At 45.9% G+C, this 144179-nt stretch overlaps 1 long non-coding RNA gene and 1 pseudogene across 3 annotated transcripts; both read left to right on the top strand.

Moving 5' to 3' along the window:
• The first annotated feature begins 72082 nt into the window (after positions 1 to 72082).
• On the top strand, positions 72083 to 120078 carry LOC101136410 (eukaryotic translation initiation factor 2 subunit 3, Y-linked-like; annotated as a pseudogene).
• A 380-nt stretch (positions 120079 to 120458) lies between these two features.
• LOC109029372 (uncharacterized) lies at positions 120459 to 133328 on the top strand. 3 transcript variants are annotated; one of them, XR_008678664.1, is made up of 4 exons: positions 120467 to 120637; positions 120825 to 120945; positions 126821 to 127027; positions 133226 to 133328. It is a non-coding gene; the product is annotated as an uncharacterized lncRNA (long non-coding RNA). The 3 variants fall into 3 exon arrangements; XR_008678665.2 differs by lacking the exon at positions 133226 to 133328 and having other exon boundaries at positions 120459 to 120637; positions 126821 to 128453; XR_008678668.2 differs by lacking the exons at positions 126821 to 127027; positions 133226 to 133328 and adding an exon at positions 121619 to 123171.
• Positions 133329 to 144179: the final 10851 nt, after the last annotated feature.

Below are 144179 nucleotides of genomic sequence, written 5' to 3'. Positions count from 1 at the left end.
CTGGGAGACAGAGGTTGCAGTGAGCTGAGATAGATCACGCCACTTCACTCCAGCCTGGGTGACAGAGTGAGACTCTGTCTTTAAATAAAAAAAAAAAAAAAAGAGGAATAGTACAGTCCTGGCTGGAGCCGTGGCCCTGTTTGGCAATTTTGAGGTAAATGCAGCTGGAATAGTTTTCAGTTCAACCCTTGGCAAACCTTCAGTGTTTCCAAAAAAAAAAAAAGCCACAGAGGAAGTTCAAAAGCTATCCCCAGTAGTCATCACCCTATCTCTTAGGACTGGCAATAAACAGGAGGTCTGCTCCATGTCCTGTTCAGCAGCAGTGAGCTCTGGGAAGAAGTGAGCATTATTCACTGAGTTAATACTTCTCAGCTACAGGGGTTGGTACATTGTAAGTGTACAATGAATATTAGCTATTATTGTTTTTAAAAAATTATTATTATTTAGAATTATGCTCTTCTAAGGATTCCATCTGAAACCCTAAGCATTCCTCTCATATACAAAATAAAGCACATACCAAATTTGAGGCGTGCTTGCAAAGGATGGGGGCCCAGAGAAATGTCCTAGCAGTCTTTGAACCCATTGTGATGATGAACCAGATTGCCTTCTCAACGCACATGGTTTATCAGGTCTAGACCAAGACATCCAAGTGTTATACTCTACAAGTTAAAAGAAGAACATGCATCACCGTGAAAGTATTTTTTAATTCTCCTCCAGCACTGAAACTGATTTCTGTATTACAATCAAGTGTTCAAGCACTCACGATTCACTTGGAGAACCAGATAAGTTTAGCAGCTGATGAAGCCTCCACCTTCTGGGTCTGATTCCTTTCTGAGTTCCCGGGAGGACTAGGTTTTGGAATTTCCCCTAAACATATATCCTCTCAGGGCCAAATCGGACCTTTGGCGTTTCCTGTTCTGTACTGGGAACCAGAAGCTTTCTGAATTATCTCACAGGACGTTTCCTGATCTTTTGAGCATGAAGATCATGTTTTTTACTTCCTCATCCCCTGATTCTCAGTCTCCAAGGAACATGTGTGTATTTCATTACAACCCCATGGTTTCCCGCACTCAATGATAAATATGTGGGTTACAGTGTGAACATTCATACAGAACACCAAAGGTTACCAGTACAGATTTATGGCTTGTTACATCATTTTACAGTGGGGCTGATTCATTAGATCAGTTTATTTAGCAATGAAATAATATTAAATAAGGCAACTGTACCAACTTACACTAGCCCTGGCTTAGCTGACTCCACCACCTCCTCCCTCTTCTAATCAGTAGCCTGATAAGGCTGATCTGTACCCACGGGAACAGGCCTTGACTGGGGGAGGTAGCATGAGCTTCTTAATAGGGTCACTGTCTCTACAAAGGGACATCAGGAGCATTCCGTGTCATGAGTATTCAGGAAGCTAAACATAGGGGTGATAATCCTTTTTAACAACACCATGTTTACTTGTAAGGTTTTGTGTACTTTTCTCTTGCAATTGTTTCCTTGAACCTCTTTTGTTTGGATTTGACTGTTTTGGTTCCTAACTCCAGAATGTGATTTTCCTTCCCTGTGCCATGCAGATCAGCAAAGATCACTTTATTCCTCTTTACTCCTGCAAATTGCTGATCGCACTAGTTCTTTATGTTCAATTGGAAATAAGTAAATTACTACCAGAATCAAAGTTAAATTTAGTGTATTCATTGGATGTTTTCAACATTTTTTTTCACATTTCAAGTATACAGAAAAGCAGAAAGAATTGTACCAGTCAACATCTGCAGGTCCACGACTGAAATTCTACAATTAGCATTTTCATACATTTATTTATCACATAATCCATCTATCCATCCATAAATCATCTTATTTTAAAAAACTCTTCATTTAATGTATTTTTGAGACAGGGTCTTACTCTGTTGCCTAGGCTGGAGCGCAGTGGCATGATTAGAGCTCACTGCAGCCTTGACCACCTTCTAGGCTCAGGCGATCCTCCTGTCTCAGCCTTCCGAGTACCTGGGACTACAGGCACACACCACGCCTGACTAATTTTTGTATTTTTTTATGGAGACCAGGTTTCGCCATGTTGCCCAGGCTGGAAAACTCTTTATTTTAAAATAATTTTAGACTTTTAGAAAAGTTGCAAAATAACACAGAGTTCACAAATACCCTTCACCCAGCTTCCCCTCACATTAGCATCTCACAAAACCAAAATACAATGATCAAAGACAGAAAAATCACATTACTACAACTCTATCCACTAATGTACAGATCTTACTTGAATTTCATCAATTTTCACACTCGTGTCCTTTTCTGATGCAGGATTCCATCCAGGAGCCCACACTGCATTCAGCCATTGTATCTCCTTAGTCTCCTCTGACATGTGATCATTCTCAGCCTTTCTCTCCCATAACATTAAAGCTTTTGAAGTGTACTGGCCATCTCTTTTGTTGAACATCTCCTGATTTGGTTTTGTCTAAAGATTCCTCATAATGGGATTGAGGTTATGCATATTTTATGAGAATACCAGATGTGATATTATGCTCTTCTCAGAGTCCATCGTATTGGAGAGAGTACAGTAATGTCACTCTAATTACACTGATGCTGTGTTGGATCACTCAGTTGAGGGGTTCTCTGCCAGGTTTCTCCACTATCAATTTACAATTTTTTTTTTTTTTTGAAGGAGTTTCGCTCTTGTTGCCCAGGTTGGAGTGCAATGGCGTGGTTTCAGCTCACTGCAACTTCCACCTCCCGGGTTCGAGTGATTCTCCCACCTCAGCTTCCCGAGTAGCTGGGGTTACAGGCACCCGCCATCATGCCCAGCTAATTTTTGTGTTTTTAGTAGAGACAGAGTTTCACCATGTTCGCCAGGCTGGTCTCAAACTCCTGACCTCAGGTGATCCACCCGCCTTGGCCTTCCAAAGTGCTGGGATTACAGGTGTGAGCCACTGCACCCAGCCCAATTTACAATTTTTCACTTTGTGAATAATAAATGTTTTAGAGGAGATACTTTTTTTTTTTTATCCTTAGACTTTTACTTGCTAATTTTAGCATCTACTGGAAGATCTTGCCTTTATTTCTGTGGTTGTCTCATGGCAAGTTTCTGCGTCCCTCATTCTTTCTACATTTACTAGCTGGAATTCTACTAAGGAAGGTGTCCCTTTTTCCTCATTTATTTATTCAATTATTTATTTATATTCAGATGGACATTTATTTTATTCTTTGGGTTGTAATCCAGTATTGTCATTATTTTGTTGCTCCAGTTGTCTGCGTTTCATCATGGGCAGCTCCTTTGCATTGCCTCCTGAGTCCCTGGTGCTTTGAGCACTTCCTTATTTTCTGGCACCACAAGATGTTGCAGACTCCTTATGTTCTCTAGGGAGCTCCGGGTACTTTTATTGGAGAATGATGTTTAGAAACCAAGATCTGGACAGTAGGTGTGTTTATTGATATGAGGGTGTCATTGCTTTTAGGTCTTCTCAGTAGATAGAGCTAGGAAATGTGTGTAAGTTTATTAACGCCTACCCACATCTATACACGTCTGTATTTACACAGCTAGGAAATGTAAGTAAGTTTATTAACATCTATCCACATCTGTACACATATCTCTATTTATGTCCATATTTACCTATCAGTGCATGTGTATACATATAAATCATGAGTTTATACTGATACCTGTGGGTCCAATTCAAACCATAGGGCTCATTCTCATTTTACTCCTTTCCTTCTTAATAACTTCTGTCTCCAGCAGTGAACACCGTGGCTCTCATTAGCCATAGTTTATTTGATTTGTTCAATCCCAGTGTACATATAAAGTCATTTCAGAATTGCTCATCCATACTTTTGTGAGAAACAAGTTTACTAACTAGAGTACAATATTTGTATACAGTCCTTTTGGTTTTCCGCATTATAGAATATATCCAAAATACTGTTTTCCACAGTTAGGCAGGATAGTTCCTTTCTTCCCCGTCGTCCTCAGTGTGGAGGTACGGTATTCATTTGCAATACAGTTAGGTTCCTTTGTCACTGTTGGTATTTCATGTTGAGTTTCCTCCACATCTCGGTTGATTTTAATATTTATATCTACTTTTTGGTGGGGGAAAGTGATATGTGAAACATTACCAGGATTCTAAAGTCAGAGTTATGCAGAAATGTGTATTCTGAGAAGTGTCGCTCCCCTCCCTTCCTCCCTCCTGCCTTTTCCCCATTCTTTCCACCTCTTTCCTCTATTCTTCGTGGTAACCAATCCCCTTTCTTTCTTTCTTCCTTCCTTCCTTGTTTTTTTTTTGTTGTTGTTGTTTTTTTTTTTTTTTTTTTTGTTTTCAGAGTCTCGCTCTGTCTCCCAGGCTGGAGTGCAGTGATTCCATCTTGGCTCACTGCAACCTCCACCTCCTGGGTTCAAGCAATTCTCCTGCCTCAGCCTACTGAGCAGCTGGAATTATAGGTGCCTGCCACCACAATGCCCGACTAATTTTTGTATTTTTAGTAGAGATGGGATTTTGCCATGTTGTCCAGGCTGGTCCTGAACTCCTGACCTCAGGTGATCTGTCCATCTCGGCCTCCCAAAGTGCTGGCATTACAGGCATGAGTCACCATGCCGGGCCTCTGGTTTATCCTTTCTAGATTTCTTTTACACAAATTAGCTGATCCATGAGCATTTTTTTTTTTTTGGAGACAGAGTCTCGCTCTGTCGCCCAGGCTGAAGTGCAGTGGTGTGATCTCGGCTCACTGCAAGCTCCGCCTCGCCGGTTCACGCCATTCTCCTGCCTCAGCCTCCCGAGTAGCTGGGACTACAGGTGCCCGCCACCAGGCTGGGTTATTTTGTATTTCTTTTTTTTAGTGGAGACGGGGTTTCACCCTGTTAGCCAGGACGATCCACGAGCATTTTTATGGATTCCTTTCTTTTTTTTACATGACTCCATCTTTTTTTGAATGTGCTTCATAGTAAGTTGCAGTGGTCAGTACACTTTGTCCCTGAACACTTCAACACACCTATTGTTAACTAGAATGCAATATTTGTGTATGGTTATGTTTTTGAGGAAAAATTTGTATGCAATAAAATGCATAACTCTTAAATGTATCTTCAGATTAGTTTTCACAAATGTATATGCTTTTGTAATGGAAACCCCTAACAACCCCTAATAAGATGTTTGGGAGGCGGAGGCGGGTGGATCACTTGCGGTCAGGAGTTTGAGACCAGCCTGGCCACCATGGCAAAACCCCGTCTCTACTAAAAATACAAAAATTAACTGGGCATGGCGGCATGCACTTGTAATCCCAGCTACTTGGGAGGCTGAGGCAGGAGAATCACTTGAACCTGGGAGGTGGAGGTTGCAGTGAGCTGAAATTGTGCCATTGCACTCCAGCCTGGGTGACAGGAGCAAAACTCTGTCTCAAAAAAAAAAAAGGGAAAAAAAAGAAGAGATGTACAACATCACCCTAACTTCATGAAGTTCTCCCCTGCCCCTCCCAGATCATCCCTGTTCCAGCTCCCAGGATAACTGGTGTTCTAATGTTTTTCTACCACAGACTAGTTCTGCCTCTTCAAGAACTTCACATAAATGGAATCATACAATTTGTACTCTTTTATGGAAAGCCCTGTTCACTCAGCATAATTTTTTTTTTTTTTTTGTGAGGCAGAGTCGTGCTCTATCCCCTAGGTTGGAGTGCAGTGGCATGATCTCGACTCACTGCAACCTCTGCCTCCTGGGTTCAAGCGATTTTCCTTTCTCAGCCTCCCAAGTAGCTGAGATTACAGGCGGGTGCCACCACACCTGGCTAGTTTTTGTATTTTTAGTAGAGACGGGGTTTTGCCATGTTGGCCAGGCTGGTCTCAAACTCCTGACCTCAGGTGATGCACCCGCCTCGGCCTCCCAAAGTGCTGGGATTACAGGCGTGAGCCATCACGCCTGGCCCCTCAGCGCATTCTCATTTTGCTGTGCACCAATAGTCCATCCCCTGCATTGCTGTATGGCGTTTCAGTGCATGAATATCGTACAGTTTATTGTTAATCCATTTTTGAAATGCAGGCTTGAAAAGCGAAGCATTTCCATTTATGTGCAGTTAGTCCTTTTTTCACCTGATGCTTTAGATTATTCTGGTGTTCTGGTGACCACGGTACATATATTTTAAATTGTTTAAAATAATTCAGCTTTAAACATATTGCCTTTTGTTTTTGTTTGTTTGTTTTTGTAGAGGTAGGGTTTCACCATGTTGCCCAGGCTGGGCTTAAACTCCTGGGCTCAAGTGACCCTCCCACCTTGGCCTCCCAAAGTGCTGGGATTACAGGTGTGAGTCACTGCACCTGGCCCATATTGCCTTTTGCCCATAGATAGATAGATAGATAGATAGATAGATAGATAGATAGATAGATGGATAGATGATAGATAGATACATAGATAGATACATAGATAGATACATAGATACATAGATAGATAGATAGATAGATAGATGATAGATAGATACATAGATAGATACATAGATAGATACATAGATACATAGATAGATAGATAGATAGATAGTGCTTCTCTTTCAAAAGAGCTCAGTGCTAAACACTATTAGACTCTCTCTATGCAGATAGACAAAATGTCCTTTAAGATACTGAACGTTAAATGAATTTAACAAAAGCTTTCATTTAGTAACCATTTCTTGAACATTTCTTATATGCCTGTTACAGTGGTAGGCGTCTGGGAATACAGGCATGAGGAGGACAGAGGCTGCTTCGTGGGTGTTTTAGTGCATTAGGATGCCATCTGAGACAGACTTTTCTGTGAAAAATCTTAGTCATCATCTCCTGGGTTTCCTCTGAATCTTGTGAGAAGTGCAGGGACATTCGAGGCTGGTAGTTCTGATGGTAAAACTGTACCATGGGTTTTGCAGCTGTCCTGTGGGCTTGGGGTTGTGAACAATGTAAGTAGAAGCAGAGAATGAGCGAGAACAAAATGGATCCTCACATTGACCCAGGAGCTCTTCCACCAATGAATCTTGGTGTCAGGGTACAATTCTGGTCAATTTGGGGCCAAGTCTCCCGGCGGCCGAGTTCTGTCCCCGATGCACCTTGACTTCATGGCGGAGAGAGGGGCTCATACAGTCAGCCTCTGTATAAGATGACTGCTTCCTTGACCTCTTACATGTGCACAAAACAAAGCCAAGGGTGGCGAAATCATTTGCTCAGGTATTTGATGAATGCTGAATTTAGCTGAATACATTTGTCCATTTTAATTCTCTCACTCTTTTTAATCTTATTGAGTAAACCGTAAGAAAACTTTCTGGTATAATCCAGTAACTTCTAAACCTGGAAATGATAAATGCTTTAAAAAAAATGAACTGGAATGGAAAGGACTTTCTTCCAGAACACTTTAAAGAAACATATTATCATGTGGAATCTCATTTTGAATGAATCAGAGTACAGTAAATCTCAAAATATCCACTGACTTGCCTGCTGTGGTTTACTCAACAGGAAAATGACTTCAGCAGCATAATCTTTTACTCCAGATCCACATCAGGCAGCTTTTTGTGCTGTTCTGAAAACATCTTAATTCTTCCCCAAGTACCATGTTTCTTGGAATTATTCACCGAAAATTAATAGTATTCTGAATTTTAAAGCAATTCAAACCACAAGTGACTTTGTAATGGCTCTTAGCAGTAGTATAAAAAGCAATTGAGCACAGTTTATGATAGCATTAGTCACTATTGTGTATAGTACTCCCTTCCTCTGTCCCAAAGATGTGTGTTTCTATCCCTCTGTGATCACTGGCCTGCTGTACTGGGTAGGGATAGCGAACAAGACAAATTAGTAAAATACATTGGGAATGTCAAGGACTAGGGGAAAAAATTAGGTAAGAACAGGATCTTGAACAAGCTGGGGTAGAGGCAGCGGGGAGATCAAAATAGTAAATGGGGGCCGGGCACAGTGGCTCATGCCTGTAATCCCAGCACTTTGGGAGACTGAGGCAGATCACTTGAGTCCAGGAGTTCAAGACCAGCCTGGTCATCACGGCAAAACCCCATCTCTACTAAAAATACAAAAATTAGCCAGGTATGGTGGCCCATGCCTGTAATCCCAGCTACTCGGGAGGTTGAGGCAGGAGAATCACTTGAATCCAGGAGGCAGAAGTTGCAGTGAGCTGAGATCGCACCATTGCACTCCAGCCTGGGTGACAGAGTGAGACTCTGTCTCAAAAAAAAAAAAAAGGAAAAAGAAATAGTAAATGGGGTGATCCAGGAAGGTGTCACTGGGAAGGTGACATACGATTAATGACCTCAATAATCTGTGAGTAACGTGGACATCCGGGGAAGAACATTCCAGGCAAAAGGAAGAGCACGTGCAAAGACACTGTGGCCAAGTGTGCCTGTGAGCACAAATGCACAACTGGAATGTGGTGAACATGGGGGAGCGCAGGAGGGGACAGGAACAGAGAGGGGGTCAGGGGCCACATCAGAGAAAACTGCACCATAATGACTTTGGCTTTTACTTTGAGTGACAGGGGAAGCCATTGAGGGCTTTTGTTGTTTGAGACCAGGTCTCACTCTATCACCTGGGCTGGAGTGCAGTGGCATGATGACGGCTCACTGCAGCCTCAACCTCCTGGGCTCAGGTGATCCTCCCACCTACTACAGATGTGCACCACCTAGCCTGGCTAGTTTTCTTTTTGTATTTTTTTGCAGAGATGGGGTTTGGCCATATTGCCTAGCCTGGTCTCAAGAGATCCGCCTGCCTTGGCCTCCCAAAGTGCTGGGATTACAGGCATGAGCCACCACGCCTGGCTTCATTGGAGGGTTTTGGGCTAAGACATAACATAATCTGATTTATATCTTAGCACCCAAAGCAGAGAGAGCAGTTGAGAGACTCTCATGGACTGGAGGCTGAAGCACACAAGTTCCTCTGGAGAAGGCAGAGGCCATTCCCAATGTTGAGAGACAGGTCAGTTCTCCCCAGGCAAGAAAAAATAAGGATGAATGGCAATTGTTCAGAGAATGGACTAGCTGGGGATTAAATGTCTGTTATTTTTGGAAGATAGCTTTTTTTTTTTTTTTTTTTTGGTGCCCTGCTTGTGGTTTCTTGTTGCATCCTTCAGAGCACGCCACAGGGAAAGATAAGAGCATGGCCTTCCAAATCTAGCACTGAATTAGAAGACCTTATTTTTGGCCAGGCTTGGTGGCCCAGCACTTTGGGAGGTGAGGCAGGTAAATCGCTTGAGGCCAGGAGTTCAAGACCAGGCTGGCCAACATGGTGAAACCCTGTCTTTACTAAAAATACAAAAATCAGCCAGGGGTGGTGGCGCATGCCTGTGGTCCCAGCTACTCGGGAGGCTTGAGGCAGGAGAATCACTTGAACCCAGGAGGTGGAGGTTGTAGTGAGCCAAGATCGACTCACTGGACTCCAGCTTGGGCAACAGAGCAAGACTCTGTCTCAGGAAAAAAAAAAAAAAAGACCTTATTTCCAGTCTTGGTCCTGATGTTGACCTTGTAATATCCTGGGGCTGGTTACTTAATCTTTCTGAGCTTTAGTTTCCTCTGTGCAGAGTATGTTTGTTAATTACATTATGGAATTATTATGTCAATTAATAACATGGTAATGACCCGAGGGCCATAAAGTACTCTGAGTGTCTTTGACATAGGCATGACAGACAACTGTGGTAGTGACAACACTAGTGTCGCTACTGAAAGAAACACATGGCATTTCAGCACCAAAAAAGGTTCATGGACAGGAAAACTGTGGGCGACCGGGAGGAGATGGTGGCGTGAAGTTGGAAAGACATGAGTGGTGAGGAGGATGACATTTAATTTCAGGACATTTTGATGGATGTGAACAGGGATTTCGTCATGCTGTTTGTAAAAGGTTGGGCATATTAGAAGGGTGAGGACAAAAGAGAGTGTGTGTAACGTGAATCACTTACTGGCCCCAGAATCTGGTGTGACCGCACGTGCCGCCTTTCCACCCGTTCATACTCAGCTGCTGCAGCTGACTCAAAGACTTTATATTTTTGAGCAGCCTGTTCCAGAGGCTAGCGAGGTTGACCTCTGATACGTCTGCCATGTGTAATCACAGGTGTACTGAAATGTGTGACATTTATTATCCTTATTACACACTAATTTGTCAAACAAAACTGAAGTGTCACATAAAGTGGCACAACTTTGGATGAATAATGAGGTGGACCGTGGTGGATCTTTTGAAAGACACAGGCTGATCAGACTGGGATGACAGTGTGTCATTGACTAAGGAGAGAGCATTCAAGGTCATCTATCAGTTGGGGTTAAGATGTCTATTGCGAGCCAGGAGAGGTGGCTCATGCCTGTAATCCTAGCACTTTGAGAGGCCATGGAGAATTGCTTGAGGCCAGGAATTTGAGACCAGCCTGAGCAATATGGCAAGACCCCATCTCTACAAAATATATTTTTTTTTTCAAGAAGAAAACAAAGTTAACTGGGCATGGTGGCATGCACCTCTAGTCCTAGCTACTCAGGAGGCTGAGGCAGAAGGACTGCTTGACCCTGGAAGGTGGAGGCTGCAGTGAACTATGATTGCACCACTGCACTCCAGCCTGAGTGACAGAGCAGACTCTGTCTCCAAAAAAAAAAACAAAAAGTCTGTTGCTTTAAGTGCTTTGTTTATTCATCCAACAGATAGTTTTTGATAATATACTGTGTTGGGCGCTGCAAGGTATAAAAAGATGAGTAAGACACGGCTCCTATCACCAGTGAGTTTATAATCTAACAGGGAAATAACTATACAATCAGGCAGTTTGTGATATGTGTCATGGGCATTCATGAAAGTGGCAGAAGTCAGGGGGCGGGGGTCCCTTCCAGCTGGGAGGAATAGGGATGCTTTGTGGAGGAACTGGCATCTGAGCAGGAGGCAGCCATGCATTCACATTGAGGGGATAAGAAGCTAGGAGACCGTTGGTGAGGCCTCACAGGGAGGCTCCACCTGGACTGGACTTTGGAGGCCAGGTCATTCATTTGACACAGAGGAGACTGAGGAGACATTACGAGCCAACAGCCAGCCCTGAACACGGTATGGGTGTGTTACAGGGGGGCCATCAGGTAGATCGGAGCAGGAGAGAGTTCTGACGATGTAGATTTGGGCAGCTTTTACGTCTGAATGTCAGGTTGCGGAGTCTGCAGGTGGTGGAAAAGTATCGAAGATTTCTGAGCAACAGGCATTTTGGGGCAACAAATCTGGCAGTGAGGTCTAGGATAAACCAAAGGGCAAACGAGACCAGAAACGAGGAGACTCTTGAGATAGTGCAAGTTAGAGGTGAGGAACCAGGATGGATGGGAAAATGACAGGAGAGGCAGGTGAAGATGTCATTTCAAAGGAAGCAAATGAACACGGTTTGAGCAGTATAAACCCTGAAGAGCCATAAAAGCAAAATCTAAATGTCAGGGATTATTGAAGGGAAGGAAGAGGGAAGCTGCAGGGTCAGCGTGAGGCTGGAAGTGGAGGCATGGAACAGGGAAGCTGGGAGATGCAACCTTAGTCTGGCAAATCATTATAGACTCTAACCATCAGCATCGTGGAGACCAACTGGTCCCTCCTGCCAGTTGCGTATCTTGAACTCTTCAGGTATGTAACTGATAAATGGCAGCTAGGGTTTCTCAACGCCTCATCCACTCGAAGCCATCTAATCTCCGTCAACACGGTCAGATGTCTGGTTCCTGCTGCTTGGCCTTATTTCCACGGGCTGTCCATGTCAGCATGGAAGTGAGCACTCGTGCAGCTTTGGTGGAGAATAAAGGTCATGTACATACGTGCTCATTTCTAAATGAGCTGTAATTATATTCGCATCTCAGGACTCCATGACTCACCTCTGCCCTTATTAACTCCACCCAGTGATCTGCCTCTTGCATTCAAAGATGAAGTCACTCCATCCACTTCACTTTTCAAATCTTGGCAGAGCTTTCATGATGATTTTTTTCTTTGAAAGGAATCCAAAAGTTTGGATAGCAAACTTTCAGAGCCATCAAGGGCTCATAGGGAGACGCGTCCATCCCCAAATGTGAGGTGTGTTGTGTTGTGTGTTTCTTGCTGAGACATGGTGAGCTCCTCCACATCAGAGGGCAAAGTGCCCATGGGCAGCAAATGTGCTTGTCACGTTGAACTTTAACCAAAGATCAAAAAGCATGGCGGAGATTCGAGTTTCTTAATCTAAGTCGGTTTAAACTCCTGGTGAGAGGGGAGAAGCAAAACAAATATGAGCGTGACATCCTGCTTTTTTAGCGCTGAGAGCCGTGGTTCACAGGAAAAGGCTGTGAATCAGAAGGGGCCGAGAGCTCATCCGCTGGTCAGCACAAGCGATGTTTTCCACAAGGGAATGAGCCGAAGTTAAGAAGGCAGAAAAACACTGGAATCCCTTAAAATGCCTTGTTGTAAACACACGTCTCAAGTATTTGTTGAGTATTTACTATGGTGAGGAGATTGTCTTAAGTGCAAAGAAGACACAGTTTCTGCTCTTTTGGATTTACACTGGACAGTTTCTAAGATAAATGGGAGGATCTGGAGATGAGGATTTTTAATCGTTTGTGGATGTGGGAAGCAGTCTTCACAGATGCAGTATTGGAGACCAGTATCCTTGGTAACAATGGCGAAATTATTTATTTTCTCTAAAAAAATTGTGATTTTTAAAATACTTTAACTATCAGATACTAGAAACATAAAATAATGATTCCCAGTTGCTAAGATCCATATCGGCTAAACATTCACGAGGTTCCTATAACATGCCCTCACATACCTTACCTTATTCCATGACCGCAACAACTTTGTGAGATCGTTTTATCACCCCCATTTTACAGATGAGGAAACTGAGTCTTGGAGAGGTCAAATAACCTCCCCAACCTCCTACTAGTAAGTGGCAGAACAGGGATCAAAACCCCAGGTCTTCTAGTCGTAAATTCTCTGCCTTCCACTCTATCAAAGCTGCCCCATGAGGAAAAAACACCTAAAATTGACTCATCTCTATGCCTATGGAAAAAACCTACCTAACCCCTGAAGTCAAGGAAACTTAAAATTCTCCTGCCAGATAGACTTCAGCGCTGAAGGACTTTAGGTTTCAGAATCCCTTCTTATACACCACTCCCACTTTGGGGTCTAATGAGGCTACCACATGAAATCTATCAAGCAAATCTGAGATTTTCAGGGCAAATTGAAAAATCCATAATGTTTACATGGTCTAGATAAATTGTTATTGTTTATTTATATTCCAATTTCCTAAGAACTGATAGTAAAACTATCCTTACAGGAACATGAAGAAAATTTCCAACACTCCAATATTATTTGTATCTACCTGTACTATCTCCAAGCTTTCCAGTTGAAAAATATAAAATCTGTGTTACTATTGGCCTCTGTCCCTTATTCCTGGACCTGGGCGTTAGCCTAGAGTCGCTCTGAAGTTAATGATTAAAATCTTTGAGTGGACATTCTCCACCGTTTCTTGGAAGCATTCTTGAGTTACCCGTTAGTTTCCAGTCTTAAACAGAGAAATACAGATCCCACCTATTGGTAATGGTTTTTAGATCATGAATCTCCTTGTGGGATTACTTTGGAACATCTCCCCGCTCTTTATCAGCAGGCCGGATGGTGAAGGTCACTTCATCCTTTATCAGATTGTTATTCAACCACAATCCTTCTTTCAAGGATTCAGAAATACACAGGTTTCTACTAAAAGAAACGTCCATATCTTTAACCAATGCCTGTTTCTAGCACATTTGTCTAAGCATAATTCTTTTTATCATCCAGATTCTTATGATTCATTCAAAAGAAATTTAGAGCCAAATCTGGCTTTTAAGCAAATATTTCTAACAAACTGACCTATTTTAGTATCACTCACCATAAGGTTATTTCAGGACGGTGAATGACAATATGCCAATGAACAGCAGAGGCTACCTTTTTTGATTCCTAAACAACCAGATTTTGTGAGACTTTACATTTTTCTTCAGTGATTCATAATCAGTTTTGCAATTTGAAAGCAGTTTATGAGTCATTCAGTTTATGAATTTGTTGTCACTTCCTTAGAAAAGGGCTCCCTTTCCTTATAGCTTTTCAAGTTTAATTCAGTCGCCTGAAAGCTTTCATTTAACCTCAGTTTTTTCTGCTCCATGAAGAAAAACGATGTTATATATCCATTTTACTGTTACTATCAGGTAAGAAGGCCTAGGGACTAGTGACATCAATTCCACGAGCCATCAGTGTCCTGGGTTTTTAATTCACAGAAGAATGGATAGTTGTAATGAAAAAAAATCTTATAAAAATACCAGTCCTGTTTTCTAAGTTTTAAATACAGATTCTCTGTTTTTAGTTATCTTGTTTCTGCTTCCCAATGCAATAAACTCTAGCCACCTGCAGGACTGCTGGATATTCTGATCTTTCCCTAGGATGAAAGAGCCACTTTAACTGGAAATCTTTACAACAAAACACCCTCAACTATTCAAGGAAGAAACTTGGTAGACTTCCATGCACGAGGCCTTTGAGAAGAGAAAATAGGCCCTCGTTCAGGCCCAGACAGATCATTGACAGCGTTTTTGGATTCCTTTTTTGATCAGGAAATTAGATCAACATCCTTATAGGGAAAGGTTCATTTGGGGCACAGGTGGGGCTCTTTAGTTAAAGTGTCTACTTCTCAGTCCATATTAGGCAACAGGAACTGCCTGAAAGGCACTTATTTTTCATTCTGTGTCATTCAACCATAAATGACTCAGTTCTGATATTATTTACCAAGCTCCTGTTGAACTCATAGGAGAGGCAGCTGTGCAGCACTCGTAATGCTAATCTTAATATAGTCTCAGCAGGGTATGCAGTCAGTGAGAAGTAAGACGGGTCATTTTTCCTTAAGATCATATTAATTAACTAGCTGACTCATCTCCCAGGGACTGGATTGAGTCCTCAAAATGCTTCATTTCTAAAATCATGGAGGCTTAATCTAAGTAATTTTACTGTCATCTGGTAAAGCTTATTAAAGCTTAAGGGTTTTTTTTAAAAGGCACACTTGAAAACTTAGAGGATTAGAGAAACTAAGGTAATTTTAGTAGCAGCAATGAGTATTTCATTTTTAACATTTAAACATTAATCTGGCATTCTGAAAGGCCTGAGATCTTATTGCTTCTTAAAATAGGCTTTGTTTTTTAGAGCAGTTTTAGGTTCACAGCAAAATTGAATAGAGAGTTCCCATATACTCCCTGCCCACGCAGGCACAGCCTCGCCACTGCCAATGTGCTGTACCGTAGTGATAAATTTGCTGCAATTGATTAACTCACACTGGCACATCAGTATCACCCGAAGTCCACAGTTTACATTAGAGTTCACTCTTGGTGTTGTACATTCTATGGATTTTGACAAATGGATAAAAACACTTATCTACCATTATAGTATCATACAGAATAGTTTCACCATCTTAAAAATCCTCTGTGCTTACCCACTCAGATCTTATTTTTAGTTTCAAAGTTAATGATCTAAATATGAGAACTGAAATCTGCAAATTTAAAAAAGCACAAGAACCCAAGTGTTTAACTTAAAATCAATGGTTGTTAAAAATCATTAATATAATGTAAAAATACTAAATATTAAATTTCAACATTAATCTTGAGATTTAATTAATTCAAAACATATGTCCGAAATGTACCTTTGCAGTAGCCATGAAAAAAATGTGTTAGCTAAGTAAACAGTTTAAGTGTCTGAGAAACTTTTAGCCAAGGGACTGCAGTCACTATTGCTAATTCCCTGCTATCTGGAACTTAGCTACAATTAAGCAAATAAACAACAACAACAAAGGACAGAAAAATCTCTGAAAAATCCCCCCAAATTAGGAAAATAAGCAACACAGTTCTTTTCTTTCTTTCTTTTTTTATTTTTTTGGGATGGAGTCTCTCTCTGTCACCCAGGCCGGAGTGCAGTGGCATGGTCTTGGCTCACTGAAACCTCCGCCTCCTGGGTTGAAGCAATTCTCCTGCCTCGGCCTCCAGAGTAGCTGGGATTACAGGCATGCACCACCATGCCTGGCTAATTTTTTTGGTATTTTTAGTACAGACAGGGTTTCACCATATTGGCCAGGCTGGTCTCGAACTCCTGACCTTGTGATCCACCAGCCTCAGCCTCCTAAAGTGCTAGGATTACAGGCATGAGCCACTGCACCTGGCCCAGCAACACATTTCTAAATAATTCATGAGTCAAAGAAGAAATTACAATGGAAATTAGAAAATATTTGAAATGAATGAAAATGAAAACACAATTTATCTAAATTTGTGACATGCAGCTAAAGTGGTGCTTAGAGGAAAGTTTATAGCAGCATTAAATACATATATTGGAAAAAAAGAAAGGTCTAAAATTAATGATCTAATCTCCCACCTTAAGAGACTAAAAAAAAGAGCAAATTAAACCAAATATAAGCATAAGTAAAGATAAGAGTGAAAACTAATGAAAGAGAAGATGATAAAACAATAGAGAAAAATCAGTAAAATCAATAGCTAGTACTTTGAAAAGATTAATAAAAGTTATACCCCCTAGCCAGACTGATCAAGAAAAAAAAAAAGAGGAAAAACACAAATTACCAAAATCAGGAATGAAAGGCCATCACCATAGATCCTACAGACATAAACAGATTATAAAGGGATATTTTGAATAAATTGATGCCAATAAATTTCAAAATTTAAAGGAAATAGAAAATTTCTTTGAAAGATAAAAATTACTAAAACTGATTTGAGAAGAAATAGAAAATCTTAGTAGCCTTATATCTATTAAGGAAATTATTATTAGTTACTATTATTATTTTGAGACAGATTCTCACTCTGTCACCCAGGCTGGAGTGCAGTGGCATGATCTCAGCTCACTGCAACCTCTGCCTCCTGGGTTCAAGCGATTCTCCTGCCTCAGCCTCCCAAGTAGCTGGAATTACAGGTGCCTGCTACATGCCTGGCTAATTTTTGTATTTTTAGTAGAGACGGGGTTTTGCCATGTTGCCCAGGCTGGTCTCAAACTCATGGCCTCAAGTGATCCCCCACCTCGGCTTCCCAAAGTGCTGGGATTACAGGCATGAGCCACCACGCCCGGCCTATTAAAGAAATTAAATTTGTAATTTAAAAACTTCTGACTAAAAAGATACCAGGCCCAGATGGCTTCAATGGAGAATTTTATCAAATATTTAAGAAAGAAATAACATCAATCATATGCAAATTTTCAGAAAATAGAGGGAGAAGTAATACTTTCTAACTCATTTTATGAAGCCAGAATTACCATGACAAAATTATTATAATAAAGAAAATTATAGACCAGTATCATAGATGCAAAATCCATAACAACATATTAACAAATCAAATCCAAAGATATATATATATATATATATATATATATATATATATATATATATATATGGAGGTTAATACCATATAGGGTGTATTCCAGGAATTCAAGATAGGTTTAATTTTCCATTTGTTGTTTTTTTTTGAGACAGAGTCTCACTCTGTCACCCAGGCTGGAGTGCAGTGGCGCAATCTGGGCTCACTGCAACCTCCACCTTCTGGGTTCAATTGATTCTCCTGTCTCAGCCTCTGGAGTAGCCTGGATTACAGGTGCCCGCCACCACGCGCAGCTAAGTTTTGTATTTTTAGTAGAGATGGGGTTTCGCCATGTTGGTCAGGCTGGTCTCGAACTCCTGGCCTCAAGTGATCTGCCCACCTCGGCCTCCCAAAGTGCTGGGATTACAGGCATGAATCACAGCGCCCTGACCAAGATTGGTTTAATTTTCAAACTAAATTGATGTAACTCACAGAATAAAGGAGAAAAAATTTCTGATATCTGTGTTGGTGGTCCCTAAGGCCACCTCCAGATTCGCCTCCTAGAGAGGACTCACGGGCTTCAGGATCTAGTCATGCTCATGGCTAAGATTTATCACAGAGGAAGAACACAAAGCAAAACCAGTGAAGTCAAAGGCACTTGGGGTGAAGTCTGGTGTGAGTTTCCAAAATTCATTTCCTCGTGCTGAACTCCCTCAGCAATGAGTTGTGACATGCGTGAAATGTTGTCTTCTAAGAAACTTGCAGAGACTCGGAGCCCAGGGTTTTCACAAGGGGCTGGTCACATAGGCGACCTTTGCATGGCACATACCAAAATTCCAGACTCCCCTCAAAAAAGGAAAATAGGTGTTCAGCATAAACCACATGGTTTGTACCAAACAGGTTAGGCACCGTGAGACTCTCATGAGGCCTGGGAATAACGGCAACACTCCTAAAATCTAAGTCCCAGATGCCAGCCAAAGGCTAACATTTGCAAACAGGACTTTCTTTATTTTTGATTTTTTTTTTATTATTATTATTATTATTATTATTGTTGTTGTTGTTGTTGTTGTTGTGTGTGTGATGGAGTCTCATTCTGTTGCCCAGGCTGGAGTTCAGTGGTGGGATCTCAGCTCACTGCAACCTCTGCCTTCCAGCTTCAAGTGATTCTTCTGCCTCAGCCTCCCTAGTAGCTGGGATTACAGACGCCTGCCACCACACCCAGATAATTTTTGTATTTTTAGTAGAGGCGGGGTTCCACCACATTGGCCAGGCTAGTCTCAAACTCCTGACTTCAAATGATCAGCCCTCCTTGGCCTCCCAAAGAGCTGGAATTACAGGTGTGAGCCACCGCACCTGGCTGCAAACAGGACTTTCAAAGGAGAGCAGTCCCAGCCCTGCCATGTTAACTCTTCTCTACACAGTATCTCAGTAGATGTACCCCGTTCCCCCCAAAAGAAAACACTTCTGAAAAAATTTCATACCCACTCATAAACTCTCAGCAAACTGGTCATAAAAGGGAACTGCCTCAACCTAATGAAGGACAGCTTCAAAAAAACCCTACAGCTAACAATATCCTTAATAGTGAAACACTGCTTTTCCCTGAGATTGGGAAAGGACAAGGATGTCCACGCTCACCTTTACTATTCAACATGTACTGGAGGTCCTCATTCATGCAATAAAGCAAGAAAAATAAATAAAACCCACACATATTGGAAAGATATAAAACTATTTTTACTCACAAGCAACATAATCTTGAACATAGAAAATCCAAAGGAATCTACCAAAATCAAAACAAAACAAAACATGTTATTAGCTATAAAGAGTGAGTTTTTTAAGGTTGAAGGATACAAGGTCAATATTAATTGAAATTTCTATATACAATTGCAAAAAAATAGTTAAATTTCTATATGTAATAGTAACAAATTGAAATTCAATTGAAAATTGAATTTTTCAATTTTCAAACAATTGAAAATTCAGATAAAAATACCACTTACAATAGCTTCAAAAATCATGAAGTACTTAGGGATAATCTTAAGAAAATAAGAATAAAACCAGTCTATAGAAAACTCTAAAATACTGCTAAGAGAAATTTTAAAATATAGAAATAAATAGGTAGCTAGACCATGCTGTGGATGGGAAGACTCAATATTTTTTTAAATGTCAATTATCTCCAAATTAATTTGTAGAGACCATGCAATGTCAAGTAAAATTTTAGCAAAGCTTTTGTAGCAAATGGTAAACTGCTCTTAAAATTGATGTGGAAACAAAAAGAGCCCACAAAGAACCCAATAAACTTATTTTGAAAATAAAGAACAACATTGGAAAATTCACATTACCTGATTTCTGGATTTAATATTCAGCTTTGGTAATTAAGACGGTGTGGTATCGCTACACAAATAGACAGCTCAGTAGAACAGAAAAGTGAAAACAGACCCACATATACCTAGTAAATTGATATTTGACAAAGTAGCCAGGATAATTCAGTTGAGGGGAAAGACAGTCTTTTCAACAAATTATGCAGGAAAAACTGGACATCTCCATGGAAAACAGGAGCCCCGATGTTTATCTCATACCTTACATAAAACTAGCTTGAAATGGATCATACACCTTAACATAAAACTTAGAGATGAATATATAGGAGAAAAATCTTTGTAACCTTGGAATAGGCAAAGATTTCTCAGCTAGATATAAAAAGTATGAACTATAAAAGAATTGAAAAATAGACTTCAAAGTTAAAAACTTTTGATTTTGGCAAGACACTGTTAAGAAAATGACAAGGCAGGTCACAGACTGGGAGACAGTATTTTCAGTACAGCAGGCTCATGAAAAGATGCCCCATATCATTAGACATCAGGGAAATACAAACTAAAACCCCACTGGAAGGCTAAAATTTAAGAACATGACAATACCAAGTGCTGATGAGAATGTGGAACACCTGGAACTATCGTAGGTTTACGGTCGTCATTCAACATGGTAAGACCGCTCTGGATAACAGCTCCACCATTTCTTATGAAGTTATATATGTGACTTTATTCCACTCCTAGGCATTTATTCAAGAGAAGTGATAGCACAGGCTCACATAAAGACATTTACCAATAAAGACATTGAGTCTTTATTCATAATAATTGTCAAAGAACAAGAAACAACCCAAATGCCCATCCACAGTGAATGAATACATTGTGACATGTCTATAAAAATGAGACTATTTTGAAATACAAAGGAACAAATTAATGATTCATATGGATGGATTTTAAAAACATGTCCAGTGAAAGAAGCCAGGGTATCTACTGTATGATTCTATTTATATGAAACTCTAGGAAAGACAAAGTGAATCTAGGGCCGGGTGTGGTGGCTCACGTCTGTAATCCCACCACTTTGGGAGGCCAAGGCAGATGGATCACCTGAGGTCAGGAGTTCGAGACCAGCCTGGCCAACATGGTGAAACCCTGTCTCAACTAAAAATACACAAATTAATCGGGCGTGGTGATGGGTGCCTGTAATCCCAGCTACTTGGGAGGCTGAGGCAGGAGAATCGCTTGAACACAGGAGGTGGAAGTTGCAGTGAGCTGAGATCGTGTCGCCACACTCCAGCCTGGATAACAGAGTGAGACTCTGTCTCAAAAAAAAAAAAAAAAAAAAAAAAAAGCAAATCTAGAAGACAGGTCTCTGGTTGCCTTGGGCCAGGAGTGGTTGGTCCAGATTTACCAGGCAGGGACATAAGGGAACCTTTTAGGGTGATAGAAATGTCCTTTATCTGTTTTTTTGTGTGTGTGTGTGGGTTTTTTTTTTTTTTTTGAGACGGAGTCTCACTCTGTTGCCCAGGCTGGAGTGCAGTGGCACAATCTAGCTCACTGCAACCTCTGCCTCCCGGATTCAAGTGATTCTCCTGCCTCAGCCTCCCGAGTAGCTGGGACTACAGGCATGCACCACCACACTCCGCTAATTTTTTAATTTTTAGTAGAGATGGGGTTTCACCATGTTGTCCAGGCTGGTCTCAAGCTCCTGACCTCAGGTGATCCATCTGCCTCAGCCTCCCAAAGTGCTGGGATTACAGGCGTGAGCCACTGTGCTCAGCCAGAAATATTCTATAGCTTAATCGTGATGATGGTTACATGGGTGTACATATTCATCTGTCAAAACTCACATTGCATACTTAAAGTTTATACATTTTATGGTATGTAAATTATACCTTAATGAGGTTGAGTTTAAACCTCCAGAACTTTTCTCATCTTGCATGATTGAAACTGTGTGCCCATTAAACAACCCCCCACTCCCTCTTCTGCAGCCCCTGGCAACCACCATTCTACTTTCTGTCTCTATTCATTTGACTGTTCTTGGTACCTCATGTAGGTGGAATCATACAGTGATTGTCTTTTTGTGACTGCCTTATCTCACTTAGCATAATGTCTACAAGGCTCATCTATTCAAATTTTTTTGAGGGGCCATTATAATGATTTTTTGTAATGCATGGCAGCCTTGCTCCTTGCCATATTGCCGCCCCCTAACCCCACATGAGTCCCAGTTTCAGCAAATGACTCCCATCTGGTGACATCATTATCCCCATCTTCTGCTCCAATCATTGCCATTCGCCCAGAGTTTAGAATTGGCTGCAGAATAAGGAAGTGCATGGGCTGGGGAGAAACAGCATGTTAGGTAAGGAGAATTCCCCTTAGACAGAAAGAGGAAACACAAGCCCTTTCACTAGGGACAAAAGTCAAAGCTGACAAGACTGAGATTAAGACATTGCCTAGAGCCCTCAGGTCAACAGAGAGCCCTACTTCCTGCATCCAATGGTTTACCTTTTTTTTTTTTGGACATAGGGTCTTGCTCTGCCACTCAGGCTGGAGTACAGTGAGTGGTGCCGTTGCGGCTCACTGCAGCCTTAACCTCCTTGGCTCAAGAGATTCTCCCACTCTGCATAGCTGGGATCACAGGCATGAGCCACCATGCCTGGCTGATGTTTGTATTTTGGTAGAGATGGGGTTTTGCCACGTTGCCCAGGCTGGTCTTGAACTCCTGGGCTCAACCATTCCTCCCGCCTAGGCCTCCCAAAGTGCTAGGACTACAGGCATGAGCCACCGTGCCAGGCCACTTGATCTACCTTTTAAGACACACCTTGGCGTGCCTGAAGTCAAACCTTGACACAAAGCTGAGACACGTGTTCCCAATCATCTAACTCCATAGTGTCATTTGCAGATAGAGGTCGTGGCAGCAAGTAATCACAGTTTCTATTGACCATATGGAGGTATGAAGGCAACGGCTTCATTAATTTTTTGAAGCCAGTGATTATTAAGGATGGAATCTGTTATTATTTCAATGTTTATTGAGGACCCATAATGTGCTAAACACTTGTTTTGATCACCAAATAAACAGTCTGCAAAAAGCAATATGGCTGTGGTTGCTTCAAATTTCCAGGTCATGGGGACCAGTTGCAAGGGAAGCATGAGTGGCCGGATAAATATTAATGAGCATCATGTGCATGAGCATAGGGAACCTATATTTAAGGTAATATAATTTAAACTATATTTAGGAGGAGGATGCTGTCTGAGGTGTTGATTATAACCCAGGAAGGAGATCTGTAGGTCACAGTAACCAAGTCAGACCATGCTGGGGACCATCTGCAGGTGTGTTGGAAACAAAGTATATTTTCATGCTATTGAATGTATATTGGGTGAACCAATGAATAAACAAACAATTTTAGCAAATCACTTGTCTTTCTGGCTCTCAGGACAAGCACCAAAATGGCCTTGCTATTAAAATGTAAACCTTTTCTTTCCTCCTGAACCAAGACTCTCAGGCCATGCAGAGTTTCTGTTCTTAACTTTGGTTTCCTTGGCTGGGCACGGTGGCTCACACCTGTAATCTCAGCACTTCGGGAGGCCGAGGTGGGCAGATCACCTGAGGTCAGGAGTTTGAGACCAGCCTGGGAAACATGGTGAAACCCTGTCTCTAATAAAAATACAAAAATTAGCCAGGTGTGGTGGTGGGCACCTGTAATCCAAGCCACTTGGGAGGCTGAGGCAGAAGAATTGCTTGAACCCAGGAGTTGGAGGTTGCAGTGAGCAGAGATTGCATCACTGTACTCTAGTCTGGGTGACAGAATGAGACTCCGTCTCAAAAAAAAAAAAAATTTTTTTTGGATTCCAGTGTGAGACTCCTTATTAGGAAAAATATTGTTGACTAATACATGGTTATCTAGTCCTGTGGTGACAACCTATTTTTCATGAAGTCAAGTCAGGAAAAAGAAAAAAGATTTTTTTAAAAAGTCCCTATTTAAAATCAAAATAGATTTGAGACCCATAGAAAATATGTAGACTTAAAAAATTTAGATAATCTTATTGATTCAGTAATAAAATGCCTTTGAGAAAAATGGAACTGCATTGCTAACATCGGCTACATCAGTCTGTAGTAAAATGAAAATGTTTTCTAATCTTTTATCCAGAAATTAGACCTTGGCCTGTGTAATGACAAGAATTGGTCTATATGTCCTTCATCACGGATGTGGCCCTTTGTGGCTTAGGTTATTGGCATGTCCTTCATCACGGATGTGGCCCTTTGTGGCTTAGGTTATTGGCTGTGACTATCACTGGTGAGACGTGCTCCCTGCCTCTTCCCTCACGCCTTCTACCCAAACAGCAGTATAGCTTAAAATAAGGCATTTAATGACTGGTGCAAGATATAATAATACTTTAGCCATATTGTGTATAACATACGTAACCATAATGTATATAACATACACATGAGAATTAAAACATGCTGTAATTAGAAAGATCATTACATTGTTTGTAATTAAATATTTAAGTACATGCCCTGTGTCAAGCGCAGTACAAGCTGTTGGGCAAAAAGGACTAAGCAATAATAAAAAAGACATAATGACGAGTGCCACTGAGGAAGTGGAGAAACTGAAAGCCTTGTACACTGCTGGTGGGATTTTAAGATGGCGCAGCTGCTTTGCAAAGCAGTTTGGCAAGTTCCTCAAACAGTTAAACATGCTGTCACCATATGACCCAGCAATTCCACAAGTAATTATGTACCCAAGAGATACGAAAATATATGTCCGTGAAAAACTTGTACACAAATGCTCATAGCGGCATTATTCCTAATAGTAAAAAAGCAGAAACGACCCAAATGTCCATCAACGGATAAATGGATAAGTAAAATGTCACGTACATCCACACAGGAGTGTTATTCGGCAATAAAAAGCAATAACCACATGCTATGCTGTGGTCTGAGTGTCTGTGCCTCTCCCATCCCCCAAAATTCCTATGTTGAAACCTGATCTCCAATGCAAAAGTATTAAGAAGTGGGACATTTAAAGCCGGGCATGGTGGTGTGCGCCTGTAATCCCAGCTACTCGGGAGGCTGAGGCAGGAGAATCGCTTGAACCTGGAAGGCAGAGGTTGCAGTGAGCCGAGATCACACCACTGCACTCCAGCCTGGGCAACAGAGAGACTCCGACTCAAAAAACAAAACAAAACAAAATTGTACCTAAAATTCCCCACACTTTTAGAAATTTAAAAGTTTCTAAATAATGTAATATAAAATGAAATATCATTATGGAAACAAGGAAGTATTTGAGAGTGAATGAGAAAAATAATTACACATTAGAACTGGAAGACTCTTGCTAAAGCAATAATTAGAGTAAAAATTTTAGCCGTAAATGTTTCTTTATATTAGAAAGGAACTGCTGCTGTTAATTAGTGAGCCAAGCATTCAGTGTAACAAGTTGGATTAAGGACTTCGGAATAAATGTGAAGAAAGTAAAAACAAGGGAATACTCAAAATAAAAACAGAAATCAGTGAAATCGATAACAAAGAAATAGAAAGGATTCATAAGGAAAAATGGGTTCTTCGAAAAGACCAAAAAAAGAAACACTCACTTCAGCAAAACTGATCAAGGCCAGAAGAGAGAAGGACCAAGTCAAGCCTGAAATAGGACCCATAAATACAGGCCCAGCAGAGCTCCAAATGATAAGAGGACCCTGTAAACATCTTTAAGACTATCCACTGATAAGTTACCAGAGCAAGATACCTTATCAACAGTGACTCAGGAAGAAATAGTAAACCTGCCTGGTTCTAAACCCATTAAAGAAATTGAAACAGGCCATGTGCCGTGCCTCATGCCTGTAATCCCAGCACTTTGAGAGGCCAAGGAGGATCACTTGAATCCAGGAGTTCAAGACCAGCCTGGACAATATGGTGAAAGCCCATCTCTACGGAAAATACGAAAATTAGCCAGGGGCGGTAGCACGTGCCTATAATCCCAGCTATTCAGGAGGTTGAGGTGGGAGGATCACCTGAGTCTGGGAGGTCCAGGCTGCAGTGAGCTGTGATTGTGCCACTGCAATCCAACCTGGGCAACTGAGCAAGACCCTGTTTCCAAAAAAAATAACAAAGAAATTGAAACAGACAATAAAATCTCTCCTCAAGGAACTATCGAGCCAGCCCAGGTATTTCTACAGGTAAGTTTACCAACTGTTCAAAGAAGAAATAATCTCAGTATTGCACAAACTCTTCCAAGTCACAGGAATGAAGAAAAGACTCCCTAATGAATTGAGCCCCAAATCAATTTGTATAAGCACAAAACCAAAAAACAGGCAAGAATGGTACAAGAAAGGAGAATTACTGATCAATTTCACTCACGAACATAGCTGTAAAAATCCTAAGCAAAATATTTGCCAGCAGAATCAAGGAAGGTGCAGGCCCACCCTGTTTTATTGTGGTTCACTCTCTTGCACTTCACTGATGCTATACTTTTTACAAATTAAAGTTCTGTGGCAACCCTGCATTGAGCAAGTCTCTTGGTACCATTTTCCAACGGGGTGTGCTCACTTCATGTCTCTGTGTCACACTTTGCTAATTCTCACACTATTTCAAACTTTTTAATATGTATTGTATCTGTTATGGTGATCTGTGATCAATGGTCCTTGATGTTGCTGTTGTGATTGTTTTGGGGCATCATGAACTGTGCCCATATAAGACCGCAAACTTGATCGGTAAATGTTCTGACTGCTCCACTGATCGGCCGTCCCTCCCGTCTCTTTCCCTCTCCTTGGGCCCCCTATTCCCTGAGACACAAGAATATTGAAATTATGCCAATTAATAACCCTGCAATGAATTCTAAGTGTTCAAGTGATAGGAAGAGTTGCATATCTCTACGTTGGTGCAAAGGTAGTTGCCGGTTTTGCTATTACTTTCAATGGCAAAACCCGCAATTACCTTTGCACCAAACCAACCTAATATTTTAGATCAAGTGCTGAAAGTGATTATGCTTAGTGAGGAATGCAAATTGAAAGCTGAGACAGGTCAAAAGCTGAGTCTCTTCTGCCAAACGGCCAAACTGTGAGTGCAAAGGAAAGGCTCCTGAAGGACATTCGAAGTGCCGCTCCAGTGAACACATGAATGATAAGAAAGCAAAACAGCCTTATTGCTGATATGGAGAAAGTTCTAGTGGTCTGGATAGAAGATCAAACTAGCCACAACACTCCCTTAAACCGATGCCTAATCCAGAGCAGGGCCCTAACTCTTTTTTGTTTTTTTCTTTTGAGAGAGAGGCTTGCTCTGTCGCCCAAGCTGGAGTGCAGTGGCGTGATCTCGGCTCACTGCAACCTCTGCCTTCCGGGTTCACGCGATTCTCCTGTCTCAGCCTCCCGAGTAGCTGGGACTACAGGCAACTGCCACCATGCCCTGCTAATTTTTTTTGTATATTTAGTAGAGACGGGGTTTCACCATGTTGGCCAGGCTGGTCTCGAATCCCTGACCTCAGGTGATCCACCCACCTCGGCTTCCCAAAGGGCTGGGATTACAGGCGTGAGCCACCATGCCCGGCCTAACTCTTTTCAATCCTGTGAAGTCTGAGAGAGATGAGAAAGCTGCAGAGGAAACATTCGAAGCCAGCAGAGGCTGGTTCATGAGGTCTAAGGAATGAAGCCATCTCCATAACATAAAAGCCAAAGGTGAGGCAGCAAGTGCTGATGGGGAAGCTGCTGCAGGTTATCCAGAAGATCCGGCTAAGATCCTTGATAAAGGTGGCTCCACTGAACAACAGATTTGCAGTGTAGATGAAACAGCCTTCTGTTGGAAGACGATGTCATCTAGGACTTTCATAGAAAGAGAGGAGAAGTTGATACCTGGCTTCAAAGCTTCAAAGGACAGGCCGACTCTTGTTAGGAGCGAATACAGCTGTTGACTTTAGATTGAAGTCTGTGTTCCTTGGCCATTCCAAAAATCCCATGGCCCTTAAGCCTTAAGCTAAATCTACTCTGCCTGTGCTTTATAAATGAAACAACAAAGCTTGGATGACAGCACATCTGTTTACAGCATGGCTTACCAAATATTTTAAGCTCACTGTTGAGACCTACTATTCAGGAGAAAAAGATTCCTTTCACAATATTACTGCTCATTGACAATGTACCTGGTTACTCAAGAGCTCTGCTGGAGATGTACAAGGAAATGAATGCTGTTTTCATGCTTGCTAACACAACATTCATTCTGCCGCCCATGGATCCAGTAATTTTGACTTTTTACTTTCAAATCTTATTATGTAAGAAATTCGTTTTGTAAGGCTATGGCTGCACATAGATCTGGGCAAAGTAAATTGAAAACCTTCTGGAAAATATTTACCATTCTAGATGCCATTAAAAATGTTTGTGATTCATGGGAGGAGGTCAAAATATCCACATTAATAGGAGTTTGAAAGAAATGGATTCCAACCCTTGGAATGACTTTGAGGCATTCAAGGCTTCAGTGGAGGAAGTAACCGCAGATGAGGTGGAAATAGCAAGAGAACTCGAATTAGAAGCGGAGCCTGAAGATGTGGCTGAATTGCTACAACGTCATGATCAAACTTGAATGATGAAGAGTTGCTTCTTGCGGATGAGCAAAGAAAGTGGTTTCTTGAGATGGAATTTACTTCTGGTGAAGATACTGTGAACACTGTTGAAATAACAACGAAGGATTTAGAATATTATTTAAACTTAGCTGATAAAACGGCAGCAAGTTTGAAAGGATTGACTCCAATTTTGAAAGAAGTTCTGTGGGTAAAATGCTATCGTATAGCATCACACACTACGAAGAAATCTTTCGTGAAAGGAAGAGTCCTAATCAATGAGAAAAACTTCATTGTCATTTTGAGAAATTGCCACAGCTATGCCAACCTTCAGCAACCACCACGGTGATCAGCCAGCAGCCATCAACACAGAGGCAAGACCCTCTGCCAACAAAAAGATTGTGACTCACTGACGGCTCAGATGACTGTTAGCGTTTTTTAGCAATAAATTCTTCTTATTATTATTTGAGATGGAGTCTCACTCTATCTCCCAGGCTGGAGTGCAGTGGCACGATCTTGGCTCACTGCACCTTCTGCCTCCCGGATTCAAGCAATCCTCCTGCTTCAACCTCCCAAGTAGCTGGGACTACAGGCTTGAGTACCACACTCGGCTAATTTTTGTATTTTTAGTAGAGATGGAGTTTCACCATGTTGGCCAGGCTGGTCTTGAACTCCTGACCTCAGGTGATCCACTCGCCTCGGCCTCCCAAAGTGCTGGGATTACAGGTGTGAGCCACCGTGCCTGGCCTTATTTTTAATTAAGGTATGTACATTTTTTAGACATAATGCTATTGCACACTTATAGACTACAGTATAGTTTAAATAAAACTTTTATATACACTGAGAAACCAAAAAACTAGTGTGACTCACTTTAATATTTGCTTTATTAAAACATTATTAAAACATTAAAACATTATTAAAACATTGAGGTGGTCTGGAATGCAACCCAAAATATCTCCATAGTATGCCTATATGAGAAAGAGAAAATTTATTCCAGGAAAATCTATTGTAATCTGTACCAGTAGTCGATTAAAGGAGAAAAACCATGTGATTGTCTTAATCAATGTAGAAAAGCAAATTACAAAATGTAACATTCATCCATGATTTAAAAAATCTTAATCGACTATAAGTAGAAGAGAATATCCTTCACATAATGAAGACCATTTCTAAAAAGACAAACAAAACTACAGCAAACCTCAAACTTTATGGTAAAACGTTAAAAACATTCTCTCTCGGCCAGGCACAGTGGCTCACGCCTGTAATCCCAGCAGTCTGTGAGGCCGAGGTGGGCAGATCACGAGGTCAGGAGATCAAAACCCAACCTGGCTAATATGGTGAAACCCCGTCTCTACTAAAAATACAAAAAATTAGCCAGGCGTGGTGGTGGGTTCCTGTAGTCCCAGCTACTCGGGAGGCTGAGGCAGGAGAATGGCGTCAACCCGGGAGGCGGAGCTTGCAGTGAGATCGTGCCACTGCACTCCAACCTGGGCGACAGAGTGAGACTCTGTCTGAAAAAACAAAAACAAAACAAAAAAACAAACATTCTCTTGAAAATGAGGAAAAACTCCAAGACATCAAGTCTTTTCAGTTTGAGTTCACATAGTAATGGAGATGCTTGTCAGATCAGCAAGACAAGGAAGAAAATTATAGAATTGGAAAGAAATAAAACAGAAATCATTCAGAGATGTATTTGATTGACTTCTTAGAAAAATCCTAAGGAATATACAGATGGATTAATACAGTGTTTTAGCTAAGTTACTGCATACAAAATCAAAATGCAAAGATCAATTACATTTCTATAATATCATCACACTAACAATACTGAAAAATAGATAATAAAAATGATGCCAGCAGGCGTGATGGCATCATTACAAGCTCACACCTGTAATCCCAGCACTTTGGGAGGCCAAGGTGGGAGGACTGGTTGAGCCCAGGAGTTCAAGACCAGCCTGGGCAACATAGTGAGATCCCATCTCTACAAATAATAATACTAAAAATTAGCCAGGCTTGATGGCACATGCCTGTGCTCCCAGCTACTTGGGAGGCTGTGGTCGGAGGATCGCTTGAGCCCAGGTGGTAGAGGCTGCGGTGAGTTGTGATCACACCACTGCACTCCAGGCTGGGCGACAGAGCGAGACCCTGTCTCCAAAACAACAACAACAAACGATGCCATTTGCAATAGTACTTAGGAATAAACACATCAGAAACGAGCGAGACCTTCATGGAAAACATTATGCAATACGCTTGCCAGACATAAAGACCTAAATACATGGAGAATTAGATCATGTTTTTGAAGACATAACCTCCAAAATACATCAATTCTCCTCCCACTAAGCTACAGATTCAATGTCATTCCAATCAAAATCCCAAGAATTGTTTCTGTTTTGTTTTGAATTTAGCAAACCGAATTTTTAATGTGCCGGTTATAATATAGTTATATACAAGAGGATTTCATTATGTAAAAGGAAAATATACACACTCACCGTATGCATAATTAATTGCTCTAGAAAAAGATCTGGGTGGAGGGAGTATTCGTTTCCTGTTGCTCTGTAACAAAGCAGCACTGACTGAGCTGTGAAAACAACACCCATTCATGAGCTCACAGTTGTGTGGGTCAGAGGCCTGTCCTGGTGTGGCTGGGTTTTCTTCTCAGGATATCATAAGCCTCAGGACATCAAGGTATTGACTAGGTTGAGTTCTTGTCTCAAGGCTTTAGAGGAAAATGCACTTTTTTTTTTTTTAATCTTCAACTTATTTTAAGTTCAGGGGTACATGTGCAGGATGTGCAGGTTTGTTCCATAGGTCAATGTGTGCCATGGTGGTTTTGCACAGATCATCCCATCACCTAGTTATTAAGCCCAGGATCCATTAGCTATTCTTCCTGATGCTCCCCCTCCCCCTATCCCCGCAGGGCCCCGTGTGTGTTGTTCCCCTCCATGTGTCCATGTGTTCTCAGCATTCAGCTCCCACTTATAAGTGAGAACATGTGGTGTTTTGTTTTCTGTTCCTGCGTTCGTTTGCTGAGGAAAATCCACTTCTGGGCTCATTCTTGTTGGCAAAATTCAGTCCTTTGTATTACAAGACTGAGGTCCCCTTTCCTTGCTGCCTGTCAGCTGGGGACTGTTCTCAGCACCCAGAAGCCTGGGCATCCCTACCACGCGGCCCGTTCAGGCCAGCAGGGGTGCACAGAATCCTCCCATGCTGCCCCGATTGCCTGTTCTGTGACCATCTGGAGAAAACTGTCTGCCTTGAAAGGGCTCATGTCACTAGGTCAGGCCCACTGAGTATTTTCTCTATTTTCCTGTCAACTGATTTGGGACCTTAATTACATTGCAGCTCCTTTTCACAGCAGTACCTAGATTCACGTTTGATTGGATAACTGGAAGATGGTATGTGTATATCAGGGGCCTGGAAATTTGGTGCGGCGGGTTACATCTTAGATTTCTGCCAAGCACACTGAGATTACAGTTGTGTGTGTGTGTATTTTAAGATGACTCTACACTGACTTTTGGGGAGAAAGATTTAAAAAATAATTTAAAAATTGAATAAGTTACCAAATAAAAAGCGCATGTAGCTGGGCGCGGTGGCTCACGCCTGTGATCCTAGCACTTTGGGAGGCCAAGATGGGTGGATCACCTGAGGTCAGGGGTTTGAGACCAGCCTGGCAATATGGCAAAACGCTGTCTCTTCTAAAAATACAGGCATTAGCCAGGCATGGTGGCACATGCCTGTGATCCCAGCTACTCAGGAGGCTGAGGCAGGAGAATCGCTTGAACCTAGGAGTTGGAGGTTGCAGTGAGCCCAGATGAGATTATGCTACTGCACTCCAGCCTGGGCAACACAGCGAGACTCTTGTCTCCAAAAAAAAAAAAAAAAAAAAGAGCACATATAGACCACAGAGTATTTTTAGGGCAGTGAAGACACTCTGTATGATACTATAATCAGTGGATTTATGTCAATATGCATTTGTCCAAATTCATAGAACATATAACACCAAGAATGAAACTAGTGTGAACTGTGGACTTCACAATAGTGCTGATTGGCTCAGCAATTGTAACAAACATGCCACACTCGTGCAAAGTGTTAATAACAGGGGAACTGAGTTGGGGCATATGGGAATTCTGTACTTTTGGCTCTGCTTTTCCTGTACACCTAAAACTATTAAAAAAAAAAAGTCTACTAGTTAATTAAAAAATCAAGGCTGGGTGCAGTAGCTCACACCTGTAGTCCCAGCGCCTTGGGAGACCAAGGCAGGTAGATTATGTGAGCCCAGGGCAGCACAGCAAGACCCCATCTCTATAAAAAATTTAAACATTAGCTGGGCATGGTGGTGAGCCCTTGTAATTTCAGCTACTCAAGAGGCGAAGGCGCAAAGATAGCTTGAGCCTAGGAGTTTGAGGCTGCAATGAGCTATGCACACGCCGCTGTACTCCAGCCTGGGCAACAGAGTGAGACCCTGCCTCAAAAAAAAAAAAAATTCAAACAGCACAGAACTAGTATATAATGTGAACATCTTAGGCCATTATTGGGCACCGAAGAGGCTTTGGGTTGCATTTCTTCACTCATCAGCATGGGTAAATCATTGCAGAGCTTGAGTGTGGACACCACCAGGGGAAACAAGGTTGGGAGTAGCAAGGAATATGGGAAACAGACACAGTGAATAGGGCCTGATAGTGAATACAGCCGGCTCAGCCGGCCTCCCGGCCTGACAGTGAATAGGGCTGGCTCAGTTGGCCTCTGGGCCTGACACAGTCTATGCGTCTTAATTTTTTTCATGTAGCCCCAATGTTCAGAGCTTGCTGGCTGTGATGTCACACTTTCCTTGATGATGGGATTGCAGTCATCCTCGCGCCTACCTGCCTGGCTGCAGGAAGCTCTATTCACTTCTAGGCTGTTCTCCCCAGGGCCACTTCCTTGTCTGCAAATCCATATGAGCCAGCCCTCGTGCTCTGATTCCAGACTTCACCTCCTGGATTCCTGCAGGCTCCCTCTGCTGCTTCCCAGACCTTTCCCTCCCATCCCTCTCGGGGTGAGCTGTGACCAGGCAGTAACTTTCGGCAGGACACTGCTGCGCGCTTTGGAATCACAGAAGGCAATGACACCACAGAATGTAACACTGGATGCCAGACGCGCCTGCCTGTGAGTCCCAAGGCCTGAGTCTCTTTGGAGAGTCGGTTCCCCACTGGTGCCTCTGTGCATGCCATGGCCGGCCACATGTGGGATGATACAGATGACACGTGTGTCACACCAAGGCAGGATCAGAAGAATGTTTGAGATTTCAGAAAAAAAATTCAAGAAGTCATTATGGGAAGACCAGAACTTTGTGGGGTCAGAGTTGTTGGCGCTCAGCCTCTTAAATTTTAGTTTTCGATATTAAAAACTTAGAGGGTGAGTGAAGTGGCTCACGCCTATAATCCCACACTTTGGGAGGCCGAGGCAGGCAGATCACTTGAGGCCAGGATTTCAAGACCAGCCTGGCCAACATGGCGAAACCCCATCTCTACTAAAAATACAAAAAATTCGCCAGGATTGGTGGCGCACATCTGTAGTCTCAGGAGGTGAGGCACGAGAATCACCTGTGGGAGGCAGAGGTTGCAGTGAGCCAAGATCGCGCCTCTGCACTCCAGCCTGGGTGACAGAGTCAAGATTCTGTCTCCAAAAACAAAAACTTAAGAGATTCCTTGTTTCTCTTTTAAAAAGTCAGATGGTGTCGTGACAGTGTGCATTGGCACCAGGTGTCTGGCGCTGGGCAGGGCTGTCTTTTCGGGCAGATGTGCTCTTTTGAGCTCACCAAGGCCCCTCCACGCCCCACAGCCTGGATGATGACACCATCTCATTTTTTAAGCTTCATATTAAGGGCATTGGGTGTTCCCAATTAGCAGGTTGCGCTGGTGGCCAAAAGTATTTCTCAATCACGTAGAGTTTTTCTGGGACCTTCCTTGTTCATGGCTGAGTAAAAACAGGCCCTACCATCTAATCATTTAGACTCTTCTTTTGTGCCCTTTCTGCCCCAGGGTCTTGGAATGTGAAATTCCTTTAACAGCCATAAAAACCATAAAGTTGAAACTTTTCAATATTAATAGAACAATCAGAAAGGTGCCTTTTCTGTGTCTGTTTTAGAGTTGACTCAAAAACACAAATTCTAATCCCGCAGAGAACTGCTTGTGTTGAAATATTTACAGAAGGTCAGGGGTTTCTCCTCCCGCCTGGAGCAGAGAAGTGAAGCTGTGGGCCGTGGTTGAGCGAGGCTGGCCTTTCAAGCCTTGTTTATTCTGGAAATAACTTTGGAAAATGCCTCATATGGTTCCCCAGAGGCCTGGAGGTGGGCCTGTGCAGTTCACGACAAATGAAAACAAACCATTCCTCTGCAATGTTTAGCAGAATTTATTAAAAAGATCTTTTTTAGAACTTCTAGACAGAGCTGATGGACTAGAAATGAACTTGAAAGTGTGAGGAAGTCACTCCACGGAGTGACACACACGCAAAATAAATAAATAAATAAATATATATATAGTTCACCCAACTTTATAACTGATTTAGATGGTGGAAATTTTGTAAAGTCCACTGCAGCACAGCAGTTTGAATGAGACACTTGTTTGTTTTCATCAATCCCCAGAATGAAATCATTCCCCGAGGACCGGGTTAGCTGCTCCCTTCCCGGCATGGCCCTGCCTCTTTAAACTCATTCCCGGGGGGGACGAGACTGTTGCCTGATGCAGCAGGGGCAGCCAGCAGAAGCACTCCTGGCTGCTGGATGAAGAAACCTTTACATCCCAGGATCCCGCTCTGAGATCAATGAACAGATGGGTTTTCACAACAAGCTCTGTCTCAAGGCAAGCCTTATGTATGTTACCGACCGTGGCCGTGATGTCCAGCCTGCAGCATCTTTTTTCTTTTTTTTTTTTTTTGAGACGGAGTCTTGCTCTGTCACCCAGGCTGGAGTGCAGTGGCGCGATCTCGGCTCACTGCAACCTCCACCTGCTGGGTTCAAGCGATTCTCCTACCTCAGCCTCCTGAGTAGCTGGGACTACAGGCACCCGCCACCATGCCCGGCTAATTTTTTGTATTTTTAGTAGAGACGGAGTTGCACCATGTTGGCCAGGATGGTCTTGATCTCCTGACCTTGTGATCCACCTGCCTCAGCCTCCCAAAGTGCTGGGATTACAGGCGTGAGCCACCCGCCTGGCTGCATCTTTTGCATTCCTAGACACCTGACTCATGGAGCATTTATGAGGGCCTGGTTGCCTCTGAGGGTCTCATGCTTTTTGTCAGCCTCTCTCTCTGCCATTACTCTGATAAATCTCCCCCCTCTGCCACTCTGTTCTCCTGAAGGGACCAGTTCTAGGACCTGGTGTAGGGTCTGTGGGACCCAAAGTTCACCAATGAGTTCTTCCTTGAGATTTTTTAAGCAGGACCTCAGAGAGAAAATCCACGTTCCTCCACGTTCCTCCACGCTCTTGGAATTTTTAGGGCGTGGGCCTGGCGGCTGTTGATAGACAGGGCTCCTGCGGAGGAAGGCCTCTAAGAAGCCTCAAACCCCAGCAGTCCAGCTGAGACCATTGTGTTGTCCCAGTGTGTGACAGTGAGGGGACACTCAGGACACACAGAGTCGTGGTGGAGCGAAGCTTCTGGGCCCGCACCCACCTCATGTGAACGCTATGTCTGCCTTTCCTGCAGTGTGCTCACCTGGGCCTGCACGGAGCTCTTCTCGCCTAAGCTGGTTTGAATTCAGCTGGCATCACTTACAATGAAAAGGATCTTAAAAATAAATATGCACATCACTGAAATGCTCCTTTACGGTCTAAAAAAGAAGGTCAAACTTTCATGTTGATAAGAATTATTTGAAATTTGAGGCCGGGTGCGGTGGCTCACAACTGCAATCTCAGCACTTTGGGAGGCCGAGGCGGGTGGCTCACCTGAAGTCAGGAGTTCAAGACCAGCCTTGCCAACCTGGGGAAACCCCGTCTCCACTAAAAAATATAAAAATTAGCCAGGCATGGTGGCACATGCCTGTGATCCCAGCTACTCAGGAGGCTGAGGCAGGAGAATCGCTTGAACCCAGGTGCTGGAGGTTGTGGTGAGCCAAGATTGCGTCACTGCACTCCAGCTTGGGCAATAGAGCGAGACTCCGTCTCAAAAAAAAAAAAAGAAAGAAAAGAAATTTGAATGTGTACATCTAGCCAATGATGGGAAAAATCTAAAAAAAATTAAATACAAAGTGCACATCTTTGGTCTGTGTGCAGATTTATTCATTGTAGCTTTTAAAAAGTTTACACTCTTTTCCAAGTATAAAACCCTTTTTAAAAAAATGTTGTAACAATAGTATTGTGACAAGTGTTGGTATTTATTGAGTGTTTACTATGTGCCAGGCACTACTTTATATTTGCATTGGCTCTTTTCATCCTCACAGAAACCTGTGAGTCCCTACTGTTATCTCCCTCTTTTTGTAGATGTGGAGACTGAGGCACAGAAAGGAAAGGTTAAACGGTTTCTCCCGAGTTACACGGCTAGTAAGTGGCAGAGGTGGGACTTGAACCCAAGGGCCTGTGCAAAGTTCAGGGACTGGGCTTTGAATATAGAAATATTTGGTAAGTATTGAAAACCATTAAATTTATTTCACTATGACAATCTTATTTATGACCGAATTATCCATTTTTAATTTTTATTTGTTTATTTTCGAGATGGAGTCTCACTCTGTTGCCCAGGCTGGAGTGCAGTGGCATGATCTCAGTTCACTGCAACCTCTGCCTCCCAGGTTCAAGCAATTCTCCTGCCTCAGCCTCTCGGGTAGCTGGGACTACAGGCAAGCACCACCACACCCAGGCAATTTTTGTATTTTTAGTAGAGATGGGGTTTCACCATGTTGGCCAGGCTGGTCTTGAACTCCTAACCTCAAGTGATCTGTCCACTTCAGCCTCCCAAAGTGCTGGGATTACAGGTGTCAGCCACCGCACCTGGCCCATTTTTAATTTTTAAAAAATGCTTTTACTGTCGAGTAGGGGTTCAGGACAGACTGCCCCCAAACATGCCGCTTTGGAATGTCGGTGATTTTGAGCAGAAGGCACTGGAAAACAGTAAATGCAGAGACATGGTTTCCCTGAACTCCTCTCATCTGCCCAAAGGCAGAGCCTCCAAAAGGACATCAGTTGTCCTAAGTCCCCTCCCCAGGAGTCAGCAAGGGCTGCCTTAACATCCAAACTGTCACAAACCCTCGTATCTCCCATCTAGTCTTCTAAAGGCCCATTTTTCTTTCCTAAAAATCATTTCCTCTCCTCACAGCAGCCCACATCTCCTCTCCCTTTTCTCTGTTAAGATGGCATCACTTTTTTGTGATATTCAGTTTTTTTTCTTCCTATGATGCCCCCTGTGCACATATTAAAAATTAATAAATTTGTTTACCCTTTTTCCTGTTAAATCTGTGTATTGTCAGTGTATTTCCTAGACCCAGCTATCGAACCTAGAGGGTAAAGTCTTTCTTCCCCCGACTCTATTTCAAAGCAATAAAAAAGTTTAAAATGCCCCAAAAGACATAGTTTACTCTATGACTTGGATTATTAGAAGACGTTAGCCCAGGAAGGTTCTACTCTGTTTTTCAGGGGTGGAGCTGGTACTAGAATTCACACCCTGGTTTCCATCCCAGCTGGGCCATTCCACAAATGGAACTTTAAACAAATACTCACTTCTCCTCGAAGTAGAAGCTGGGTTGGGGTCTGGTCTTGAAGGATGGATCTGAAATGGCGGAGGAGAGCCTGGCGAAGCCCTCCGGCCTCCTTCCCAACGGGTCCCAGCTTTTTGCCACTTCCCTACCTTGTATTTGGCTACTAAGGAATCTAATCTGTCCAGTTTTTTATCTTGGTCATCCATATTGTTCTCTAGATCAAATAGAAAGATGGTTACAATGTTCAGCACCTCTTGCTAAACATCCTGTCCTGGAGGCACATGGAGAAGGTTGACAAAGCCTCATTCCTCTGAAACATTTCATGCAGCGGATTTGGTGGAAACCCCAGATTGTGATCTGGAGTCTTTAGCAACTGTGCTCATTTCCTACCTTGAGCATTTCATTTTTGAGCAACTAGAATAACAACTGGTCTTTTTTAGTCTTGACCAAAGGGGGATAAGGGAACCAAAAATCCTTCACTCCTCGTTTCCTGTTAGATTGTGAAACAAAAAGGTAAACATGTAACGGAATGTGGCAGCTCAGAACAATTACCCCTATTGTGGCATGAACACTGATTTCTATTCCTTTTTACACAAACTCCTTCCGGTAGAGAAGCTGAACAAAAGAACGTGCCAGCCCAGCCCGTGGGCTCCTCAGGCCGTTCAGATCGGGAAGTGAGAAACGCCGGCAGAGATTTGCTCTGGGAAAGTTTGTAGACATTTTCAAAGTCAAGGGTGAAGTGTCCTTGGGTTACTTAGAATTGTTTTCTTTAAAGGAAATCACTGTCACAACTTCAGAAGCCCCGACATGCCTGTGTAGTTATGAGAAGGGATGAAGGCTTCGCATAGCTTCATAACCTTGTTATTAAGAGTCTGGAACTCAGTGACTGGCTGGGTGCTTGACCCTTTGTTCAGTAGCCTTGGCAAGTGCTCTCATTTTCTTCCTTTTTAGGTTTCCCCACTGCGAGCCCTTCGAGAACAATGTCATGTTGATCGATGGCAGTGACTCACGCCAGACCTTTCCATGCCTCCTCTGCAAGGACTCAAGAGAGTCGAGAGCAAAACTGTGCCATAGTTCCATAAGGAGGGCAAAGAGCTTTATCCACGCTGAGGAACAGGCGGATCATGCGGCTACAGCACTGGTCTTTACCTTTTAACTGCTTGATTCGAAACATTCCAGCCAGGAACAGTGGCTCACACCTGTAATCCCAGCACTTTGTGGGGCCAAGGCAGGTGGATTGCTTGAGCTCAGGAGTTCGAAACCAGCCTGGGCAACCTGGCAAAACCTCATCTCTACAAAAAAATACAAAAATTAGCCAGGCCTGGTGTGTGTGCCTGTGGTTCCAGCCACTTGGCAGGCTGCGGCCAGAGGATCACTTGAGCCCAGGAAGTGGAGGCTGCAGTGAGCTGAGATCGTGCCGCCACACTCCAGCCTGGGTGACAGACCCAGACATTGTCTCTAAAAAAAAAAAAAAAAAGAAAAGAAAGAAAAAAGAGAAATAGTCCAAGACTATGGAGAAAGCCTTCTTTGGGGTCAGTGTGAACCATTCTTTCATTTGTTCAGCAAATGCTTACTGAGGAGCTACTGTGTCCCTGAAATTGCCTCCACCTCCAAGAAGATAGTGGTGAGCAAGTCAGACGATACCTCTAATCTCATGGAATTTATAAGTAAATGGGCCGTTAAAATTACCAGATCAGAAGTGCTGTGTTGAGCAAATAGAGGCTCATGGGAAACTCCTGAGAAGGGCTTCTGAGCTGGACTTGGGGGTCAGGAAAGGCAGAATGAGGGGGCTGACTCATCCAGACCGGGGCGGGGTTAGCGGGGATGCCTCCCACTTACTGTCTGTCTCCTTCTAGACTGACTTCTCTGTCATCATGAATACACCCCTTTAAGACATACATTTAAGAGAAAATAATAGGATGCCTTATTTATTTAAAGGTTTGTTACATTTTTACTAACAACCACATACCTACAGGAAAGTCGCAAGTAGAGCTCAAAATCTTTTTTCTCTGGGGCAGTGAAGAGTCAGTTGCCAGCCAGAAGGCCCATTGAGCCTGAGCACTTCAGGGTGTGCTTCCTACAGATAAGGACATCCTCCTGCATAACAGGAAAGGGGTCCTGATCCAGACCCCAAGAGAGGGTTCTTGGATCTCACACAAGAAAGAATTCAGGGTGGGTCTGTAAAGTGAAAGCCAGTTTATTAAGGAAAGGAGTAAAAGAATGGCTATTCCATAGACAGAACAGCCCTGAGGGCTGCTGATTGCCCAGTTTTATGGCTATTTCTTGATGATATGCTAAACAAGGGGTGGATTACTCATGCCTCCCCCTTTTAGACCATAGAGGGCAAGTCCTGATGTTGCCATGGCGTTTGTAAACTGTCATGGAGCTGGTGGGAGTGAAGCAGTGAGGATGACCAGAGGTCACTCTCAGCACCATCTTGGTTTTTGGTGGGTTTTAGCCAGCTTCTTTACTGCAACCTGTTTTTTCAGCAGTATCTTTATGACCTGTATCTTATGCCGACCTCCTATCTCATCCTGTAAATTAGAATGCCATAACCATCTGGGAATGCAGCCCAGTAGGTCTCAGCCTTATTTTACTCAGCTCCTATTTAAGATGGAGTCGCTCTGGTTCGAACGGCTGATATAACTGCTGCTCAGCCATTGACGTCGGGAAGGTAGCACAGGCTCATTGCCACCACTGAACCCTCAGACCACACCCAAGTGTTGCCAGTTGTTCCAATAATGTCCTTTAGGATGAAAGGACCAGATCCATGGTCACATATTGCATTGAATTGTCACGTCTTCTTCTTCAGTCTTCCCTCGACCTACATGACCTTGCCATTTTTGGAGATAATAGTTTAACAGTCCAGTGGGTTCACCTTGCCCGCTGCCTAGACAGAGCTGATTTGTCATGACAGGGGAGCTGCAATGGAGAAGGAGTAATTCACACAGAGTCGACTGTGTGAGAGACCAGAGTTTTGTTAATATTCAAATCAGTCTCCCTGAGCATTTGGCGATTAGAGTTTTTAAAGATAATTTGGTGGGTAGGGGCTTGGGAAGTGGAGAGTGCAATGGAGATGGAATCACAGGGGGTCGAAGTGAGTTTTTCTTGCTGTTTTCTGTTCTTGGGTGGGATGGCAGAACTGGTTGAGCCAGATTACTGGTCTGGGTGGTGTTAGCTGGTCCACTGAGTGCAGGGTTTGCAAAATATCTCAAGCACTGATCTTAGGTCTTACAATAGTGATGTTATTGCCAGGAGCAATTTGGGGAGGTTCAGGCTCTTGGAGTCAGAGGCTGCATGACCCCTAAACTGTAATTTCTTGTTTTGTTTGTTTGTTTGTTTTGTTATTGCTGTTTGTTTTTTTTGAGACGGAGTTTCACTCTTGTTGCCCAGGCTGGAGTGCAATGGCATGATCTCAGCTCACCACAACCTCCACCTCCCAGGTTCAAGCAATTCTCCTGCCTCAGCCTCCCAAGTAACTGAGATTACAGGCATGCGCCACCACGCCCGGCTAATTTTGTATTTTTAGTAGAGATGGGGTTTCTCCATGTTGGTCAGGCTGGTCTTGAACTCCTGACCTCAGGTGATCTGCCTGCCTTGGCCTCCCAAAGTGCTGGGATTACAGGCATGAGCCACTGCGCCTGGCCAGTAATTTCTAATCTTGTAGCTAATTTGTTAGTCCTGCAAAGGCTGAGTGGTCCCAGGCAAGAAGGGGGTCTTTTCGGGAAAGGGGTTTTATCATTTTGTTTCAGAGTCCAACCATGAATTGAATTCCTTCCCAAAGTTAGTTTGGCCTATGCCCAGGGATGAACAAGGACAGCTTAAAGGTTAGAAGCAAGATGGAGTCGGTTAGATCTGATTTCTTCCAGTGTCATAATTTCCTGAGTTATAATTTTGCAAAGGTGGTTTCAATAGGACACTTGCTTTGTAGCCTGCACTTTGGTTTTCATTTCTCTGACGTGCCCTTACGGTTAGGGCCAAGTGATGCATCTTTAGTGGGAATAGCTCAGCAGTAGTGCAGTCTTCTTATTGTATTATAACACATGCGGTGGCATTTGTTGGCTCAGCTTCTACACTGTAAAGTTGCTCTTTTTGCCTCTTAATGAATATGTATCTTGAGGGAGATACTAAAAAAAAATCCCTTTCCTCATCAAATTCTGCATGTGTTCAGTATGGATTCATGGCTTTCTATTTTATCCACTAGGTTATAATCTGTTGCCATCTTTATTTTAATACTCAAATTCTCCCATATTCAGTGACCACTTCAAGCTGACTTCTGTATCCTTTTGACACATCTCAGTCACTCTTTGAGCACTTCCTTTTTTGCTGAGATGGGTACATGTTCTAGGCCCACCCTGTGCTTCCCCTGTCTAGTCTGGAATCAGCTGTTTCAAAGGAGCTTTTGGTGGAGAATGGTGTTTAGAAACCAAGATCTGGACAGCAGGTGTGCTCGCTGCGATTGAGCTATTGCTGCTCCCAATCCTCTAGATAGCCAGAACAACAACATAAAAACATGTATGTTTGGCTGGGCGCGGTGGCCGACGCCTGTAATCCCAGCACTTTGGGAGGTTGAGGTGGGTGGATCACCTCAGGTCAGGAGTTCGAGACCAGGCTGACCAACATGGTGAAACCTTGTCTCTACTAAAAATACAAAAAAATTAGCTGGGTGTGGTGGTGCATGCCTGTAATCCCAGCTACTTGGGAGGCTGAGGCAAGAGAATCGCTTGAACCCAGGAGGTGGAGGTTGCAGTGAGCCAAGATCATGCCACTGCACTCCAGCCTGGGCGACAGAGCGAGACTCTGTCTCTGAAAAAAAAAAAAAAAAAAGTATGTTTATTTCTGTATGTTTTTACTCACACCAATACCTTCAATTCCAGCCCAGCACCACAGGGCTTATTCTAGTTTTCTCTCTTTTCATATTTGTATCTCCTTTCTCTGACAGTAAGACCATGGCTCCCATTATTCTAAGTATACTGACTTATTTGACTAATCCCCTGTAGATGATCAGTCTCTGCTGCCTTCTCCCCCACCACATGCAGACACCCTCCTCACCCTGCCTGGCCCTGACACCCCATGCTGGGTCTTCAACATGCACAGAGGCCCTCCTGACCCCACTCGGGCTCTGATCCTCCACACCAGACCACCCCTTCACACGGGCCCCCTCCTCCCGCATTTGGGCTCCGAGTCCCCATGCTGAGCTGCCCTTCACCTTGCTTGAACTCTGACACCCCATGCCAGGTCTTGGCCTTGCGAGGACACCTTTCTCACCTTATGCTGGAGCTCCCTGGCACAGACTGCCGTGCACTGTGCTGGACTTTGCCTGCTGCCTGGATGCACTCCTCACCATGCCTGGGCCCTGAAATCCCACTGCAGGCCATTCTCACACATGGATGCCTTCCCTACCCTGCTTGGGCCCTCACTCCCATGCTGACTCCCTCTCCCCCATTGTATTAATCCATTTTCGTGCTGCTGATAAAGATATACCTGAGGCCAGGCGCAGTGGCTCATGCCTGTAATCCCAGCACTTGGGAAGCCAAGGCGGGTGGATCACCTGAGGTCAGGAGTTCGAGACCAGCCTGGCCAACATGGTGAAACCCTGTCTCTACTAAAAATACAAAAATTAGCTGGGCATGGTGGCAGGCGCCTGTAATCCCAGCTACTTGGGAGGCTGAGGCAGGAGAATCGCTTGAAACTGGGTGGCGGAGGTTGCAGTGAGCCGAGATTGCACCATTGCACTCCAGTCTTGGGGACAAGAGTGAGACTTCGTCTCCAGATAAATAAATAAATAAAAATACATACATGAGACTGGGCAATTTACAAAAGAAAGAGGTTTAATGGACTTACAGTTCCATGTGGCTGGGGAGGCCTCACAATCATGGTGGAAGGTGAAAGGCATGTCTCACATGGTGGCAGACAAGAGAAGAGAGCTTGTGCAGTGAAACTCCCCTTTATAAACCAGATCTTATGAGACTTATTCACTATCATGAGAACAGCACGGGCAAGACCTGCCCTCATGATTCAGTTACCTCCCACCAGGTCCCTCCCACAACACGTGGGAATTCAAGATGAGATTTGGTTGGGGACACAGCCAACCCATATCACCCATGCCTGGATGCCCTTCTCATGCTTGGGCTCTGTCATCTGCACCAGGCCTTCTGCTGCCTGTCTGTCTTACCCACCAGGACTCTGACTCTCCACGCTGGGCCACCTCTCTTCTCCAACACTGCTATGGATTGAATGTTTATATTCTCCCCAAATTTGCATGTTGCAATCCCAATCTCCAATGCCATAGTATTAGGAGGTGGGGGCCTTTGGGAGGTGATTTGGTCATGAAGGTGGAGTCCTCACAGCTGGGATGAGTGCCCTTCTATAAGAGGCTCCAGTGAGCTCCCTCGCCCCTTCCACCATGTGGGGACACAGCGAGAAGATGCTGTCTATGAACCAGGAAGCCGGCCCTTGCCAGACACTGAATCTGCACTTTGATCTTGGACTTGCAGCCTCCAGAACTGTGAGAAATAAATGTCTATCGTTTATAAGGCACTCGGTCCATGGTATTTTTGTTAAAGCAATCTAAACGGACCAAGACAGACACCTACCTTGCTCTACCAACCCTTCATGATGTTAGAACTGAATTGTTCAGGAAGGAACAAAAAGGGAAGGGAAAGAGAAAGGGAAACAGAAAGGAAACAAGAGGAAGAAGAACGTGAAGAAGACAGGGAGACCACTTGCTTTTTCTTAGCTTCCCTTTTTTGTTATACCCTATTATCTGTCATCATATCAGACCTCACGTTACATTGCACAGGCGCCCCCAGCTTAGCCACCTTCCCCATCCCTCTCTTCTGTTCACACTTCCACTCTTCCATCTCCCTCCTTCCCCAGAGTCAATGATCCATCCATCTTGGCCTCAGCCCTCTTGGAATCAGCTCCAGAGTGTGCAGGTCTGGACTGTCCAGTTTGTCAGCCTCATTGAGAACCAGTTATCTGAAAAGAATGAGGAATTTTAACTTCTCTCTAGAGGATAGTGAAGACATAGGACATGTGATACCTCAGATGTAATACCCTGTGATTATGAGACTGTTTCTCTGCAAGGGCAAATAGAGATAAACATGTCCTTTTAAGGTTTTTACTAGTTTTTAAAATGATAGCTAGCATTAGTATTTATCTTTTTTTTTTTTTTTTTTTTTGAGGCAGGATCTCCCTCTGTCACCAGGCTGGAGTGAAGTGCTACAGTCATAGCTCACTGAAGCCTTGAACCCCTGGGCTCAAGCAATCCCCAAGGTTCCTGCCCCAGCCTTCCAAGTAGCTGAGACTACAGGTGTGTGCCACCACACCTGGTTAATTTTTATTTTGAATTTTTTTATAGAGAAGGGGTATTGCTATTTTGCCCAGGCTAATCCCAAACTCCTGTCCTCAACCAATCCTCCTTCCTTGGCTTCCCAATGTGCTGGGATTACAGGTGTGAGCCACTGTGCCCAGTCTAGTATTTCTCTTTGATTCAGATCGTTTTCATTTCAGTAAGTGTAGATATTCATTACTTCAGTATTATATCAATTCAACATTCCTAAAACTAATTAAGAATGTTGGAAAAAATACAACTAAATTAATACCAAGACTCACTACAGACTCACTTTTTATTTTTTATTTTATTTTATTTTTGAGACAGTCTGTCACCCAAGGTGGAGCGCAGTGGTGTGATCTTGGCTCACTTCAACCTTTGCCTCCTGGGTTCAAGCAATTCTCCTGCCTCAGCCTCTTGAGTAGCTGGGATTACAGGTGCCCACCACTATGCCTGGCTAATTTTTGTATTTTTAGTAGAGCCAGGGTTTCACCATGTTGGCCAGGCTGGTCTCAAGCTCCTGACCTCAGGTGATCCACCCACCTCGGCCTACCAAAGTGTTGGGATTACAAGCGTGAGCCAGCATACCCGGCCTATTAGAGACTTTAAGAGTAGAAATATACCCCCAGATTTCTGTTAGTATTTCAAAAGGAAGCTTGAATCAATACTATTTGCTTCCACTAGAATTAATTCGTAAACAAAACCAAAAACTCTCAAAACAATTGAGCCTGTAATTTATTTCCGTTGAAATTTTAATTTTACATTACATTGGCTGGGCGTGGTAGCTCACACCTGTAATCCCAGCACTTTGGGAGGCCGAGGCAGTGGATCACCTGAGGTCAAGAGTTCGAGACCAGCCTGGCCAACATGGCAAAACGCCGTCTCTACTATAAATACAAAAATTAGCTGGGCGTGGTGGTGTGTGCCTGTAATCCGAGCTACTTGGGAGGCTGAGGCAGGAGAATCCCTTGAACCCGGGCAGCAGAGGTTGCAGTGAGCTGAGACTGCCCCACTGCACTCCAGCCTGGGCAACAGAGGGAGACTTTGTCAAAAAAAAAAAGAAAAAAAATTGGGTTACATTTATCCACCACTCACATGTTCAGTTGGGAAATGGTATGTTAGAAATTTTAAAAATAGAAGCAAGACCAGGACAACCACAGAAAGTTCTAACACAAAAGTATTAGTCCGTTCTCACACTGCTATAAAGAAATCCCTGAGACTGGCTACTTTATAATAAAAAGAGTTTTAATTGGCTCACGGTGCCGCAGGCTGTACAGGAAGCATGGCTGGGGAGGCCTCGGGAAACTTACAATCATGGCGGAGGGCGGAGGGCGGAGGGCGGAGGGCGGAGGGCGGAGGGCGGAGGGGAAGCCGGCATATCTTAGATTCTTACATGGCTGGAGCAGCAGGAAGAGGGGTTAGGGAGGTGCTCCCCCCACTTTTTTTTTTTTTTTTTTTTTGAGACGGAGTCTCGCTCTGTCACCCAGGCTGGAGAGCAGTGGCGCGATCTTGGCTCACTGCAACCTCCGCCTCCCGGGTTCAAGCGATTCTCCTGTCTCAGCTTCCTGAGTAGCTGGGATTACAGGCAGGCGCTACCACACTCAGCAAATTTTTGTATTTTTAGTAAAGGTGGGGTTTCTCCATGTTGGCCAGGTTGGTCTTGAACTCTTGACCTCAGGTGATCCACCCGCCTCGGCCTCCCAAAGTGCTGGGATTACAGGCATGAGCCACCGCGCCCGGCCAGGTGCTACACACTTTTAAACAACCAGATCTCACAATAACTCCCTCACTATCACGAGAACAGCGCCAAAGGGGAAACCAACCCTATGATTCAATCACCTCCCACCGGGCCCTGCCTCCAACATTAGGGATTACAATTTGACATGAGATTTGGGTTGGGACACAGATCCAAACCATATCAACAAGCGTCCAGAGCCTTGCATGGACTAAAACGTCTCCATCCCCGGCTTCTATTCTGGGGTAACTGCATGAGCACCTCAGAGATCAAACATCTCGAAGATGAGAGTGGCCTCATTTAGAAATCTGTGGCCATGTCCCAGTGAGATGTGCTTTCGGCAGGTATCTCAGCCAAATGACAACACTGGTATTTTATTTTATTTTATATTTTTAGGGAGAGGCTCTCACTCTGTCGCCCAGGTTGGAGCACAGTGGCACGATCATGGTTTGCTACAGCTTCAAACTCCTGGGCTCAAGTGATCTTCCTGTCTCAGCCTCCAGAGTAGCTAGGACTACAGGCACACCACCACCTTGGCTAATTTTTAAATTTTTTGTAGAGACTCAGAATATTGGGTCTTATTATGTTGCCCAGGCTGGTCTTGAACTCCTGGCTTCAAGCCATCCTCTCGCCTTGGCCTCCCAAAGTAGTAGGATTACAGGCGTCAGCCCCAACTCATGGCCAACATTAGTATTTTAGCATTTATTTCAGTATCAAAGTTCCACTTTAAAAAACATCAGTATAAGCTGGGCGTGGTGGTTGATGCCTGTAATACCAGCACTTTGGGAAGTTGAGGCTGGCAGATTACTTGAGCTCAGGAGTTCAAGACCAGCCTGGGTCACATGCCAAAACCCCCTCTCTACAAAAAATACAGAAAATTAGCCAGGTGTGGTGGTGTGCTCCTGTAATCCCAGCTACTCAGGAGACCGAGACAGGAGAATTGCTTGAAGCTGGGAGGTCGAGGCTTCAGTGAACTGAGATTACGTCTCTGCACTCCAACCACCTGGGTGACAAACCAAGACCCTCTCTCTCTCTCAAAAAAAAAAAAAAAAAAAGGGTATTTTGGCCAGGTGCAGTGGCTCACGCCTGTAATCCCAGCACTTTGGGAGGCTGAGGTGGGCAGATCACTTGAGGTCAGGAGTTCAAGACCAGCCTGGCCAACATGGTGAAACCCCGTCTCTACTAAAAATACAAAAATTAGCCAGACATGGTGGCATGCACCTGTAATCCCAGCTACTCAGGAGGCTGAGACAGGAGAATTGCTTGAACCCAGGAGGCAGAGGTTGCAGTGAGCCAAGATCACGCCACTGCACTCCAGCCTGGGTGACAGAGCAAGATCCTGTCTCAAAAAAAAAAAAAAAAAAGGGGGACATTTTATTGAAAACTTTTCAAATTCATGAAATGGAGAATAGAAAGATCAAAACTAAACATCTATAACACATCCCAGAGCATCTCTTGGAGCTTAGCTTATCTTGGCTTAGCTGCTTCCTTTATCTCCAGGGCATCCCCGGGGCCCTGACTAGCAGCTTTGTGACCCTCGAAACACACAGAGTGGTTCCACTGTCCCCCCTTGAGTGAGGGGCTTTGTTTTTGGGGTGGGGGCAAGAGGATTTGGTAGGGAATAGCAGGAGGAAAGTGATGATGACGGCTGGGGGGCTTGGGACAGGAGTGGGGAAAGGGATTGAGAAGAGAGCCAGAAATCTAAGCCAATTACCCACTGTAATCTAAAAGAATGGTGCTATACTCACAAACACACTGCTGTTTTTTCATTGTGGTTGTTGTTTTTTGAGACACAGTCTCACTCTGTCACCCAGGCTGGAGTGCAGTGGTGCAATCTCAGCTCACTGCAAACTCTGCCTCCCGGATTCAAGCGATTCTCGTGCCTCAGCCTCCTGAGTAGCTGGGATTACAGGCGTGAGCCACCACACCCAGCTAATTTTCGTATTTTTAGTAGAGATGGGGTTTCACCATGTTGGCCAGGCTGGTCTTGAATTCCTAACCTCAGGTAATCTGCCCACCTTGGCCTCCCAAAGTGTTGGGATTACAGGCGTGAGCCACCTGCCCAGCCCACACTGCTGTTTTGACACATGAAAATACTATGGTATCAAAGGGCCACGAGGAAATGACAAGGGTGATGGGTATGTTCACCGACTTGATCGTGGCAAATAGTTTTAGGGGTGAATTCCTATGTCAAAAGTATCTACTCACCATTAAGTGTTTATGTTTGTTTTATTTGATGTCTCAATAAAGCTGTTTATAAAAAACACTAAGGTATACAAGAATGCTAAAGCCTGTATTGCAGTTGCTAAAATGTGTCAAAATATAAACAGGTCTACCTGACACTGGGCTTTCTGTTGGGCATGGGGAGGGCCTGGGTTAGTAATTTATCTGTAGGTCATGGGTGGCCTCAAGGATCTGAAAGGCCTCAGGTGAATTATTTTTATGGAGTCTGGCAATTAGTCTAGAGGTCCCATTTTGTGCATTTAGTTAACCCTTGAATGCAGGTGTCAGGGAGGAAAAACATTGCCTCTACCCTCCTATGTTATATGATTAGGGGTCTGTGAATTAAACTACCAAAAGACAGGCCTGGCACAGTGGCTCACACCTGTAATCCTAGCATTTTGGGAGGCGGAGGTAGGAGGATCATTTGAGCCTAGGAGTTCGAGACCAGCCTGGGCAACATGGTAAGACCCCATCTCTACAAAATATACAAAAATTAGCCAGGTGTGGTGGCACACGCCTGCAGTGCCAGCTACTCGGAAGACTGAGGTGGGAGGATAGTTTGAGCTTAAGAGGCGGAGGTTGCAATGAGCCAAGATCGAACCACTGAACTCTGTCTGGATGACAGAGTGAGACCCTGTCTCAAAAAAAATGAAATAAAATAAAATAGAAAAAAAAAAAAAAAACAGGTTAACAGGAGACAAGGCACACAATTTTTATAAATATTTACATGCATAAGAGTTAAAAAAAAGTGAAACTCAAAGAAGTGGTTAGGCTCAGGAATTTATACCATTTTAGCAAAGAAAGGCAGGTTTGAGCTTGGAGAGACAATGGATCGTAGGAAAGTGACTAAGAAGCATATAGGGACGAATGGGGAGTCAGGCGTTATTTCAGTAAGGGTCTCTTCATGTAGACTCATCTTGGAGTCAACCGCCTCTGGGGATGAGTGCTCTTCTCGTCCTCCGATGGGGGTGCAGGGACACCTTTACGGGGGAAATTGATGCCTGGCTTTCAGGCAGTGAGGGGGAGGGCAGAGAACTGTACTTGCTTGTCGATTCTCGAGTGCCTCCAGCTCAGAATAATCCTTATGCCAAAGTGTGGCGGCACGCACCTGCAGTCCCAGCTACTTGGAAGGCTAAGGTGGGAGGATAGCTTCAGCTTAAAAGGCGGAGGTTGCAATGAGCATCCTATCTTTTTAAATTTTCTTTTAAATTCTTCTTAATTTTTTAAATTAAAAATTTTTTTTTATTTTTAATATTTATTGTATAGAGATGGGATCTCACTGTGTTGCCCAGGCTGGTCTTGAACTCCTGGACTCAAGTGATCTGCCCACCTCAGCTTCTCAAAGTGCTGGGATTACAGGTGTGAGCCACTGCACCCAGCCTGGGGATGGCATATTCTGATTCCCTTCTCAGGGAAAACCATCAGCAAGTGAACATCACAGAGGGCTCTGTGTCTCTACTCCCCCCTCCCCCCGCCACCCCTGCCATTTTTTTGGACTTGACTGTGGGACAAGGAGGTGTGGGAACCTGGGCCAGTCTGCCTTGAGGGTGACTGAGCTGGCATCTCCTCTAGGGTTCGGCATTTTGCATGTCTCCTCTTCTAAGCCCTGGAGTGTCCATCCTCCTCCCTCTCTTGCCTTGGGCACCCGCACCTCCCCACATATCATCTGCATTTCTGACTTCCTCCCTCTGTTCTCCTCCTGAGGCTGGGTGCCAGGATCAGCTTTTGCATCTTTTAAAACCATATGCAGCATTTTCCCTCAAAGTTTGTTTCTCTAATGGGTTCACAGTTTTTCTGATTTACTGACTACACACTTTTATGAACACCGATCATTTATTTTTTCCAATACAAAATATTTTCTTCTGCTTAATATTTTCCATATAATATCTCCCTACTTTGAAAAACTTTTAAATAACCTCTTAAAAAAAAAAGGAGTATGACTCAGAAGCCTCAAAAGCTGTGGCCACCAGCTGAGATCCTAAAATGACCCAACTGTGGAGCAGGGACAGAATGAAATAAAATAAACCCCTTTCCAAGAAGCTCAGCCCTGGAGAAGAACATTTGTGAACAGAACTGTGGGCCTGTTGCCATTCTCCACCCTTCTGTTTGGGTTGGCCCCCATCCTACACGGTCATCTTCTCTCCTAACCAAAACAATGGCTGAGCTCATGGAGATTTTTACATTTTTCCTAAAAAGAAGTTTTATATCTCAATTAATATTTAAAATTCCAAGTTAGAAGGTACCTTTGGAAAAGTACATCCTTAGGTCAGAAACCCTGTCCTCTGAACACCACTTAAAATAACTCAACAGCCTGCACAAATCTGAGAATTCCAAGGTCATAGGTTTTTTTTTAGCCCTGTTTGTAAGAACAACAAGACCAGCTCACACATGTCCAAGCGTATTACTCACAGTTAAAAGTAATAGTAAGATTTAATTGGTTTTCTTTTTTCTTCTGTGTTGTGTGTCTATTCATCAGCCTCTTGCCACTCTAAGTTTTTCCTCCCTCCCTTAACCCACATCCTCAAGAAGAATTGAAGAATTTTCCAGTTATGCAATTTTGCCTGCAACTTTGCCTAGTGCTAGTCTGGAGTGGAGGAGGGGGTGGGGGATCTTCAGGTTCTGTTCCATTTCCTTAGCTCCCCCGACTCCGTAATTTGAAATCATGAACATTTTCGAACATACCAGAAACAGAGCAAATAGAACAATGAGCCCATCTTCCAACTCTAACAATCGTTACCATTTTTCAATGTTGTTTTGTTTAGTCTCCACGCTCCAGCCTCTTTTGTTTTGAAGAATTTTAAAGCAAACCCTAGAAATAACATAATTTCACCCATAAATGCTTCAGTGTGTACCTACAACAGAGAATGTCTTGCCCCCAGTGTAATGCAATACCGTGATGAAGCTAATGCAATGAACAAAAACCCTTTAATAAGAACTGCTCCAGCCAGAGTGGACCCCAGCCAAGCATCTGGAGGCTGGCTCAGGGCCGCTGCTGGTCAGCAGAGTTGGTGGTCGGGGAGAAGTGGATGGGGACGGGAGAGTGGGGACAAGCTGGACTTCGTTGATACCTGTGTGTGTGTCTGTCATGCATCAAGTCTAAGAACTTTGGAGAGTCACGGCTGATGCTTCACGCAGCCTCCCGAATCCCACGACAATGCCTCTTTTGGCCACCTCTTCACCCAGAACTCCACAGAGAAAGGGATGTGGAGGAATCTAGCTCCAGCTTCACCACAATGACGTGGTCCAAGCCACCACCACCCTTTCAGGCCCTGTCTGCTTTCCCATTTCCCTGCTTTCTCAATCATGGATTTTTACTGTTGGTTTGTACAGATTCGGAAACAAACAAAACACCAAGGTTACCGCTGACTGTTCCGTCTCTTTTAATCTGCAACACTTCCTGCTCCATCTTTTCCCATGACATTGTTTCTTGATGTACCTGGGCCGTTTGCCCTGCAGAAATTCCCCATATCCGGAATCTGGCCAGTTCTATGCTCCTGGTATAATGGTGGTGGTTGGCTCTCGAGGCTTGATAAGGTTCAAGGTTTTGTTTTTGCTGTTTTGTTTTGTTAGCTTTTCGTTTTGTTTGTTTTGAGACAGGGTCTCGCTCTATTGCCCAGGCTGAAGTGCAGTGGCATTGTCTTAGCTCACTACAACCTCCGCCTCCTGGGGTCAGGTGGTCCTCCCACCTAAGCTGCCTGAGTAGCTGAGATTACAGGATTGCGCCAACATGCCCAGTTCATTTTTGTAGTTTTTTTTAGAGACGGGGTTTCACCATGTTGGCCAGGCTGGTCTCCAACTCTTCAGCTCAAGTGATCAGCCCTCCTTGGCCTCCCAAAGTGCTGGGACCACTGCGCCCAGCCTGAGGTTCTTAGTTTTTTAACTCCCTTTGGGTTCCAAGTCTTGTCCAGGTCATAGGTGGCTGGGAGAAGCCAGGGAACAGTCAGTGGGCTACCTGGACTTTACTGAGCTTCCTTAACCACTGTGTGTGAATTGTCCCAGGTAGGGAAACTGCATAAATTCCATTGTTACAATTGGCTCTGTATCCACCTTGGGAATAGCTAGCTCAGTGTTTCTTCTTTTGGCTTGATGAATCTTCCACGCCTGGTAGTGCGTGTCTCACTTTAGATACCAACTGTGGTGTTTCAGTTGGATGAATGTCCAGTGGGAAGGAACCACATCTCTCCCACCCTGTATGACAACTCTAGGTTCTCTATTTAACAAAGGACATGGAAACTTATGGAAGTGGGACCCCTCTCACCAGGGTGGAAGCAGATGAAACACATTTCAGTGTAGCTTCTAGAGACCCACGGTGGCCTCTCCATGGATTCCCTAATGTGGCCGATTAACATTGTCCATGCGTTTTGCTATGTCTTTTAACTTGTTTAGCCTGGTCTTATTGTCACAGTTCAAGAAGAACTTGCTCTAGCAATCTGTGACTTTTGTTCAAGATAATTTTTATCAACATTGAACTCTCCTCTTTCTTGAACCAAACTCAGCTTCAGCAAGGCCACATCCTCATCAGGGAAGAGAAGTCAGACTGAGTGCCTCAGTTTCCCCAAGCTCCATCTCTGCCAAAATTCCCAATGTTTTGGAAAGCCTCTTTCTCTGAAGTTGTTTACTCTCCAGCTCTGAACTGATGAGCTTTAGGATGAATGTTTGATACAGAGCTTGATGGGAGGATCATGATCCCACCATGTGATTTTTACATTAATCCTTTAAGATTTTCACTGAAGGCCAGGTGGCTCACGCCTGTAATCCCAGCACTTTGGGAGGCTGAGGCGAGAGCACTGCTTGAGCCCAGGAGTTCAAGACCAGCCTGGGCAACATGTGAAACCCTGTCTCTACAAAAAATACAAAAATTAGCCAGGTATGGTGGTGTGCACCTGTAGTCCCAGCTACTCAGGAGGCTGAGGTGGGAGGATCACTTGAGGTCCAGGAGGTCGAGGCTGCAGCGAGCTAGGATCACCCCCACTATACTCTAGACTGGGTGACAGAGTGAGACCCTGTCTCAAAAATAAATAAATAAATAATAAAACAATTATGATATTTTTGAAAAGACCTCATGGATTGGTGAGAACACATCTACAGGCCAGAGCTCCACCAGGTGTGATTTCAAAACCCCGATCTGCAGTTCCACTTGTGTTTTGACAGAAGAATATGTGTTAGAGATAAGACAGAGCTCTCAGGAAGCCAGATCAAGGCTGACAGGGACAGGCGCCTCTCCTATGCACTAGGCTCACCAGTTAGAGTGTAATGGAAGCAAAAGGGAAAGTACTAGAAGGGTCGCTTGGACTCATCCAACAGATGTGATGTTGAGGCACTGAGTTTGAAAAGGGGCGGAAATTGGCCAGGCACGGTGACCCACACCTGTAATCCCAACACTTTGGGAGGCCGAGGTGGGCAGATCACGAGGTCAGGAGATTGAGACCATCCTGGCTAACATGGTGAAACCCCATCTCTACTAAAAAAATTAAAAAAAATTAGCTGGGCATGGTGGCGGGCACCTGTAGTCCCAGCTACTCGGGAGGTTGAGGCAGGAGAACGGTGTGAACCCGGGAGGCGGAGCTTGCAGGGAGCCGAGATCAGGCCACTGCACTCCAGCCTGGGTGACAGAGCGAGACTCTGTCTCAAAAAAAAAAAAAAAAAAAAAAGAAAAAAAAAGAAAAGGGGTGGAAATCATGTAGTTCCAGAAAGCTAGCAGCTCCGCATTCTTGCTGGGAGGCAGGTGCTTGGATTTGAGATTTCATCGGATTCCCTCAAAGGGGATGAGGGAAATTCATAAAAGGAAATTCAGATGCTCTAAGGATGGAAGAATGGCTAGAAAGCAACTGAAACCCAACACAAATCCACAGCAGCAGGCAACTCAGACGAGTGTCTGTAATTTAAGTAGAAGGAGAAGCGCCAGCTTTCTTGTATCATGAAAACGTTTACAGTTTCTGGGCTTAGAAGAAAAAAGCCCTAAAACCTTGAGGATAAAGGAATTCATTTTCTAAAATTCAGTTCTATAAACAACACTGTGAAAGGCCAGAGGAAGGTTATCAGATGGGATATTTGTGTTTCATTTCTCAACTTACCACAATCCAGGAGCAGATTTATAGTCATTGGTTGGGAATGTGTCAGCGAGCACCCGAGGTCAGGGAAATGTGGTCTTTTGCATTTTGAAACACAGAACTGTATGTTTCTTCAGCTGCCGATTTACCAGCTCTCCGGAGACAACAGGCTGAGTTCATTTTGGCTCAGTCACACCGTGACTGACCGATTCTCTCTGGTCGCAGAAATCACGGCTTTCCTTGTTCAGGACATCTGACCAGCGTTAGGGACTGGTGAGTCAGTCAGCTGTAAAGGATGGTTCCTCCAATTGGGGATCTGAGAGATCAGCAAAAAGGGATTTGGGAGGAAATGAAGTTTGTCATGCTGGGCCAGAGTGGTCATATCATTAGAGGCAGAAAAGTGTCTGTTTCCATTTCTGTTTATTAAAAATCATTAAACACCTTGGGAACCTCAGAGAGGTGCTCAGCCCGGAGTCCTTACAGCTGTCCTCAGGTTGCCGGTCCATAGCTGACCCCTACGGAAGCTCATGGACACCTGAAATTCGTTTTCATTTACAAATGTACACCCATAATGAATCTCTGATGAAAGGAAACTTAAGGAACACTGATGACGAAAAGAAAGGCCATCGATGAGAAGAGAATAATAAAATTTCTACAAGTTGGCTGTAACATGAGTTTTCCTAGGCTTTTTGTTTGTTTTGTTTTGGAGACAGGGTCTTGCTCTGTCACCCAGGCTGGAGTGCAGTGGCGCATTTCTGCTCACTTGCAATCTCCACCTTCTGGGTTCAGGTGATCCTCCCACCTCGGCCTCCTGAGTAGCTGGGACCGCAGGCACATGTCACCATGCCTGGCTAATTTTTTGTATTTTTTGTAGAGATGGGGGTCTCGCCATGTTGCCCAGCTGGTCTCAAACTCCTAGACTCAAGTGGTCCTCCCGCCTTGTCCTCCCAAAGTGCTGGGATTACAGGCGTGAGCCATGGTGCCTAGCCCTTCTCAGCTTTCTTAGCTCTTTCCTTCTCATCAAAATTAGACTTCTCCAGGCGAGGTGTGGTGGCTCACACTTGTAATTGAGCAATTTGGGGGTGCCCAGGCAGAAGGATCCCTTGATCCCAGAAGTTCAAGACCAGCTGGGACAATGCAGTGAGACCCTATAAAAGAAAAAAAAGTTGTAAAGAAAGAAACAAGAAAATTAAACTTGTCCAGTATTAAAAACTAAAAATATAATGACAACGATGTACAATTTTGCTTGTCATTCTTTAGGAATAAAGATTACCCATATCCGTGATGTGTTATTTGCTGAGGCATTCTTGCAGCTTGCAGCCTGAAACTTTCTCTCTTAACTTGCCATTTAGAAGTAAAATGTGGAATTTACATATATAAAAAACTTCAGTTCTTAAAAATTCAGTGTTTAAAAACTGACATGCAAAAACTTCCAAACAATTTATAAAACCAGTTTTTGTGGCTGGGCGCAGTGGCTCACGCTTGTCATCCCAGCACTTTGGGAGGCCGAGGCAGGTGGATCACTTGAGGCCAGAAGTTTGAGAACAGCCCAGCCGACATGGCGAAACCCGTCTCTACTAAAAATACAAAAATTAGCCGGGCATGGTGGCGCACCTGTAATCCCAGCTACTTGGGAGGTTGAGGCACAAGAATCACTTAAAGCCAGGAGGCAGAGGTTACAGTGAGCTGAGATCACATCACTGCACTCCAGCCTTGGCAACAGAGTGAGATTCCATCTCAAAAAAACATAAAACAAATAAATAAAATAAAACCAGTTTTATCTTTCTTTTTTGATGCCATAAGATGTATTTAACTTTGAATTTACATTTGCCACAAAATATGTCACTTAAAAATTCATTGAGAAATCAGACTTTTCTTAACGTAATTAAGTACAAGTAAATTAAACAGCATGTGTCTCTTCTTAAATGTGATAAAATTGAAATACGTGTTTCTATGTAAATTGGGTTTTTGTTGTTGTTGCTGCAGTAGAAATTGACCAATTCCAACAGTGGGGGATGGTGTGGAGGCTTCAGCCCCTGACACGCACTACACCCCCCAAAAGAACCAACGAAAATGAACTCCAATCCGAAAATGACAGCCTCTTGCTGCACAAATGCTGCGTGCAACGTTGCTATGTTTCTCTGCCTCACTCTGTGCCAGAATGTGGCCCCTCTAGCCCTTGGAGAACCTGGAGCTACCACTAAAGCCAACAATGGCCACTGAAGGCACAAAAGGCTGTGTGTGGTGGGCAAGGGGGGCTCAAGAACGGGGAAAGTGGAGTCGCCAGGCCTCAGAACAGCCCCAGGGATCCAGGGAGCAGGGACTACCAGGCGATCTCTTTAGAAGTCCAAGCTCCCCTTACTCAGAGCTGTTGATATGAGCTGCCAAGTTGCCTTCTAGAACAAATCCAGGAGTCTTGTGCCTTGGGCCATGTGCTTCTTCTGTAGCCGCTCTAAGCAGACTCCCTGACTGTCTCTTTTTCTGTGGTCTCAGCCCTACCCCAGGTTCTGCGTATGGGTCTACCAGAACCTTGACCTCCCTAAGGTGTCTGGCGTGGACACGGCCACCCAGTCATGATTAGTGGGCTCTCCCCGACTCTACCTCTCTTGCGACAAGTTAGTCTTGAGGCCAGACATCCCCCAGGATCGCTGCTCCTGGCCCTTCCGTGTGGGAGACACTGCTACTTGCCTACTTGGTAACCATTCCCTCATTTTGCCTAATTGTCAGAAGCCCAATTTTGCTCAGGGTGGCACCACGGCCAGCTAAAATTTCTACCTTTAGGCCAGGTGTGGTGGCACACACCTGTAGCCCCAGCTACTCGGGAGGCTGAGGTAGTAGAATCACTTGAACCCGGGAGGCAGAGGTTGCAGTGAGCTGACATCGAGCCACTGCACTCCAGCCTGGAAGACAGAGTGAGACTCCATCTTGAAAAATAAATAAATAAGTAAATAAGTAAATAAATAAATTAATAGAAAGCTGGGCGTGGTGGCTCACACCTATAATCCCAGCACTTTGGGACGCCAAGATGGGTGGATCACCTGAGGTCAGGAGTTCAAGACCAGCCTGGCCAATATGGTGAAACCCTGTCTCTACCAAAAATACAAAAAATTAGCTGGACATGGTGGCAGGCACCTGTAATCCCAGCTACTCGGGAGGCTGAGGCAGGAGAATGGCTTGAACCTGGGAGGCGGAGGTTGCAGTGAGCTGAGATCACGCCATTGCACTCCAGCCTGGGCAATGAGAGCTAAATTCTGTCTCAATAAATAAATAAATAAAATAAAACAAAATGTCCACCTTTCCCAAGGCCTTTGCAGCTAGGGATAGCCAAGTAAAATGGTTCTTAGTTGTGCAAGAGATCAGCCAGGCATTTCTGGAAGTTCTTTGCTTTTGCGATATAGTACCACCTTGCCCTCCTTCTCCTGGTCTTTATCTCCCTGCTTGGAATATGGATATGAAGCTGGAGCTGGAGCAGCCATCTTAAGCCCATGAGGTGAAAAAAACATGAAGACAAAAGTCACATACAGCTGGGCTCGGTGGCTCATTCCTGTAATGCCAGCACTTTGAGAGGCCAAGGCAGGAGGATTGCTTGAGGCCAGGAGTTCAATATCAGCCTGGGCAACATAGCAAGATCCCATCTCTACAAAAAAATAAAATTAGCTGGCGTGCCTGTAGTCCTAGCTACTGGTGAGGTTGAGGCAGGAGGATCACCTGAGCCCAGGGGATTGAGGCTGCAGTGAGTGGTAATCTCACCACTGCACTGCAGCCTGGGTGACAGAGCAAGACCTTGTCTCAAAACAAAGCAAAAGTCATATGCTAAGGGTGGTGAAGCAGGAAGAATCGTATGTCATAGAGGTCAGGCCTGGCCCTAACCTTTGGAGACCCAGGGCAAGAGTACAAATGGAGGCCTACAGGGGGTGTCTGAATTTTAAAAAGTATCAAGCAAGTGAACAAACAAAAAAAATATATGTTCTCTATTCCCATCTTAACAACACATTTCATCATGGCAAAATTTTAAAAATATATGTGAGGTCATGGTTTTTATGTGTCAGCAAAATATGAAAGTCAACCAAATATTTCAGCACACTTCTCCGTATTCCAGTGCAAATTAGTTCATCGGGAATTATGATTCAGAATCTTACTGTGTTTTATTTTTATTTTTTGAGAGGGAATCTCACTCTGTCGGCAGGCTGCAGTGCAGTGGCGCAATCTTGGCTCACTGCAACCTCTGCCTCCCAAGTTCAAGTGATTCTCCTGACTCAGCCTCCTGAGTAGCTGGGATTGCAGGTGCCTGCCACCACGCCTGGCTAATTTTTGTATTTTTAGTAGAGATGGGGTTTCACCATGTTGGCCAGGATGGTCTCGAACTCTCGACCTCGTGATCCTCCTGCCTCGCCCTCCCAAAGTGCTGGGATTACAGGTATGAGCCACAACGCCCGGCCTCTTACTGTGTTTTAGAATCAGCTTTTTGAGCACTAGTTATCACTGTAAAGGGGTGTGGACATAAGGATATAAGATGAGACCTATTTGAACAAATAACCCAATAAACCGGGATATAGCCTGAAAGGTTATTTTTGTTTGTTTTTGTTTGTTTTTGTTTTTTTGTTTTTTTAAGTAAATCTTAGATTGGATGCAGTGGCTGATGCCTGTAATCCCAGCACTTTGGAAGGTTAAGGCAGGAGAATCACTTGAGCCCAGGTGTTCGAGACCAGCCTGGGCAATATAGTGAAACCCTGTCTGTACAAAAAATTAAAAAAAAAAATAGCTGGGCATAGTGGTGCATGCCTGTAGTCCCAGCTACATGGGAGGCTGAGGTGGGAGGATCGCTTGAACCCAGGAGGTTGAGGCTGCAGTGAGCTGTGATTGTGGCACTGTGCTCCAGCCTGGGCAACAGAGCCAGACCGTGTCTCAATAAAATAAATAAATGAATAAATTAATTAAATAAAGTAATTCTTAAATTTGGGTTTAGTTCATTATGATTTATGTTATTTTCAAGGAGAAAAAAAAAACCCTTTAATTCTTCTTAGTTGGGAAGATATTTTTGGCCTGATCTAAATGATGGCAATTTTATTCCATTTGTACATCTTGTACAGTGCTATGGAATCTGAGCTAAGCCAAAATAATTATGAAAACAGCTTCATAAGATAAAGTTTAAAGAAGTTCTTTATAAAGACACATGATGGATGATAGCTTTCCCTTTTCTAAATGGTAGTTGCACAGGTCATGCAGAAGGCAAACTTAATAGGTAGCTATTATGTCAAACCGCAAAGAACTTTGAATTCCGTGGTGGCGGATTCTCTGACCTCACCACCGACATGCGGAGACTTAAATCTTCTAGTGGTTTCAGATTCAGAAATGTAGTCTTTCCATAGCTCTCTTCCTGTGAGCTGTCAATGGAAAATGCTTCCAGAATTATTGTCTCACAGGCAGCTATGCTTCAGGATAGCGGTTGAAAGTGTACAAGGGTTCAAACTGCATCCAAGAGGGTTGAAGTGCACAGAGCAGAAGCTTTTAGGTGACAGTTCTTATTGATGGTCCCAAGTCTAGAAAACCCTACTATGCCTGTGGGACCAGCCTGGCCTCAATCTGTAGCCTTAATTCTGTGAGTTCCTGTCTATTTCTACTTCTGGTCTAGACTGAGCTCCTGCCACAGGCTGCCGCTGGGACACTCACCTCCTGTATCGTGCTACTGGCAGGGTTCTCTTTTTCCTAAGAGACTTGGTCTCTTCTTTGTTTTTTGTTTTTTTGTTTTCCAAGGGAAGAATGAGGTCTTCATTTTTCTATCACCAGTACCTACAAGTGTACCTAGCATAAAGAGTAAGGCGGTTTTTAAAACTGGTATATAATAATTATACATATTTTAGGCTGAGCACAGTGGCTTACGCCTGTGATCCCAGAACTTTGGGAGGATGAGGTGGGTGGATCACTTGAGGTCAGGAGTTTGAGACCAGCCTGGCAAACATGGTGAAACCCCCTCTCTACTAAAAATACAAAAATCAGCTGGGCGTGGTGGTGCATGCCTGTAATCCCAGCTACTTCGGAGGCTGAGGCTTGAGAATCGCTTGAACCTGGGAGGCAGAGGTTGCAGTGAGCCAAGATCACGCCACTGCACTCCAGCCTGAGCGACAGAGCAAGACTCTGCCTCAAATAATAATAATAATTATTATTATACATATTTTGTGTGTACACATGATATTTTGATTCATACATACAATGTATAATGATCAAATCGGAGTAACTGGGATATCTGTCATCTCCAACATTTATCTTTTCTTTATGTTGAGAACATTCCCATTGCCCTCTTGTCACTATTTTGAACTCTGCAACACATTACTGTTAACCATAGTCACCCCACTGTGCTATCGAACACCAGAACATATTCCTTCTATCTGACTGTGTTTTTGTACCTGTGTTTGTACCAACCTCTGTTCTTCTCTCCTCCTCCCCTTTCCCAGCTTCTGGTAACCATCAATCCAGTCTCCATCTCCATGAGACCTACCTTTTTGGCTCCCACATGAGTAAGGATGGCGTCTTCCACCCTCCAGTTTTCACTGCTCTCAAGTTGCTTTCTGTCTCCCATTGCCCTGCTCTTGCCTTGTTCTGTGTGCCCTTTGCTCCGGCTCACCACGTGGAAGCCCTCAGCCCCTGGAGATGCTGAATGCCAGAGATGCAGCTGTGCAGGCGCACACAGAAGGCGCCGGCTGACCCGGCTCAGGGAGACAGAATCCACACGTGGGAGAAGGGAAGCGTGTGTGTGTGTGTGTGTGTGTGATGGATGGAATTGTGTCCCTCTCCGGCCCCAAATTCATAGGCGGGAGCCCTAATCTCCGACGTGATTGTATTTGGAGATAAGGCCTTTAAGAATGTAATTAAGGCTAAATGAGCGGGGGTTCTAATTTGTGTGGGGACCTAATCCAGTAGAACTGATGTCCTTAGGAAAAGGAAGAGATGAGCTGCTGGGAGATGCTCATGAACAAGTTCTTTTTCTTCAGGGGGTGAAGAAAGTCCAGGCGTTCATTTACTCTAGAGCTATGGGTCAGAAAGGGGTTTCAGCATCAGCGTCTGCAGCCTTTTGTATAACAGAGGATGAGGCCGGGCGCGGTGGCTCACGCCTGTCATCCCAGCACTTTGGGAGGCTGAGGCGGGCGGATCATGAGGTCCTGAGGTCAACACCATCCTGGTTAACATGGTGAAACCCCGTCTCTACTAAAAATACAAAAAAATTAGCTGTGCGTGGTGGCAGGCGCCTGTAGTCCCAGCTACTCGGGAGGCTGAGGCAGGAGAATGGCGTGAACCCGGGAGGCAGAGCTTGCAGTGAGCCAAGATCATGCCACTGCACTCCAGCCTGGGTGACAGAGCGAGACTCCGTCTCAAAAAACAAACAAGCAAGCAAACAACAACAACAACAAAAACAGAGCACAAAATCAGTGATGGAGAATTAAACTCTTTAGAAGGCTAGTTCGGCCCGGTGCGGTGGCTCATGCCTGTCATCCCAGCACTTTGGGAGGTCGAGGCAGAAAGATCACTTGAGCCTAGGGGTTCAAGACTAGCCTGTGCAACATGGCAAAACCCCATCTCTACAAAAAAAAAAAAAAAAAATTAGCTGGGCATGGTGGCTTGCGCCTGTAGACCCAGCTACTCAGGAACCTGAGGTGGTAGGATCGCTTGAACCCGGGAGGCGGACGTTGCAGTGAGCCGAGATAGCACCACTGCACTCCAGCCTGGGTGACAGAGAGAGACTCTGTCTCGAAAAAAAAGAAGAAAACAAGAAAAAGAAAGAGACACTAGGGGTGCTTGTGCCCTAAGTAAAGGTCATATGAGGGCACAGCGAGAAGGCGGCCATCTGCACACCAGGAAGAGAGCCCTCATCCTGATGGCACCTTGCTCTTGATCTCCGGTTCCCAGGACTGTGAGAAAATAAATTTCTGTTGTGGAGACCACCCAGACTGTGGTCAGCCCGAGCAGATGAATACAGTGTGGTTTTCCCCCAGTTCCTTTCTCATTTAAATCTGGTACATGCTTCCCTGAACTCTTCCTTGCCAGGCTATAAGAATTTAGCTATACCACAAGTTTAAACATATAGGTTATTTCATGTTTGGTTCTATGTTTTTCTCCTTACCCTGGTAACTGTATGCGAATTAACTTTTGGGAGGGTGTGGGGATGGTAGAAGGGAATGCTCTAAGGGGAGGCCAACAAATAGCTGAGTTTGTCTGTTTGGCTTGAGGGAATATGGATTGAGCAGATGATTATAATGGTGACACCTCTGATTAGCATCTTCCAGTTCACAAACACCCACCCAGGAGTGATCACATTGGTGCCTCCTATTAACTCTGGGAGGTACGCAGCCTAGATAATAGCATGTCTGTTTTAGAGGTGGTACAACGGAGGCTTGGAGAGGCTAGATGCCTTGGCCAGGATCATAGCTGCCAGTGCGTGTCAGAATCAGGACTCCCAGCCACATGGGGAAGATGAGAGTGCGTCCCTGTGTGGTGCTGTGTGAAGGGGTATTTGGGGAAGTTATGGTAATGAACTGGATTATATTGTATCATTCACAGAGGTTCCAGAAGGAGAGGTGTCCACCCGGGCCACTGCCTGCAGATCTGCGTCCCCCCCACCATGTGGGCTGAAGGCCGTCTCCTCCATGGCCTTGCACCTTGCTCGGGACTCCTGTGACCCTTTATCTGTGACCCTTTTTCAAAACAACAAATATTTTCATAGAAATAGATCATTCGTTATCTCTCTGGGTCATTTCTAAAAAGGTTTTTTTTTTCTTTTTTTTGAGACAGGGTCTTGCTCTGTTGCCCAGGTTAAAGTGCAGCCGTGCTATCTTGGCTCACTGCAGCCTCAACCTCCTGGGATCCTCCCACCTCAGCCTCCCAAGTAGCTAGGACTGTGGGAATGCACCACCACACCTGGCTAATTTTTGTATTTTTTGTAGAGATGGGGTTTTGCCCTGTTACCCAGGCTGCTCTCCAACTCCTGAGCTCAAGCAATCAGCCCGGCCTCCCAAAGTGCTGGGATTACAGGCGTGAGCCACTGTGCCCGGCCTAAAAAGTCTTGTTTGGTTTTTAAACTCTGGGTAAAAGAAGCCATTTATGGCCAGGCACGAGGGCTCATGCCTGTAATCCCAGCACTTTGGGAGGCCGAGTTGGGCAGATCACGAGGTCAGGAGATTGAGACCATCCTGGCTAACATGGTGAAACCCTGTCTCTATTAAAAATACAAAATATTAACTAGGAGTGGTGGCGGGCGCCTGTAGTCCCAGCTGCTTGGGAGGTTGAGGCAGGAGAACAGCTTGAACCCGGAAGGCGGAGGTTGCAGTGAGCCAAGATCGCACCACTGCACTCTAGCCTGGGCGACAGAGCCAGACACCTTCTCAAAAAAAAAAAAAAAGAAAAAAGAAAAAAAAATGCGTTTAATTTGGCTTTGCTTGGGTTTGGTTTTGAGATTGGCAGATAATACCTTGTTTCTCCTATTACATCTTGGAAATCCCCCTCAATGCATGAAGAACAATAAAGAAAACACAAAGTCAATCCTAGATACAGCTGGGAGAGGTTCGTATAATAGCTAAGGAGGATGAAGACGGTGCCGAGGGAAGCGAAGTGGCCCAGAAAGCAAGCAGCTCACCTGGGATGGCTCAGGCATGGGAGGGGCCATTGTCTGTGGGAAGACCAGGGTGGGCTGGGGCTGAAAACAGCAGGATTTTTATGAAGAGCAATTAGATGCTGCCCACTCACTTCTCAGAGCATAGCTGGGTTCTTGCCCGGGCTGCACTGAATCACCTGAGGGGCTTTAAAAATGCTGACGCCCAGGCCTACCCCCCATAACCACCCCCCACCCCCGCCACTATGATTTATCTGATTGGAGAGTCTGGGGGGAAGAAACCGGTCCCACTCCTTTGCCCTTCCCTATCTGTCCTTCGGGTTCTGCTGGCCCTCAGAGAGCAAGTGCTCAGGTGCTCCCATCCGCTCTCGCCCATCTGGAGAGCCTGCCATTTTCCGGCCGGGCTGAGTGGGTGAGCTTAATTCTAGGGTGCGGTGGGAGCATGCGCCCTTGGCCAGGAAACAAGAAGCCACCTTCTCCAAACAGCCGCAGCAGTCAGGGAGCTGATGTTTTGATCTCTGTCTCTCTGACTCCAGCACTCATCTCTCAATTACTCTGCATGTTTTCTCAGGAAGCTACTGGGAGATGTGGCCCATCAGAATGAGGGAGTATCCAAGAATAACCAGGAACAAGGAAGGCAGGAAATCCCAGAAACAAGGGCTTGAACAGTGAGCCCAGGGAATTTCCAGGGTGATGGTGCAGTGGTAAAGGGAAATCCAAGGACAAACTTGTGTGGCAGCTAAGGGAACAGACAGCTGAGCCAGGGCCAGGGGGCCTGAAGACACAAGTGGGACAGATGGAGGGTCAGCTGGGTCTAGCCACGTGGAATGACAGGCTGTCAAGGACTGTGGGGGGACAGGTCCAAATAAAGCTAAATAAATTCAAATATAAGGCAACTACTAACTTTGGGGTGAACAAAAAGTTGTAGAAGCAGTAAACAATATTTACACCGTCCTACTAGTATAAATATTGAATGCCCACGTAATCACAAATAACATTGTAACTGCATTAGAAAGATGGGGTGGGGGCAAGAGCACAAAATCCTCTGATAGGGGCTGGGTGCGGTGGCTCACGCCTATAATTCCAGCACTTTGGGAGGCCAAGATGGGGGGGATCACTTGAGGTTAGGAGTTCAAGACCGGCCTGGCCAACATGGTGAAACCCCGTCTCTACTAAGAAAAAGAGAAAAATTAGCCAGGCGTGGTGGTGAGTGCCTGTAATCCCAGCTACTCGGGAGGCTGAGGCAGGAGAATCTCTTGAACATGGGAGGTGGAGGTTGCAGTGAGCCAAGATAGCGCCACTGCACTCCAGATTGGGCAACAGAGAGAGACTCCATCTAAAAAAAAAAAAAATCCTCTGATAGGAAGATGGTAGATGATGTCTAAAATAGAGAAATCAAGACAGTGGAGTAACTATACAAAAGGAAATAATGGCAGTGGGAGGGAGAGCATCAGGATAAATAGCTAATGCATGCGGGGCTTAATACCTAGGTGGTGGGTTGACAGGTTCAGCAAACCACCATGGCACACGTTTACCTATATAACAAACCTGCACATCCTGCGCATGTATCCCAGAACTTAAAATAAAATAAAATTAGAAAGTAACTATCAGAATAATTTGCTAAGAGTTGAAAGTACCCAGGAGAATTGGGTAGGGAGGGGGCAAGAGATTGCTCTTTTCCTTGGTTTTTTGCCTTGTAACAAATCTTTAATCCTAGTTGATCTCCCGCCAAAACACACAAATTAAAAATGTATGTTTCACCTTGAAACACATTTTAGAAATTTTGCCCTGTATTCAGTACCCAACTCTTGCTCAGATTTGAAGAAGGCAAGCTTCACCCAATATATGCCCCATGAAGATCATCGGTCCCTTTGTATCTCTAACATGTAGGCAAGTTATTCACACTATAAGTGTGTAATTGAAATATATCATCAATAATAAAAATGATCAGTTACATACCAGGAATTCTTTAGTGTCATTGATAGCAGAAAGTGCAATTCTGTCTGCTAATTTCTGAGAAAAGGGAGTTGGTGCTTGATTTCAGATAGGATGAAAGAGAGTTTTGGCTTGTCTAATGTTTGTGCATCTTTTTCTTTCTTTCTTTTTTTAAAAATTAAATAGAGAAGAGGGTCTCACTACACTGCCCAGGCTGGTCTTGAACTCCTGGACTCAAGCAATCCACCTGCCTCGGTCTCCCAGAGTGTTGTGATTATAGGCATGAGCCTGTAATTTTTGTGCATCTTGAGGTAAACCCTGCTGAACTCTTTACCTAACACAACGATGCTTGATCCACACCACATTCAGAATGCACAGGGGATAGGTTGGTCCCTTAACATTGTGTGTGACACAGACACAGCACACCTTCAGTTCTTTAAGCCAAATCTCGGCGAAACTTGATTCTTTTTTTATTTTTATTTTTATTTTTATTTTTTTGAGATAGAGTCTCACACTGTCACCCAGGCTGGAGTGCAGTGGCACAATCTCGGCTCACCGCAACCTCCACTTCCCTGGATCAAACAATTCTCGTGCCTCAGCCTCCTGAGTAGCTGGGCCCACAGGTGCGCACCATCACGCCTGGAGAATTTTTCTATTTTTAGTAGAGACGGAGTTTCACCATGCTGGCCAGGCTGGTCTTGAACTCCTGACCTCGAATGATCTGCCCGCTTCGGACTCCCAAAGTGCTGGGATTACAGGCGTGAGCCACCACCCCTGGCCTAAACTTGATTCTAATTGCCGGGTTAAAAAAAAAAAAAACACAGACACTCTATAATGTAAACAATCTTAATCATATTTCAATACTAATTTATACTCCCAGATAGTTCCAAAAGGACTTTGAGGTAGCATACGGTAAAATAATAATAATGAAAATCAGTAAAACTAGTGGTTTTATTCATAATTGCCCCAAATCAGAAGCAATCAAGATGTTTTTCAGTAAGTGGATGAATAAACGGACGGCGGCACCTGCAGACAATGGAGTATTATTCAGTGATAAAAACAAATGAGGCTGGTCATGGTGGCTCACACCTGTAATTCCAGCACTTCGGGAGGCCGAGGTGGGCAGACCACTTGAGCCCAGGAGTTCGAAACCAGCCTGGGCAACATAGTGAGACCCCTGTCTCTACAAAAATAAAATAAAATAAACAAAGTTAGCCAGACATGGTGTTGCATGCCTATGGTCCCAGCTACTGGGACCTGTTTCTGTTTTCAAAAAAAAAACTGAAAAGAAAAAAAAGAAAAGAAACGAGCTATCAAGCCACAAAAAAAAACCATGGAGGAAGCCGAAACATATTGCTAGGTGAATGAGCCAGTCTGAAAAGCTATACCCTGTATGATTTCAACTACATGACACTCTGGAAAAAGCAAAATGATAGAGACAGCAAAAAAGATTGGTGGTTGCCAGGGATTGGGGAGTAAGGGAGAGGGGAGAGACGACCAAATGGAGCACAGGAGTTTTAGGGCAGTGAAACTATTATTCGGTACAACACTATAATGGTGGATCCATGTCATTATACATGTATCAAACCCATAGAATGTGTAATACAATGAGAGAATCCTCATGTAAATGATGCGCTTAGTTGTAAGGAATTGGTATAGGCTCAGCAAATGTAAAGAGTGTACACCTTCATTTAAGATGAAAGTGGGCGCGGTGGCTCATGCCTGTAATCCCAGCACTTTGGGAGGCTGAAGTTGGTGGATCACTTGAGGTGAGGAGTTGGAGACCAGCCTGGCCAACATGGTGAAACCCCCTCTCTACTAAAAATACAAAAATTAGCCGGGTTTGGTGGTGTGCACCTGTAGTCCCAGCACCTGGGAGACTGAGGCAGGAGAATTGCTTGAACCCGAGAGGCAGAGGTTGTGGTGAGCTGAGGTCACGCCACTGCACTCCAGCCTAGATGACAGAGTGAGACTCTGTCAAAAAAAAAAAAAAAAGATGTTAATAGCAGGAGAAAGTGTCTATGGGGAGAGGAAGGGCACATGGGAGCTCTGTGTTTTCTGTTCCATGTTCCTGTAAACCTAAAACTGCTCAAATAAAAAGATCCATTTAAAAAATCAGTACCTTCGTAAAACCGAAAAAACATTAAAATAAGAATGAAGTGACAAGTGCAATTTAAGTCAGGAACTTGTTAGGTGAAAGTAATGAGGTGAAAACAGACCTTTATTCTGAATTCTCTGAGGAGCTGATCAAAGGAGGGATGAGTTACATAGGGCACCTTGTCTACGGAAAGAAAACAGACCTGTTTTCCAGGAGAGACAGGCCAACTCTGAGATGAATTTGTCCCACAGTTTGTTGTTGTTTGTTTCAGAGACAGGATCTCTTTCTGTCACCCAGGCTGGAGTGCAGTGGCACAATCTCCTCTCACTGCAATCTCTGCCTCCCAGGCTCAAGCGATCTTTCCACCTCACACGCCTGAGTAGCACCCACCACCACAACCGGCTAATTTTTGTATTTTTTTGTAGGGATGGGGTTTCACCATGTTGCCCAGCTGGTTTTGAACTCCTGAGCTCAAGCGATCCATCCTCCTGCCTTGGCCTCCTAAAGTGCTGGGATTATAGGTGTGAGCCACTGCGTTTGGCTAGTTTTTATTCCTAAGGGAGAAATAGCATAATGGGTGATGAGCCCGACTGGTCTGTCACTAGAAGTTCTACACATTACCATTTCGTATCAATCCAGGTTTTAAAAACCCAAGAAGGCCTGATGCTACATTGTAGCTCATCAGGATGGTTCTGTGCAGCACACAGATTGGAGGACGCAGATATCTTTCTTCAGGATCAGTGCTTATGGTTTCATTTTAGGAATATCTATTTGCCCCTCAACTTTAAAACTGAGTCAGGGCTGCGCCAAATGTGTTTTGTCTGCTTCTATACTCCTGACTTGTTCATTTTTCCCTTAAAGAGCTGCTTTCCGACTAGGCGTGGTGGCTTATGCCTGTAATCCAAGCATTTTGGGAGGCCAAGGAAGGTGGATCGCTTGAGATCAGGTGTTCGAGACCAGCCTGGCCAACATGGTGAGACCCCGTTTCTACTGAAAATACAAAAAAAATTAGCCAGGCATGGTGGCATGTGCCTTTAACTCCAGCTACTCTGGAGGCTGAGGCAGGAGAATCACTTGAACTCGGAAGGTGGAGGTTGCAGTCAGCCGAGATCACCCCACTGCACTCCAGCCTGGGCGACAGAGCAAGACTGCATCTCAAAAAAAAAAAAAAAGAAAAAGAAAGGGCTGCTTTCAAAGATCACTGCATAAGTAGTGTGCTTATTATGATAGATTTTATAACTTTAAGATATAATCATCTTCTTTTTCTTACATTAGCAAAGGAAACCATGAAACCACACGATAGAATTGAGGGAACTTTGAAGTCAGGGAGTCTCTTTTTTACAAGAGGCTCCGACAAACGTCAATGGTTTGCTCATGGGCACATGGCTAGTAAACACCAGAGCTGGCTCTAGGACTCGCATTGATGTCAGTTAATTGATATACCTGACCCCGCTACTAGCACACAATTACTGCCCTGGGTCAGGCCGAATCAGGGGCATGGATCATCATGTTGGGGACACTACCCCAAAGGAGGAGATGACATGGCTGTCCTCAAACCGGGAGCCCAGTTGTGCCCGGGATTGGTTCCTTCTGGTCGGTTCTTGGTCTCCCTGACTTCAAAAATGAAGCCGCGGACCCTCACGGTGAGTGGTACAGTTCTTAAAGATGGTGTGTCTGAAGTTTGTTCCTTCAGATGTTGAGATGTGTTCGAAGTTTCTTCCTTCTGGCAGGTTCGTGGTCTCGCTGACTTCAAGAGTGAAGCCACAGACCTTTGCCGTGAATGTTACAACTCTTAAACGTGGTGTGTGTGGAGTTCTCTGTTCCTCCTGGTGGATTCCTGGTCTTGCTGGCTTCAGGACTGAAGCTGCAGACCTTCAAGGTGACTGATAATCTCATAAAAGTAGCGTGAACCCAAAGACTCAGCAGCAGTAAAATTCATTGCTAAGAACAAAAGAACAAAGCTTCCACAAGTAAAAAAGGACTGGCGGACGTTACCGCTGCTGGCTCGGGTGGCCAGCTTTTATTCCCTTATTTGGTCCCACCCACATCCTGCTGATTGGTCCACTTTTCAGAGCACTGATTAGTCCATTTTACAGAGTGCTGATTGGTCCGTTTTTACAGAGTGCTGATTGGTGCATTTACAAACCTTTAGCTAGACACAGAGCGCTGATTGGTGCGTTTTTACAGAGTGCTGATTGGTGCGTTTACAAACCTTTAGCCAGACGCAGAGCACTGATTGGTGTGTTTACAATCCTTTAGCTAGACAGAAAAGTTCTCCAAGTCCCCCGACCTGACCCAGAAGCCCAGCTGGATTCACCTCTCACTGTGGCCCTCCTGCTCACACAAACTGCCCACCTCTTGGGAAGACGACCTCCTGTTTGGACTTGCTGGTTTTTGTGCAGTCACGCAGAAAGCCCCATTTCGCATGACGCTAGCTGAACTAGAAGCAGAGAGACATGTACAACATTATAGATCTTTTATAGTTAAAAGGACCAGGAAATTCTGATCTCCTGACCCTCTCAACACCCTCCCCCCGCCACCCAAAACAACCACCAGGAAAGCGTTCTGCACTTCAGTGGAAAAGGTAAATCTTGTAACACTTGGCCTTGGCCTAGGTGCTGGGTGTCCAGAGTGGATAGAGGCCCATGGCGATAGTTGTGCCAGCAGATTCCTGCTGCTAAGACCCCGGCCTTTGCGCTCTGTGGCCTGGGCTGATGAGTGGGTGGGTGCCTTTATTTGCCTGGTTGAGGAGTGCACTCACTGGGGGCCATTTGGTTTGAAACATTTTTTGCAGCTAAGGGGTGGTAAAGATGACGCTAGTTTAGCTGATTGTAAGACTAATTAATCAGCCTTCTTTTTTCTTTTTCTTTCCTTTTTTTTTTAGACAGAGTCTCACACAATTGCCTGGGCTGGAGTGCAGTGGTGCGATCATGGCTCACTGCAGCATCAACCTCCTGGACTCAAGCAATTCTCCTGCCTCAGCCTCCCGAGTAGCTGGGACTACAGGTGCCCAACACCATTGCCCCGCTATTTTTTTATTTTTTATTTTTTGTGGAGACAGGGTTTTGCCATGTTGCTCAGGCTGGTCTCAAACTCCTGGGCCCAAGTGATCCTCCTGCCTCAGTCTCCCAAAGTGCCAGATTTACAGATGTAAGCCACCGCGCCCAGCCAAATCAGCCTTCTAAAGAGCTTAATTTTCCATCACTGACTTTGTGCTCTTTTATACAAAGGTTGCAGACTCTGATGCTGAAACCCCTTTCTGACCGGTAGCTCTAGAGTAAACAAACGCCTGGACTTTCTTCATCCCCTGAAGACAAAGAACTTGTTCATGAGCCTCTCCAGGCAGCTCGTGGTCTGAGCTGTCAGGAATGACGGATGAGCAGCTGCTTTTGCCGGCGCCTCCGCGGCAGCTAAGGTAGCGCTCACAGGACTGTCTACACCATGGACTCAGTGTTCAGGTGTTCAGGGAGTTAGTATTGGAGCAGCTCACTCTATCTGAAGGCAGACAGCCCCGGGCAAAGCGCAGCGGATAAACACAAGTGACATCTTATGAAACCTAAGTTCATGTGAAATCCTAGATAATTCTGTTGTCAGAAGTGAAAATATATATTGCATTTTTATCTAAAAATAAAAATGAATGTGATGATCTTTTTGCTCTTTGAGATCTAGATTTCGAAAATCTTTTCTTAGATGAAGAAGGAAGCCATTTCTTTGTACTATATCTTGGAAGAAGATTTTTTTTAAAGGAAAGCTGTAGGCTATACATACAGTCCGAAATTTGAAAAGATACATATATTTATTGAAAACTAGAAATGTTTTTGAAATAATAATAAGTTTAAAAAAGGAGAACAGAGTAAAAAGTGGAAAAGCAGTTAATTACATAATACAATACGTATTAGAAAGGGGGAAACCACTCCGTGTTTCTGATCCCAATCCTAGGAAAAAATTTCCTTGGAGAAATCTGCATCTTAGGCAGCTCTGGGAAGAATCCAAGGGCCCTCACTCCATCTTTAAAGAGCCCACCCTGGCTTTCCCCAGTGGAATTTGCTATGTTTGGGAAGTTTAAAAAGTGTTTAAGACAATATGGATTTTGCAATGGGATTTACACATAATTAACTCATGAGTCGCTTCTTTTGTGTTCCACTCTATGTCTGCTTTGTGGTTCCTGGAAGTCCTTGAAGAACCGGAGCTGAAGGTACAGGGCCCACGTTTGCCTAATCCCAGGCTGGAACAATTGGTTTCAGTCCCCGCCTCTCTTGGAATGTGGTTTGGAGGTGGAGGAAGGGGAGGAGGGAGGACGCAGGAGGCCGGTGGAGCACGGCAGAGCAAAGCAGCTTCCTTCTCCAAGGGCTGAGGAGCCACGGAGTGCTCCTCTTTTGGGTCATCTCCTTTTTTGTTTTTGTTTTTGAGACAGGGTCTCACCCTGTTGCCCAGGCTGGAGTGCTGTGGTACAATCACAGCACACTGCAGCCTCAACCTCCTGGGCGCAGGCCATTCTCTCACCTTAGTCTCCCCAGTAGCTGGGACCACAGGTGTGCGCCACAGCACCTGGCTAATTTTCTTGGTCACTCCTACTTGCGTCCCTGCTGCCTTCAGAGTGGCCGCCTCTCCTTGCCTTTCTCTTGGTTCGCCTTACAGCCTCAGTTTCCCCCAGCCCCAATCCTTTATGCCCAGGCCTTCCAACCACCGCAGTGAATGCAGACTTACTTTGTTTTGAACCCTGGGGGTTGAATAATGGAGGAATCTTCTCTGGAGGGGAGGTTTCTCTCTAGTGGAGGGAGCTTCCCTCTGTTTTCCCAGCTCCAGGATGCCTTTCTACCAGTCCTGTGCTGTTCTCAGATTAACCGAGCAGCCTCTGGTTGGATGACTGGGTTAGGAATCCCCAATTTATTGGCAAGGTGGTGATTGGTTGACACATATTCTTGGCCAGGCGCAGTGGCTCATGCCTGTAATCCCAGAACTTTGGGAGGCTGAGGTGGGTGGATCACTTGAGGCCAGGAGTTCGAGACCAGCCTGGCCAACATGGCAAAACCCCATCTCTACTAAAAATACAAAAATTAGCTGTGCGTGGTGGCGGGCGCCTGTAATCCCAGCTACTCCGGAGGCTGAGGCAGGAGAATCACTTGAACCTGGGAGGCGGAGGTTGCAGTGAGCCAAGATCTCGCCACTGCACTCCAGCCTGGACGACAGAGCAAGACTTCGTCTCAGAAAAAAACAAAAAACAAAAAACACACACCCACAAATTCTGGGTATACTTGGTGTGGTACTGTGGGAAATAGATAGTTGGTCTCTATTTGTGTTCCTAGCACAAGCTCCTAAAGTTCCTGAAATTGTCAGCATGGTAAGAGTGTTTTTTGTGTGCTAATGAGATGACTGTTGGCTAGGGGCCCCTACAGAGCTTCAGACTGGGGGCTGGCTGGCCACCAGGAAGACCAAGGCAGGATTAGAGGGTTAGAGTTTTCACTGCTCCCTCCACCATTGGGCCAATCACCAATGGCCAATGATTTGAGCAGTCATGCAAGTGTAATGAACCTGCATAAAAATCCTAAAGCTTCTGGGCTGGTGAACAGGTGTCGGTGCTGGGAGGGGAGCTCTGAGACCCCCTCCCCACACCTTCCTCTGTGCGTCTCTTCCATTTGGCTGTGCCTGCGTTGAATCCTTAGCAATGAACCAGTAATGCTAAGTAAAGGGCTTTCTCTTTCTGTGAGACATTCTAACGAATCATTGAATGTGAGCAGGGGTTTATGGGAGCCCCCAATTTCCAGTCAGTCGGTCAGAAGTGCAGGTGGCCTGGGACTTTTGACCAGTGTCTGGACTGAGGGTGGTCTCGTAGGACCGAGCCCATCACCTGTGAAGTCTGCTGCTAACCCTGGGAAGTTAGTGTCAGGACTGAGTTGCAAAGTTGGAGACGCAGTTGGTACATGGGAAAATAAACCACACTTTGCTGTCAGAGGCAGTGTGAGTAAAAACAATTCAACTGGCAATTGTATTCTTATATTTCTTCTGTTTTAATAATTTATCATTTGTTTCATGTGATAAAACAAATGATAAATTATTTGTAATTTATTATATGTAATTAATTATTACTCAATTAATAATGTGAATCCATCTAGAAAAAGAGTTTCTGGGCTGGGTGCGGTGGCTCATGCCTGTAATCCCAGCATTTTGGAAGGCTGAGACAGGAGGATCACTTGAGGCCAGGAGTTCAAGACCAGCCTGGGCAACATAGTGAGACCCTGTATCTAAAAAAAAAAAAAAGGAGAAGAAGAAGAAGAGGAAGAAGACAAAGGAAGAGGAGGAGGAGGAGGAAGAAGAAGGAGGAGGAAGAGGAAGAGGTGGAGGAAGAAGAAAGAAGAAGGAGGGGGAGGAGAAGGAGAAAGAAGAAAGAAGGAAGAAGAAAAGGAGGAGAAGGTGGAGAAGGAGAAGAAGGAGAAGGAGAAGAAGAAGGAGTTCGTGAATGTGCATTGACTAGACCCTGGGACCTATGAGTTCTCACCAAGACACTCTACATGAGACCTGGCCTGCAACAGCCAAGCAGACTGCCTGGTTCTTGGTCATGTTGGTGTGAATACAAAACTCGGGCTACTTAAGGAACTTGCCGCAAATCATGTAGGAAATGGTAGCACTGAGATGAAAACCCAGGTCCCTGATTGCTTATCTGTGTTCTTGGCACATATTGCTGCTCAGAAGAACAGTGGAGCAGAGGAAAGCCTGGGCCTTTTGGGAGATAAGAATTTTCCAGTGATACTTTGTATCATTACCTGTGCCATACAAATTATAGACTGGTATTTTCAACCCTAAAATCACCCTCCCCTGACTCCACATCCTCCTGGGCCTAGAGAGTGAGGACCTTCCAGAGATCCTCACTCTGGAAGCAGTGTTGCTCACTGGGGCAACAATGATGGGAGTTGTCTGTGGGATGGGCTTGAGAACAGCCTTACAGAAATCGGCACACCCAGTGTGGTTGGTGAGAAATGGACATGTGGTCCCAACACCCCTAGAGGGACGCCCAAGTGACTTTAAGGGCTAGGGACCCGAAAAAGCCTCAGATTTGGTCAGTGAGGACAAAGAGCGTAACCTTTGACAACTGGAGGCCCCAGTGGATTCTTGGACATCATCACAGGGGCCACAGAGGTGGAGGGTCGTGCTCTGGACCTCGTGGGACAGATCAATCTTAGCAGAGGAAAGAAGATTTTGGACCACTGTGTTCATCTCTGTCCAAGATGCCAAATCCACCTCCCTGAATTGGAATTCCACCCAGGATAAGGAAAGAAGGAGGAGGTGAGAGGGGAAAACCCCAAAGTGACCAGAGGCCCTGGTTACACAAAATTAGTGGAATGTAAACCAGTTGTCCAACTGACTGATTATATAAGGTTTTCTGTTCCCAAAGGGTAATGGCAACAGAGTAATGAGTACAATTATAAAGAAATAGACAACATTACTGTGTCAGCCAGGGTTCTCCAGAGAGACAGAACCAAGAGGATATATTTATTAGGAGATGTCTTCTGAGGAATTGGCTCATGTGATTGTAGGGGCTGTGTGGTCTGAAATCTGTCGGACAGGCCAGCAGGCTGGAAACTCAGGTAGGAGTTGATGCTGGGGGTTTTTCGTTTTGTTTGTTTAGTTTTGGTTTTGGTTTGGGGACTTTTGGAGACTGGGTCTCACTCCTGTCGCCCAGGCTAGAGTGCAGTGGGAGCAATCACAGCTCACTGCAGCCTTGACTTCCTGGGCTCAGGTGATTCTCCCACCTCAGCCTCCCGAGTAGCTGGGATTACAGGTGTGAGCCACCATGCTCGGCTATTTTTTTTTGTATTTTTAGTAGAGACGGACTTTTTCCATATTGCCCAGGCTGGTCTCAAAACTTCCGAGCTCAAGCAATCTTCCCTCCTCGGCCTCCCAAAGTGCAGGGATTACAGGCATGAGCCACTGTGCCTGTCCCATTTGTTTTGGGTTTTTAATTGTGGTCTTAGTCCATCCAGACTGCTATAATAAAATACCATAAACTGCAAGGCTTATCAACAATGGGAATTTATTTCTTTCAGTTCTAGAGGCTGAGAAGTCCAAGGGCAAGGCAGATTGGGTGTCTGGGGAGGGCCCACGTTTGGCTCATGGGTGGCACCTTCTTGCTGCATCCTCATACGGTAGATGGGCCAAATGTGCTCCCGTGGGTCTCTTTGATAAGACCACTGATCCTGTTCATGAGGCTCCACCCTCATGACGTAACCACCTCCCAAGGCCCCACCTCCTAAAACCATCCCCTTGGGGGTTGAGATTTCAACAGATGAATTTTGAAGAGGACATAAACATTCTGACGACAGCAGTGATAAAATATACATAATGTAAAATTTGCAGTTTTCATCATTTTTAAATCTAATGTTTAGAAGCATTAAGTGCATTCACATTGTGCAATCTTCGCCACCATCCATCTTCAGAACTTTTTCAACTTCTCCATCTGAAACTCTGTACCAAATAAACACGAACTCCCCACTTTTCTCCCCTTGTCCTGGCCCATGGTAATCATAGATGCTGCCGTCTGGAGGCAGTTTTTGCTCTTTTTTTTTTTTTTTTTGAGACGGAGTTTCACTCTTGTTGCCCAGGCTGGAGTGCAATGGCGTGGTCTTGGCTCACTGCAACCTCCACTTCCCGGGTTCAAGCTATTCTCCTGCCTCAGCCTCCCAAGTAGCTAGGATTACAGGGATGCACCACCACGTCAGACTAATTTTGTATTTTTAGTGGAGACGGGGTTTCTCCATGTTGGTCAGGCTGGTCTCAAACTCCCGACCTTAGGTGATCCACCTTCCTCGGCCTCCCAAAGTGCTGGCATTACAGGCATGAGCCACTGCGCCCGGCCAGTTTTTGTTCCCTTTTTTTTTTTTTTTTGAGACAGAGTCTCGCTCTTTCGCCAGGTTGGAGTGCAGTGGCACGATCTCGGCTCACTGCTACCTCCGCCTCCCGGGTTGAAGCAATTCTCATGCCTCAGCCTTCCGAGTAGCTGGGACTACAGGCGCCCGCCACCACGCCCGGCTAATTTTTGTATTTTTAGTAGAGACGGGGTTTCACCATCCTGGCTAGGCTGGTCTTGAACTCCTGACCTCGTGATCCACCTGCCTCGGCCTCCCAAAGTGCTGGGATTACAAGTGTGAGTCACCACGCCCAGCCTTAGTTTTTGCTCTTAAGACCTCCCAACTCATTGCGCGAGGCCCACCCACATTATTGAGGGTAATCTCCCATATTTCAAGCCAATTGGTTGTAGATTCAACCTACCTCCACCAAACACTTCAAAGCAACACTCGATTCATGTTTGATTCAATAACTGGGTACTACAGCTGGCCAGGCTGACACATAAAACTAACCACCCCAAAGACGTATTTTTTGCTCATCCAAGTTGGTGATTCTTTTAAAATTCATACCTGATACAGAGGTATGTGTATAATCATCACACATTCCAACTCTTCTAACTTGAATCCAAGGTGGAGGCACTTACACCGCCATCTGAGGGGAAGCCCCCCATAATATTTGCCATTAGATCTCTGCCCCTCCCTTCTTACTTCCTCTGGGCCTGTGTTTTCTCCCCAGGCAGGAGAAAGAAGGAGCAGGCACCTAGGAACAGCCAGACCCACATGCCCTTCCTTCTTCACCAGACCCAGGGCAATGCTCTACACATCTTGCATTTTTTTTTTTTTTTTTTGACACTGAGTTTTCCTCTTGTTGCCCAGACTGGAGTGCAATGGTGCAATCTCGGCTCACTGCAACCTCCACCTCCCAGGTTCAAGTGAGTCTCCTGCCTCAGCCTCCCGAGTAACTGGGATTACAGGCACCCGCCACCACACCCAGCTAATTATTGTATTTTTAGTGGAGATGGACTTTCTCCATGTTGGCCAGGCTGGTCTTGAACTCCTGACCTCAGGAGATCCACACACCTTGGCCTCCAAAAGTGCTGAGATTACAGGCGTGAGCCACCGAGCCCAGCCTACCCCTCCTGCTTTTGATTCCTTCTCCTCGTATGAAAAATGGGATTGCTTCTATTTGATCATCCTTATCAGTGTTTCTGCCTCAGCTTACAAACAGCTGGTGACATCCTCTATCCTAACAAGGATGGTGCCCATCCTCCATCCCACCACCCTGCTCTCGCTAATGTGACCTGCTCCGGCTCACGTCACCTGCTGGCTTCTCCTTCCTCCTGCTGCTCCGTGGCTTGAAAGCAGCATCTGCCATTGCTGGGCTCTGCCTCCGCCTCGCTTTCACTTCTCAGGCCCCGTGGTGGTGGGAGGGTGCTCAGGTTTGGGGGTGGCCTCTCATCTCTAAAGCCCATGGCTCCTTCTTGGACCCCTCCTGCTTGACGTCCCTGTGATATCTGATGTCCCCCTCCTCGAGCCCTGTCTCCCCTGGGTTCTTTCCTGGCTCTGTGACCATTGCCACTTTCTCCTGCCTCCATTTCTTCTTTTCCCTTTCCTTGCCTCTTAAAGATGGATGTTCCCAAGGTGTCCCCTTTAGCCCTCTACAGTTCTACTGTTTTCTGCTTTTCCTGGGCAGTCTGATGGTTCTACTTGACCAACACACTGATTGCTTTCAGATCTGTGTCTCTAGACCCGGTCTCTCTCCTCTCCTGGACTCTTCTTCCTACGTAGCTCTCCGCTGACTGGTGATGCCGAGCTCCACCTGCACATCCCTTGGGAGCCTCAGAGTCACTCCGTAGTGAGACGTGCTGTCATTATCCTCCTCGTCCTAGGCAGAAGCCTCTGCCCCTTGGGCTCCTGGGCTCAGTCATCAGTGTGCACTGGTTGCTCATCTAGAGACCATCTGGGCCTTCTCTACTTCCCTTACGCTCTAATGAGTCACCAAGCTTACTGATTCTTCCACCTGAACAGCACCAGGACCTTCCCCTGTCCCTCCCTCCACTGGTGCCCAAGTCCAAGCTTTCCTGTCCTTCCTGTGTATTACCACAGCCACCTGGCTGTTCTTCCTGCCTCCAGCCTTCCATAAAAGCATTTGTGATGACGTTTCTTCCATGCAGAGACCTTTTTTAAATAATCATAAAATAGGGGGCACTCTTTATTATCAATTCTTTTTGACATAAACAGTAACATTTTATTGGAAATGTATCCTTTTTTTTCTTCCTGCTTAGACCTTTGATGTCCCCTCCCCATTGCCTGGAGGACCAAGTCCAAGCCCTTTAGCATGACCTCCAAGACCGAGGAATCCCCGTGGTACCTTCCCTCTTGGGGCTCCTTTCATTAACCCAGGGCTTGCAACTATGGGTCTCGGTCTGCTTAAGAAAAAAGAAAACCCAAAGAGTTAAAAAATTGAGATATAATTCATATGTCATAGAATTCTCACTTTTTTTTTTTTTTTTTTTTGAGACAGGGTCTTGCTTGCTGCCCAGGCTGGAGTGCAGTGGTGCAATCATAGCTCACTAAGCTTCAACCTCAAGAGATCCTCCCACCTCAGCCTCCCAGGTAGCTGGGACTACAGGCAAATGCCATGACACCTAGCTAATTTTTTTTTTTTTTTTTTGGTATTTTTTGTAGAGATGGGATTTTGCCATATTGCCCAGGCTGGTCTCAAACTCCTGGGTCAAGTGATTCTCCTGCCTTGGCTTCCCAAAGTGCTGAGATTATAAGCGTGAGCCACCATGCCCGGTCCACACTTTTACTCTATTTTGTTATGCTTTTGAAGTGTGTAATTTAGTGGCTTTTAGTGTATTCATGGAGCTGTGCAACCATCATCACTATCTAATTGCAGAACATTTCATCACCCCAGAAGGAAATGCTATACCTACCAGCAGCCACCCTCCATATCCCAGCTACTTGGGAGGCTGAGGCAGGAGAATCACTTGAACCTGGGAGGTGGAAGTTGCAGTAAGTTAGAGGCACACAACTTATATCACAAGACTGTGGGAAGCTGCAGAGTCATTATTCGAGCAGCATTTATTATCATTTATTATTATCTTTATTGCTTATTATCATTATTATCATTATTCGAGCACGTACTTGTGCCCAACACTGTGCCAGGCACCAGAGGCACCATTGTGAGTGAGAAAGAAGTCACTGTGTGGAACTCAACAGGCTGCTGCAGCCTTAGCCGGCCCTTTGATTTTTTTCCCATTTGAAAATGTTTACTTTTGTCATCGTAAGAAACAGCATATTTACATTGTAGGGAATTTAAAATATAATAGACACAAAGTTGCATTAACATTTCGGATTATTGATATATATACTTAATTGCTTTCCACTGAGCGGATGCTAATCTATCTTCTTACCGACATATTACCTCTGCACAAACTCTGCATTTTCTTTGGTTTTTCAAGAAAAAGTTGGAATAATCTTTCAATTCGTGGCCCATATATATTATAGAGAACATGGAAATTGGTAATCAGAGAAGATGATCACAAGCAATTTCTCCTTTTACGATTGGTGATAACTTATTAAGTTAATTGACTTCTAAACATCTTTGAGATATCATTCACACACCAGAAACTTCACCATTTAAAGCATAAAACTCGGTGGTCTTCAGCATATTCACAGAGTTGTGCAACTGTTATAACAAAAAGTTTAGATTTTTATTATCCCCAAGAGAAACCCTGGTGTCCTTTAACAGTGACTCTCTATAACCTCACCCCCACCCACCACACTAGCTTTATGCAACCGCTAACCTATTTTCTGCCTCTGTAGATCTGCATATTCTGGACATGTGGTATAAATGGAATTATATAATATGTAGTCTTTTTTTTTTTTTTTTTTTTCTGAGACAAGAGTCTCGCTGTCTCACCCAGGCCGGAGTGCATGGTGCGATCTTGGCTCACGGCAAGCTCTGCCTTCTGGGTTTATGCCATTCTCCTGCCTCAGCCTCCCAAGTAGCTGGGACTACTGGCACCCGCCACCACGCCCGGCTAATTTTTTTGTATTTTTTTTTAGTAGAGACGGGGTTTCACTGTGTTAGCCAGGAAGGTCTCAATCTCCTGACCTCGTGATCCGCCTGCGTCAGCCTCCCAAAGTGCTGGGATTACAGGCGTGAGCCACCACGCCCAGCAATATGTACTCTTTTGTGACTGACTAATTTCACTCAGCGTAATGTTTCAATGTTCATCCATGTGATAGCATGTGTCAGCATTGCGTTTTCTTGTTGAGTGATATTCCATTGTACAGATATGCTACACTTTGTCTATGTATTCATCAGTTCATAGACATTTGGATTGTTTCTACTTTTTGTCAGCCATTCCTTTGAATCCAGCGTCCATTCAACCACCCGGCTGGCCAAGCAGGCCCCGTCTTCCTCCAGCCTGGAGAGCTCCCTCCCTGGTGATGACGTTTGGATGCTGTCGTTCCTAAACTGACAGCATCGCGTGTGATGGCATGGACCCTGTGGTAGTCATCAGAATTCTTTAACAAATTGTCATGGCCCTTTTTTTTTTTCCCTTTTTTTGGCAGTGTCTTGCTCTGTCACCCAGGCTCAAGTACAATGGTACAATCGTGGCTCAGGGCAGCCTCAAACCCCTGGGCTCAAGTGATTCTCGTACTTCAGCCTACTGAGTAGAAAGGTAAGACTACAGCCATGTGCCACCCCATGCAGCTCAATTTTTTTTTTTTTTTTTTTTTGAGATGGAGTCTTGCTGTGTCACCCAGGCTGGAGTGCAGTGGCTCGATCTCGGCTCACTGCAACCTCCACCTCCCAGGTTCAAGCGATTCTCCTGCCTCAGCCTCCTGAGTAGCTGGGACTACAGGCATGTGCCACCACCCCTGGCTAATTTTTTTTATTTTTAGTAGAGACGGGGTTTCACCATGTTAGCCAGGATGGTCTCGATCTCCTGACCATGTGATCTGCCTGCCTCGGCCTCCCAGCTAATTTTTTTATTTTGTAGAGACGAGGTCTCACTTTGTTGCCCAGGCTGGTCTTGAACTCCTCCCCACGAGTGATCCTCCTGCCTCGGCCTCTCAAAGCCTGCTGGGGATTACAGGCATGAGCCACTGTGCCCAGCTGGGGCTCTTCTCTTTCTAAGTTTTCATAGAATCGTACTCCCCCATCCCCTTTATGGTTGGGGTGGCCATTTGACTTACTTTGACCAATGCGATCTGAGTGCAAGTGATGTCTGTCACTTGGATGGAAGCTTGCTATGATTTGGCTCTGTGTCCCCACCCAAATCTCATCTCGAATTGTAATCCCCAGGTGTCAGGGGAGGGACCTGGTGGGAGGTGATTGGATCATGGGGGCGGTGTCCCCCATGCTGTTCTCATGGTAGTGAGGGAGTTCTCACGAGATCTGATGGTTTTATGATGGCAGTTCCCCTCCCCCGCCCCCCACGCTTTTCTCCCTCCTGCCACCTTGTGGAGAAGTTGCCTGCTTCCCCTTCAGCTTCCACCATGATTGTAAGTTTCCCGAGGCCTCCCCAGCCATGTGGAACTGTGAGTCAATTAAACCTCTGTCCTCTATAAATTACCCAGTCTCGGGCATTTTGTTAATAGCAGCATGAGAACAGACGAATACAAAGCTCTAAGAGCCAGCGTGCGTTTTGTCCTGTTTCTTCCCCATGCTGCAGTGGCTGTAGGAGTGTATGACAGACAGAGCCTCCCTCTGCCTGGATGACTCTGCCCATGAGAACCTTCTGGATCATATTGGACAGACCGTGTAGAGCTTGAATGTTGTGTGTGCCCATGCCTGATCTAGCTTGTCTAACCGACTGTTCTATGGGAGTTCACTCAGCACAGGATCTGGAGTGGCTGCTGCAGGGGGTGGTGTTGACCCAGGACCTGAGGATGAGGGGACGGGGTAGGCACAGAGTGGAGGAAGGGTGGGGGCCAGAAGCAATTAGAGTCAGGTACCTGCCACCCCCTGGAAAACTTTAACTGAGATGGCTACTTGCAAAGACCACAATCCCACTCAGCTTTTCTTCCAGGGGTAAAACTGCTTCAAGAGTAACCATTACTCAATCTACCTCTCCAGGGAGATATTCCATTATTGAGCATTTTATTATAGTTCTTGGGTGAATTTGGATTTCTCGCTCTGTGTCTTATGTTTCTTTGAAGTGAATCCAGCAGTAACATATCCCTGCTCTTTTTGGATCACACAATGATCCAATTCTGGTGCGCAAGTGAGAGAAAAGGAAAAGGCAGCTGGTGTGTTTTTGGCAGGACTCCAGTGTAGCAATGGCCAAGGCTTCTCAGAGGGAATTATGTTCTTGTCCAAAGAGCCACCTTTGAGAAGGGGGTGATGGTGTCACCCTGTCTATCTTATGCACGTCCAAGTGCTCACCCATGAAGCCGGACTAGAGATTGAAAAGCACTCCACGCCTGGGCATGGTGGCTTATGACTGTAATCCCAACACTTTGGGAGACTGAGGCGGGTGGATTACTTGAGTCCAGGAGTTTGAGACAAGCCTGGGAAAATGGCGAAACCCCATCTCTATTTAAATCATTATTTATATATATAAAATACAAAAGCACTCCACATCCCTTTATTGCTGGAGATCACACTGTTTTTGGTAACTTTCATTGTCTCACTCTTTAGAAGTAATGACACGAATTATTTTAGTGCCAGTGCGAGTTAATTTACCAGCGTGGTTTCAGCATTAAGGCATGGACTGAATTTCAGGAAAATGCTGGTGATTAGCATCGCTTATTGCTATTTTACTTGAAGCTAAAAGATAAATCAGAGAAACAATATCCCAGTAAGGGCCCCCAGCAGGCAGTCCATCCTGACGATGACAGAGGGAGAGGAGGAACAGTGGCTACACTTTACTCTGAAGTGGCTACATCACCTTTTTCTGGGCCAAGAAGCCCAGGTGCAGATATTTTCTCTGCAGGGAGTGTGCTGAGCTGGGTTTTATGGGCTGCAAACTCCTATCAGAAGTTGATAAAGTTCTGGGCCATTGGTTCTTAGCTGATTGGAGAAGCATTTCATAAGCTTAGAGTGTGAAACACCTAGAGATGAGTCATCCATATGGGCCAGTTCCCCTAAAAAAAAAAAAAAAGTCTCTACTGTTGTAAACACACACACACACACACACACACCCCTTAAACTTTATCAGGGTCTCAAGTAAGTGATGAAATCGGATGTGAGTGGTGGCTCACGCCTGTAATCTCAGCACTTTGGGAGGCCGAGGTGGGTGGATTGCCTGAGGTCAGGCGTTTGAGACCAGCCTGGCCAACATGGTGAAACCCCGTCTCCACTAAAAATACAAAAATTAGCTGGGCGTGGTGGCAGGCACCTGTAGTCCCAGATACTCAGGAGGCTGAGGCGGGAGAATCACTTGAACCTGGGAGATGGAGGCTGCAGTGAACCCCGATGGTACCACTGCACTCCAGCCTGGGTGACACAGCGAGATTGTCTAAAAAAAAAAAAAAGACAGAATCAGATAATGTGTGGACAAGCCCTTCCCAAATTACAACCAGAAAGTGAAATCTGACAGAAGGGAAGAACAGGGCAGCCCTGGGAGCTTCCAGTCATTGGAAGAGACCAGGGCTGCATGCACATGGGGACCCTGTTGACAGCAGCCCCTGCCTGCCATGCTGAGACCCCGCGTGTGTGAGCATCCCCAGCTTGGTGGCTGAGCCATCTCCTTGTACCCCAACCACAACCTCCTCTGTGGCTCCAGTCACATCCTGTCCCTTCAGAAGGCCACTCACAGGACATGCCCTTCCTGTGGTGACTGGTCACCTTATTCATGAAGGAATGACTGAGGACATGACTGAGGTGTAGCAGAGTCAAGCTACACCGTGAGTGTCTGTGGGCACTGCAGTACCTTGGAGTTGCTGGACTCCTGAACATTGTCTAAATCATCTTTCACAGCCATCCATCTTCTGCCACATGGATTCCAGTTTCCATTGTGAGAAAGGGGTTCAACGAGCCATGGCATTTTCCACCAGACGGTCAGCATCTGGGCCTCTGTTATTTTTCCTTTTGAGGCCCAGTTTTCTTGAAAACGAATAAAACTTACAGCTCTTAAAAATACCTAGGATGGGCCGGGCGTGGTGGCTCATGCCTGTAATCCCAGCATTTTGGGAGGCCGAGGCAGGTGGATCACGAGGTCAGGAGTTCAAGACCAGCCTGACCAACATGGAGAAACCCTGTCTCTACTAAAAATACAAAAATTATGCCGGGCACAGTGGCTCACGCCTGTAATCCCAGCACTTTGGGAGGCCAGGGCGGGCGGATCAAGAGGTCAGGAGTTTGAGACCAGCCTGACCAACATGGTGAAACCCCATCTCTACTAAAAATTAGCTGGATATGGTGGTGCACGCCTGTAATCCCAGCTACTTGGGAGGCTGAGGCAGGAGAATTGCTTCAATCTGGGAGGCGGAGGTTGCAGTGAGCTGAGATGGCCCCACTGCACTCCACCCTGGGCAACAGAGCGAGACTCCATCTCAAACAAAAACAAAAACAAAAATGAGCCGGGTGTGGTGGCACATGCCTGTAATCCCAGCTCTTTGGGAGGCTGAATGGGGAGAATCACTTGAACCTGGGAGGCAGAGGTTGCAGTGAGCCAAGATCACGCCACTGCACTCCAGCCCGGCCAATAAGAGTAAAACTCTGTCTCAAAAAAATAAAAAACAAGAAAAACCTAGGATGGGCCGGGCATGGTGGCTCATGCCTGTAATCCCAGTACTTTGGGAGGCCGAGGCAGGGGGATCACTTGAGGTCAAGAGTTTGACACCAGCCTGGCCAACATGGTAAAACCCCACCTCTACTAAAAATACAAAAATTAGCTGGACATGGTAGCAGGCGTCTGTAATCCTCGCTACTCAGGAGGCTAGGGCAGGAGCATCACTTGAACCTGGGAGGTGAAGTTTGCAGCTAGCCGAGATCGCGCCACTGCACTCCAGCCTGGGCCGCAACAACAGCAACAACAAAATACCTAGGATGCAGCACTCTTCATGGATTTAATCTAATTATCATGTGAGATGAGTCAATGATCATGAATTGTAGGGGTAAAGAAAATGAGTCACAATGAGACCATTGGTGATGGGTCAGAAGGGGCTCCCTGGTTTCACCCTCCACTGCCCTGGGGGGTCCACGCTTCCCCGTGAGCTGTGGCTGGGTGATGCTGCCCTCAAAGGCCAGCTGTCGTGGGCTTTCCCCACCCCGACCCTGAAATTTCCCCCATTTGTCTGAGCTATGGCCACCTTACTGGCTCAGAAGTCAGGCTACAATACTGCAATGGAACCGGGTGATGAAGTGTCATAAATAGTTAATACAAATTCTGCCAACAAGTTTGGGGTTAACAGCCAATCTTAAAATGGGTAAGAGAAAGAAAGGGAGAGGGAGGGAGAAAGGAGAGGGAAGAGAGAGAGAGACAAAGAAAAAGAGAGAGATTTTCTGGCATTCATCCTAAGCATTTCAGCCGTAAACTGGTTTAGGCCAGTGAGACAGGATGTTCTGCAGAGCAAAGATCACGTGACCACACAGTGCGAACAAACAGATGGTGTATCATTAACAAAACTGCAACGCTGCATTTCCTAGTCTCTCCAGGGTGTCAGTGACCCAGGCAATTTAATTAAAAACATTTAAAAAAAAAAAAGTGACAAGGGCCAAAGTTTCATCCTGTTTAAATTCAACTTCATCAAAAAAGTGGAGGGGCTGTCCCTTCCATGAAACGTCCACATATGAGCCCCTCAGGGAAGTGGCACCAACGTGTAGGTCAGTGGCACAGTCAGGCCTCTGGTTAGTGGCCATTGATCCAGAAATGCGGCCAGGGCATGGCCAGGGCAGGGGCAGCTCCAGGACAGAGACCAGCTCCCCTCCCATCAGCCTCCTGGGGAGACAGGACAGGCAAACAGCAGGGAGCTCAGGGGGTTTTATGGGCCAGGCTGTGTACACAGTTTGTCCCGAGTACAAACAAGCAGGTGGCGAGTCTCACCTTTGTTCTAAGAAGCGGGATCCAGGCAGGCCAGGAGGCCCAGAGAGTAGCTGCCAGGAGACACTGGGGCCCAACCAGGGCTTCCCACTGCAGGAGCGGGTCAGGAGCTTGGACACTCTCGGACACTCAGCACTGTCCTCGCTTGAACCTCCCCGGTAATGGCAGCATAAAGTGATGGTCAAGGGGCGTCCGGTTGGGACTCAAGAAGCTTATTCCCAAATCCCTGCCCCACAGTCTACCAGTGACAGACACTGTGCTGAAGTTAGCCTCCACACGCTCACCTATAGAATTGTGACAACATGGCAAGGGCAGGTGAAGGCCGCAGGATAGTGCCTGGCCATTGAGAGTGCTCTGTTGTGCAGGTGGGCATGGGTATGGGGCTGTCCAGAATCGAGCTGTTTTTTTGAGTTGGAGTCTTGCTCTGTAGCCCAGGCTGGAGTGCAATGGTTCACTGCAACCTCTGCCTCCCAGGTTCACGTGATTCTCCTGCCTCAGCCTCCCGAGTAGCTGGGATTACAGGTGACCAACACCACGCCCAGCTAATTTTTGTATTTTTAGTAGAGACGGGGTTTCACCATGTTGGCCAGGCTGGTCTCAAACTCTTTTTTTTTTTTTTTTTTTTGAGACGGAGTCTTGCTCTGTTGCCCAGGCTGGAGTGCAGTGGTGTGATCTTGGCTCACTGCAAGCTCCGCCTCCCAGGTTCACGCCATTCTCCTGCCTCAGCCTCCTGAGTAGCTGGGACTACAGGCAACTGCCACCATGCCCTGCTAATTTTTTTTGTATATTTAGTAGAGACGGAGTTTCACTGTGTTAGCCAGGATGGTCTCGATCTCCTGACCTCATGATCCATCCGCCACGGCCTCCCAAAGTGCTGGGATTACAGGCGTGAACCACCACGCCCGGCCCAGGCTGGTCTCAAACTCTTGACCTCAGGTGATCCACCCGCCTCGGCTTCCCAAAGTGCTGGGATTACCGGTGTGAGCCACTGTGCCCGGCCGATATCTACGTTTTTAAAGACTCCTGTAATGGTGGCAAACTTGAGGCTCCTGGACATGGAAGGTGAAGAGGGCAAGAAAGCTGCCGGAGAAACCCTAGAGAGGTGGGACAGCTGGGGATCAATGGCTTAGGAATCTGTAAAGAAGGATATTTAGGTTTTTAGAATTTACATAAGGCCAGGCACGGTGGCACACACCTGTAATCCCAGCACTTTGGGAGGCCGAGGCAGGGGGATCGCTTGAGCCCAGGAGTCTGAGACCAGCCTGGACCACATAGGGAGACCCAGTCTCTGTAAAAAATAATTTTAAAATTTTAAAAGAAATTCATATAATCTTGGGCTTCCCAGCAGGTAAACAAAAGAATCCTAATTAATCTCAAGTGCAGATCATAAGAATTTGGAGAAACTGGCCGGGCGCGGTGGCTCACGCCTGTAATCCCAGCACTTTGGGAGGCCGAGGCGGGTGGATCACGAGGTCAGGAGATCGAGACCATCCTGGCTAACACGGTGAAACCCCGTCTCTACTAAAAAATACTAAAAATTAGCCGGGCGTGGTGGCGGGCGCCTGTAGTCCCAGCTACTCGGGAGGCTGAGGCAGGAGAATGGCGTGAACCCAGGAGGCGGAGCTTGCAGTGAGCCGAGATCGTGCCACTGCACTCCAGCCTGGGCGACAGAGTGAGACTCCGTCTCAAAAAAAAAAAAAAAAGAATTTGGAGAAACTGTTTGCACTCCAACATCTATGGAGATCAGTAGCTTTCTAGATTACAAAAATTCTAAATAAAATGTAACTTGGATAAAACTTGATTTTTGCGCAGTGATACACCTAAAAGAAGCACAACTCTGACTCAAAGGCTTTGAAGACAAATATAGGCAGATCACACAGCGTATCACATGCGATGAGCCATTCTCAAATATCTTTATCCCTCTCTCCTCTCAACATTTGTTCATCATTTGCTGATATTTATTGAGCACCCAATACATGCTCTGCTCTGGATGCCGGAGCAGCAAACAAGACCCTTTCAGTTCCTGCTCCACTACATTCTAGAGATGAAAGGCACACGGCAAATAGCTAGATCTTGCAGGGTACAGTTACTTTAGTTGAAAGGCAGAGGTATCTCTCCGTCACTCAAAGTATGATCCGAATGACAGAAGAATCCAGCCACACAAAGATGTAAGATAGAGCCTCCTAGGCAGGGGCAACAGCTTGTGCAAAGGGCCTGAGGCAGAAATGAAATGAGCCTGGCATGTTTCTGGAGGGAAAGTCAATGTCTCTGGAGTAGGGGTAGCAAGAGGCGGGTGTCGGGAGGTCTGCAGGAGCCAGATAACAAGAAAAGGCCTGTCGAAGATCTAGTGTAGAATCACTGTGGACCCTACAGACAACGCAGCATTAGGGATCTATGCTGAAAGCACTCACCTCCAGGTGAGCAGACCCAGGTGTGAAGAAAAAGCTTTGCTTGGCTGTGTATCCAGGCAAATGCTGGATGAAGACACTGATATGCTGGAAGTTACGATCAAATGTCCAGGGCTGTATCTTTCACTGTTTACTTTTAAAAATTTATTATTTATTTATTTATTTTGAGACAGGGTTGAGCTCTGTTGCTCAGGCTGGAGTACAATGGTACAATCACAGCTCACTGCAGCCTTGAACTCCTGGGCTCAAGTGATCCTCCCACCTCAGCCTTCCTAAATGCTGGGATTACAGGCGAGCGCCACCACTTTTTTTACTTTTTTTTTTTTGTTTGTTTGAGACAGGTCTCACTTTGTCACTCAGGCAGTAGTGCAGTGGCATAATCTCAGATCACTGCAACCTCCACCTCCTGGGCTCAAGAGATTCTCCTGAATCAGCCCCCAAAAGTAGCTGGGACTACAGGCATGCAACCACCATGCCCAGCCAATCTTTGTGTGTTTTTTTTAGAGATGGGTGTTCCCATATTGCCCAGGCTGGTTTCAAACTCCTGAGCTTAGGCAATGTGCCCACCTTGGCCTCCCATAGTGCTAGGATTACAGGCATGAGCCACTGGGCCTGACCAGCCTTGTAGTTTTTATGATTGCTTACTTTAACCAAAATTTTTAGTTAACCAACCAACTGCAAATCCTAATTGTATTGAATTTTTTTTTTTTTTGAGATGGAGTCTTGGTCTGTTGCCCAGGCTGGAGTGCAATGGCGTGATCTCAGCTCCCTGCAACCTCCGCCTCCCAGGTTCAGGCGATTCTCCTGCCTCAGCCTCCCGAGCAGCTCAGATTGCAGGCACATGCCACCACGCCCAGCTAATTTTTTTTTTTTTTTTTTTTTGAGACAGAGCCTCACTCTGTCACCCAGGCTGGAGTGCAGTGGCACGATCTCGGCTCACTGCAAGCTCCGCCTCCCAGGTTCACACCATTCTCCTTCCTCAGCCTCCGGAGTAGTCGGGACTACGGGCGCCCGCCACCACGCCTGGCTAATTTTTTGTAATTTCAGTGCAGACGGGGTTTCACCATGTTAGCCAGGATGGTCTCGATCTCCTGACCTCGTGATCCGCCGGCCTCAGCCTCCCAAGGTGCTGGAATTACAGGTGTGAGCCACTGCGCCCGGCCAATTTTTGTGTTTTTAATAGAGACAGGGTTTCACCATGTTGGCCAGGCTGGTCTCGAACTCCTGACCTCAAGTGATCCGCCCACCTCAGCCTCCCAAATTGCTGGGATTACAGGCGTGAGCCACCGTGCCCGGCTGTGCTGGATTTTAGGACTCTACTGTTCTTAAATATTTTGTTGCAAATCACAACATTCACTAATTCCACACGCTTATCAAAACTGGTAGTATTTTTTGAGCCAGTTCCATGCAAATGTCCTCATCCTGCACACATACGTGCACATACTCATCTTAACAAACATAACTGAAAATTCAACCCCATAAACTAGACATATAAATTTAGCTCAAGTACAACCAGAGGAAAAAAAAAAACAGATCTGATTTTTAGATATTCTGCTTAACTAGTCATAGAATTCAGTCAGAGTGGCCGGGGCATGGTGGCTCATGCCTGTATTCTCAGAACTTTGGGAGGCTGAGGCAAGCAGATCACTTGAGTCCAGGAGCTCAAGACCAGCCTGGCCAACATGGTGAAACCCTGTCTCTACTAAAAATATAAAAATTAGCCAGGCATGGTGGTGCAAGCCTGTAATCCCAGCTACTTGAGAGGGTGAGGCAGGAAAATCGCTAGAACCTGGGAGGCAGGGTTGCCATGAGCCAAGATCGTGCCACTACACTCTAGCCTGGGTGACAGAGCGAGACTCCATCTGAAAAAAAAAAAAAAAAAAGAATTCAGTCAGAGTAGCATACATGTATCAACCAACTACTATACAAACTATACCAATACTTGGCTCTCTGAGAGATGCCAAAAAGCAGTATTTTGCCTGATCCATGTGCTCAACAAAGTTAATCTTGTTGGCGACATTAGGCCTCAATACCAGAAACAAGAATGACGTCAGGGAGGCTAACAGCAAGTGTTTCCCAAGGGCCTCGCCCTGCCGAGCCTCTGTGTGCTTGCCAACACCAGGGCTGGTGTTCTATCCGGGATGTCTGCTGCCAGTTTGTCTGTAAAAATCTTCTCTCTCTTTCAAGTACCACTTCTTGCACGAATCTAAGTTTTCCTTGTCCTTAGGTGACCACTTGCTTTCCAAGTTTTTAAAAATATATTTTCTGATATTTACAAAATATTGAATGTAACATATATGTTAATAATTAACATCTGTTAATAAAAGTATAATAATAATAAATCCTTAAACCCAGCAAGCAAACCAATAGCTAGAACATCACTAATAACTTTATCTACCTATGGGACCCCTCCTTCTCCCTATCTACTTCCCCTCTAAGGGCAAGGTGGTAACACCCTGTTCGTATGCCTGTAGTCCCAGGTACTCAGGATGCTGAGGTGGGAGGATCATTTGAGCCCAGCAGGGCGAGGCTGCAGTGAGCCGAGATCGCACCACTGCACTCCAGTGTGGGCGACAGAGTGAGGACCCTGGCTTAAAGAAAAAAAATATGGGAGTACTGGGTGCAGTGGCTCATGCCTGTAACCCCAGCACTTTGGGAGGCTGAGGCAGGCAGATCACCTTCTCTGCTAAAAATACAAAAATTAGTCGGGTGTGGTGTCATGCACCTGTAATCCCAGCTACTTGGGAGGCTGAGGCAGGAGAACTGCTTGAACCCAGAAGGTGGAGGTTGCAGTGAGCCGAGATCATGCCACCACACTCCAGCCTGGGCAACACAGCGAGACTCTGTCTCAAAAAAAAAAAATTAAAGCCTGGGTTTTGTGGCTCCCACCTATAATCCCAGGACTTTGGGAGGCTGAGGCAGATGGATCTCTTGAGCCCAGGAGTTTGAGACCAGCCTGGGTAACATAGAGTGACCCTGTCTCTAGAAAAAAATACAAAAAACTTGTCTGAGTGTGGTGGCGCGTGCCTGTAGTCCCAGCTAACTCAGGAGGCTGAGGTGGGAGGGTCACCTGAGCCCAGGAGGTCGAGGCATGGTGGGGCCACTGCATTTCAGCCTGGACAATAGAGCAAGACCTTACCTCAGAACAACCCAAACAAACAAAAAACCTTTGTGTTATCATGTTATAAAAAACCTTTGTGTTATCATTTTATTATGTTACATAATTTCTTTCCAAATGCTGTTTTTTATTAAGTATCATTTAGATACAAAAAAAATGCATAGATTTTAAGCATATAGTTTGATGAGTTTGGAAAAATGTTTACACCTATGGAACCACTACTCCATTGAAAATATGTATCAGCGGGGCGCGGTGGCTCACACCTGTAATCCCAGCACTTTTCCCAGGCAGGCAGACCACGAGGTCAGGAGTTCGAGACCAGCCTGGCCAACATAGTAAAACCCTGTCTTTACTAAAAATTACAAAAATTAGCCGGATGTGGTGGCACCCACCTGTAGTCCCAACTACTTGGGAGGCTGAGGCAGGAGAATCGTTTGAACCCAGGAGGCAGAGGTTGCAGTGAGCCAAGATGGCACCATTGCACTCCAGCCTGGGTGACAGCGCAAGACTCTGTCTCAAAAATATATATATATCATTTCAGGCTGGGTGCAGTGGCTCACACGTGTAATCCCAGCACTTTGGGGAGCCAAGGTGAAAGGATCACTTGAGCCCAGGAGTTCAAGACAGGCTGGGCAACACAGTGAAACTTCATCTCTACTAAAAATTAAAAAAAAAAAATTAGCCAGGCCTGGTGGTGCACACCTGTGGCCCCAGCTACCAAGAAGGCTGAAGTGGAAGGTTCACTTGAGCCTGGGAGATGGAGACTGCAGTGAGCCGTGACCATGCCTCTGCACTCACTCCAGCCTAGGTGACAAAGCAAGACCCTGTCAAAAAAAAAAAAAATTTCCATCACCCCAGAAAGGCCTCTGTATCCCTGTCGATCAACACCCTCTCCTCTGCCAGAGGCAACCACCATTCTGCTTTCTGTCTCCATAAATTCGTTTTGCCTGTTTTAGAATTTCATATAAATGGAATCACACAATATTTACTGTTTTGTGTCTAGTTTTTGTTGTTTTTCACCATAATGTTTTTGAGATTCATCCATGTTATTGAGAATACCAAACAGTTATTTCTTTCTGTTGTGGAGTAGTATTTTATTGTACACTTTATTTACTTGTTTATTCGCTGATGAGTATGTAGGTTGTTTTCAGTTTGAGGCTTTCTTTTTTTTTTGAGACAAGGTCTTGCTCTGTCATCCAGGCTGGAGTGCAGTGGTGTGATCATGGCTCACTGCATACTACAGCCCTGAACTCTCAAGCAATCCTCCCAAGTTAGCCTCCCAAAGTGTTGGGATTACAGGTGTGCACCACCATGCCTGGCCACAGGCTTTTAAGAATCATGTTACAGTGAAATCCTTTTTGTGAAAATCATTTTAAAAATAAGTGTAAGCCAGGCTCAGTGGCTCACGCCTGTAATCCCAGCACTTTGGGAGGCCGAGGCGGGCAGATCACAAGGTCAGGAGTTCGATACATAGTGAAACCTCATCTCTACTAAAAATACAAAAAATTGGTATGGTGGCAGACACCTGTAGTCCCAGCTACTCGGAAGGCTGAGGCAGGAGAATCCCTTGAACCTGGGAGGTGGAGGTTGCAGTGAGCCGAGATGGTGCCACTGCACTCCAGCCCAGGCAACAGCGCAAGACTCTGTCTCAAAAAAAAAAAAAAAAAAAAAAAGTGGCCAGGCATGGTGGCTCACACCTGTAATCCCAGCACTTAGGGAGGCCCAGGTGGGTGGATCACGAGGTCAGGAGTTCAAGACCAGCCTGACCAAGATGGTGAAACCCCATCTCTACTAAAAATAACGAAAATTAGCCAGGTGTGGTGGTAGGCGCCTGTAATCCCAGTTACTTGGGAGGTTGAGGCAGAAGAATCGCTTGAACCCAGAAGGCGGAGGTTGCAGTGAGCCCAGATCGCACCACTGTACTCCAGCCTGGGCGACAGAGTGAGACTCTGTCTCAAAAAAAAAAAAAAGTATATATAGAGAGTGTTATCTCAAATGCATGCTTGTTTATTACTTAGTTTTGCTTGGTTTTGAGCCCTGTGGAAATGGCATCATGTTGGCCTATTCTTCTAGGACTTTTCCCCCCACTTTGCATTTTGTTTCCAGATTTAATCTATGTTATTACATGGCAGCTGATGTTTTAATGTGGCCCTTATACGCAGCCATCTTTCTAAACTGTCTATTTTAAGTAATATATTTACATATTCTTTTGGTTTTATATAAAGAAAATCATATCATCTACAAATAACAACTGTCTTGTTTCTTCCTTTCTAATCTTTATGTTTTGAATTTATTTTTCTTATTATTATCTTGAGTGCCAGTACATTTTGGGAACAGCAGCTATATAGTAGTATCCTTGTCTTGCATCCTAATCTTAAAGGGAAACTTCAGATGTTTTAAAATTTATATTGTTGGCCAGGCGCAGTGGCTTACACCTGTAATCCCAGCACTTTGGGAGGCTGAGGCGAGCAGATCACCTGAGGGTCAGGAGTTGGAGACCAACCTGGCCAACATGGTGAAACCCCGTCTCTACTAAAAATACAAAATTAGCTGGGCGTGGTGGCTAACACCTGTAATCCCAGCTACTCGGGAGGCTGAGACAGGAGAATCTCTTGAATCTGGTAGGTGGAGGTTGTGGGAGCCAAGATCGCACTGCTGCACTCCAGCTTGGGCAAAAAGAGTGAAACTCCATCTCAAAAAAAAAATAAATAAATAATAAATTAATTAATCAATTAAAAGTTATATTGTTGTTTGTGTATATTCTCTTTATCTGGTTAAAGTTTTCTTTTAGTCTACTAAAGTTTTTTGTGGGTTTTTTAATTAAAATGAGTAGGAAATTTTATCAACACTTTTTCTGCATCCATTGAGATTATTAAATCTGTTGATTTATTGAATTTATTGACTTCTCAATCTATTGCTCCAGTGAGTGACTGCCCAGAGTTACTTAAATTCAAGATTAAGGGCAGGCACAGTCCTCCAGACTACCATGTCAGCCCAAGACTTCTGACATCATCATTTCAGGGGTCCCAGGGCCATTCTCAGACCAACCAGCTACAAATTCTGGGGTCTGAACTCCCTCAGGTTCACTAGAACGATGCATAAAACTCAGGAAAGTGCTGTACTTACTATTAGAGTTTTGTTATAGCAAAAGGATAGAAACAGAACCAGCTCACAGAAGAGATGCAAAGAGAAGAATCTGGAATTGGGAGGTTTTCAAACAGAAAGCTTTTGTGTCCTCAGGAATGCAATCCCCTCTTTGCATCAACGTGTGACAACATGCAGGGCATTGCCAACCCAGGACACCCACCTAAACTTTGGTGTCCAGCATTTTGATTGAGGCTTCATTATATAGCCATGAATGATTGAGTTACTGCTCATGTGGTTGATCTCAATCTTCAACAATGTACACACCCCCTCTCCCTCTCCCTGCCAAGATCTGGCTGATTTCAGTGGCCCAAAGTCCTAATCCTCTAATCATATGATTGGCCTTTCTGGCATGGTCAGCCTCCACCCTGAATCATTTCATTAGCATGAACTATATGGTGCCATCCAGAGGGTCCACTATAAGTCACCTCATTAGCATAAACTAGCAGGTGTGGCCAAAAAAGCCCACCATGAGTAACAAAAACACTCTTATTACTCAGGAAATTTCAAGGGTTTAGAGGTTACCTCCCATGCGGTGAGACAAAGACCAGACCTATCTTTGAGTATAGTTAATTCTTCATGACATATACAGATTTTAGGATATCGATCCATCCTTGCATTCCAGGAATAATATGACATTATCTTTTTAAAACATGGCTAGATCTATTTTGCTAATAGTTAAAAGGACTTTGCACCTATGTTTGTGAATGAGCTTGGCTTATGATTTTTCTCTTATTGATCTTGCCTGGTTTTTAAATTAAAATTATACTGAACTCATAGAATGAGCTGGAGGGTGTTCTCTTTCTTTCTGTGTGCTGGAAGACTTTTTGTTAGATTGAAATATTTGTCTCATGGAAGTTTTGAGGAATTCACCTGTAAAACCCTCAGAGCCTGTGTGTTTTGTTGTGGCAAGATTTTTAATATTATTTCAATTTCTTTAATAATTGTAGGACTATTCAAGCTTTCTATCTCTTCTTGAGTCAGCATGATTATATTTTTCTAGAAATTTGTCTATTTCATCTAATTTTCAAATATATCAGCATAAAACTGTTTATTCCTTTATTTTTAAAATCTCTGCTGTATTTGTATTTAAAAACCTTCTGCTGAGTTTGTAGTTAAATATTTGTGCTTTTTTTTTTTTCTTATCAATATAGCACCAGAGATAGGTCTATTTTATTAGTCTTTTCAAAGGGCCAGCATACGGCTTTGTTGATTCTATCTACTGTATGGTATTATTTTCCCTATTAATTACCTGCTCTTTTTTTATTACCTTCTCCCTTTCCTTTATGTGGATTTATGTTTTTCCCCCATTACTTTGTTAGTTGAAGTTAACTTACTACTTTTCAGACTGTATTCTTTGCAAATATATGTATTTAAAACTATGCATTTCCCTCTGAGTGCAGCTTTCACTATAATATGCTAGTTCTAAATAATATTTTAAAAATTATTGTTCTGAGTATTTCTAGATTTGTATGATTTGAGCCATGAATTATTTAGAATTCTGTTTTTAAATTTCAATACACAAGAACTTCATAATTTATCTTTTTTGCTATTGACTTCTACTTAATCACATTTTGTTTAAAGAATGTGATGGATGTGATACTAATTTTTTGAAATTTGTTGAGATGTGCTTTATGACCTCAGATCTGATTAATTTTTGTAACCATTCCATGTGTCCTTAAGAAGAATGGGCCGGGCACAGTGGCTCATGACTATAAACCCAGGACTTTGGGAGGCCGAGACAGGCAGATCACGAGGTCAGGAGATCGAGACCATCCTGGCTAACACGGTGAAACCCCGTCTCTACTAAAAATACAAAAATTAGCCAGGCATGGTGGCGGGCATGTGTAATCCTAGCTACTCGGAAGGCTGAGGCAGGAGAATCACTGGAACCCGGGAGGCGGAGGTTGCAGTGAGCCGAGATTGCGCCACGGCACTCCAGCCTGGGCGACAGAGCGAAACTCCATCTCAAAAAAAAAAAAAAAAGAAGAATGGATATTCTCTAATGATTGCTTTTAGGGTTTTACATATGTTCATTACATCAAAGTAGTTAATCAAATTGTTCAAATATATTTATTTATTCTTTTTTTTTTTTGAGATGGAGTCTTGCTCTTGTCATCCAGGCTGGAGTGCAATGGCATGATCTAAGCCTTCTGAGTAGCCGGGATTACAGGTGCCTGCCACTATACTCGGCTAATTTTTTTGTATTTTTAGTAGAGATGGGGTTTCACCATATTGGCCAGGCTGGTCTTGAACTCCTGACCTCTGGTGATCCGCCCGCCTCAGCCTCCCAAAGTGCTGGGATTACAGGCATGAGCCACCGTGCCCGGCCTATTTATTGATTCTTTTTTGCTGCTTGACCTACCGATTATTGAGAAAAAAACATTGGTGGATTTGTCCATTTCTATTACTTTTTTTTTTTTTTTTTTTTAAGACAGATTCTCACTCTGTTGCCCAGGCTGGAGTGCAGTGGCACAATCTTGGCTCAAGCAGCCTCCACCTCCTGGCAAGGTGAAAGTTTCCCGGCTGGAACCTTCCAGCAATTCTCCTGCCTCAGCCTCCCAGGTAGCTGGGATTACAGGCATGCACCACCACATTGGCTAATTTTTGCATTTTTAGTAGAGATGGGGTTTCACCATGTTGGCCAGGCTGGTCTCGAACTCCTGACCTCAGGTGATCTGCCAGCCTCAGCCTCCCAAAGTGCTAGTATTACAGGTGTGAGCCACCGTGCCCGGCCTCTATTACTTTTTTATGTATATGGTGTGAGACATTTTTATTAGGTGCATATACATTTAGAATTATTATATCTTCTGTGACATGAAAATTTCATTTTTATATAGGAACCTTTTCTGTCTTAGAGTCCTTGTTTGTGTGTCATACTGATGTAGTTATGCCAGTTCTCTTTTGTTTAATATATTTTTGGTGTCTTTTCCCCACCTTTTGCTTTCAACTTTTCCATGTCCTTTTGCTTTAGATGGCTCTCTAACAGGGTTTATCCAAGGATGATAATGTCTGCTTTTTAACTCAATGAGTTTGACCCATTTATATTTTGGGGGACAATGAATACTGTGATATGTAAGTTTCCAACATCTCACTGTAAGGGATACTGGAAAGTATGAGTATCAAGATCATGTATCTTTTCCAGTAATCAAAGCACGTGATGTGGCAATTCAGATATGTTGATTGCCTTGACTCTTCTTCAACAGAATTAACAGTTTTGGATCTTGAGAAAATGTTATTTTCTGGCTAAGTATAGGGGTAAAATGAAATCTTTGGGAAATTCGTGAATTCTCATGATTTCTCAAAGCTTTTCTTGGGTAACTCCAAGAAGCAGCATGGTGGAGTGAAAGCATGGACTCCAGTGCCCCATTCTCTAGCTGCATGATTTGGAGTAAATTCCTTATCTCAGTGACTCTGTGTCTCCATCTTGAAATTGAGAATAATCACGCCGGCCTGAGATTTTTTTACCATGTGAATGGAAGCACGTGGCACATAGCAGGGACTGAATGAATGTGCCCATGTCCGCTCTCCCTCCTCTTTCTAGGGCTGTGGCCTTGGTGATGTCAAGAACATTTTGTAAATATTACAAGTAAGATAAGGCATTGTGATTATTACTCGTTAAAATCACTTTGTTTCCTGACTTAGGTGATTCATTGCAACCCAAAGAAAGTTTTGTGTTGTGTTCTGGCTGGCGAAACTTTTGCAAACAACGAATGCTTCTTTTCATCAGCCTATTCTGCGTTGGTTGGTAGGATGTCAGTCTATACCCACATCAATTTCAGGTAATAACAAGTGTGTGAGCTTTCTGAAGCTTTTTGTTTACTTATTTGTTTTAGGGTTGTTCAAGTGTGACTCATGTAGTAGCACTGCATTCTTGAGAATTCACAGAGATCGAAACACAGATATGAAACAGGGCCAGAAAGAATAAGGCGTTCCCAATATGTGAGAGTAAAAAAAAGCACAAGAAAGCGAAAACATTCAATGTCTGCATCCTGTATAGATGAGAAACTTAGCAGTATCCTCTTTTCTTTTTGGACCAATCATATGCTGATAAAACGGTCTCGCTGCTTTCCCCCCATTTTGAACATCTTCAAACATTCTGAGAGCCTACGGGAATAGAGGCAAACAGGTTTGATGTGACTGGTCATTTGGCCAAAGGTGTTTTACTCTGTGCTCAGCATTTTGTTTCGTTCATGCTCTCTAGCAGTTTGGAATCTAAAAAGGAAAGATTAGATAGAGGAAGTGTGAAAATGCATACGCAATGTGGGAAACCAGGCCATGAACTTGAGTTCTTAAATGCGTGGTATAAGGCCGGGCTCAGTGGCTCACACCTGTAATCCCAGTACTTTGGGAGGCCGAGGTGGGCGGATCACCTGAGGTCAGGAGTTCGAGACCAGCCTGTCCAACATGGTGAAACCCCGTCTCTACTAAAAATACAAAAATTAGCCTGGCGTGGTGGCATGCGCCTGTAATCCCAGCTACTCGTGAGGCTGAGACAGGAGAATCGCTTGAACCTGGGAGGCAGAGGTTGCAGTGAGCCAAGATCGTGCCATTGCACTCCAGCGTGGGGGACAAGAGCAAGACTTCGTCTCAAATAAATAAATAAATGCATGGTATGGTTTGGCTAAGTTGGAAACCATGGGATAATCTGGAATGGTTTATGAGAGAGGCTGATGGTGGGGAGGTAGGTACCCAGAACCTTGGGCTAGAGATGACTGACCCTTTCTGGCTGTGTGATCTTGGGCAAACTGCTTCACTTCTCTGTGCCTCAATGTCCTCCATCATGAAGAGAGAATATAGGGTGCCTTCTTTGTAGGGTAGTTGTAAGGATGAAAGGAGTTGGTATGTATAAAGTACCTATCTCAGTCTAGGGCTTCTCAGCCAGCATGCAGGGTATATGGGCTTCAAATGGATGAAAAAGGTGCTGATCCCAGGTACCTGGCTGTGAGCATCCTCATCTGCTTACCCCAGAGGAGTGGGAGTGTCCCCCCCAAAACATTGCATTTTCTTTTCTTTTCTTTTCTTTTTTTTTTTTTTTTTTGAGACAGAGTTTCCCTCTTGTCTCCCAGGCTGGAGTGCAGTGTACAATCTTGGCTCACTGCAACCTCCATCTCCCAGGTTCAAGTGATTCTCCTGCCCCAGCCTCCCAAGTAGCGGGGATTACAGGCGTCCACCACCATGCCTGGCTAATTTTTTGTATTTTTAGTAGAGACGGGGTTTCGCCATGTTGTCCAGGCTGGTCTCAAGCTCCTGACCTCAGGTGATCTACCCGCCTCAGCCTCCCAAAGTGCTGGGATTACAGGTGTGAGCCATCACGCCCAGCCAAACACTGCATTTTCTATGAAGGCCATGATATGACAGAGCTTGGAGGGCACTACCAGGCCCGATTCTCTGGGCCTGAGGGTGCGGCTGTCTCGGCAGTTGAATGTATTGATGTGGCAAGACAAGGTCCTTGTTAAGAGTTTGAATTTGGGCTTTTGACTTCAGAGGTTTTCGAGCTTTTACTGACTGTTGGCAGCACAAGTATTCAACACTGTGAGCACAACTAAGAACAAAAGCAACTGAAGTGATTTGTGCCTCTCCTAACATCAACAGTTAAAATACAATTTGAATTAAACATGTGAAAGATTCTTCTGTGTAAAATTTGTACTAGGGGCTAAGTTCCTACGCCCTTTGTCCATCTATCTCTCAGCTAGAGTAAAAAGCTGCCACACCTTGAGATGGGTGATTCTGTGGAGTGGCTGACTTTGTGCTGCCCTGCCTGTCATATGACCAGTGGCTCTAGGGGTTTGGACTGAATGTGCTTGGTGGAATGAGTAAGCAGAATATTGGTCAGCACGGAAGGTGAGATGGGCACACCAGGGCTCCTGATGCTGATCTTTGTACTTTTGTGTATGTTTGACAATTTCCATAATTAAAAGTTTTTTTAAAATGTGCTTGGATAATTAAAAGACTCGTATATAAAATAAAGTATGATATCCAATCATGATTAACTCTGTTATTTATATTCTTATGAAAATTTCTGGCCAGACATGGTGGCTCACAACTGAAATCTCAGCACTGTAGGAGGCTGAGACAGGAAGATCACTTGAGGCCAAGAGTTCGAGACCAGCCTGGGCAATATAGTGAGACCTTGCCTTAGTCCATTTTCACGCTGCTAATAAAGAGATACCTGAGACTGGGTAATTTATAAAGGAAAGGGGTTTAATTGACTCACAGTTCAGCATGGCTGAGGAGGCCTCAGGAAACTTACAATCATGGTGGAAGGGGAAGCAAACACGTCCTTCTTCACGTGGCGGCAGCAAGGAGAAGTGCCGAGCAAAGAGGAAAAAGCCCCTTATAAAACCATCAGCTCTCGTGAGAACTCACTCACTGTCATGAGAACAGCAGCATCAGGGTAACCACCCCCATCATTAAATTACCTCCAACTGGTCCCTTCCACAGCACTTGGGGATTATGGGAACTAGCATTCAAGATGAGAGTTGGGTGGGGACACAGCCAAATCATATCAGACCTCATTTCTATAGCATAAAAATAGGAAATACACCAGGGGCGGTAGTTCATGCCTGTAGTCCCAGCTACTCCAGAGGACGAGGTAGGAGGATCGCATGAGCACAGGAGGTCAAGGCTGCAGTGAGCTATGATCACCCACTGCACGTTAGCCTGAGCAACAGAGCAAGACCCAGTCTCAAAAAAAAAAAAAAAAAAAAGCAATAAGTCATGAGTTAAGTTTCACGGGTAGCTAGTTAATAATAATTAAAAATAGCAGCATTGGACATTTACATACTTGTACTTACATAAGATAGGTACAAGGCAAGTATTATCTCATAGAATTCTCACCACAACCCAATGATATAGGTGCTTTATCACCCCCACTTTATGGACGAGGAGACTGAGGCACAAAGAGTAACCCGTCCAAGGCCACACAGCCAATAAGCGACAGAACTGGGATTCAAACCCAGGCCAACCCGCCCCTATGGTCCATGCTCTTAGACTAGATAGGGCTGTACCACAATTTAGCTTTGCCCCTAGTATTTGGCCAAAATTTGGTCTTCGGCTTTGGTGGTGGGAAGGGAGCCGGGTGCCGACCTCAGCACCGTTTTTGGCTTCTTTGAACTTGTGTGTACTGAAGTTTGCTGAAGCCACCGCCCTAGTCAGCTTAATGTCAGGATCATAAATAAGAATACAATTAGGATATTGTGTTAATAATAGGTATATTCTCTTTCAAAATATAGGTAAGTATTTTAGACTCTGCTTGAAGAAAATATATTCTGTGTGCCCTTACCTTAAAATTCCGCCAGTCAGGGCTAGGCACGGCGGCTGATGCCAGCCTGGGCAACATCGTGAGACTCCATCTCTACTAAAACAATTTTTTATAGCTGGACATGGTGATGCGTGCCCGTAGTCCCAGCCACTTGAGAGGCTGAGCTGGGAGGATCGCCTGGGCCCAGGGGGTTCAGGCTGCAGTGAGCCATGATCGTGCCACTGCACTCCGACCTGGGTGACAAAGTGAGACCTTGTCTCTCAAAAAATAAAACATAAAACATACAAATTCTGTCAGTCAGCTGAAGAAATAGGTAATTATAATTGTGAGAAAAAAATGCTGCTGTAACTGATGACGGTGAAAGATGTTAATTTTATGTGCAAAAACAATTATTAAAACATTCAAAAGGTAAATAAATAGAGAATATGAATAGTGAGAGTGTATTAGCTAGATAACTTTAAGGACATTATGCCAACAAAGGTTCATAAAAATGTAAATAATTGATAAGGCAGGATAAGAGAGATTATATCATAATTCCAATTGTGGAATCCTTTAAGTGATTTATATTTATAACGTTAAACAAAACATTTAAGAACTATATTGAATTTATAGTTAAATCCATTTAGGTTATCTGTCTTTCAAGTAAATGCCCTGTTTGAGAAGTCTTCATGTCTTGTAGGATGAATTAAAAGCAGAATATCAACATTTCACAAAGAGGACCAGCCTCAGTGGCTCACACCTATAATCCCGGCACTTAGGGAGGCTGAGGCGGGCAGATCACTTGAGCTCAGGAATTTGAGACAAGCCTGGGCAATATGGCAAAACTCCATATCTACAAAAAATAAAAAAATTAGCCAGGAGTGGTGGCGTGCACCTGTAGGTAGTCCCAGCTATTCGGGAGGTTTGAGGGGAGAGGATCACCTGAGCCAGGGCAGGTCAGGGCGACAGTGAGCTGTGATTGTGCCACTTGCACTCCAGCCTGGCCAATAGAGTAAGACCCTGTTTCAAAACAAGTTTTGTTCAAAAAGAGAAAAAATCCCCAAATTCATGTATTAAAAAATCAATGGCAAATTATCTTCTATCTAGACATAGCAAAGAATACACAAAGTGTGAAGAAATGAAGACTATGTTAGAGAAAAGTGAGAAATACTAAAACCATTTTGCTCTTTTGTCATCAATTGAAAGTTAAAAAAAAATTTTTTTTTTTGAGATGGAGTCTCGCTCTGTCACACAGGCTGGAGTGCAGTGGTGTGATCTCAGCTCACTGCAATCTCTGCCTCCCGGGTTCAAGTGATTCTCCTGCCTCAGCCTCCTGAGTAGCTGGGATTACAGGCGTGTGCCACCACGCCTGGCTAATTGTTGCATTTTTTGTATTTTATTTATTTATTTATTTATTTTTAGACAGAGTCTTGCTCTTGCTGCCCAGGCTGGAGTGCAATGGCACAATCTCAGCTCACTGCAACCTCCGCCTCCCGGGTTCAAGCGATTCTCCTGCCTCAGCCTCCTGAGTAGCTGGGATTACAGGCATGCACCACCACACCCGGCTAATTTTGTATTTTTAGTAGAGACAAGGTTTCGTCATGTTGGTCAGGTTGGTCAAGAACTCCTGACCTCAAGTGATCTGCTCACCTTGGCCTCCCAAAGTGCTGGGATTACAGGAATGAGCCACTGAGCCCAGCCTGTAAACATTCATTTAATGTTGTAACTGTGCCTATAAGATTGATATGGACCAGTGTGGTGGCTTATGCCAATAATCCCAGCACTTTGGGAGGCCGAGGTGGCTGGATCATCTGAGGTCAGGAATTCAAGACCAGCCTGGCCAACATAGTGAAACTCCATCTGTACTAAAAATACAAAAATTAGCCGGGAGTGGTGGCTCACACCTGTAATCCCAGCTACTCAGGAGGCTGAGGCAGAAGAATGGCTTGAACCCGGGAGGCGGAGGTTGCAGTGAGCTGAGATGGCACCACCGCACTCCAGCCTGGGTGACAGAGTGAGACTCTGTTTCAAAAAAAAAAAGTTATCTTAAAAATTATAAAATTTGGCTGGGTGTGGTGGCTCATGCCTGTAATCCCAGCACTTTGGGAGGCCGAGGCAGGCAGACCACGAGGTCAGGAGTTCGAGACCAGCCTGGTCAACATGGTGAAATCCCTTCTCTACTAAAAAATACAAAAATTAGCCGGGCGAGGTGGCATGCACCTACAATCCCAGCTACTAGGGAGGCTGAGGTGGGAGGATCGCTTGAATCCAGGAGGCAGAGGCTGCAGTGGACCAAGATTGCACCACTGAACTCCAGCCTGGGCAACAGAGTGGGAGCCTATCTCAAAATAATAAATAAATAAATAAATAAATAAATAAATAAATAAATAAATAAATATAAATAAAAATAAGAAAGTAATCAATATGAGACAGATCTAAGGTCAGAAGGTAAAGAGCATGGGATCAGGATGACCACAAGCCAAGTAACAGTTGGTATAAAAAACAAAAAATCCAAAAATCAAATACTTCGAACTACCTTGGGAAGGTAAATCTTCCTCTGTGTTTTGTGTCAATCAAACATTCATGGAATGTTATACCAGTAGGGGCTGCCAATGACAGCTAGACACTGCACACAGTGGAGAACTAGTTACAAAAATGGAGGATTTTTCTAGTGAATAGTTAAATGAACCAGAATAGGTTCATCAATAAAAGAGCTGACTAAAAGATATCATGATTACTTTTTCAAGAATGTGAAGGGTTTTTAATAGAAGGGTTTTTATATGCAAAACATATATTCTCCATGTCTATGGAGGTCTGAAAAAGACTTTTATTTATTTATTTATTTATTTATTTATTTATTTAGAGAAAGGGTCTGGACGGGGCATGGTGGCTTACCCCGGTAATCCCATTACTTTGGGAGACTGAGACAGAAGGATCACCTGAGCCCAAGAGTTCGAGACGAGCCTGGGCAATGTGGCAAGATCCTGTCTCTAAAAAATAAAAAATAAGATAATAAAATCAAGAGACAGGGTGTCACTCTGTCACCCAGGCTGGAGTGTAGTAGTGTGATCACGGCTTGCTGAAACCTTAACCTCTGGGCTCAAGTGATCCTCCCTTCTCAGCCCCACTGAGTAGCTGGGACTACAGGTATGCGCCACAACGCTTCACTAATTTTTTAATTTTTTGTAGAGGTTGGTGGGCGGGGTGCTTTCACTATGTTGCCCAGGCTGGTCTTGAACTCCTGGCCTCAAGTGATTATCCTGCCTTGGCCTCCCAAAGTGCTGGGATTACAGGCATGAGCCACAGCACCCACCCTAAGAAAAAGCTTTTAAATGAAATCACACTTCTGGCTGGGCGCGGTGGCTCACGCCTGTAATCCCAGCATTTTGGGAGGTCCAGGTGGGTGGATCATCTGAAGTCAGGAGACCAGCCTGGCCAACATGGTGAAACCTCGTCTCTATTAAAAATACAAAAATTAGCCGGGCATGGTGGTGCACGCCTGTAATCCCAGCTACTAGGGAGGCTGAGGCAGGAGAATTGCTTGAATCCGGGAGGCGTAGGTTGCAGTGAAAGAAAAGAAAGAAAGGAAATCACACTGCTTAGGGAAGATTTGGGGCCCACATGCATTGATCAATCTAAAGACACGTGGAGAGTTCAGGTTATTTTCCAGGCACTGTGTTAGGCAGTGGGAACAAATGAGCAAGTGGGAGCTATCCCTCGTCAGAGCCCCTGCCCCAGCCGTGGGCACCCCGCAGGCCTAGGGCCCAGCCATACCAAAATATCAGAGACCTAAAAAATTGTAGCATGATTATTTTCTATTAAGTGTTTACTTAATAGAAAAACAACAACAACAAACATCGCAGCTCTCCCGGCAAGATGGTGAAGGGGCAAGCCTGGAGTGACTCAGGGGCATCTTTCTCACCAGGACCTCACCACGTTGGATATTGAGGTCCACCAAGTTGCCTCCACTTTTACACGAAGCTATCAGCAGACAAGCCATGATGAACTGGGCATGCTCATGGAAAATCCACAGCAGTGAAAGCTATTTCTGGAGTTCGCACTGTCAAGTTCAAAAATGAACTGGAAACAACCACAGAATCCACCTTGGGTAGGCTGAGGCCAACATTTATAAATCTGATGACTCAAGTTGTCCTTGGCCAGAATGTGCTGCACTCTGTGGAAGCAGGACACCTCATGCCTTTCCTACATGCATTCCAGGGACCTAAGGGAACTTCAGACAAGTCAGAGGTGTTGCGTTTGTTGACTGTCCTGGCCGTGATGTTTTGAGCTTCTATGCTAATAGGGCTGCATTGACAGATGCTGCTCTTCGTTGACAGCTGCTAATGAACTTTGTACTCAGCCTCAGACTTCTTCTGAACATCTTGTTGCCATAGACAAAAAGCCTAAACATATTTTTATTGGACAAAAATAAGATTTTTAAAAAGATTTGCTGCTGGGCATGGTGGCTGACGTCTGTGATCCCAGCACTTTGGGAGGCTGAGGCAGGAGGATCACTTGAAGTCAGGAGTTCAAGACCAGCCTGGCCAACATGGTGCAACCCCGTTTCTACTAAAAATACAAAAATTAGCCGTGCGTGGTGGCAGGTGCCTGTAATCCCAGCTACTTGGGAGGCTGAGACAGGAGAATCGCTTGAACCCGGGAGGTGGAGATTGCAGTGAGCCAAGATCATGCTGCTGCACTCCAGCCTGGGAGACACAGTCTCACGAGACTGTCTCAAAAAAAATAAATAAATAAATAAAAAGATTTGCCTTTTGTTTTTTAATCTTATATATTTGTTTACTTATTTATTTATTTGAGACAGGGTCTTGCTCTATTGCCCAGGCTGGAGTAGAGTGGGGTGATCACTCACTGCAGCCTCGACCTCCCTGGGCTAAAACAATCCTCCCACCTCAGCCTCTGGGGTTGCGAGGACTACAGGTGCAGGCCACCATGCCCAGCTACTTTTTTTTGGTAGAGACGGAGTTTTACCATGTTGCCCAGGCAGGTCTCAAACTCCTGGGCTCAAGCCATCCTCCCACCTCAGCCTCCCAAAGTGCTGGGATTACAGGTGTGAGCCACTATGCGTGGCTCTCATTTTATTTTTTATTGATATATAACAGTTGTACATATTTTTGTGATATATGTGATAATTTGATACATTCATATAATAAATTAGAGTAACTGGGATCTCCATCACATTAAATGTTTATCTTTTTTTTAATGCTAGGATACAAAATAAAGTAGATTCAGTAAGAATCAGCCAGGCTAAAGAACAGTATGAATAGGTCCTTGCATTTTTGCACAAGGTACAGCAGCAGAAGGACTTCCTATTGAAACTATTTCTATTTCTGCTTAGCAAAAAATACAATATTGAAGTTGTCTGTGCATACGCAGTAAAAAAAAAAAAAAATTCAGTCCCTCCAAGATAATACTTTGGAACCCCAATTTATTATCATTGGGTCCTTTGATGTCAACAAACTTGCTATGAGATTGATGATCCAAAGATGGGTGTAGCCAGCTGGGCACGGTGGCTCACATCTGTAATCCCAGCACTTTGGGAGGCCAAGGCTAGCAGACTGCTTGAGTCCAGGAGTTCAAAACCAATCTGGGCAACATGGCAGAACCCTGTTTCTACAAAAAAGTACAAAAATTAGCTGGGCGTGATGGAGTGCCCCTGTAGTTCCAGCTCCCTGGGAGGCTGAGGTGGGAGGATTACCTGAGCCCAGGAGGTTGAGGCTATAGTGAGCCGTGATCACCCCACTGCACTCCAGCCTGGGTGACAGAGCAAGATCTTATCTCATAAATAAATAAATAAATAAATAAATAAATAAATAAATAAATGTTTTTAAAAAGAAGGTATAGCTGGTGATAGTATTTGAAAATGGGTATTAAAATTGGGGAGGAGATTAAAGTCAGACCTGGTATTGTTCCGAAGGTAGTGAAGGAAAACTCATGTGTGAACCAGTCTTTTCCAAAATTGTTTCACTTTTTGCAGAACACAATGACCTTCAGCATGCACCTCCAGGGAGTCTTATCGTAGTTGGAACAAAAATTGACCCAACATTGTGCTAACCTGACCTAATGATGGGGCAGGTGCTTGGTGCAGTTGGAGTTTTACCTGAGATCTTCACTGATACGGTTTGGGTCTCTGTCCCCATGAAATCTCGGGTTCAATTGCAATCCGCGATGTTGGAGGTGGGGCCTGATGGGAAGTGATTGGATCCTGGGGGCGGATTTCCTGCTGATTTCCCCGTTTGGTGCTGTTCTTGTGATAGAGTTCTCACGAGATCTGGTTGTTTAAAAGTGTGTGGCACCTCCCCACTCTCCTTCTTGCCCTTGCTCCAGCCATGTGACATGCCTGCTCCCTCTTCGCCTTCCACCATGATTGTAAGTTTCCTGAGGCCGCAGAACCGTGAGCCAGTTAAACCCCTTTTCTCTATAAATTACCCGGTCTCAGGTATTTCTCTTTTCTTTTTCTTTTTTTCTTTTTTTTTTTTGGAGACAGAGTCTCGCTCTATCCCCCAGGCTGGAGTGCAGTAGCGTGATCTTGGCTCACTGCAACCTCCGCTGCCCGAGTTCAAGCGATCCTCATGCCTCAGTATCCTAAGTAGCTGGGACTACAGGCGTGTGCCACCATGCCTGGTTAATTTGTGTATTTTTAATAGAGACAGGGTTTCACCATGTCGGCCAGGCTGGTCTCGAATTGACCTCAGGTGATCCGCCAGCCTCAGCCTCCCAAAGTTCTGGGATTACAGGCATGAGCCACTGCGCCAGGCCAGGTATTTCTTTATAGCTGTGCAAGAATGGACTAATATATTCATAGAACTGGAAATTACCTATTTTCTACTTGGACGGCTTCTAGGTGTATGCACAGAAGGAGAGACGAGGCCGGGCGCGTGGCTCACGCCTGTAATCCCAGCATTTTGGGAGGCCGAGGCGGATGGATCATAAGATCAGGAGTTAGAGACCAGCCTGGCCAAGATGGTGAAACCCCCGTCTCTACTAAAAATACAAAAATTAGCCAGGCGTGGGTGGCGGGCGCCTGTAATCCCAGCTACTCGGGAGGCTGAGGCAGGAGAATCGTTTGAACCCGGGAGGCGGAGGCAGTGAGCCGAGATCGTGCCCCTGCACTCCAGTCTGGGCGACAAGAGTAAGACTCTGTCTCAAAAAAAGAAAAATTAAAAAAAGGAGAGACAAGAAGGCAGCATCTGTCTGAGAACTAAGTGCTCACGCGGAACATAGGATCTCTATCCACAGAAGAAAGCGTTAGTGCAGTCAAGGCTGATGTTGGTAAAATAGTTCTCACTAATTCTGTGTACACAGAAGTAGAAGAAAATATTGCTTTTAGCCAAAGGGTTGAGAAACACGGGCGTTTCATTGGTTCAAGTCAGCTAGAAGAGGACTGACCATCAAGCTGATGGTCAGTTAAATAATATATTGGGTTGACGTCAGAATTTTTCTTAGCAACCTAGGGGTATATTTTCAAAGCAATAATGGGGAATAAATTTCACAGCTCATTACCTTAGTAGAAACTGTTAGGTTATTCTCATTTTTTGTGATAAAAATTTAACCTCTGCTGGATGTGGTGGCTCACGCCTGTAATCCCAGCACTTTGGGAGGCCGAGGCGAGTGGATCACCTGAGGTCAGGAGTTCGAGACCAGCCTGACCAGCATGGTGAAACCCCGTCTTTATTCAAACTACAAAACTTAGCCAGGCATGGTGGCGCCTGTAATCCCAGCTATTAGGGAGGCAGGAGAATCACTTGAACCTGGGAGGCAGAGGTTGCAATGAGCTGAGATCGTGCCATTGCACTCCAGCCTGGGCAACAGAGTAAGACTGTCTCAAAAAAAAAAAAAAAAAAATTAACCTCTACTAGTAAATAGTAAGGTCCATAATAAATGTCAAAGTTGACATACTGGTAGATTTAATCTACACTTTAGCAGAAATCGATCATTGCTAAATAGTTTCAGGTTTGTCAATCAGTGCAGGTTTGTAATGAAACTGCCTGTTACAACCAGCCTTGGCTGTAGCATAAACACCGGTGAGCCTGTTTGAAATAAAGTTTTTCTTCTTATTAAAAAAAAAAAAAATCTGGAGGCTGGGCAAGGTGGCTTACCCCTGTAATCGCAACACTTTGGGAGGCTGAGGTGGGCAGATCACCTGAGGTCAGGAGTTTGAGACCATCCTGGCCAACATGGTGAAACTCCATCTCTACTAAAAATACAAAAATTAGCCAGGCGTGGTTGTGTGTGTGCCTGTGGTCCCAGCTGCTCAGAAGGCTGAGGCAGGAGAATCACTTGAACCTGGGAGGTGGAGGTTGCAGTGAGCTGAGATCGTGCCACTGCACTCCAGCCTGGGTGACAGAGTGAGACCTGTCTTGAAAAAATAAATAAAATAAATAAATAAATAAACTGAAAAATAAAGTTAATGTTGACTATCTATGGTATGTAACATGATGTCGCTGTTCTTAGTTTATATTTTATAACTCAAAAATCTCACCGTACTGGAAAGCTGTCTGTAGTGATATACTTCCCTCCTTGCTCACATTCCCAAGTTTGCACAGTGATTGATGGGAAAGGCAAAGCTGATCATAAATCGTAGTTTGAACACCCCTCTAGGACCAAGACACTTTTCTCTCCCCTGGATCCGTGACTTGCCAGTAGATGTCCTGATTTCGAAAGGGACCAGAGAAGAACTTGTGAATTAACAAGAAAAATGCATTGCACCTGGACAAACAACTCAACGCAGATGGCCTATAGAAGGGTCGGCCATGTTACGTTCCTATAGAGAGGCTAAACCATTGTTCAGAAAGCTCAGATGAACAGTTTACCATCTCCCCTGAGAGTCAGACAAGAAGAAACTGGTTAAAATCACAACAGGAAGTTTACATTATAGTTTTTTTAAGTCTGCTCACAGTGAGTGGTCCTGGATAATATTATTGTAGTTCTGGGAGGATATAAATGCTTTGGTACCTATCCCCTGATGACAGAGAGGCTCTAGCACATACATCTTGTGTGGGCTCGAAGAGTGCTTTTAAGTTCAAAACTTCAAATAGATGGAAGAGAGAGATCCAAACCTCCATGAAACCTGTTTAGGAACCTGCATCTCAGATGGAAACTCGAACGACAACAGATACCTGAATATTTGCCTAAGCAAACTTGGCTACAGCATTCTGCCCATGCTTGGTGCTGCTTCTCCAAAAGGCGACTCTGGTGTGTGTTGGGCGTTACATCATTCTCTCCTTCAGGGGCTTAAATGATGAAATATCAAGTTAGGGAATTAAATATATGGGATTGGGGGCTGTGAGACATTTAGCGACGATGACCTTACTCAAGATGACATAAGGAAGCTTATTCACCCCGCCCTTCCTTGTTTGAACAGTGACTCGGCCATGAGACTTGTTTTTAAAGCAACTAGAAATAGAATCTATCACTGTTTGCTATGATATCAAAAATGCGTGTCTTGGGCTGGGAACTAGGAATACAACAAGGGAGTATGCTTTAAACCAGGCTGGAGTTTTGGAACATTTGCAGAAATAAATGTATATTCCAAAAACAATGTCATCCTTTTTAGAACCCTTTCTTTGGGAAACATTAAAATACAGGAGCCACCCAGAATGAGCCTTGAGTACCTCGGGTTCAGAGAGCTTCCTGGGTGAACATAAAGGCTGTTGCCTCTGCCCTCAGGGCACGTCCGAGGAGGAACCCTAAATAGCCTAGAGTCCCAATCCTGTCCTTTTATTCCCATCTAATGTCAACATAAGGTAAGCATGAGGATTTCTTTTGGTATAACTGAATTACTCAGAAATCAGGAAAAACCAGTGAATCGATTAGGTATCAATTGAACTCCTGCTGCTACATATCTGTATCCAACCATGTGTAAGGCACCATGCGGGATCCAGAGGGACCCAGGACAGGATTCGTGCCTGCCTCCAAGGACTTTGATACAGCTAGAAGAGAAGAAAAGGACTTGAGCTCAGTGGCTCTGCTTGTAATCCCAGCACTTTGGTAGGGTGAGGCAGGCAGATCACTAGAGGTCAGGAGTTCGAGACCAGCCTGGCCAATATGGTGAAACCCCATCTCTACTAAAAATACAAAAATCAAAGCTGGGCGCTGTGGCTCATGCCTGTAATCCCAGCACATTGGGAGGCGGGTGGATCACCAGAGGTCAAAAGTTCAAGACCAGCCTGGCCAACATGGTGAAACCCCGTCTCTACTAAAGATACAAAAATTAGCTGGGCATGGTGGCACACACCTATAATCCCAGCTACTTGGGAGTCTAAGGCAGGAGAATCACTTGAACCTGAGAGACGGAGGTTGCAGTGAGTCAAGATCTCACCACTGCACTCCAGAGCGAGACTCCATTTCAATAAATAAATAAATAAACAAATAAATAGGCTGGGCGCGGTGGCTCACGCCTGTAATCCTAGCACTTTGGGAGGCCGAGATGGGTGGATCACGAGATCAGGAGTTTGAGACCAGCCTGACCAACATAGTGAAATGTTGGTCTCTACTAAAAATACAAAAATTAGCCGGGCGTGGTGGCGTGCGCCTATAGTCCCAGCTATTCGTGAGGCTGAGGCAGGAGAATTGCTTGAATCCGGGAGGCGGAAGTTGCAGTGAGCCGAGATAACGCCACTGCACTCCAGCCTGAGTGACAGAGAGAGACTCTGTCTCAAAAAAAATAAAATAAAATAAAAAATAAAAAATAAACAAATAAATAAAATAAAGAAAAAGACTTGTGAGAAAGAATCAGAAAGGAGAGAACGATGAATGGGAATATATTCTTAAGTAGCAGGAGAGCAGCGTGTCACAGGAAAATCAGACTGGCTGTAAATGTCCACGAATCTAAGGACCGTGGATGGGGGGGTCACATTGCCCGCGCAGGAGGCCACTGCAGGAATCCCAGTTTCTAGAGGTTTCTGGGAGCCTGCAGGAATGGTGAAGGACCTGGGCAAAATAGGGTTGGCTAGGAAGAAAGAGGAAGGGTAAGTTTGGGTCACTGAACCCACTGATAATGGTGGGGTATGAAGGATGTGCCCTCTGCCAAGCAATCCTAATATAGGTTTGGCATGGCCAAGCTGGAGGTGTGGATTTAGGAGTCACCATTCTGGCAGTGAAAAGTTAACCTCAGGAGAATGGATGAGGACACTCAAATGAGAGCCTAAGAAGGACCCAGACATTCCTGCTTCCCTGCCTCCCTCTTCTCCCTCTCCCTCAGCCTAAACTCAGTCATCCAACAGAGATTTTATTGAGTATCTACTATATGCCAGGCAAGGTGTTAGACAAAATTGAAGAAGGAGACGGGGTGCGGTGGCTCATGCTTGTAATCCCAGCACTTTTGGGGAGGCCAGGACCAGAGGATCACTTGAGCAAAAGAGTTCAAGACCAGCCTGGGCAACATAGGAAGACTCGGTCTCTACAAATAATAAATAAATTAGCCGAGCATAGGTGCACACCTGGGGTCCCAACTACTCTGGAGGCTGAGTTGGGAGGATTGCCTGGGTCTGGGAGGTCAAGGCTGCAGTGAGCCATGACCTGCCACAGCACTTCAACCAGAGTGACAGAGCAAGACCCTGTCTCCAAAAAAAAAAAAAAAAAAAAGAAAAAAAGATGAAGAAAGAGGAGGAGTGACATGAAGACGAGAGAGAGGAAGAAGAAAGGAAGAAGGAGAGCAGGAGGGGGAGGAGGGAGCTCTTTCTTTCTTTCCTTTTTTTTTGTTTTTGTTTTTGAGACAAGGTCTGGCTCTATCCCCCAGGCTGGAGTGCCGTGGCAGATCGTGGCTCACTGCAACCTCTGCCTCCTGGGCTAAAGCAATCCTCCCACCTCAGCCACCCAAGTAGATGAGACCACAGGTGCACACCACCACACCTGACTGGGATTCTAGGCATGAGCCACTGTTCCGGCCACTCTCTTTTTCTTTCTCTTTTCATATCTTTTCTGCATCATTTGAGAGGGATTTGAAGGCTCTGTGGCCCTCGAGACTTCAGTGTATATTTCCTAAGAATTAAGATATTCTCAGCTGATGATTTTGCTCTCTAAAGAAAGAAAATATTTTTTATTAAAAAATATATATATTTATATATATTTTCTCAGCTGGGTGTTGTGGCTCATGCTTGTAATTCCCAATACTGAGGCAGGAGAATTGCTTGAGGCAAGGAGTTCAAGACCAGGCTGGGCAACGTGGCGAGACCCCATCTCTACAAAAATACAGAAAAATGAGCTGGGCGTGGTGGCACGTGCCTGTGGTCCCATGACTCGGGAGGCTGAAGTGGGAGGATCACTTTAGCTGGGGAGGTGGAGGTTGCAGTGAGTTGAGCACTCCAGCCTGGGCTACAGAGTGAGACGCTGTCAAAAAAAAAAAGAAAAAAAAGATACTCTCTTATACATGCAGTATAATGATCAAAATCAGGAAATCTAACATAAACAGAATGCCCTTATCCAGCCTACAATCCACACTTGAATTTCATCACCCGTCCCTGCAGCTTTCCTGGCGGGCCTGGGCCCTGATCCAGGATGGCCGAGTGCTGAGTCATGCACCCCTCTTCACCCGAAGCTCCTCCGCCCACACCTTGTACAGGCGCCTTCTTATCTCCCAGATCCGAGTCTAACCGCAGCTCCCCACCTGCTCATCCTCACGGGGGCGGAGATGCGGTCTCACAGTGCCTGGCTCTGTAACTTCAAAGCACGTGTCCACATCCTGGTCTGTCCTGTCCTCTCCACGAAAAGTAATCCCCAGGGTCAGGGTGTGCCTCGTTGCCACTGCAGGGACTGGGCATCCAGACCCTGCAGGGGGGACACCGGGATCACCATCAGCCTCTCTGCTCATGAGCTGCGTGACCTTGGGCAGCTTAGCCCGTTTGTGCAGCTGTAAAATGAGGATGGTGGCTGCACCCCATCTGGAGTTTTCTGAGAGGCAAACGGGTCTGTTATGAGAATCCAATGAGTCCTTATGTGTAAAGCACTCAGAACAGTGCCGGGCACATAGAAAGTGCTCAGTCGGCCCAGCACGGTGGCTCACACCTGTAATCCCAGCACTTTGGGAGGCCGCGGTGGGTGGATAACTTGAGATCAAGAGTTCGAGAATAGCCTGGCCAACATGTCAAAACCCTGTCTCTTCTAAAAATATAAAAATTAGCCAGGCGTGGTGGCATGCATCTGTACTCCCAGCTACTTGGGAAGGTGAGGCAGGAGAATTGCTTGAACTCAGGGGGCAGAGGTTGCAGTGAGCCTAGATCACACCACTGCGCTCCAGCCTGGGTGACAAGAGTGAGACTCCATCTTTAAAAAAAACAAAAGTGCTCAGTAACCAAGAGCCCTCTCCCCCACTTTCCTCCTCCCCTTCTCCTCCTTCTTCCTCTTCCTCCTCCTTCATATTCATCCTCACCATCTAGCATAGTGCCTGGCACACAGTAGATACTCAAGGAAACCCCAGCAATCTCTTCAGCAGTGGGAGGGCACAGAAACAAGCGTGGGGAAGATGGGCAGAGCATTTAGAGCTGGGGCCATCATCTTACCAAGCCCCGCCATTCTGCACACCATGAACAATTGGAAGAGTCAAGTAATAGGGAGTTTGTGGACACAAAGGAGGAAAGAATGCGTTGCCTTTTTTTTTTTTTTTTTGAGACAGAGTCTCACACTGTCGCCCAGACTGTAGTGTAGTGGCACGATCTCGGCTCACTGCAAGCTCCACCTCCTGGCTTCATGCCATTCTCCTGCCTCAGCCTCCCGAGTAGCTGGGACTACAGGCGCCCGCCATCACGCCCAGCTAATTTTTTGTATTTTTAGTAGAGACGGGATTTCACCATGTTAGCCAGGATGGTCTCGATCTTCTGACCTCGTGATCCACCCACCTCGGCCTCCCAAAGTGCTGGGATTACAGGAAGAACGCGTTTTCAACCGCAGGAGATGGAAGCACCTCAACTTGATCTCATGCGTATAAAGGTGTTGGAGTGCGGGCCGTGCCACGACTGGCATAGCCACACTCTGCCTGCCTGCATGTGTCCATGTCACGGAGGGAAAGGAGAGATCTTCTGGATTGATCCACAGGTTATCAGGGCAAGTTCGTCACCATCACAATCATCATGACAGCTCCCATGGATTAAACACTTCTCTGCACAAGGCTCAGTGCTGCACACTTTGCATGATGATGTCTGTCCTTATTGTGGGATGTTCCCCCTTTGCAGGTGCGGAATCTCAGGCTCAAAGAGACTGAGGCCACGCGGGTCATCAGTGGCCGAGCTGAGATTAAGCAAAGGGTCTGGCTGGGCATGGTGGCTCACGCCTATAATCTCAGTACTTTGGGAGGCTGAGGCGGGTGTATCACCTGAGGTCAGGAGTTCAAGACCAGCCTGACCAACATGGTGAAACTCCCTCTCTACTAAAAATACAAAATTAGCTGGGTGTGGGTGGCACATGCCTGAAATCCCAGCTACTTGGGAGGTTGAGGCAGGAGAATCGATTGAACCCAGGAGGCGGAGGTTGCAGTGAGCCAAGATCGTGCCATTGCACTCCAGCCTGGGCAACAAGAGTGAAACTCGGTCTCAAAAACACAACAACAAAAAAAAGCAAAGGGTCTGAGAAAGTGGAGGGCAGAGCCTGTGGGAGAGGAAGTGATCTTGGCCTTCCCCAGACTGGACGTTAGAAGAGACAATGGAGAAGCAGCAATATGTTGAGCTGAATGGAGCAGGCTCAGGGCCCATGCTGAACGAGGGCTCCGTTGCTAGGTCCTGTGCGTAGTTTTCTGGGGAAGACAGTGGGCAGCGGCCTCGGAAGCCAAGCAGAAGACCACCCATAATAGGAGCTGGGGGATTTTGCTAGGCGGAAAATGGAAGGTGAATAAAAAGATTGGCCAACACCAGCAGCTTGAGTCTATGATGGTGGGAGGGCCGGGCCCTGCGTCTCCCAGGAGCCTTCCGTGACTTGGGAATGGAGAGGGTGTCCGGAGGGGTCCCCAGGAGGAGCTTGGTGAACATGCAGTTGGGACAGGTTGGAAAGGGCTCTGTGGTGGAGAGAGGGTCGGGTACCCAGGATGGCCTTCCACACAGTAAGTCAGCATCCCTTGTTGATTTAGGAGGGAGTTCAGGCTTTCAGTAAACTAAGAGCGGTGACGACCCAGGGAAGGAGGGCCAAGGTCAGAACCTTTGGATGTGTGCGTGCGGGGAGTGGGGAGGAGAAAGGGCCCTGGAGCAAAGGGGCCAGAGGAGCGGGAAGGTGAGCGTGACCCTGCTGCGCCCAGAGGCCCCAGGAGGTAGGGGTTTGCACAGTCAGGCAGCAGGGGTTCCTGGGGGACAGGCCAGGCCACCCTGGTGATCGGGAGCCTGTGGGGGACTCCAATTCTTTCAGTTGCCTGATGTCAAGGAATGAAGGACAGGGAGGAGGATGTCACATAGGCACTAGTTAACATTTAAAATGCAGGAAACACAAAATGTGTCAACCAAACCAGTTTTTTCTTTCTGAGCTGTGAAAAACCAAGGCTGACCTGCCTTGGCCCAGTATTACAGAGGACAGAGTGTCGGGGGTGATGGGCCTGGCTGTCCCCCGAGGTCAGGAGTGCTGACTTCATGGGATGTCGCTCGATCCCATGGAACCAGCCTGCCTGGAAGTTATGCTCAGGGTAAACTTTTTTTTTTTTTTTTCCTGAGTCGGGGTCTCAGTATGTTGCCCCAAATGGAGTGCAGTGGCACCATCTCTGCTCACTGCAACCTCCACCTCCCAGGCTCAAGCAATCCTGTCATCTCAGCCTCCCGAGTAGCTTGGACCACAGGTGCACACCACCTGACCCGGCTCATTTTTTGCATCTTTAGTAGAGATAGGAGTTTTGCCATATTACCCAGGCTGGTCTTGAACTCCTGAGCTCAAGCAACCCTCCTACCTCAGTCTCCTAAAGTGTTGAGACTACAGGCATGAGCCACTGTGCCCGGCCCAGGGTAATCTTGATTGTCACCGGGACCCAAAGGTGGAATAATAACATGGACTTCCGAGAGTCTTGACAGGCTTCGCTAATTTGAATGGAATGCAGTCACCGGATGAGGGTACAGAGAATCCCTGAGCAGAATCCTGGGTGTTTGTTTCTTTCCTGTGGTCCTGCCCTGCCCAGGCCTCTGAGAAATGCAGAGCCTTTCCTCTCCCCATCCCTCCCTCTCCCTCCGAGGTGATTTTGAAAGGTCTAGGCTTCCTATGCATACCCCTTGGGGTCAGGAGGTAAGAAGCTTTTTTGTTTTAGGCCTCTGGTGGAAGATTAATGGGACTGCCCCTGGCGAGGTGGCAGAGGGTAGGTCTGGCTGAGAGCTTGTGTGCAGGGGTTTGGGGAGGGGACACTGGGAAAGTTACAAGGGCCCCACTGCACATAGCACCCTTGCTGGGAAGGGTGAGGGCTGCAGACACTTGTAAGCCTGCTTGACTTTGAGGGGGACATCTGGGTCTTCTGGGGCCAAGTCCTTGGAGAACTCTGGAGAGGCTCTGGGACCCCCAGGGCCCATGACGACGCGGTGCTCAGCCGAGAGGCCAGGGAAAGGGAGCGGCTGCTGTACCCTAGAAACGAGACCCCTTCCTCTGTTCCAGTCTCTCGGATGGAGAGTTGGAGGGACAAAGCTACCTTATAGTGGCTGACATTGCCTCCCACCTTGTCCTGCAGGACACCAAAGCCAGATGACCTTTGATTTAGAAGCATAATGCGACAATTCTTGCACCTGAGTGCCGTGGGACCCATTCACTCCTTCCTGGCCCCAAGCAGCTGACGCAGGAGGCCTACGTTTTAGTTGATATAGACTTGAAATATTCAAAGAGCTAAGCTATCAAATCCATCTTGTTCTCTACATTTTTCTTATAACACAGAGTATGCCCCAGTGTTGAATAACCATGCCAGGGACGGCAGGAAAGGGACTCACGGGATGTGAATTTACATGTGACGTCAGAAAGGCTCTGTAAACAGGAGGCGGGATGTGCGCCTGGCCAGCACCCCCCAACCCCGCCTCCATGCGCAGTGATTACAGGCTGGATGGCACGTAGTGAGCCAGGCGAGGTCACCACTCTACAACCCTTGTGACTGTCACCTTTGCACAAGCGGAGTGACTTTTCCCCCAATCTCGTACCAGTCTGGCAGCATGTACGAAAAGAACGGTGAGAGAAGCTGTTTTATGCATTTCTAAAGGAAGCAGAGAAGTAAGAGCTTGGTATTTTTCAAATGGAACTCAAAGGTCTTTGCAGCCTGGGCTCGGCACTGGGCTGAGAGCCGTCAGAGGAGCTGCTGCAGGGGTGGCTGCCATTCCTCAACCCGATTCTATCGTTATTATTTACATTCTATGTCTTCTCTTTCAAGATTATTTTTTTGACATTTGTCTTCTGGCAGAGCTGGGACCAATGAGTGGGAGGTGGATTTTGGCGGAACACAGGAGGAATTCTCTTAGTCAGAGCCATCCAAAAATGGAAAGACCTGACTCAGAAGACAGCGTGTCCCCTGCCTGCATAAGGTCCTGGTGAGGTCCTGTCAAGGGTGTTCTGCCCCGTGCTTTGACAGGTGTGTGCGGAGATGAAAGATAAATAGCCATTCTTGAGCGTGTCCTCTGTGCCAGACACTGTTTTAGGTACTTTTACGTGAACTAACACATTTAACCTCCAAACAACCCTATGAGACAGAAACTATTATTGCCTATTATTACCCTCGTCTTACAGATGAGGAAACTGAGGCACAAAGAAGTTTAGTAACCCGCCCAGGTCACAGGGCTGGTATTCTAGGGAGGCAGGACTCAGCCCCAGGAGGCCTAGTGGCCTTGCTCCTACCTTGACCACCAGTGAAGTTGATCCTCTCGTCAGCTGACCGGGCACAGTGACCAGCTGTTCTGTGCTAAAAGGAGTTTAGAAGGCAGCTGACTCAGCCCAAAATGTGGGGTTAGAAGTCAAGAAGGCTTTTAGACAGGGAACATCAGTCAACGAGTAACAGAGGCTAGGCTTGAACTTTCTGAAAGGAAGCCTGGGGGTGCCTGGCACACGTCCCGTCCCGCCGCAGGCGCAGGTGGAACCAGGGAGTTTGGGGCCCGCCACTTCTGGGCTCAGCATGCAGTTGGCTCCGCACCCCCTTACACCCCAGGTCTGAGTTGGCTTTTTGCTTAGTTCATTCAAGTGAGTCTCCGACTTCTCCTCCAGTTTCAGGAATCTGTCCCAGATTTCTCCCTGGGTTGAGTTATTGCCTTGGTCACCTGCCCAGGACTGCAGTTTCTCTGATACCACCTCAGGGGAGGGGCAGGACCTAGACCCTCAGAATCTGGCCTTGAAGCCTGGATACATCTGGGGAGCTGCTCACGCTTCTCGGCTGCATTTGCCTTGGTTGAGGATGGGAAGAAGATGCCTCCTTCCAAAGATTGCCGTGAAGATGGCGATGCGATAACGTGAAATCGCTGTGCGCGCAGCTGGACTCTATCAACCATGGTTGTCTTCCCACCTTTGCCACAGACTGAGGGTCCCTTCCTGAGCTCAGCCTGTTGGCATTCAGTCCCTGGGGCTGAACCTGGGCGAGCCAGGTGCCTCCTGCAAAAAGACACAGTTCAACAAAGTGCAAGGAGGAAAGCTCTTCTGTACCAGCATGCCCTGTGGAGGGTACCGTGTGCAAGGACTATCAGAGAGGTTCAGGACTGCGCTTCGGTTGAGCTCAGTGACTCTTTGTTCTTTGTTTTGTTTTGTTTAGTTTTTTGAGACAGGGTCTCACTCTTGCCCAGGCTACAGTGCAGTGGTGTGATCTCGGCTCACTGCAACCTCTGCCTCCCAGGTTCAAGCCATTCTCCTGTCTCAGTCTCCTGAGTAGCTGGGATTACAGGCGTGCGCTACAACACTTGGCTAATTTTTGTATTTTTAGTAGAGACGGGGTTTCGCCATATTGACCAGGCTGGTCTCGAACTCCTGACCTCAGGTGATCCGCCCACCTCGGCCTCCCAAAGTGCTGGGATTACAGGCATGAGCCACCAGGCCTGGCCTCAGCGACTCTTTGAACCAGCGTCTGAGTCAGGAAACAAGGGTACCACTAGGCTCCAGGACCTGCTCTGTCTGTAAAATGAGAAGCAACTAGAATATCCCTAAAACTCCTCTTAGCTATAAAATGTTCTGATTCACGACCAAGGGAAGAAAGAAAATGTGTATGTAACCAAATAAAAATACTTTCTGACGTGAGCCAAGGAAGGGGACAGAAGTATTTGGCTTCCTCATTCAGCCCCACCCTATAGAAAGTTCTGGCTCTGGCATGAAGACACACTGGTCTGGTTTCCTCTTGCTTTTATTTCACAAGAGCCCCCAAATATGACATTTACGAATGCCCTGATAGTAGATCCTATTCAGGTGATTGGCCTGGAGGCTGAAACTTTACACAACAGCTTCCCCTGGGGCCTGGCAATCTTAAGGATTGGTGAAACTTTTAGCTAAGAGTAAAGAGCTTCTCACGTGGTTCACATGGTGATGTTTTCCTTGCAACAGTTCTATAAAATGGGTTAAAATAATTTTTATGATCTTGCACTTGGGAAAACCAATAGACACAAAGGTTTAGTTATTTTTCCACAATGTGTGAATATGGGAAAAGTGGAAGAAGTTTTGATCCCAGAATTGGCTAGCTCCTTCTCAACAAGCAAACCCTGGGATCTTTTCCAATCACGTCTTTGATGAGAAGAAAGTGGCTTCTTGCTCTCCAACAAATATTTGCCCCCAGATTCCTGCACCTACTGTACAATTAGAGAAAATTCCTGAGGGCTGAAATCAAAGCTTCTGTCTTCTGTCTTCCTGTCAAGGTATCTTGGACCTCTGGCCCAACACTCAGATTAAAAGAGGAAATATCTTCATGGCTAATTTCTTTCTTTTCTTTTCTTTTTTTTTTTTTTTTTTGACATGGAGTCTCACTCTACCGCCAAGGCGGGAGTGCAGTGGCGTGATCTCAGCTCACTGCAACCTCCGCCTCCCGGGTTCAAGCGATTCTCCTGCCTCAGCCTTTCGAGTAGCTGGGATTACAGGCGCCTGCCACCACGCCTGGCTAATTTTGTGTATTTTTAGTAGAGATGGGGTTTCACCGTGTTAGCCAGGATGGTCTCAATCTCCTGACCCCGTGATCCGCCTGCCTCGGCCTCCCAAAGTACTGGGATTACAGGTGTGAATCACCAGGCCCAGCCTTTTTTTTTTTGAGACAGAGTCTCACTCTTGTCGCCCAGGCTGGAGTGTATTGGCGCGATCTCAGCTCACTGCAACCTCTGCCTCTGGGGTTCAAGTGATTCTCCTGCCTCGCCCTCCCGAGCAGCTGGGATTACAGGTGCACACCGCCAACCCAGCTAATTTTTTTTGTATTTTAGTAGTGATGGGGGGGCATTTTACTGTGTTGCCCAGGTTGGTCGCAAACTCCTGAGCTCAGGCAGTCGGCCAGCCTCAGCCTCCCAAAGTGCTGGCATTACAGGCGTGAGCCACCACACCCAGCTGACATTCTGAAACAACAAAATTTCTGAAATCCCAACTCTTCTCTACCCTAAAAGACAGTTCTGCCCAGTGGGGCCCAGTGAGTCGTCTCAGAGCATTGGGCCCTGGTATGAAATGAGACAAAGCAGCCTCTGTTACACCCTTACCATGAAGGATCGTTCATCCGATAGGAGGGCACCAGAGGGAAATGTTGACATCCTCAATTTCATCAGAATCCTTTTCCAAAGACACAAATAAGATGTCTTAAATATGGAAAATATGCATCATGATGTTGAAATCTCACAACTAAACATCATTTCCGGTCCTGTGTGTTTACTAAGTTTATATTCCCAATTTAAAAACTACCGATCAATTCTTTTTTTTTTTTTTTTGAGATGGAGTCTCACTCTGTCGTGTCACGATCTGGGCTCACTGCAACCTCTGACTCCCGGGTTCAAGCCGATTCTCCTGCCTCAGCCTCCTGAGTAGCTGGGATTACAGGCACCCGCCACCATGCCTGGCTACTTTATGTGTTTTTAGTAGAGTCGGGGTTTCACCATATTGACCAGGCTGGTCTCAAACTCCTGACCTTTTGACCCACCTGCCTCGGCCTCCCAAAGTGCTGGATTACAGGTGTGAGCCACCATGGCCGGCCAATCAATTCTTTTTTTAAAAAATATAGATTTATTTAGAACCAGGGGAGAGAGTGAATTGCAGTCCCTAACTACCACAAATGATGCAGTTGTGTTTCCCACATTTGGAGAAATGGCCTGAGTCAGCATATCCAGAGTGCAGGGCATGAGCCTCGCCCTGGGAAACCACCTTCGTGATCCTGGTACCTCTCCTGCGGATAAGCATTATTGACTAATGAGGTAATAATACTGTTTCTTAGAAAAGTGAAGTAAGGCTAGGCCCGGTAGCTTATGCCTGAAATGCCAGAACTTTGGAAGGCTGAGGTGGGAGGATCCCTTGAGCTCAGGAGTTTGATATCAGCCTGGGCAACAGAAGGAGACTCTGTCTCTACCAACTGAAAAAAAACAAAAAAACAGAAAGTAAGTTTAGGAAATTTTGATTATGGGTGGAAATTGTCATAAACTTGGGTTGAGAGGAAGGTCTTGGACATTATAAGTGGGTCATATTCCCCAGGCTCGGTGAGTTGGTTTCGAGGGGCCAAAGACCACATTTTCAGTTCAGAAAAGGATTTGCCTGGAGGCCATAGGATTGCAGTGTCATCTGACGAGCTCCATGCTGGGGACTTTTACAATGACCGGGACACAGAGCAGCCTTTCTTTTCTGGTTGTCTTTAGACTTAACATAATGATCCAGAAGCAGAGACTTCTGCTGCCAATCTGTAACTTTCTTTTCTAAACATATTTCCGTGGTCTCTGGGAGAATGTTAACATAAGAGCCAGTGTGCGTGAGGCCGGGTGCGGTGGCTCACACCTGTAATCCCAGCACTTTGGGAGGCCGAGGCAGGCGGACCACTTGAACCCAGGAGTTCAAGACCAGCTTGACCAACGTGGTGAAACCCCATCTCTACTAACAATACAAAAATTAGTTGGGCTTGGTGTTTTGTGCCTGTAATCCCAGCTACTCAAGAGGCTGAGACAGGAGAATCACTTGAACCTGGGATGTGGAGGCTGCAGTGAGCCGAGATTGTGCCGCTGCATTCCAGCCTGGGAGACAAAAGCCAGACTCCATCTCAAAAAAAAAAGCCAGTGTGCATGAACCTCATGCAGCTGTCAGCACGAGGTGGGCTCTGCGTCAACACAATGTTAGCTAATGCAGGACGCCACAATGAATTACATCTCGTGTTTTCCATTTATCCCCCAAAGATAGCAGTTTTTGTTTTTTTGTTTTTTGTTGTTTGTTGTTTTTGAGATGGAATTTCACTCTTGTCACTCAGGCTGGAGTGCAGTAGCACGATCTCTGCTCACTGCAACTGCCGCCTCCCGGGTTCAAGCGATTCTCCTGCCTCAGCCTCCCAAGGAGCTGGGATTACAGGCACCCACCACCATGCCCGGCTAATTTTTGTATTTTTAGTAGAGATGGGGTTTCACCACATTGGCCAGGCTGGTCTTGAACTCCTGACCTCAGGTGATTCACCCGCCTCAGCCTCCCAAAGTGCTGGGATTACAGGCGTGAGCCACCATGGCTGGTCGACAATAGCAGTTTTAAAAAAGAACAAAAATTATGACCCATTGTCACAGTGAGGGTTTTGATACGATTTATTAGTTATAAATATTTCTGATTTGTACACCAGCTTCTTTATTCTACCCTCCCAATGGCAGAAGGAATATTTATTAACCTCCCCTCTCATTGTCCACCAAGCCTAGGATCTGAGATGCTATGAAATTTCTCCTACAATAAATCTGGATTATAGGATGCACCTCAAAACATAGGAACCTTTGCATCGTTTTCCACTGCCACTAATTCTAAAATTTTCTCTTTTTTTTGAGATAGGGTCTTACTCTGTCACCCAGGCTGCAGTGTAGTGGCACAATCACTACTCACTGTGGCCTCAACCTCCCAGGCTCAAGCAATGCTCCCACCTCAGCCTCCTGCGTAGCTGGGACTACAAGCACACACCATCATGCCTGGCTTATTTTTATTTTTTGTAGAGAGGGAGTCCCGCTGTGTTGCCCAGGCTGGTCTTGAACTCCTGGCCTCAAGCGATCCTCCCACTTCGGCCTCTCAAAGTGTTGGAATTCTAGGTGTGAGTCACCACCCTGGCCCTAGAAATTTTCATTGTCAAATGAACATCATTTCCCTAGGCTGGTGTTGGGAAGCTGGGGGATCCTGTGTTCTCTCCAGCACTGGGTTTTCCCGAGCAGAAAATGAGCCTTATCGTGTACTCGGAATCGTCAGATATTTGTAGAGCCAGAACACATCTTGAAAATCATGTTATCTCTTTGCTTTTTGCAGATGAGGATGTCAAGACTTGGAGTAGGTGACAGTTGGCCTTGGGCTTCGGTGGCCAACCCATGACTACAAAAGCCCGAGAAGCCAGCAGGTCCCCCAGCTCCTCCACCAAGTGGCCTCTGGGTGATGGGGAAGCTTGTCCTCTGCTTTGTCACACGCAAAACTCTAAAAGTCAGCATCCCAACGCATCGGCCTGGAGAGCCCATCCAGGTGAGAGACACACACTTGAGGATGTGTTGGGGCCAGAGGCAGAGCCAGCGATGTCACTGCCAGGTCCCGTGCAATACGACAACACAGGACTCCTGGTTCCAAAAGCAGGAGAAAAGCTTTTTCCTTTCCTCCCTTCACCTGTCACAGTGGTTTTTATTTGTGATTGAATGGTGTGCTCCCTGGGACGGGGGTTTCTCAAAGACATCTCTGGGAGTCTCGCAGACTCAGGTGCCCAGGGGCAGGGTGCTTGAGTCCCAACCCTGAAACCCTAACTGTCCTTGATCCCCACAGTCCGTGCCCTCCTGCCAGCAGATCCTTTGTCCCACTGGATTTCATTTACAAACCACAAAGTCAGAAAGAAAAGTATTAAGAAATCCAAGAGGGGCCGAGCGCGTGGCTCACACCTGTAACTCCAGCACTTTGGGAGGCTGAGGTGGGCGAATCACCTGAGGTCAGGAGTTCGAGACCAGACTAGCCAACATGGTGAAATCCCTTCTCTACTAAAATACAGAAATTAGCTGGGCATGGTGGCACACGCCTGTGATCCCAGCTATTCAGGAGGCTGAGGCAGGAGAATCGCTTGAACCCAGGAGGCGGAGGTTGCAGTGAGCCGAGATCGAGCCACTGCCCTCCAGCCTGGGTTACAGAGCAACACTCCGTCTCAAAAAAAAGAAGTCCAAGACGGCAATTGCAGAGAATTCAACTCCCTGGGCGGGCCCCTCTGAGAGCAAGGGTCTGAGCTTCCACATTGGCCATAGGCCGGGGAAGCCTGGCCAGAGGTGAGCAGCCACTTGGATGTCTGCGATGGCTCCAGAGGTAACAGAGACTCGAAGACCAGGGAGAATGCAAGCTTCAGGGCTGGGCACAGTGGCCCACACCTGTAATTCTAACACTTTGGGAGGCCAAGGTGGGCAGTTCCCTTGAGCCCAGGAGTTGGCAACCAGCTTGAGCAACATGGTGAATCCCTGTCTCTACCAGAAAAAAACAGAAAAAAGGAAAGAAAAGAAAGAAGAAAGAAAAAAAGAATGCAAGCTTCATGTTTGGCTGTAGCCTCCGCTGAGGGAGCCTCTCCAGTCCCGACTGCCGCGTGCCCTGGGTGGCGGAGGAATTTGGGGGTGGACCTATCTCAGTTGTATCTGGAAGAATTCTCAGGGTAGAGGGTGAAAAATATCTTTTTTATCCTTTCTCTTTTTATTTTTATTTTTATTTTTATTTGAGCTAAGGTCTTCACCTACGTCTGTCACCCAGGCTGGAGTGCAGTGGTGACATCACGGCTCAATGCAGCCTTGACCTCCTGGGCTCAGGTGGTCCCCCCACCTCAGCCTCCTCGGTAGCTGGGACTACAGGTGCACACCACCACACTCAGCTGATTTTTATATTTTTTGTAGAGATGGAGTTTCACTTTATTGCTCAGATTGGTCTCGAACCCCCCAGGCTCAGCAATCTGCCCGCCTCCGCCTCCCAAAGGGCTGAGATTACAAGTGCGAGCCACCGTGCCTGATCAATGTCATTTCTTAACGTTGATTTCCCCCTTAGGATGGCCACTGTGCCGAGAGATGTGGGAAAGAGTCTGCAAGCAGCCCCTTCCCCCGTCATCTGAATCTTTCATTTGGTAAATAGGAGGATTTATGTGGAATCTGGCTTTTCTGATAGCATCGACGTTCCTTCCCGTGCCTTCTGAGTCTCTTTCTCTTAATTTGACTGTGGTCTCTGCTCTTTGCTGGACTCAGTGAGTATCTCACGCTCAGTTTTGGTGGAGGTCACGGATTTAACCCTTAGAGAAACCGTGGGGCAAGACTCAAGCTCATGAAGCCATGAGACGGCGAACCCCACATGTGAAGGCATCACCTGGTAGTGAACATTCCCTGGGGAGGCGACCTTGGTGTTAATTCATTTATCAAGAATCATGAGGCCGGGCGCGGTGGCTCACACCTGTAATCCCAGCACTCTGGGAGGCTGAAGTGGGCAGATCACAAGGTCAGGAGTTCGAGACCAACCTGGCCAACATGGTGACGCTCCCTTCTCTACTAAAAATACAAAAAGTAGTCAGGCATGGTGGCAAGAGCCTGTAGTTCCAGCTACTCGGAAGGCTGAGGCAGGAGAATGGCGTGAACCCGGGAGGCGGAGGCAGCAAACCGAGATCACGATACTGCACTCCAACCGGGCCAACAGAGCGAGACTCCATCTCAAAAAAAAAAAAAAAATCATGGCATCCAGCACCCTTCTAGGCACTTCACAAAACCATGCAGTTATTTTGTCCTGACCACAACCCTGAGGCAGGTGCTGTTATCATTCCTGGTCTTCGGATGCAGAGAGTGAAGCCCGGAGGGAGAGACTGCATACCAGGCTCCGATTCTGACTCCCAGAAAATGGGGAGCTGGAGCCAGCCCAGGTGGAGCAGCCTCGGGTGCTCCACTCCACTGCCTCGTGATCACCTGCAAGGGCTTTATGCACCCAGCACCCAGCACCCAGGCAGGTGGTGCAGGGAGCAGGTCTCTTTACCAATTTAGTTGCCACATCCCCAAAAAGCATTGAGTCCTGGAGCAGAGATCGTTTCAGCGATAGTGAGTTTGGGAGATGCTGAGATCGACTCTTGATGGTTCGTGGAGCTACCAGGCTCCTCTGCGTGGGGAGGAACAGGTGGCTACTCTCTGGAACATCCCAGCTACTCAGGAAGGCTGAGGCAGGAGAATCGCTTGAACCCAGGAGGGGGAGGTTGCTGTAAGCTGAGATCATGCCACTGCACTTCAGCCTGGGCAACAAGAGTGAAACTCGGTCTCAAAAAAAAAAAAAGGGAGGAGTGATATTAAAAGAGCCTGTTCTAAGGACAAAGGCCCCCACTTGCGCAAAGCTAGTTATCAGAACCATGGCTAGAAAACTCGCAGAGTTTGGGCAGGCCACCTCCACCCTCATTTCCTCCCCTAAGTACCCCTCTACAGACACCTGCTACCTAAGAACACATGAACACAATGTGGACCTACGGCCCTGTTATTCCAGCTTGGAAAAAAAAAATCACACCAGGTTGACTCGGTTGGGCTCTGCACCCCAAATGCCATAGCAGCCTCCGGGGGAGGCGGGGAGCGCTGTGTTGGCCCCTCACGCTCGCTGGACTTTCCGCCAGCCTGCCCTCTTTAGCGCTGGTCGGGCTCTGTGGTGGATATGTCGAGAGTTAGGGGAACATTGAGTCATCTCCTCCCTTTCAGCTGCGGCATATTTCTGGGAATGCGAAGCACATTTGAGCGACGTGACATTCCTTACCTCGCAGCAGCAAGGCAACTGCCCACTTCCTTTCGAGTCATGTTGCATCATCTTTCAGAACAGGACTAAACAAATAGGCTGGATACATGGCTTTAGGAAAGAAAAGCAAGTGTGCACGTTTGAACCCCACCCTCTCCATGTGCCAGGGCACGATTCTTCTGCCCCCGAGGGAGAGAGAGGGCGCACACCGTTGTGGTTACTCTCCTGCCTTTCCACAGATAAGAACCAAGTATATGTGTTCTATGCGCATCTCATAATCACAGAAAAGAGGCATGTGACGTTCAATATAGGTGTGTTTCCTAACACATGTGTCAGAGGCATGTATGGCTACATCAGTTCTAGTGATGGGCATTGCAGTTTTTAAAATTCCTTGTCCTTGTCATCTTGGAATAAGTCACAGGAAAGGTAAATGATCTGTGTAAACCCTTTGGCCTGTGGATCAACTTTTATACATCTAAACCTGGGAAAAAATGTTATTTATTAGCAGGAGAGTGAACAAACATTTCAAGCTTGCAGACGGAAGCTGGGGGTGCAGAGAGGATGCAAAAGTGAACAGAACGGGCATCTGTTCTCAAGAGTCTGCAGGATCATGGTGGAGACAGAGCCCTGTGGAGCAGGATGCGTGGGCAGTGGACAGTGCACCAAGTGTTTGCTCAGGGGAGCGGGACCCAGAGGGGACCTGGAAATACAAGCTCCAGGAGGGATGTCTGAGCCCGGCGGGGGCTGCTGGGATAATAAGAAACAGTCTCTGTGCAGGTGGTGGGCACTCACAAAGAGGGATGGGAAAGTGCTGAGCACAGCTCCATCCCAGGCTGGAAACGGACTCTGCATCCAGAGCCACAGGGCCTGTGGAAGCCATGCTGGGGCTGGGACACCTCCAGGTGTTCAATGGTAGGGGGACTGTAGCCATCTAAGTCTTGAGCAGAGAGTGACCTGCTGCAGATATGCCTTGGGAAAGTCATCCTGGTGACACACTGAAATTTGTCCTGGGAAAGATTGAAGGTGGGGACATGTTAGGAGGCCATGTCAGTGCTGCAAACAGGGCTGGAATGACAGCCAGGGCTACAGCAAGCAAGATGGGGATCACACAGCAGTGGTGCAATCGCAGTTGTGTGTGTGGAGCACTGACCCTCTGATCGCACGGTGCTGCACACTTACGCGAGCCGTCTCATTTCGCCATCAGAACCGCAGCCCTACGTGGCAGGTCAGCTATCACTCCATCTTACAGGTGAAGAAACTGAGGCTCAGGGAACAGAGATAGCTGTTCACTGTCACACACTGTGTAAGCAATAGGGCCAGGACAAAAAGGGAGGTCTGTCTGATTCCATTCTCTCCCTTTAGAGTGAAATAACAGAATTGCTTGAAATCCAGTTAACTGTGGAGGGAGAGGGAGGTATTCTGTTGGCTTCTGTCGGGAGGCCTCAGAGAACAGATGACGTGACTAAGATGGGGGCAGGCAGGTGGGGGAGGAGGAACTTGTAGCTAGGCTGAGTGGGCCCAGGTGAAAATTTGACACCAACAAAACACCACTGGTGGTACTGATGATCTAGGATTGGAGCTACAGACCCGAGGTTCCTATAAAAGACTGGGGCTAGGAGTGTCCCTTTGCTACAAAAGGAAGATGTTTGTACGTATTGCTGGAGTAAGAAAGCAAGGTGCAAACAATGGCATAGGAGAGTGCCCTGAGAGTTCGTCACATGCCTGGCACTGGCTAAATGCCATGCATCCTGTGACAGCCTTTGATGCGGTGCTACCGTCATCTTCAGTTTATAGATGAGAAAACGGACACTCAGAAACATTAAGTAACTTGTCCAAGGCCATGGAGTTAGTAAGAGGTGAATCTGGGACTCGAGTTGAAGTCAAACTTCCAAGTGCATCTGCAGACACAAAATATGGGAAGAATTCACCTAATTGAGGGTTACAAAACTGTTTCCTGGGACTGTAGTCTCCTCACATTACCTTTATTTTCTTTTCTTTTATTTTATTTTTTAAGACGGAATCTCACTCTGTTGTCCAGGCTGGAGTGCAGTGGTGCAATCTCGGCTCACTGCTACCTCCACCTCCCGGGTTCAAGCAATTCTCCTGCCTTAGCCTCCCGAGGAGCTGGGATTACAGGCACATGCCACCACGCCAGGCTAATTTTTATATTTTTAGTAGAGACGGGGTTTCATCATGTTGGCCAGGCTGGTCTTGAACTCCTGACCTCAGGTGATCCACCCACCTCGGTCTCCCAAAGTGCTGAGATTACAGGCTTGAGCCACCACACCTGCCCACATTCCCTTTACATATCTGTATTCTCTAAGCTGTCTATACTTAATATGCAATATTTTTGTAATAGGGAAAAAATGTTTTAGGAAAGCAAAAAGGTGGAAGTGTAAACCGGTAGACACGGTAGACATTTTGGAAGACAATTTGCCAACATCCATCAAAAGTTGAAAAATTGGCTTATTCCTTGACACAGAAATTCGTTGACACAGAAATTTGGCCTAGGTGTTGAACAGGACACTGAAGGACAAGGAGGAACTTATCCATGGAGGGGGTAGGGTGAGTGCAAATTCCAGAAAAAGGGAACCGCATTGTCTGCAAAAGCCTGATGGCAGGGCAGTCCGTGACTGATTCCAGCCCAGTTTCTCTGCAGACTCTCCCGCTTGTCAATTATACAGACAACTGGGGCACCCTCACCCCTACCCCAACACCACCACTCAGACCTCCGGAATCAGAGTCCACAGAGGTGGGGTCAAGGAATCTGAATTTTTATTTTATCCATCCAGTGCCTTGGGTTATTCCCATGACCAGTAAGTCTGGGAAACACTGGCTGCTGCAGGAGGCATCGGGAACTGCTCTGGGAAAGCTGGATGGAGCTGAAAGGAAATGGTCTCGGATCCCATGTGGAATTTAAATTTAATACGCAAGCCTGTTGCTTCTTTTCTTTCTTTCCAGGGGAGATGTCACAAATTCTATACCAGAATCTCACAAATCACAAAGAACTTACTCATGTAACAAAACACCACCTGTTTCCCAATAACTATGGAAATAAAAAAAAATTTAATAATAAAAAATTTAAAAAATAAAATTTTGATGAAGGGATAACCCTTTCCCCGGAAGACTCCCCCTCCCCTGACACTTGAACACATTTTCAGAGACCCAAGAATCAGCTCTCTGGAACCCAGTGGAAGGATGTCAGGACGGTGATTTAAACTGAGAGGGGCCCGATCATACCAGAAAGCCAACTAATCCCATGACAGTACAGAGACCAGGCAGGTGGGGGACCGGCTAACGGGGCCTGAGAAGCAAGTGAGGTTGGGAACTGAAGCAGGGGGCCTTTGGGGCAATGGAGGGGGTGGGTGAGGTCAGGAAGGAGGAGAGCGCACATGGGACTCATGTGGGGGTGCAGGATTGAAAGGTGAGGGAGGCTTCCCTCTTGGAGAGCCCCTGGGCAGGGCCAGGGGTGTTGGGGGTACAGGGACAATGTACCTGGACCATTTCCAGTTTACAACGAGTAGAACTGTGAGGAATTCAAGCAGACCTTCCTGGAAAGCTATGGAAATTCAGGTAGAAAGGGGAAGGGGGCCGAGGCTGAAGATCTGATGCTGCTTGAGCGTGGATGATGGCTGATTTTTCCTGGGGATCCCTGGCCTGCTCCAGGGAGGGGCTGTAAAACAACACAGAAAACAAGACCTGGAAGAACCCACCTCGCAGGGGCAGGCAGAGAGGAGCCCATGGAAGGGGAGAATCTGGGGAGATAGAGCAACAGAGACAGAGAGACAGAGACACAGACCGAGACAGGGGGACAGAGACCCAGAGACCAAGGGGTGGAAAGGCCACTGGGTTGGGCAGCTCAGAAGTCACTGGGGGTCCTTAAAAGTCTTTTTCTTTTGCTAACTGTGCCGTGAATGTCCTTGTCCTCAGTAAAGACATGACCAAGTATTTAGAGATAGGAGACATGACCTCTGCAATTTACTTGCATAAATGGTTTAGAAAAAAATCCTTATCTATTTGGAGATAGTGATAAAGCCAGTGTGGCAAAATGCACCCCCGTGGAGAAACTAGGCCCAGGGTTTGTAGGAGTTCTTGGTCATATTCTTGCGATGTCTTTAAGTAAGTTTGAAATTATATAAACACAAAAATTCCTTTGCTTTAAAAAGAATACTTGGAGGATTTTGATGATGGTGGGTTAGCCAGGTTGGACAAAGATTAGAGAGCAGTTTGACAGTGAAGGGAAGGAAAAGGAGGCAGTGATCCTTTTTTCTCTTTCTTTCTTTCTTTCTTTTTTCTTTTTTTTTTTTTTGAGACTCCCAGGCTGGAGTGCAGTGGCTTTATCTCGGCTCACTGCAACCTCTGCCTCTCGGGTTCAAGCAATTCTCCTGTCTCAGCCTCCTGAGTAGCAGGGATCACAGGCGTGCACCACCACGCTTGGCTAATTTTTGTATTTTTGGTAGAGACGAGGTTTCACCATGTTGGCCAGGCTGGTCTGGAATGCATGACCTTGTGATCCGCTCGCCTTGGCTTCCCAAAGTGCTGGGATTATAGGCCTGAGCCACCGCGCCCAGCCTTTTCCTCTTTTTTTCTTTTTTCTTTTTATTTTTGAGACAGGGTCTTGCTCTGTCGCCTAGGCTGGAGTGCAGTGTCACAATCACAGCACGCTGCAGCCTCAACCTCCCGGGCTTAAGCAGGGACAGTCAGTGACTGATTCTAGCCCAGTTTCCCCATTAGATTATTCTGCTTGTCAGTTGTACAGATTCCTGGGGCGCCCTCACCCCTACCCCAACACCACCACTCAGACCTTCGGAATCAGAGTCCGCAGGAATCTGAATTTTTATCCAGTGCCTTGGGTCATTCCTGTGACCAGTAAGTTGCAGTCTCACGAGTAGTTGAGACCACAGACCCGGCTAGGATGGTATTGATTGATTGATTGAGACAGGGTCTTGCTCTGTCGCCCAGGCTGGAGTGCAGTGGCGCGATCACGGCTCACTTCCAGGCTCCAGCGATCCTCCTGCCACAGCATCCCAAGTAGCTGAGACCATAGACCTGGCTAGGATGGGATTTTTTTTTTTTTTTTTCGTATGGGGAACAGGGAGGAGGAGAAGGTGCTCGTGCTCGGGCACACTTCAGGGCTGAAACAACTTTCCCAGAGATGAGGGCGAGGGGAGGGGACCGGAGAGCAGAGGGAGGCGAGGGAGCAGAAGGAGGAGCCCCCAGGTGGGAGGATGGGGGTCTGCCCAGCTCGGCCCGGGAGTGCAGTTGGCGGGGGCGGCCTCCCGACTAAGGGCAAAGGAGGTGACGGCGGGGACGCCCGCCCCGTGACGAGGAGGGCTCGGCCGAGCCGTCCCGGGGCCACAGGAAGCGGCCGCCCTTTGAAGGCGCAGCGGCAGCGCAGGGTCAGCCAGGCCAGCTTGTGGGGGAGCGGCCGCCCGCGCACGGCCGGGGCCGGGGCCAGGGCCGGAGGGCGCCGCAGGAAGGGGCCGGGGCCGGGGCGGCTTCTCTCCCCGCAGCCGGCGCCTCCACGCGGCGGTCAAGCTCGCGCGTGGGCTTTAGCAGTTTCGGGCGTGCACGTGTGCGGAGGCTCCTGCCTCTGCGGAGCTCGCGCCCTCAACAGACTTCCAGGAGGATTTGGAGCCCGGGTTTCTGTTTCCCCCAGCCCCGGAGCCCGAGTCTGCTCCAAGTGCGCATCTGCGCGGCGGCCGACGGGGACGCAGCCCGGTGTCCCCGGCAGGACCCCGGAGCAACGTCTCCTGGAGCCTGTGCAGAAGCTGGGCTTGGCGAGGGAGGGGGTGCTTCCGGGGACACCCGCGCAGGGAAAAGGAGGATGCTAGTGACCCATCCTTTCTCGCAGTGCGCTTTAATTTCAACAAACCCTCCATTCCCCTTGTGTCGCCTTCTCCAGCTGCAAAATTAAAAGTATCCAGGGCCGGGAGCGATGGCTCCAGCCTGTAATCCCAGCACTTTGGGAAGCCGAGGCAGGAGGATCGCTTGAGACTAGGAGTTGGAAACCAGCCTGAGCAACATAGGGAGACCCTATCTCTACAATTAAAAAAAAAAAAAAAAAGCTAGTCGTGGTGGTGCATGCCTGTAGTCCCAGCTACTTGGGAAGCTGAGGCAGGAGGATCACTTGAGCCCAGTGGGTTGAGGCTGCAGTGAGCCATGATCATGCCATTGAGCTCCAGCCTGGGTGACAGTGAGCCCCTGTCTCAAAATAAAATGGGAGACCTGGGGAAAGTGGATGTGGCTCAGGCCAGGGACTAGGGTGAGGCTGTGGGTGCAAAATTAAAGGAGGGGTGTCAAAAAAAAACTATTCAACATAAATAATATTTTAGTGCAGTGTTTTTAAAAATACAAATTAATGCAAACAAGTCATCATGAGCAAGAGATTTTTTTAAATCTAGATAAAGACAGGATCAGGTTATTTACTTTTTTACTTATTTATTTTTGAGACAGAGTCTCACTCTGTCGCCAAGGCTGGAGCACAGGAGTTGATAAATACCAGGCGCCCAACAAGCTCCGCTCCCGACTTCATGCAGGCCTTCCTGGGCTCCACAGGTAGCCTGGGGAGGACCGTGGCTGGTGGATGCTTTTCCATGATGGAGAGGCTTTTGCTTACGAGATAGGTTTATCCTCAGAGTATGGCTCGGACACCAGTTTCCTTGTCTTTGGAGGGAGAGGGAAGACCCACTCGGCTTGCCTCTGGGACTGGACTGGAGGCTGAGAGCCCAATCTTTGGGGTGGAGCCACATGTGGGGCTGCCACGACCTGGGGATGTAAAGGGAGTTAGACCACAAGGATTTGCATGCTTCACATGAAATGTGGCCCAGCCCCCGTCGGGGGAGCCCACCCAGCTTCCATAAAGGAGGAAGGTCCAGATCACTCCTGCAGCCTCCCTGTCCCCTGAGCCCCTGTCTAGCCATGTTCCTACAGTCATTTTCAAGAAAGACACCTGGATTTATGGAAAACAAAACTTTGGAATCCTCGAGCACGGTCATCTGCTCCTAGGTGGTCATTTCCATCTGTGGTCAGAGCTACCACATGAGACTTTTGAGGAAAATGATGACTTGGTTCTTGCGTCACTCTGAAGGTCAGACACCCACATCCCCTTAAACTTGTGCTTCTCTTCGGAGCTCCATAGGGTGACATGAAACCCTGTTTGGCAGAGACAGCATGTGCCATAGAGGAGTTTCATAACATGCCCTGAGGGACCTGCTTCCTCTTCTTCCACCCTGACATCTGATGGAATATGCTCTCAGCTGAGGGAAAGCCCTTTATTTTTATTTTTTGAGACAGGGTCTCACTCTGTTGTATAGGCTAGACTGCAGTGACACAATCTTGGCTCACTGCAGCCTCAACCTGCTGGGCTCAAGTGGTCTTCCCACCTCAGCCTCCAAGTAGCTGGGACTACAGGCGTGAACCATTATGCCTGGCTGGAAAGCTACTTTAGAAATGTTTTTGTAAAAAAAAAAAACAAAAACAAACACACACACACACACACACGCACACACACACGCAAAATGGGACATAAAGAAATAGGTTTCAAGGCTGGACACAGTGGCTCATGCCTGTAATCCCAGCACTTTGGGAGGCCAAGGCAAGTGGATCACTTGAGGCCAGGAGTTCCAGACCAGCCTGGACAACATAGTGAGACCCTGTCTCTCTCTGTCTCTCTCTATGTATCTATAGATATAGATATACATATACAGATAAATAGATGTAGATATAGACAGATGTATCTATAGATATAGATGGGTATATCGATATAATCCCATCTTTATATATATAATAAAATTAAAAAAGAAACGGGTTTCAAAGCTTCCCCAAGCTGGCCACCTCCCAGGTATTAATTGTGATGACTTACAGAAATTTCCCAGCATTGCCCAGCAAGGGTGTGGACTTATAGTCCCGGTAGACAAGTCTGGCAAAAACTCTGGACTTGGAAGTGAACGTGCCTTGGCCTGGGAAGTGTTTAAGGAGAATCTTTGGGGTTCTCCACAACGCTGAAAGAAGCCCAATCTGGTTCTTTCACATTTGCCCAGAACAGCTGGATGTTCCATGATCTCTCATGAGTCAGAGCCTATTGAATTTATTTTACATTTATTTTGAAAAACCTCAGATTTGGCCGGGCATGGTGGCTCACGCCTTTAATCCCAGCATTTTGGGAGACCGAGGAGGGTGATCACCTGAGGTCAGAAGTTTGAGACCAGCCTGGCCAAAATGGCTAAAGCCTGTCTCTACTAAAATTACAAAAAATTTGCTGGACATGGTGGCACGCACCTGTAATCCCAGCTACTAGGGAGGCTGAGGCAGGAGAATCGCTTGAACTGGGAGGCAGATGTTGCAGTGAGCCGAGATCGTGCCACTGCAGATCTCAAGCAGGGTAAGACTTCATCTAAAAAAAAAAAAAAAAAAAAAAAAAGGAAGGAAGGAAGGAAAGAGAGAGAAAGAATTTAAGAAAGAAAGAAAGAGGCCGGGCGCGGTGGCTCACGCCTGTAATCCCAGCACTTTGGGAGGCCGAGGCGGGTGGATCACGAGGTCAGGAGATCGAGACCATCCTGGCTAACACGGTGAAACCCCGTCTCCACTAAAAATACTAAAAATTAGCCGGGCGTGGTGGCGGGCGCCTGTAGTCCCAGCTACTCGGGAGGCTGAGGCAGGAGAATGGCGTGAACCCAGGAGGCGGAGCTTGCAGTGAGCCGAGATCGTGCCACTCACTCCAGCCTGGGTGACAGAGCGAGACTCCGTCTCAAAAAAAAAAAAAAAAAGAAAGAAAGAAAGAAAGAAAAGAAAAGAAAAGAAAGGAAACTCGGATTTGGCTGAAGCCATCTGTGATTCAGCTCTAGATTGTAAAACTCCATTTGCCCAGCAGTTGAGTTTAAAAGAAAGGAACAGAATATAATGCTCTTTTGTTTAATTTTGCTTTTACTCTTTCCAGCAAACGCGTCTGTGGGTGGAAGTGGATGGATCACAGACCTATAGTGTGAGGCTGAGATTCTGCAGCATTGGGTGACTCGCCGGGGCCCTGTGACCACACAAGCAAGCTGGAGGTGCTCTGTGCCTGTTTTGTTTTCAGGTAGATGGGTGGACGTGGCATCAGGAGGACCTGCAAAGGGCAGAAGAAACATTACAAGAAAGTTGAGGCTGGGTGCAGTGGCTCACGCCTGTAATCCCAGCACTTTGGGAGGTTGAGGCAAGAGGATCATTTGAGCCCAGGAGCTCGAGATCAGCCTGGGAAACATAGTGAGACCCTGTCTCTACGAAAAATAAAAAAATTAGCTGGGCATGTTAGTGCATGTCTGCAGTTCCAGCTACTCAGGAGGCTGAGGCAGGAGGATTGCTTGAGCCCAGGAGTTTGAGGCTGCAGTGAACCATGAATGCACTACTGCACTCTGGCCTGGGCAACAGAGCCAGACCATGTCTCAAAAAAAAAAAAAAAAGCTGTAGCAGAAAATACTGACCACCTAAATTGGCCTGCCCTGGGGGCCAGGAGAGCTCCTGTCAAGATCACCCTCAGCCTAGACGCCACCGATACAGCCTCTGCCCTGCAATCCACTCACTGCTGGCCAGTGGCAAACCTCAGGTATTTCATTTTCTTGTCTTAATTTCCACCCCATGGGAAGAGAGTGGTGGCTTCAGTCAGCTGGACTCTTGCTGAAACCTTTCCCTCTGTATTGGGCACTGGGTCATTATCTAAGACAGTGACCCCTCCTAAATAGGGTAGGTGACACAGCCAGCCAAAATCAGATTTGAGCTCCAGGTTATTTATTTATTTATTTATTTATTTGTTTGTTTATTTATTTAGAGACAGGGTCTCACTCTGTCGCCCAGGCTGCAGTGCAGTGGTGCATTCTCAGCTCACTGCAGCCTCGAACTCCCGGGCTCAAGTGATCCTCCTGCCTCAGCCTCCTAAGTGGCTGGAGCTACAGGTGCACGTAACCACGCCCAGCTGATTTTTTAATTTTTTGGAGAGACAGGGTCTCACTCTATTTCCCAGGCTGGGGGAAGCCATCCTCCTGCCTTCACCTCCCAGAGTGCTAGGATCACAGGCATGAGCCCCACGCCCAGCCTTGAAGCAGACATTTTTCAATAAGCATCACTCATTGTGTTCCTAGACATGAATGAGGGTCAGTCTTAGCATCTGCTAAAATTGATGAACACCTGGATGGCAGAAGGTGGCCAGGTCTGGACTGCATATTCTCTGCCCAAAGCTGCGCTCCTTTGCCTCGTGTGTTTTGCATAGTTCAAGAGGAGGAGGTGGCCCAGGCATTAGTGCCAAAACAATCTGGGGAGACCTGGGGCTGAGTTCCTGTGACAGAGATGGCTGAGCAGAGGCATGGCGGTGGGAGGAGGAAAAAGCTCCTAAAGGCCAGGGAGCCCCATCCCCACCATTCACGCTATTCTAGGACCAAGCTTTTTAGGAAACCTAGAAACAGATAATCTTTTTTTTTTTCTTCAGACAGAGTCTGGCTCTGTCGCCCAGGCTGGAGTGCAGTGGCACAATCTCAGCTCACTGCAGCCTCTGCCTCCTGGTTCAAGTGATCCTTGTGCCTCAGCCCCCCGAGTAGCTAGGACTACAGGTGCACGCCACTGGGCCTGGCTAATTTTTGTATTTTTAGTAGAGACGGGATTTCACCATGTTGGCCATCCTGGTCTCAAACTCCTGGCCTCAAGTGATCTGCCCGCCTCAGCCTCCCAAAGTGCTGGGATTACAGGTGTGAGCCACGGCACTCTACTAGAAATAAGAAAGTCTTTCACTTTTTTTTTTTTTTTTTTTTTTTTTTTTTTGAGACAGAGTTTCACTCTTGTTACCTAGGCTGAAGTACAATGGCACAATCTCGGCTCACCACAACCTCTGCCTTCCGGGTTCAAGTGATTCTCCTATTCTCCTGCGTCAGCCTCCTGAGTAGCTGGGATTACAGGCATGCACCACCATGCCTGGCTAATTTTGTATTTTTAGTAGAGACAGGGTTTCTCCACGTTGGTCAGGCTGGTCTCGATCTCCCGACCTCAGGTGATCCACCCCCCTCAGCCGCTCAGAGTGCTAGGATTACAGGCATGAGCCACTGTGCCCGGTCAAAAGTCTTTCTCTTAAACGATTTGCCCACTTCTGGATAATGACAGTCACATCAACTACAATTTATTTCAACCTCACTAGTTGGACGTATGTAATAATTTGTACATTCACGTTGTAAACAAGTTTCACCAAGCAAGAACAATGAGAGGGAAAACATTTAATTTATATAAGAGAAAAACATGTTTTTCGTGATTTTAGAAGCCCTCATTTGTATATCCGTAATTTAATATTGATTTAAATGATCCTTCTTTGTTTCCTAAATAAATCTGCCAGAGTCTCTAGGGGGCAAGAGCCTATTTTCTTCTACTACAGGTTTCTGTCTAGTTTTAAGGTTACTATAACTCAGGGATCCCCAACCCCCCTGGGCCATGGACTGGTCTGTGGCCTGTTAGGGACCAGGCCGCACAGCAGGAGATGAGCAGGTGGCGGCGGGGGGCGGGGGTGGGGGGGGGGATTGAGTGAAGCTTCAGCTGTATTTACAGCTGCTCCCCATCTCCCCATCTCTCACATTACTGCCTGAGCTCCACCTCCTGTCAGATCAGTGGCGGCTTCAGATTCTCATAGGAGCACGAGCCCTATTACGAACTGCGCATGTGAGGGATCTAGGTTGCACGCTCCTTGTGAGAATCTCATGTCTGATGATCCGAGGCAGAACAGTTTCATCCCGAAACCAAGCCCCCCAGCCCCCGGCTGTGGAAAAATTGTCTTCCACAAAACTGGTCCCTGATGCCGAAAAGGTTGAGGACCACTGCTATAACTCACTTTCTTCTAAAAATCAAAGGGGATCAGAATATGCCACCCTGGCTGGGCTGGGTGGCTCACACCTGTAATCCCAGGACTTTGGGAGGCTGAGGTGGGTGGCCCACCTGAGGTCAGGAGTTCAAGACCAGCCTGGGCAACATGGTGAAACCCCGTCTCTACAAAAATGCAGAAATTAGCCGGGCATGATGGCGGGTGCCTGTAATCCCAGCTACTTGGGAGGCTGAGGTGGGAGAATCACTTGAGAATCACTTGAACCCTGGAGGCAGAGGTTGCAGTGAGCCAAGATTGCGCCATTGCACTCCAGCCTGGGTGACAGAGCAAGACTCCACCTCAAAAAACAAAACAAAACAAAAAGAATGTCCACCCTAAAATGTGCCATTTTGACATAAGGAGTATTTGTAGCTGAAGGCAATTGAGAAAAAGCAGACGCAGAAAGAGCTCTCTGCCTGTCCCTATCTGCCTAAAAGCAGAGTGTACATTTTCCCTGGGAAGCTGTCCCCCTGTCTATTGTACCAGGAAGGGAGAACCACCTTTGTCATGGAGATGGTGCTGAGATGAATCTGCATAAACAAACTAACTAAATACCCCTTACCTTCCATCATTTCCCCCATATTCGCACAGTTTACAGCCCCTCCAGGCCCATACTTCTTTTCCTGTCTCATCACTTCTCCACACCTTATTGCTCTTTGTTAAAATGCAATCCCCCCACGTTTAACCACTTCTTTGCGTCTTCATTTCTTTTCTATGAAGGCCTCTGGGCAGGAAAAAATGAAAACATTAAGATCAAATAAATTTCAGCAGGCCAGGTGTGGTGGCTCACACCTGTAATCCCAAGACTTTGGGAGGCTGAGGAGGGTGGATCACTTGAGGTCGGGAGTTTGAGACCAGCCTGGCCAACATGGTGAAACCCCATCTCTACTAAAAATATAAAAAATTAGCCAGGTGTGGTGGTGCACACCTGTAATCCCAGCTACTCGGGAGGCTGAGGCATGAGAATCACTTGAACCCAGGAGGTGGAGGTTGCAGTGCGTTGAGATTATGTCACTGCACTCCAGCCTGGGTGACAGAGTGAGACCCTGTCTCAAAAAATAAACATAAATAAAATTTGGATGCTTTTTCTCCTGTTAATCTGCTTTTGTCAGTCTAATTCATGTGCCCTAGGAACAGAATATAAGAATGTAGAGGAAGGTTTTTTCCTTCCCTACAATTTTCTCTAATTAGATGAAAGATTGATGGTCCTATCATTTAATCTGATCTGGAAGATTTTGTGATATGATAAATGAGTTTGGGAAAGAAACATCCAATTTATCACCATAGCATGGATCCAATTTGGAAAATTCTTCCTAGACCTAGTTGTAGTCTCCCCAGCACCTCAAGAATATTCATTTCCTGGCTGGGCACAGTGGCTCACCCCTGTAATCCCAGCACTTTAGGAGGCAGAGGCGGGCAGGAGTTCAAGACCAGCCTGGCCAATATGGTGAAACACCATCTCTACTAAAGATAGAAAAAATTAGCCAGACATGGTGGGGCATGTCTGCAATCCCAGCTACTCGGGAAGCTGAGGCAAGAGAATCACTTGAACCCAGGAAGTGGAAGTTGCAGTGAGCCAAGATTGCCCCACTGCACTCAAGCATGGGTGACAGGGCGAGACTCCATCTCAAAAAAAAAAAAAAAAAAATATTAGTTTCCTGCCTCTAGAGGCAAACAGATAAGAGACATTTCCTAACTGCAGAGACTTGCAAGTTTAAAACAAACAAACAAAAGCAACATGAATGCCATTCTTCCTTAGGGGATTTTCTTCCCAGCTGCCAGGTGATTCACCGCCTGGCTTCTGTTCTGTCTGGGCTAATTGGTCATCGCTTGCTGATAGTAACCAAGCCCTTATTCCTGATCCTGGGGAGGAGAAAATATGAAAGTGTGAGAAGGAAGTGGCTTAATGCTTTCTCAAAAAGAGGTTGGGGAGGAACCGAAACAGTAAGCCAGGGAGTCGTCACCATGCCTTTGTCCTCCTCCTCCTCGTCATCACCGTGATGCCTGCTTGTGTTCACCATGCCCAGCACCAAAGCAGTTACTTCA

Source organism: Gorilla gorilla, chromosome 1, assembly GCF_029281585.2.
Source record: "Gorilla gorilla gorilla isolate KB3781 chromosome 1, NHGRI_mGorGor1-v2.1_pri, whole genome shotgun sequence".
Classification (NCBI taxonomy): Eukaryota; Metazoa; Chordata; class Mammalia; order Primates; family Hominidae; genus Gorilla; species Gorilla gorilla.
This window is presented reverse-complemented; position numbering and strand designations above follow the sequence as displayed.